This window comes from Macadamia integrifolia, unplaced genomic scaffold (genome assembly GCF_013358625.1).
Source record: "Macadamia integrifolia cultivar HAES 741 unplaced genomic scaffold, SCU_Mint_v3 scaffold1607, whole genome shotgun sequence".
Taxonomy (NCBI): domain Eukaryota; kingdom Viridiplantae; phylum Streptophyta; class Magnoliopsida; order Proteales; family Proteaceae; genus Macadamia; species Macadamia integrifolia.
This window is the reverse complement of record NW_024868277.1, coordinates 36,039-142,871: the sequence shown is the minus strand read 5'-3', so window position 1 is coordinate 142,871 and position 106,833 is coordinate 36,039. Positions and strand designations below refer to the sequence as shown.

The window sequence follows — 106,833 nt, the reverse complement described above, 5'->3', positions numbered from 1 at the left end:
AAAAAAAAAAAAAAAAAGATCATCAAGTATCAAAAATATGTTAATAAACACGAAGCATGGCAAACATGACATTGACTAATCTATCTAAATCTAATGATTATAAATATGGCAAGATATCCGAATCTAAATTAAATAAACAATTAATTCTAAAGGGACCCATTATTTGACATAAAAAGAAATGGACCGAAACGGGTTCATTTTATCAACCCGAAAACCCAATAAACGCACCTAATGCTACGAGCCAGTTTGAGGGGGGCCACCCACGCCCTTGCTAACATACATCCTAGACTACGTCCCATACGTTATTAAGAGGGAAATAAAATGAAAATCAAACCAAAAATGGATAAAAGAAAAATAAAGAACAAAAGGAGGGGAAGATAAGAAGAAGAAGAAGAAAGGAGGTTCGGTGGCTGCTGGTTAGTAGTTGCAGCAGCGAGGAAACAGAAGAGAAAAAGAAGAATGAGAGAAGGAGTTGGAGACAGAGTTGGGTTTTACCAAACCTGCTCTCGACGACGAGTTCCGTGATAGAGTTGTAGGGGATGCCACCGGAGAGGACACGATCAATGATCGGTTTTCTGGTTTCATCAGAGAGTTTCTGGAGAGAGGATTTTGGACCTATTGTGGGAACTAGGAAGCAGTGAATCTTTGGATTTGTTAAGAGTCACCCAACTTTTTTGTAGAGGAGGAACAACAACAACTCAACTAAGGATGGGGATTTGCAGCAGCGCCGGAGGAATTGTTGTCCGTCATTGTTGGCAGCACCACTAAGCCACAGTATAAGGAAGAGGAGATGGGGAAATAGAGTTTTACGGAAGAAGAAGAAACAGGGAGATGGGGTTAGTCTTTCGCAAATTTTGAATAGACATTTGAAGAAGAGGAGATGGGGAGATAGAGGTAGGATTTCACAGAATAGCAGCGTACTAACCATTATTTTGGTCACTATCTGCTCCCGGTGAGCAAGAAATCAATGAAATCAATTCCGGAGAGTGTCACCAAACGCGGCCTAAAAATCCCACTCCACAATCGCATATCTCTACTGATTTTGGTGAGCCATTGCTCTGAATTGTTTGCCAACTCGTATTCTAAATCCTTTGATTCTGATGAGCGTTGGCTCTAATAATAGGGTTTGCAGACAAACACACAGAGGATTGTGGGCTTAACCGAGTGAAAGAGAGTGCTTGTCGTCGCAGGGCGGCGGAAGTAAGGGGCTGACATGCTGCGGTGGTAATATATGGTTTCTCTGAGAAAAGGGAAAGGCGGAAGAAAGGAAGAAGAGATGGGAGAAAAGGGTTCGGTCGCTGCAGATTTTGGAGGAAGGAAAGAAAAAGAAGATGAGAAGAAGAAGACGACAGGTGGTTCGGTTGGTGCTGGGTCAGCAGTGAAGAATAAGAAATAGAAGAAGAAGAAGAAAAAGAAAAAGGAGGTGAGCTGCAAGTTCGGTTAAGGAAAAAGAAAGGAAGGAGAAGGGGGTGGAGAGGGTTCGGCCATGGTAAAAGAGAAAAGAAGAAGAGGAAGAAGAAGAAGAAGAAGAAGAAGGAGGAGGAGGAGGTTCAATGGGAGTGGTTTCTTGTTATAGGAAAAAGATGAAAGAAAGGAAGAAGAGCTGGGGGAAGAGATAAAGAGAAGGGAGGAGAGATTAGGGTTCTTGGATCCTAATCTAAGGGCTTAAATCTAAGGGATAAAACAATTAATCAATTAAATAGAATCATAAAGCCAAATGTAAATTCAAAATCAATTTAAATTAAAACAAATAAAAAAAATAATGATTAAGTCTGAACGAACCTAATTACATCTAATTGAACAGGATAAAACTAAAATGAATATAATTAAACCAATTAAACAAAAATCATATTTAATTGAACCAAAAGACCTAAATAAACTAGATTAAATTAAGATGAATCTAATAAACCATATTAAACCAAATTGAAACTATTTAAACCTAATTAATCTAAATGAACCAATTAATAATAAATTAAAATCTAATCTATTAAATTAGATAAACTAGTTCTAAATTGCAGTTAGGAGAAGAGAAATACCTTAAACCCAGCTTTAATCAAGAAACAAGGGGAGATAACCCTTGTGCTTTAAGCCCCAAATTGAACCGAACCGGGCTAGATCTCTCGGCTCAAGGAAGGATTCATGTATTAAACTTTTAGACTTGGAGAATATTTGATTTTAGAGGGAAAAAGTTAGCGAAAACCTTGATGGGGCCATTCTCTCTCCCAAATTCTCAATTTTTTTCTCCCCCTTTTTGGAAGAGAGGAAGGGCTATACTTATAGCCTTGGGATTTATGAAAATTCTCTCTTATTTCCGATGTGGGACTAAAAAACTAGAGAGAATTGTCCAAAAATGCTTGCTTTTGGACAAAGGGGTTTGGGCACCATGTGGCACCCCTTGGTTGCTCGAAATGGAATCTGATACCGAACTTTGGAGTCAATTTTCGGGGTCATATCTTTTAAACCATTAGCCAGAATTCGACGTGTAATATATCGTTAGAAAGCTCAGTCCGAGCACTATCCAATGATGTGAGACACGATTGTGGTCTCGACTGAGGACCTTTACAAAAATATGCATAAAGTAGGGACCCAGATCATATAATGAAAGAGAGAATCAGGCGTCGATTCGTATAGTTCTCACATAAAAGTGTAATGTCCGACCTGAGGGGACAAACAACAATAATCCACAACATCAAATTCTAATTTTTGAAAACATTTTCTCTTGAAAGTTTATAGAAAAAAAAAATGGTCATTTTCTACTCTAAGCTCAAAATTCTCCAAGTCTAAAATGTCCAACATGTAATTCTTCTTGTGTCGTCATTGCCGGTGACAAAATTAGGTGTCTACAACGGGATTGATTGATGCAGGTATTGTAAAAGAATTGGCCATCAAGTTGCAGTCTATCGCTAGAAAAAAGGCAGAAGATGCGAAAAAATCTGAGCTTGACAAGGCGGTGCAGGTTCCAGGAGTCGTCTATGTGGAAGACAGACTCAACTTGGTTTCCAGCCGAGTCGAGACTTGCAAAGACAAACTAGGAATCCTAATACCGAAAATCCTCCTCAAGAGCATATTCGTATCCCTAGTCCCTCCTTGGAAGGTTCTATTTAGATTGTGATTAGGGAGAGTAGTGGCACGATTGGAAACTCTCCTCCTTTGGCTCCCTCAAATCATATTCCTACTCAAAATATCAGCCTAAGCGATGGAGCAAATTTGGTCTCTCCTAATTTGGCCCCTTCAACTCTCTATCCAACTCATCTTAGTGATGTCACAGTGGAGTCCCAAGAGGATTCTCTTAATTTAGAGGAGGTAAACAACTCTCACTCTGGGGAGAAAGATTCTGGTGAATAATCTCAATAGATCTTGGGTCTGATGAGTCCGACCCACCATCCGATCTAGACGAAACAGGTCAGCCTTTTGGTCAGCATCATGAGAATTTTCCCCTACTCATGTTCTTCCTCCCCAAGAAGCGCAAGGTCTCAGACACCTGTTCTTCGGTATTCAACTCACCACAAACGAGGAGTTGTTTCTCGCTTAGGTAAGAGGTGAGCTGCATCCAGAGGGGGGGGGGGGGTGCTTCTATTATCACTGGGAATTAGGACATTGTGGTGGGCAACATTCCAGTGACGAAAGTAAGAGGTGGTTGTGTGGCCTTAACTTTTCCTGAAGTTGCGACGATAGATAGAGCTACGGCTTTGAGGGAGCAAGCTGAGGAATCTATGCAAGTTAATGGTCAACAAAGGAAAAAATGTGGTCAACCAAATAGGCCTAAGAAAAACACAACCACTAAAAAGTGATATGCCTGTTCTATTTTGGAACATAAGAGGAGTGAAGAAGGTCGCTGTTTCTAGGGCCTTGATATCAATGCTAAGAGTCACTCTAAAAATGGTGTGTCTTGCCGAGCCTATGGTTAGAGTGAGCAAATTTCCTACCTTAATGCTTAATAAGATGGGGTATGCAGCTGATTTAATTCATAATTTTTGTTAAGATAAATTGCCGAACTTGTGGATTATCTGGAAGCAGAACATCCAACAACCATCTGTTATCTTGTCCTCAGATCAACCATGGCTTGGTGCACAAATGGGTCTCTCTTTCATTCATGCGAGTTGCTTTAAAGTGGTTCATCGTGATCTCTGGTCAGATTTAGTTTCCATGTCTCTCTCTCTCTCTTCAATTCCATGGGCTGTTTTAGGTGATTTCAATGCATCTCTAGCCTCTCATGAAATAAGAGGTCCAGGTAGATTTAATTTTAGCTCTGCATTAGAATTTCAATCTATGGTGGATGTGTGCAATCTTGTTATGATCCCTTCTCATGGAAAAAAAATTCACCTGGTCCAATAATAGAAGAAGAGGTCATGTGGTAGCCTATGTTGGATTGCTCTTTTTGCAATTAGCAATGGTTGGATTTTTTCAGTAACTGTGCTCGGTGAGTTCTTCAAATTTCTACATCTGATCATGCCCCTATTTTGATGGAGTCAGGTTCTTTTCATAAACCATCTAATATTCCATTTAGATTTCATGGTTTCTAGATATATGATGTTAGTTTTCTTGATTTGGTCAAAGAAGTGTGGTGTCACGAGATCAGGGGATGCCCAATTTTTATTTTGTCCCAAAAATGGAAGTTGATAAAATCTAGGTTGAGGCCTTGGGGAAAAGAAACTTTTCAAAATCTTAATCAGGCAGTTGAAGAAGCCAAGGCTGGTTTATCTACAGTTCAGTCCCTTAGGGGGTGTTTGGTTTGGTAAATCAAATGGTGTATATATCGGATATGAATGTCAATCTTTTGATAGACATTCTTCTGAATTATGTTTCTTTCTGAAAAATCGTTTGGTTGCCTTGAGGTTAGTACATGTTTCTCGCAGGTTGAGATATTGGTTTCCATAGAGAACGTCTTTCCGCTTTCTTCTTTTATACTAGGTGGTAAAAATGTTGCTTAAATCTAAGTTTAAGTGTTGAGGTAAACTCAGATTTGACACACATCCTTTGTAATATGGTCATTCATGGGAAGTAGGATGCTCACTTATGAGGGTCATTCTAGTGGAACCAAACAACTCCAAAAATTAAGAATTATCATTCTAAAGAATGTCATCCCAAAGATTTACCGAACCAAACACCCCCTTATAGATTCACCAGGGATGTCTGAAGAATTATTTGCAAAGGAAGTAGATGCAAAAACAACCCTTTTGGAAGTTTAATAGTCTCATAAGAAGCTCTAGGCGGAAAAGGCAAAATTGAAATGGATGAAGAATGAAGACTGTAACTCAAAATTTTTTCACATTTCTGTGAAAATTAGGCTAGCAAAAAATCACATTCGCTCACTTTGGCATGGTGATGGTGTGTGGGTTTTTAATCATCAGGATCTAGCAGATTATATAACCGATTTCTATATAGACTTCCACTCTTCAGTTCCTGTCTATCCTCATCATGAGTTCTTAGATTGCATTCCTATGGCAGTGGATGAAGTCGATAATGCAATGTTAGAGGCTGTGCCCTCATGGGAGAAAATTAAGAGAGCAGTCTAGGACCTTGATCTTGATAGTTCGCCTGGTCCAGACGGTTTTTCAAGATTATTCTTTCGAAAGTGCTGGGACATTCTTGAGATGGACTTCTATCGAGCTGTAACTCATTTCTTTTCTGAAGCTCAAATTCCCAATGGGATTAATAATTGCTTCATTACTATCATCTCTAAGGGGGTAGGGGCAGTTTCTCTGGATAAATTTTGTCTCATTTGTATGGGTAATTTTTTCTGCAAGTTCTATAAAAAATTCTTGCTTCTAGATTGTCTGCCATTTTGCCTAAGCTTGTTTTAGTGGAATAGGATGCTTTCCAGAGAGGGGAAATTATTTCCTCGAATATCAGTCTAGCTTTTGAACTTGCCAACCTTATGCATTCCTCGGTGCAAGATGGAGGTATGAGATTAAAGTTAGATATTCAAAAGGCTTTTGATTCTCTCTCTTGAGAATTTTTGTTCTCTACATTAAGGAAATTTGGTTTCTCTCCCAAGTGGATATCTTTTATTCATCAGTTGTTTCAATCTTTCAGAATTTTAATCCTTTCAAATGGTGGCCCGATGAGATATTTTGGTTTGGATCGTGGTCTTCGTCAAGGGGATCCTATTTCTCCATTATTATTTATTTTGGCTGAAGTGGTTCTTTGTAGAGGTCTAAATCATCTTGTTCTGAATGGGAAATTGAAATCTCTTCCTAGTCCTAGAGGTGTTCTCACCATGTCGTATCTTCTTTTCGGTGATGACATCTTCATTTTTTTGAATGCCTCAGCCAGGTATGTCAAGCATCTTCATTCCTTTTTATCCAAATACCAGAATTTTTCAGGGCAACTTATAAATTTAGATAAAAGTAAGCTCTTCTTTGGGAAGATTGCTCCTCACAGGAAACAATTTATTGTAACTACTTAGGTATTCAGGGTGATTTCCATCCGTGGGGTTGCTCAGATGGTTGGAGCGAATTGGGGATTGTGTGGATAGGTGCACAGTCTGAGGTTCGATTCCCCATCTATGCATCTGCGATTTAAGTGAAGACCATGGTGGTGGATTGCTGTGCTAGTCTCCCTGAGGATTAATTGAGATGCACGTAAACTGGCCCGGACACCTTGGTTAACAAAAAAAAAAAAAAAAAAAAAAGGTAGCAAGATTTCCTACAAAATAATTAGGAGTTGAGGTTTTTAAAGGAAGTGTCCGTAATTCAAATCTCCTCCCCTTACTAGATAAAATAAAAACTCACCTTTCAGGTTGGAAAGGAAAGTTACTTTCTATGGCTGGTAGAGTTGAGTTGGTGAGATCGGTTATATTGGGCATGCCTGTGTATAACTTTTCTATTTATTGGTGGTCAGAATCGTCGATTTGCTTAGTTGAAAAATGGATCAGGAATTTCATATGGTCAGGGGACATTAATGTGATTAGAAAAATAGTAGTGAAATGGGAGGATGGTTGCAAGTCCAAGCAAGAAGGAGGGATAGGCATTTGCAAACTGAGGGATGTTTATAAAACGTGTGCTTGAGTAAATTGGTGTGGCAAATAAAAAATGAAGACTCCATTATGAGTCTTTTCTTAGAGTTCGCTTTGTCAAGGATGATGGCACCTTGAGAAAGGGATATAAATATTCTTCTATCTGGGCTGGGATAAAAAAAGATATGGGATTTTGTCTATTCAAATGAGCAATGGACTGTTGAAAATGGGAAAAAAATACACTTCTGGTTGGACAAATGGTTAGGATCATCTTCTGTGATTAAGATATCTAACCTTGATGCTGCTATTTTCCAAGATGCAAAGTCCTTAGTCTTTGATTTTATTTTTGATAATAATTGGGTGTTCCCTTAGGTTAATTCAGTTTTATTAACCAATATTTTCGACATGGCAATAAGGATTTCTCTCACCTCTAGGAAGGATATTTGCAATTGGTGCCTTGAACCATCAGGAGAATTTTCTATCTCTTCGCCTGGGAGGGTATAAGGATGTCAAATCCAAAGGTGGGATGGTATTCGCTTGTTTGGAAGATCAAACTTTAGCATCGTCAAGCAACTTTCTGTTTGAGGCTTATTCTGGACGAGAAGATTAGACAAAGGGGGGTGATGCTTCCTTCAAGGTGTGACATGTATGTTAAAGCTGAAGAGTCCTTACCTTACCTGTTCTATGAATATAATTATCTTGTCCCCCTTTGGCATGAATTTTGTGATTGCTTTGATGTTCATTTGCCAGCTTACACTTCTCTTCCAGATCTAATCTCATGGTAGAAGCTTAAATCAAAATCCATAAGCCTTAAAAGGTATGGTTAAGTGGTTTTGTCCTCCTCCCATATTCCGTTTGGATGGAACGAAATGCAAGAAGATTTGAAGCTGTGTCAAAGTCAAAAAATCAATATTTTGCAATGTAGCTTGCAATATCTATTCATACTGGTAGGTCCTTCTCTATGTCAGGTCTCATCTGTGCTTGAAGAGTAGGTGCCACAGTCATTCATCAAAGACCGAGAGACTTGTTGGATGTTTATTGGTGTGCTTCTTCCTCGGGCTGGATTAAACTTAATATAGATGATTGCTCTCTTGGAAATCCGGGTAAAGCTGGAGCTAGTGGTATTTTTCAAAATGATTCAGCTTCAGTGGTAGCTTCTTTCAAAGAATATCTTAGGATTAAGTCCAATTATAAAGCTAAATTTTTGGCTCTCATAGGAGGTGTGGAGTGTGCAAAGGTGCATGGAATATCCAAATTATGGATTGAATCTGACTCAATGGCAGTAGTTACTCTTATACTTAGAGGGATTACTCCTTGGTATATTTGTCAACGATGGTGGGGTTTATTTTCCTATCTAAACTCTATTGATTGAAAAATAACTCATTGTTACTGTGAAGCTAATCTTATGCTGATTATCTTAGAAAATCAACAGCAAAGTTTGAGACATCTTCTCCAATTCATAGCTGTCCAACGCTGATAGCCATGGAGTTAGTGCTGGATGCTTTCAATCGTCCAAGATTTCACCATTGGTAGTTTGTTTTTTTTTTTTTTTCCTCTTCTTTCTTTTGGAAGGTAGAGTTGATCAGTCTTTTCTGCTGATGGCAATGCCAAATGTGGACAGTCTGTTTTAGGAGTCTCTTTCCCTATCGTAGTGGCTGATTTTTGTCGCTACGTTCTTTATACTCTATTTTTCTCTTTTCTTCAAATTTTAAAACATATGAATTTCTAGCAAAAAAAAAATATTGAAATTTGGGGGTTTTTCGTGTTAGGGTGTCTCAGCAAGTTTTTTTGCTGCGATTTGGGTGCTTTTGAGAGAGATCTCTTTCATAACTTTTCTTCAATCATAGTGAAAGATCTTCTTCTTTGCCTGAGGACGTAGTACACCACATCGGTGTGTGAACCTAGTTAAATTTGTGTCTTGTCTGAATCTGTGTCTCTCTTTCTTTCTTCGTGTTTGTTGGTGTTTGCTCGGACAATTACTTTTTTTTTTTACTTCACCTTTTTCATCCTTTCTTCATATGAATCAATGGGAAGCATTCCTATCTCTTTAGCCAACTGCAGCACATTTTAGATTTTTCAAATCAATTTTTTTAAATTTTGAATCAAAACAAGCGATGATGTAGACATATAATTGTCATAAGTCTCCTTAAAAAAAAAAAAAAAAAAAAAAAAAATAAAAAAAACTCTACTCAAGTTGCAATTGTTCATATCTAAACTATACTTGAGAATCATATCTTCTTCCATTCCTTGCACACCTTCCTCTCATCAGATCTTTGTTCAGAGCTTGCAATGATCTGTCGAATCTCGCTTTGATACCACTTGTTGGAGACAAATACACAACCACGAAGAAAAAACCCAATTGAACAATCACACACACGTAACAAATTTACTGAGGTTTGACAATATTACTTGCATCCACCAGAGAGAACCAAAGATTTTCCACTATACTTGAAAAAATCTCTATTCCACTCTCTACCTCATAAAGTGATCCCTTTGCTTGTGTCTAGGGTTTTCTCATAGGGAGAATATATAGGAAAACTAAAACCCTAATCCCCACATAATTACAATTATCATGTACATATAATGGATCCCAAACCCAATCCAATAACAAATATAAACTCAATTATAATCATATGAACCCACAAAATTCAAGACATACCCAACCCCAATATCGCGAACTCGACTATTAGACCCCTTCGAGTACTATAGATTTGTGCTTAAATTAACTAAATGGAAACATCACAAGTATGAACTTCTTAAATTCAACAAAAACCCAAGAGAAGGAAGAACAAATAAACATTCCTCCGGATGGATTAAGAGGGGTTAGTTAATGTTGCCAAGGCTAAAGCCTCTTCTTTATTTATATAGGTAGGAAGACACTTTAAGAGAAGGAATTAAGAAGACGATTAAGAGGAGACTTTAAAACTGACAATGAGCCTATGTAAATATTAGCAACTAAAGAGATTAAGAAACATTATATGGAGAGACTTAAATAGTCTCCAAAACTAAAGAGAGTACAAAATGCCTTTAGGAGCTTCAAAAAAACGGCTATATAAATAATCTAGTTATAAAAGCCCACCTTAGAATATAGTCCCTTGGAAACACAGAACCAACCTTTGCTTAACATAAGACGGTACAGGAAGTTGAATTTATTCAGTTCTGTTTTATGGATATCTATTTGGCCTGTTTTTACCAGTTCCTATTTGGCTTACAACAGTCGGTTTTTCAATGCAAATCAAAACTGAATCGGGAAGAGAACTTTTGAGATTAGAATCGAGTCATTTCTCTGCAGTCCGATTTAGTTCAATCGCAAATGGTTGCTTCTGGTTCTATTTTGACACCCTTAGTTGGGTTGGAGAAAATGACGACTAAGTAGGACAATAGTAAAATTTGACAACCTATTGGTTATCTATTCTAAATTCCACCCCACATAACCAAACAACCTAAAATCTCATGTTGTTAGGAAAGTTTGTACAATTATCTCATCCAATCAAAACCCTTTTAAACAAACGGGTGCTTTGTCTTTCTGGTGCAAAATTCAGCGTTGGATAAATTTAATGCATGTTTAACTCCCCAATTCATTTTCTTTTTGTTACTTCCTAAATTTTTTGTCTCTAATTTCCTTAACTTTAGAATATTGAAAAAACTTAGTGTGACACATGCGCCAACAAGGGCCAATGGGAGCACATGCAAAAACTTTATCAAGGGTGGAATTTCCTCCTTTCATGAGGGTTGGGACAATCATTAATTTTACTCTTTTTATCCATGCTCAGGGGTCACACTATCTTTCAGGTTTCTTTTTCCCAAACTAAAAAAAATAACCGAGTAATATATTGACTATACTTCGACACCTGCAAGCTAGGTCAAGATCCACTCCCACAAGGCATACGGACTTGATTTGAAGTTTTGAACTCGAATTTTGAAAAGACTCCATTTCTAAAGATACGTACAATCTTCTAAACAGTTTCCTGGACCTGGAACCTGAGAACTCGAATTTACTAACACTGGTAAAGCCTTTAACTGTCCCCAACAACTTTAACTGTCACCAACAAAATATGTAAAATTGGGGTGGGTGTTCCCAGTTACTTTATTCTTTATTCCTTTCTCTTAGTAAGCCAGCACAAGATGGGGGAGATTTTGGTCATTTCTGGTATATCATGAATCAATCCTTTTAACTGCCATTAACCAACTTGACCATAAGAAGTTGGAAAGCTTTTGTGATTTTCTTTCTCCTTTTTATCAGAGATGATGGATAAGATGTAGATTCTGGGCCATCCCTTATTATTCCTAGTGCAGTACCTCATATTTCTTAACTACCTTTTCTATTTCATCTCTTCTTTCACTGTTTGGTGATTGGGAAGGCCATGGTATTATTATTCTCTTCAGCTACAAGTCAAAAAAGAAAAATAATAATAATAATAAATGACATCTAATGTTGACTACCAAGCTAAACATTGTTAGATACTCTCATGAATTCCAAATTTCAACAACCGTTAAGTCATCTTTGGAACAAAAAAAAGGTCTCATTGATGATGATGTATTATTTTAACTAATTTAATTAATTTTTTGCATCTTAAGCTAATCATTCATTATTCTAATCACAATCACTAATTCTTGTCCTTCCCTTTAGCTTATATGATCCTTTTAGCTATAAATAATCAAACAATCATCTCTCTCTCTCTCTCTCTCTCTCTCTCTCTCTCTCTCTCTCTCTCTCTCTCTCTCTCTCTCTCTCTCTCTCTATTTATTTGAGTTGACATAAGAGTCAATGATTTCAAGGGACTAAAATCATAGATGGTATAAATAGATTAGAGCCACAAGAGAAAGTATTCCAAATTAAATTGGACAAGAATGACTGGTCTTAGCTGTGAAGAGAAAGAATCAGCATCCAATTAGCTCTGATTTTGAATTTTGTCCTCTAATAACTGAATTGAAGCAGAGAATAAAATCTTTGATTTTCTTCAGAGGAAAAGGTTGCTGTAGTCTTCAGAAGACTAGATTATTGAATAAATAAAAGCAGACCCGTGATCAAAGGAAGTTTTGCCTTGAAAAGAGAGAACCTATATATCTTTTGATAGATTGGGTGGGTCTGAAATCTGAATATCTTAAGTGGTTAACCTAACAAACTTACTAGGACTTAAAGAGTTCTTTATACTCCGAAATCAATCAACAATTAATACTCAACAGCACCCTAACTGCCCAATCGATTTGGTAAAAATGGCTGTTAAATTTGACTTAATGAGGTCTATTTGATTTGGTTTGAAAGAACCCTTTTGATTTATGGAGAGTAGAAGCTATAAATTGATAAAAGAAGATCTGCATTGCCCACAATGCTGATAAAAGTTTCTCATAAATTCCTAGCTCCCTCTTTCTAAATTTTAAATGGTTTGAGTAAAGTGAGGTTCTTATGATGGTTCTCTGTTTCAGAATTTTAAATGGTTCATGTAAAGTTCACTGAGATTCTGGTTTGAGTCTGATTCAAATTTTAAATTGGAAAGTTCAGAATCATAAACAGTAATGTAATTCCAAATTGCTTAAAGCAGTTACCGACACTCCCACGGGGTCTGCAACTTTGATCCACAATGATTCTTCCATTATTTCTTTAAGGTGATTCCTTCTTTTGACACCCCATTTAGTTATGGATGATTATATTTAACTGTCATCAAACCAACATTTCGCAACATTATTGTGGACAATTAACAGTGATAACCTTCTTCATTCAACCTGGATTAGGGATTAACTACAATCTCCTTTTTCATTTATCAGAATGAAAAATGGTATGAAATGCATTCAATTTCTTTGCATATTACTAAGCCCTGAATTTTGGGAGTTGATTGATAATGACTCAATAGAGAGGACAGAAACAATATCTAGATTAAGACTTAAGAGAGATTTTCTCTATTACTATATGATTTGTTTCTTCCCCTACATGGAATGGATAGAGCTGTACCAGTCTGATCAATTGTTTTCAAAACTGTAACTATCACTAATCCATAAAAAGATCCATACTGAAGCCATGAAGTCCACACTTCAAAGGAAGGAGAAAGCATTCAATATTCCTGTTTCCCTTCAACAAAATTTTACCTTGAAAGCACCACAAGTACAAGACAGCAGTGCACTAGTAAATAAGTCCTGCATTTCTTCATCTTTCATTTTCCCCATAATATGAGGCCATTGAACTGCTTCTTGTTGGCATTATTATTGCCACAAGGGTATTAAGTCATGGATGATGGAAAGATGACAACAAAGGCGAGATGACACGATAGCACACGGAAAGTTAACGTCGGTATATAGTACAATTAAGTACACTTTGCTTGAAACTGTACTCACTGATGCACTCACTTATTCTGGATAGGATCAAAACTTTGGTTTTGACCTTAGTTTTCATTTCGGTCAGGCCCAAAACCGAGGTAACTCATAGATTTTGGTCAGTTTCGACTGAGATTTAGTTCCATGGTTGTGAGAGAGGAATTTAAAAAAAAAATTTGATGAAGATGATGTGAACATGCAATGCAGCAACAAAGTTTGATTATGTGGTATGAGAAGAATTCATGACTCTTAAGAGAGGCAAAATTCTTGGGACTTTGACAACCCACCAAACAAATGAATTGAGTGATGAGTGATGACTATACCCATCAAGATCAGATCAGAATCTACCAAGCAGGACCAGAGTTGGTTGGGGCTTAAGTCTCCATGTGCATTTAAACTACAAATTCTCTCTTAATAAATGAATAGGGCCTTGGAGGACAGAGATGGCACTGTGTCCTGTCTGGTTCCACCTAAGTTTTGAAGGATTTTTCTTGATTGGAACTGATGATGGTCAGTAGAGCTTGGTCCACAGCTGGTACTGCAGGCCAAGGAACAACTAGTAAACCATCGATTGGAATCTAATTTCCCTTTGGGTCTATAAGTGATTCCAATCCGCGACCGGCTTGCCCAGGTCTAGGGTTTTATAGCCCACTATTGGGAGTACAAATGTCTGTTCAAATCACACAGCCGTCCCTTACCTTTCTCTCTTTGATTTGTATTCCATGTAGCTACAAGGTGGTCCATGAGTCTTAAAGAGGACAACTACCTTAGAGACAAGAAATAGTTAAAGGTTGCACATGGGGAGGAAAGGATAGGAGGGAAGAGCTTCATTAGGGACTTCAAAGGTCAAGGTAACTTAAAGGTGACTGATTTGACTTCAACCTCAGTCTGATAACCAAAATGCCCTGTTCCGCCCGAGTCCAAAGAACATATCTATTCTCTCTGTATCTCTATAGAACAAGATTCCTTGAAGCAGTAGCTAAAGCATGACCTAGCTAAGCAAGATCCTTTTCATGGATAACTAACAATATAGTTATAAATACATCCAGCCTTTCAACACCTTTTGATATTCCTCTTTGGATAAGATCCACTTATGAAAGCATACCCATCCACCACCGCCACCACCCCAACCCAAGAAAAACAAGGAAAAACCAAAAAGCCAATATAGTTTTGATGTCTAAGTGCTACTAAAAGGTGACATATATTATAAGTGAAAAAGGAGTGAATTAGCAGCTTAGCATCCCCACCACCACATGGGGGTGATCACATGGCTACAGGAGAGGCTTAAACATGAAGTACCACCATAGTGCGGAACACGTAGACAATACACATTTTTTGATTTTCCATCTTCAAGCCTTTATGGTGAAAGTAAATTTGGAAAGCCCACCCCACAGCTTGAATGAAAATTTGAAAACCCAAGTGATGATCTTATTTGTTACAGTAGTGGTCCACTGACAGACCACTGGTTGGCTCATCTGTGACCAAATACAACAAAGGTGATGAGGTATATATATATATATCCTTGTCTTACTGTTGAAAGATTGAGACAAAACAAAATCTTCTCTATGCAACATCTGAAAGCAAACTTGATTTCGATGGAAGGAAGAGACCACTCCTGGGCCCTAAAGATTTAAGGGGTGGTTCTTGCTTCATCAATTTGTCAGGTTGAATTGAACCCATGTGGCTAACCAATCACTGTTGATGATTATGTGCTAGCCTTGAAATCAGATGGGGAGTAGTATAGATTAGATGGCAAAGAACTACATCATTTTACATCTGAAAAAAATATCAATATGAACCTCAAAAGAGATTTTATTTGAATTGGGTTGGTGTCTCCATCTTTGTGTTGCAGAGTAGAGTTATTCTGAATTATGGCAGTCCTAAGAACATGACAAATGGGCCTATGGAAGATGGCAAAGATGGAATGTGGGACCTACCCTTGTCACACTCCAACAGAACCCAATTGCCCAATTAGTCAGTGAATCCAAAGGGACGGTTGCAAGTGAGATTCCATGAAGGATCCTAGCCTTGTCCTGTTGCAGACATGGAGATGGAGATGTGATTGTTCCTCCCCATAGCCAAGAAATGAATGGATGCTGCCTAATGAGAGAAAGATGGCTAGTTAGTTAGTCAGAAAATGGTTGTCGTGTGCACAGTGCAGTGAACTCTAATGGTTATGTGAGGACTGTGAAGTGATATTAGGATAAGAAACCTTTTCTGCTAGCTGATTTATGTACGTGTTTGATTAGATATGGAGCAACACCTATAGCATTGCAAGCACATGGTCTATGTGTGGCTGTGTATCTTTTGGAGCCTCACAGATTAGGCTTTTACTTAATCCAGAAGAAATCTAAAAATGTTAAAAGTGAAAAAGACACAAAGAGATGCTAAGGGACGATGTGGAACATCTATTGACCGTTGAAATCTTCCATAGAATTGAGATAAAAGATGTAACATGGGGTTAGATTTGGAGCAGAATACGACACTGACTCTGGCTTCCTCTCCTTGACCGGTGGTGGGTTGCCATGTGTACTCCACCAAACAGGATATCTTTTTTTTAGTAAAGAGAAATAAAGAAATGGGACACATGGTTAATACAGAAATAAAAACAGGCCAATTTAGGCTCTTTTGGTTTAATTTCTATTTGTATTTATTAATCATATTTTAGAAATTATTTATGACAATAAATTATGGACCACAAATAGTATGTGTTTGGTAACTATTTATAAAATAGATTATATAATGAGAAAATAGGTTTCAGTTTTCACCTTCAACTTTGAGCTTCCAACGAGAGAGATGATAGAATTTGGGGTTTTTTTATTGAAAAAGTATGAAAAATATTGAAGTTACCGATTTACCATTGATTTTGAGTAATTTAGCACATGTGCTCATTTAAGGTAACAAAAATCAACATAAATGATATGTTGCCACAAATCATAAATAGCTCGAGAGTAATTTGTGATTTGTGATTTATTCTAATTTATTATAAATAGAAATAAGTATTATAAATTATACTAAACACTTGTGGAAATAGAAATAAGTCAAATGAATACAAATATAAATCAAACCAAAGAGAGCCTTAGTATAGTTCTGCTCTCCTTGTAAAAAAGGGTAGCTATGTCATTAAAATAAATAAATAAATAAATAAAGGTAGCTATGTGTAGTAGCTTAGCATTCTATAAAGTAGGGGTGTAAGTTTGGCCTAGTGGTTCAAACTCGTTCCAAGCCTAAACAGGGCTTGGACTAAGATTTTTGCCCTTGAGGACAGGTTAAGGTTGGGCTGGGCTTGGGTTGAAGGGAGAAAATTATTCTCTTTATAATAGTGGTAAAATAGGACCAGGTTGGGTCGGGTTTCTTAAAACCCCAACCCAACCTTGGGTCCCTAAAACTAAGGCACAACCTTGACAGGTTCATGCCAACCCAACCTGGCCCTAAATGATCTTAATTGGGATGGATTGGGCCACGTTGGTCCTAATTGGCCCTGATTTTTGTCAAGGTTGGGCTAATCCTGAGTGACCCTATTTTTGCAATTAAGGCCGGGGTCGGGGTCGCATTGGGGAAGTATATCGAATATTGGAATTACGAAATTTTGTATTTGAAGAAGTTAGAAAGTTCCATATAAATTGGGCATAGGATTCAATGATCCAAATTTCATTATTCTGAATATAAAGATATAATTATAATCCTAAATTATATTATGCAACTTAGGGTGAAACTGAGGGTCGGGTTAGGTTGGGCCTAGGCCTCAATCCAGGCCCAGCCCAACCCTAATCTATCCTTAGAGTCATAAATCTTAACCCAAGCTTTACTCAGGCTTGGAACAAGTTTGAGCCGCCAGGGCCAAACTTACACCCCTACTTTATACACTGGTAAACTGCCACATAGTTCCTTTATTTACAGGGTACCCAATTTCTAATTTTGGCTTATCCCATTAATTCTACATTCGCTAAAAGAGGGAATCACCCATGATCGAGTTGAGTCTGATACCCAAATATCATCAATTCCATTAGAGATCCTTCCCAACGAATGTCTTTGGCCTTGCATACAATCATCAGGATATTGTTCATCTCTTGAACCAGTTCACCGTGTATGATTTTTTCTTTATTCCTAGGAAGGCTAATGTTATAGCTCACTTCTTAGCTTGGGAGGCCTTGTCCATAGGTGTTGAGACAGATTGGCGAATTTTCACTCCTTCGCTTCATACTTTGTGTAAATGAATCTTTGTATCAATTCGTCAATTGATCTCCTTTTATCCAAGAGATAATAATAATAATAATAATTACTAAATTACTACTTTTAGGAGTTCCTTAAATAAAATTTTGTATATCTTCTCAATTGTTACTTTTGTGCTAGCCTATTATTAATTGTCCACTCCCAATGGCCTAAACTTACCAGTTATCGATAGAACCACGTGAAATTCCAAAACACCTAAGGATATGCTATGGAACACGCATATATGATCCGGCACCTCTTACATGGTACAAAGCATTTCAAAACTACGAGACTCAACCCGTCAAAGTACACAATATCGTGCCATGGGTGATGTTAGTCACATGATATTTTATTGGCATCAAAGTTAGGGATGAAAATGGCTCTTAGAAATATATCCATTATGAAATGCAAATATACAATGTGACCTCTCTTAAATAGAACAACATATTTAAAACTATAAAATCCACCTGTCAAATCGAACAATATCATGCCATGGATTAGTCCGGTCACATTGCACTCCATTGCCATAACAATACAAACACTCCCACCAAAGTATCAAAGAGATGACATTCTTCCAAACAAGCTACTGCAAATTAAAGTGTGTGACCATTTGATTGTACAGTCCAGATCAATATGCTGGTGGTATATCAGAGGCATAACTAGAAAGTGGAGTTAGGCAAGCCCCTCAGCTGTTTGTAGGGCAATGCTTAAACGGCGTACCTAAGTTGGCTAAGACTAGCTACCTTGGTGTAGTCCGTCTCGTGATCCAATCCAATGTACACACATGTACACTCACACTCAAGTCTTGAAATCATCATTTTAGAGATCAACAGTATGGACGATCATAACCCGTTAATATCATGCATAATTTATGACATTATCACCTGTGTCTCCACATTAATGACCTTAAATCCCTCTAACTGTTTTGCTGCACCTCATTAGTGTGTTCCTCTATGCCATTTTTGCTCATAAAATCATCTCCTTCAAATAAATTATATAATTTAATCTTTGGATTTGGACACACTTCACATACACACACATGGTAATATAGGGTAGGAAATTTTGTGAAGTGAGAGTGATTCAAAGCAAAGCAGGTGGGAATATATAGACAGTCACACATGTCCCTGCCTTCCCGTGATCTTGAATCTATGCAACAGAGTCCAGTAAATCCGGTTTACTCTTAACAACCATCGGTTCAGCCAATAACCCTAAAATCAATTAGGTTGGGGGAGGAGAATGTAAATCCCTACAACACAAGTACCTACAATGTTTCAACATCTCTTCATTGCTGATTCTGCCATTATCTTTGAGCAACCACCGGCTCCATGATCAACGGATATTCTGTCTAATATATGGGAGGAATGTGGCATAATTTTCTTCAATTTATCAGGAACCTCCTTACTTGAATTACTTTTCAAAAAGAAGTGCTTCTTGAGGCGGCTTTGATTCAGCAGCACCAAAGTGTTGTGAGGGGGTGCATGCAAAGCCTCAGCACAATCTCCAACCTGCCCACAGCCACAAGGCCTTGATGGTCCTTCCCCACAAAACGGTCTGAGCCTTGGGAACCCATTCCTCAACCTGGGAAAAGCCCGGTGCTCCCCAACAATTTCCTCTGATCTCACACATAGAGGGCAAGGAGGATCAAGTTTGTGCGTCATCGGGGTTGTCTGCTCCAAGCAATCTGCATGGAAAACATGGCAACATGAAAGAACTCCAGTGACCGGCATGTCCCCACCCATCACAATCCTACGAGAACTCCACGGTGATTTCTGGGACAGAAACCTATCACACAATCCGCATCTGGAGCTGTCTGTTAGATTACACAATGGGGTGATGTTTTCAGAATCCAAGTGCTCAGAAACACCAGTGAAATCAATGCTGCTACTAGCACTGCTCCACCGTTGTATTTCTGTGTGGGGTGTGGTAGCATCAAACTCTAAAACTCCAGACACAGTCTGAAGCTCAGCAAAATTTTGAATAGATTTTGGATCCAAATGTTGAGTACCCTTGTTCTCACTGTGGTCAGACAGGTCAATGGAATTTCCAGTAGAGAATCTCTCAATTTGGTTTGGAAAAGATACTGGATGGATGGGCTTGGACATGAACAAACGACGAATTGAAAAGTTATGATTTGAAGAAGTGTGCATCTTGGCAATGGGCTCATATTCACTACCATCTGACCTGGATGAAGAGGATCCTGCACTGTAGTGGATAGCTGAAGTCCCCTGCAGAGGAAGAACGAAGTAAGAGTCACTGCAAAGAGTTATGGCATGAAAGCAAACCGCACTTGGAACAGGGAAACTATATATCAAATGTAAAGATGATAAGACAATACCTCCATAGATGGTGTAAAAGATAATGGCTCGGAAACTGACTCTGGTAGACATAAACAGTCTTAGTATGTGAATGGTATAAAACTATAAAAGTAAACAATAACAATAACAGAAGCTACTTTCCCATGACTCAGGATAACTATAGTATCTTCTTACAACACAATAGAAGGCCAGGAGTGGCAAGTAAAATTTCACACACAGTACATCAAATACATCCAGAGTAAGCATATAACGGCAAATAATGTGATGAAACTTCAGTCCAGTTAATTAATAAGCGAGTAACAACTTCATGCTGATTTTCCAACCATATATTCAGGCATCAGCATGAGCCAGCACAATCTTTCACTCAAACAGCTTTGCAATTTTCTTTGCCATATGAAGAAAACTTCCATCAACACTGAAAGTACAGTTTCCATGAAAAACAGGAAGTTTGGGAGGAGGATGTTATAGCTTAGAGTAACCTGTTAAGGTGAAGGTTGCTAATGAACCAAGGAATGCAGTTAAGAATGCAACCCCATGCTTTACCGAGATAACGAACTGTCATCTTCAAAGTTATCTATGAATTCAGTTGCCTAATTTGCTAACAGGAGACCTAACCCTAATCTGAGAGGACCACAGAGGATTCCTGTAGTACAACCAACTTTTGAAGAGTATATGAGGAGTTACTTTGACAATGAACGTCCCACATATCATACACTCAGGAGATTCACAAAAGGTCAAGCTTAACCTCAAGGAGTATGATGGTAGGCATGACCCCCAAGTGTTTTATGATTGGATAACTGCATTGGATGACTATTTTGATTAATATGACCTATCTGAGGAACGAAAAATTAAATTAGCTCGTGCTAAGCTAGTTGAGGCTGCTTGTGATTGGTGGAGAACCTATGAGCGGGAATTTGAAGATCGTGGTAGAGAGCCTACTACTTTGGAGGAGATGAAGCAAGAACTATTTGACAAGTACTTGCCACGAAACTTTAAAGCTCGCATACAAGACCAACTGAACTCTCTTCGTCAAGGAAACATGACTGTTGCAGAGCACATGAACAAATTTGATGCACTGTGTTCTCGCACAGGCATTAGGGAGAATTAAAGGCAATTACTCTCTCAGTTTTGACTGGGATTGCAGGCTGAGATTAAGAGGGGAATGGGTGTTGCTGATGTGCATACAATGAGAGATTTCTTTGACAAGGTTCTTCGTGCAGAGGAATTAATAGAACTAGAAGGTAGAAGGTTTAGTTTTCAAGCTAGAAAGCATGAGAAAATTTTTCCAGCACCTAACTCTGTTACTACAACTCCTACAGACCACATTTCCTGCAATGTTGAGTACAACATTGCTGTAAGTTCTGATACACAATAGCAGAATCAGCATTGGTCTTGTATTCTACTTTTATGTGGTTGATGCCAGTGCCTTGGGATGAAAAGGTGTGCAATGTAAGCACCTTTCTACTTAATGCATTGGCACCTTGGTTCTCCATTCGAGCTTTGTATTTCAAGGCTAAAACCATAGTTATTAAGGCGTCGCTTTAGTAGCGCCTAGGCGCTAATGCGTTTTATGGGGGTTAAGGCGTTTGTCGCCTTATTGGTAATGCAGTGTTTTATTTATTTTTTAATTATTTTATTTTATATTCTATTTCTATGTTTTCTATTGGCTTGTGTACAAAAAGACTTGTACACTGCATCACGCCGAATCAAATAAAAGGAAATAATAATTGAAAGGAACCCTCATAGTATCACACGCCTTGGCTTAGGGTTGAAAATGAAACGCTTGGCAGCGGCGATTATCTCAATTGATACTGGCTCCGACAACATTTTTTCAGCTACAATGGCTAGGCTGGCTTCTGCTAGTGGTGGCTAGTGGCCTTGGCTGCTATTGCCGCTGCTGCTTCTATTGCAAGTCTATGATTCAAGTAAATTGTACATTTATTGATATAAGTTGTAGTTTTGTGATTACATGACTATGTACTCCTCGTATCAAAAGCAAGCACTTTGACAAGCCAAATCCAATGGCTCTTCTAGTTGATTAGGAACTAATATCCACTTTGCTTTGCAGTTTTGCTTCCACGTTCACTCTTCTATATTCTTGTTCTTTCTTCCAATTGCATGATATGTGAAAATGTTTGAATTCTTCTATATATTGATTGAGATTGCTATTGCTAAAATAATCTTTTAGTATATATTGATTGAAATTGCTATTACTGTAATGGTATGAATCTCTAATCTTCTTTAGCTTATAAGCAGAATTAAATAATTTTTAAGTATGCTATTTGTGCCAAATAAAATGGCTATATTAAAAAACAACACTAGAACGCTTTATCCAATAAGGCAATGCCTTATGCCCACCCTATCGCCAAAGTGCTCCGAAAGACCTGCAAACGCCTCGGTCGCCTCACCGCCTTAATAACTATGGCTAAAACAAACTGGTGGAGGGCCAATTAGGAGAGGGAAGGATTCTAAGATGAGTCTTAGAGTTGCAGGGTAGGGAAAGAAATCACATGTTTACACTCACCAGAGAAAAAACCAATTCAAATTTTCTCTTCAATTCACTACTTCCAATCTTGAGTTCCAAAGGTTAAATAAACATAAATTAAAAGGGTCCTATTTTGGAACATGGAACTGAAAATAAATCCTCATCCAACTTTGAAATAAAATAGAGTTCAAATAAAACACTAGCCTATCTCTTACGTATCCTAATCCAAAACAAATAAAAAACATAAAAATAAATAAACTACTTCCGAGCCTTAGTGGACCAAAAACTTGGGTGGACCAGTTCTGTCTGGGTTTGGGCTTCTAAAATCAATTCTCCTCATCTGAAAAGAACTTGACTCCGTCGAGTTTGGAAAAAGAACAAAGAGGCCATCTGAGTCAACATGCTAGAGGAGGAACAATCCCTTTACTTGAGTTTAATGTCAGAGATATCTATAGTAGGAAGAAACTTTATCGCTTTGTTGTGGTGCATGAAAGATTATGTATTTGCATACCCACAATGTTGTACCTTTTTATCGACCAAAACGAATATGACATATTTTCAGAGGGAGTACTGTAATCATGAATCCACCAATAGAGTTGGTGAGCAGACATCTATCACTAACCTTGAGATAAGTGGGACTTTGAAGGAGACACCAACACGATGTGGAACGAGATGATGACCTGTATAAAAAAGGTTTCTAAGGAAGTCCTAGGGGAAGAGAAGGGTATTTTTCAAGCTCCTAGGGAGACTTGGTGGTGGGATGATGAGGTCCAAGCAGCCATTAAGACTAAGAAAGCTAGTTTTAAGACGTAAATGGCTAAAGAGGTGGAAGATAAAGAGAGATATATTGTTGTTAGATTTGAAGCTAAAAAGATTGTGGGGATAGCAAGGATGGAGATATATGAGGACCTTTATAATAATTTGAACACAAAGGGAGGGGAAAAACTATCTATAAAATAGCTAAAATGAGAGAAAGGAAGAATAGAGACTTTGACCATGTTAGATGTATTAAAAGTGAGGATGGAAGAGTGTTAGTAAGGGATGATGACATTATGAAGAGCTGGGGTGAGTATTTTTGCAACCTACTAAATAGAGATAGGTCGAGTAAGAATGACTTGGAAGATTGCATTATTCATCGAGACACCACACGACATAGATATATACGAAAGTTTGGAGTGACTGAAGTTAAAGAAGCCTTAGGAAAGATGAATGTAGGCAAGACATCATGCCCAGATGAGTCCCAATAGAAGCGTGGAAGAACTTAAGATTATATGGGGTTATCATGGTTAACCAAGTTGCTCAACAAGATTATGAGTACAAGGCAAATGCCTGATGATTGGAGGAGAAGCATTGTAATTCTGATCTACAAAATTAGAAGTTATATTCAGAGTTGCAATAACTATAGAGGCACTTACCTAAGAAAAAAAAAAACTATAGAGGCATAAGCTAGTGAATCATACTATGAAACTATGGGAGAAGGTTGTTGAAGTTCACCTGAGAAGGGAAACTACTATCTTGGAGAACTATGAGGCTCATTGAAAATTTTAGAGCCTAAAACAAGGATCTCCATATGGTCTTTATTAACCTAGAAAATCCTATGACATTCCCTATAGAGTTAATCTGGCAGGTACTAGAGTATAAAAGAGTGTGAGTAAATATGACGTTATCATTAAAGATATGTAAGAGGATATGGTGACTAGTGTAAGAATCGTGGGAGGTTAAGACAATGGATTCCCAAATATAGTTGGGCTACATCAGGGATCAGCTTTAAGCCCTTATTTGTTTCCTTAGGCTTATTATGGATAAGGTAACCAAGAACATCTACGACGAGCTCCCATAATGTATGCTCTTTGCAATTTTGATATTGTTTTGGTGGATGAGACAAAAGCAGGATTAATGCTAAGTTGGAGTTATGGAGATCAACCTTGGAATCAAAAGGTTTTGAGATAAGTATAGCGAAGACGGAGTATATGATGTGTAACTTTATTCACACTCTGACAGATAGCGATATGGTGAAAATTGAGGAGAGTTATAGTGCAAAGTGACCATTTTAGATATCTGAGGTCAACTATAAATATAGAAGGTGACATAGAGGATTTTTCACAAAGAGTTAAAGTGGGATGGATGAAGTGAAGAGGTGCGTCCAGAGTGTTGTGTGACCTCCATAGCAAGAAATGATATAATCTATTAAAGAGAGTCCTTTGTGTAAATTGCTTTGAATAGGTAATCAATCATTTGTCTTTGGGGGTCCGACATTAATCCTCTCATCCCTACTAATTGGTGCGCCTAGAGACGCATTTCCCCTAGCTCCCAAAAATACAGTATATGGAATGGATTAGAAGGAGGATTCATTTATTATCTCAAATATTCATTTGTAGTTGACGTTTTCCTTTAAAGTTTAAAGGAAAATAGTATAGGACTGTCGTTTGACCGATTATGATTTATGGGGCAGAATGTTTGGCAGTTAACAAGTGTCATACAGAAAAGCCAAATATAGTAGAGATGAGGATGTTAAAGTAAGGAATGACTATACTAGAGCTGATTTGGGAGTTGCCTTAATCCATGACAAGCTTTGATAATGTTGTTTAAGGTGGTATGACCATGTTCCATAGAGGCCTTGGAATGTGCCAGTAAGGAGGAGTGATCTGATTCAAATTGAAGAATCTAAAAGAGCTAGGGGCAGGCCTAAAATAGCAAAGGAAAAATAGTGAGGAAAGACAGGCATAGTTTAGATCTTGTCCCAGGTATGATATTGGATAAAGCTGATTGGAGGGCAAGGATCTAGTTAGTCAACCCCATTTAGGTGATTTTTTTCTTGAGTTGTTGTCCCCTTTTCTTTTACTTTCCCTATTCTTTTTGTCTTTGCACAGATCCATGTAGCCGATCCCATTTGGTTGGGATAAGGCTGAGTTGTTGTTGGGATGTGGCTCTGTTTGCAATCCAAGCTTATGAACATCTTTAGAGATGACATTAGTACAACTATCTCTGTCGATCACCATGCTACATAATTGGTCATTGCACTTCATGCGGGTATGGAAGATATTGCTGGGGTGGTAATCTTTATCATCAGTGACCTTGTGACTTGTGAGTGGTCAAAATACAACGAAGAAAATAACAAGGTTGTCGCTCCAATGTCGTTGTTTTTTACTTCACCTGGCTCACACTTTGCCTCTTAATCAATTGTCTCAAAATCGAGGTGCTTTTTGGAACATAAGGTATATAAGAGTTTATCAATATAAGCTACCAAAGGTTGTGACACTAAGCACTGATATGTATGTATCCCTTGCACTTAAAACATTGAATGATAGCTTTTGGCATCACAAGAGGTTTGCCAGAACCACACCGAAGTGGAGAATACGGTTGATTTGGCCATGAAGATGCCATGTCGAAATCACGCCGAGGTGGAGAATATGGTCTGCTGGGTTGTGAAGGTGCCATGGATGAATCACTAGCCCTATGGTTTGCCGAATGACTTTTTCCCTTGGTGAAGACTATTGTACATTGGAATTGTTACCTCTAGAAAAAGTGTCTGTTAGATTCCTCCAAGTGTATGCCACTTCAAACTTCCTTCTGCTTGATATGCTAGCTATACAACATCCTCCATTATAAGCAGTCGATTAAATGCAAGTCAACACTGATCTGATGGTGTAAACAATCGCTAACTATGCCACTAGTATCTCTTCATCTCACTCAAAATCAGATCGAGTGGTGGGCAACAAACTCCTCAATTGCGAAGTTATCTTGTTTCAACTAGGCAAACCTGAGGTGTATGCATTGCTTGTAGTTGGTAGGCAAGAATCTGTGCTTCTTGGCTTTACTTGTCTCAAGCCAAGTAGTATTTAACCCGCTGTCTCGGGTTCGATTGTGTTGTTGTTGCTTAATCCACTAGAGTCGAGTCCTTTTAGCTTAGCCTTTGCAAATATGGTTTTTCTAGCCTCAGTAAACCTATACCATTTGAAAAATGTCTCTAAAATGTAAATCCTATTAAGATATTGTTCCGAGTTGTTATCCTTGAGGACGTCCAGCTTTACTACTCTCTCAGTTCCATAATCATCATATTGACCAACTTCATAGGGTGGTGGCGTTGGGAATGCTGGTGGTGGGGCATGATGTGGTGGTGCCGGCATACCATGAGACGGATCTAATGGGATGGAGTTGGAAGAATCCCTAGATTGCATGGGAACCTTACCACCAATCGGTCAATAGAATGCATGGATGTCATCATTGTATGGAGGGAATTGACAATCGCGGAGAGGGTATCGACATGTTTAGTGAGGGTGTCAAATTTTGGATCGGTCTCACCTTTGTAGGAGTTGAGCTGTTGGAGAATCTCACTATTGGCCACCACGGTCAAAATATTGATGAATCTCCAAATTGTAACAACCCTGAGTATAGAAACCCTATTTAGAATTATTATAGGTCCACTCTAGCAAGAGAACACTTACGACAAAGGTTGAATGGCAAAACAGTAAATAAATTGAAGTTCCTAATAAGGTGGCGGCACAGTAATATTGGAAGGTTAATTAGAAAACACGAGAGGTGTAACGTTTGGGTGGGAGTGCAAACTTTGAATTAACATAAAATAAGATAAACGAGCATAAGAATAGGAGGGAGGGGTAATTTAGGAAACAAAAGGAAAAAATATAAAATACTATTGAGAAAAAAGGGGGGGTATTGTGATGATTTATCGACAAAGAGTGGGAGTGTTCAACTTCTATGTTGACCTAGCGAGGAAGTTGGCGTGGGAGGAAGACGTGTTGGAGTCGACCTTTGGCAAGCGAGATTGGTGGTGGAAACTAGGTTTGCGTTTGACAAGGAGCTAGCGGTTGAGATGGAGTTTGAGTTTGAGTTCAAACCACGGCTAGAGGAAGGAAGATGGTGGTTCGTTTCCCACCTCTAGAACTCTTCTCTCGTCTTCCTTTCTTTTTTCTAATTTAGTTGGTGGAACCCTAGAGGGGGGGGTTTGATAGGGGTTACTAGGATGAGTTGAAGTAATAGGGTGGGGTTTCACCGGGGGTCAAAGGGATGGGGTAGGTTTACTGTAAAGAGGGAGAGCGTTGGGAGGTATTAAAGGGGAGTGATTGCGCAAAGAGTGGGAAAGAATGGGGCTATGGAATTAAAGGAATTTGGGGGGGGGGGTCCAAGAGTCGCAACAATGGGTTTTTTTTTTTTTTTTTTTTAAGCTCCCGGCAAGCAAGTAAGAGGAATGGGAAGGATGAGTTAGAATATGAGGGTGAGGGAAGAACAATGAGATGAGGAGGAAGATGGAGAAGTAGGAGAGGGAGAAGAAGAGAAATCGATGGTATAGTGGAATATTGTGTTGTGAGTCAAGTCTCACTAACACCAATATATTACTCCACTAACATATTTACAAGATATTACATATACCTCCCCATAAGGAGGGAAATTACATATACCTCCCTAAGGAGGAAAAGGAAAATAAAACATAACATAACAAATTTCTAAACTACCCTTAGAGTAACATAACAAATATCTCTAACACTCCCCCTCAAGCTGGAGAATAAATATCATTTCCCAGCTTGGACAGCAGAGTGAAGTGATGATGAAGAAGACATTTATGAAGATATCAGTCAGCTGATCTCCAGTCCTCACAAAAAGTGTGCATAAGTAATCAGTGTCAATCTTCTCTTTAATGAAATGTCTGTCCACCTTTATGTACTTTGTCCTGTCATGTTGCACAAGGTTGTGGGCTATACTTATGGCAGCCTTATTGTCACAATAAAACCTCATAGGTGCCTCAGTATCAAATCTCAACTCTTGGACCAGCTTTCTCAACCAGAGAAGCTCACACACTCTATGAGCCATGGCTCTAAATTCTGTCTCTGCACTAGATCGAGCCACCACAGATTGTTTCTTGCTCCGCCATGTAACTAGGTTTCCACCTACAAATATGCGATAACCTGATGTAGATCTCCTATCAAAGATTGAGCCAGCTCAATCTGCATCAGTGAAGCTTTTTATCCTCATGTGGTTATGATTGGCAAAAAGTAATCATTTTCCTGGAGAGAACTTCAAGCATCGGAGAATGCGGTAAACCGCATTCAAGTGCCCACTCTTGACAGCATGCATAAACTGACACACCATCTCCATTGCATAAGTAATGTCTGGCATAGTTGTCAAAGCGTCAAATCGATCCAAGGCGGTGGAAGGGTGGCTAATCAATTTGGCAATGAATCGCCCATTATAGCATTGCCATAGCGGTCAAATCGCCCATATGTCATTTTTTATTTTTCCCATTTTCTAAAGTTATTTAGTATCCTACTTTTTTATTTTCCCTATCTTCTTAAGTTATTTAGCATGCTACAAGCCTACAATATATACCCTATATCATATAAAACCAACATTAAGAAAAATCAAATCATCAAAAATCAATATTGCCCTATCAAAATCACCCTGCATTTTACAAAAGATCAACCGCCTAGTGAATCAGGCATGACTTGGCGTCCATGGTGGTGCCATGACAATGCCTATCAGCCAATGGCGACCACTATTTGTGAGTCACGTAAATCATAGCACTGCCATGAACTTCTTTTTCTGTTAGGATGCCAAATCGCCGCCTTGGTGATGCCATGACAATTATGATGTCTGGACGAGTCAAGGACAAATAGATAAGCTTCCCAACTAGCCTTTGATATTTCCCTGCATCAACAAGAGAAGGGCCAACATCTTCCCCCAGCTTATGATTCTGAGAACTTGTAGGTTTGCATCCTAACATTCCTGTTTCTTTCAATAGGTCTAGAATAAACTTTCTTTGGCATATATTTATGCCCTTCTTGGATCTAGACACTTCAATCCCCAGGAAATACTTTAAGGGTCCTAGATCTTTAATCTCAAACTGTTGGGCTAAGTAGTTCTTCAGATTGGCTATCTCAACTTTGTCATCTCCAGTTACCACAATGTCATCAACATAGACAATCAGAGTTGTAATGACGCCATTACTACGCTTAGTGAAAAGAGTGTGGTCAGCCTGACTTTGGGAATAACCATTCTTTATGATGGCCTATCGGAACCTTTCAAACCAGGCCTTTGGAGATGTTGGCCCTTCTCTTGTTGATGCAGGGAAATATCCAAGTGCCCTCTCCTGGGAGCATACATAAACTGACTCACCACCCCCACTTCATAAGTAATCTCTAGGATATCATCAGTAGCCTTTTCATCTCCATTATCCTCCACTTGAAAAGGATGCTAAGGAGAGGCAAAAAAAGGTGCAGACGTAAGGAAGGTGACATCTTTAGAGAGAAGCCTCCGTCTAGAAGAAGGATGATAGCACTTGTATCCCTTGGTAGTGGAGGAGTAGCCAAGAAAGATACATTTAAGAGCTTTGGGGTCCAGTTTAGTCTAAGAAGACTTATTAACGTGGACATAACAGATACACCCAAACACTTTGGGTGGAAGAGAGAAAGAAGAAGATTGGGGAAACAAGTGTCCAAGGGAGTTTTGGAGCCAAAGAGTTATGTTGGCATACGGTTGATCAAATGAGCAGTAGTAAGAAGAGCATCAGACCAAAAAGTTTTAGGAACATGCATGCCAAAGAGAAGACTCCTACTAACATCTAACAAATGGCAGTTTTTCCTCTCAGCTACCCCATTTTGTTGGGGTGTGTCAACACAAGCTAGCTGATGGATAATGCCATTATCAGTATAAATGTCTTGAAGACCACCATACATATACTTCCCCCCTTTGTCAGAAAGAACAATTTTAATTTTGGTGTGAAATTATGTACCTACCATATGATAAAAATTTTAAAGGCATCATACACATCACTCTTGTGCTTCATCAGAACAGTCCAAGTAGCATGAGAAAAATCGTCAACAAAAGAAACAAAGTAACGAAAACCAAGTAAAGAAGTAGTGGTAGAAGGTCGCCAAACATCAGAGTGCACAATGTGAAAAGGAACAGTAGATCTATTACCATGATAAGGACAAGAAGAACGATAATGTTTCGCAAAAATACATGGTTCACAATGAAAGACATAGGAACTAGGAAAAAAAGTAAATAAATGAGGTAACTGTTTCCTCATAACAATAAAAGATGGATGTCCTAAATGTTGGTGCTATAACATCATAGAATCCACAGAATTGCTATCAGTACGTCCACACACGTAAGATTAAGTTGTAGTCAGAAAACGTGATTGAGATTCAAGCGGGTACAGTCCTTGTCCCTCATGCCCACTTCCAATAATCCTCTTCGTCACCAAATCCTGAAAGAGAAAATGAGAAGGATAAAAAGTGACAATAATTTAAGGACCTTGTCTGGTGACTCACAGATAAGAGATTACAGGTAAGGTCAGGAACATGAAGAAAAGAATCAGGTGAAATGGAAGAAGTAATAGAAATGCTACCTTCACCAGAAATGGAGGAAAGGGAGCCATCGGCAACCCTGACCTTATCTCTATCGGAACAAATAGAGTACATATCATAATAATGGGACGTACCGGTCATATGATCCGTAACACCAGAATCAATAACCTAAGATAGAGTTGTGGAGGGGCGGGTGAGGAAACATGCAAGGCGGAAGCTGAGGAATCTGGCACTGTAAGGGTAGAAGGATGATGATAAGCCTACCAGTTGATATATGACTGCGGAATGTTGCAACATCCTCCCTAGTAAGGGAACTGTGCTCTACCTGTGGGCTAGGAGTAGACCCTGTAGTAGCATGCTCGGCCTCAACATTGTGGGCTCTAGCTCTCCCACTACGTCCACCACAAGCACCCTTAGAACCACCGCGCATGCCAGAAGGTCGACCATGAAGAACCCAACATCTCTCTTTGGTGTGCCCAGATTTCCCACAATGATCACATCGTCTGTCATCTCCATGAAGTGGGCCTTGGCCTCGGCCACCACGATGCCAATCTCTCTGAGAGCTAGTAGTAAGAGCTGACCTCTCAGGAGGAGGGACATGTTCCATGGCCACCTGCTTGGTCTTTTTACTCTGCAAATAGCTACACATTTCATCAAGGGATGGAGGAGGAGACCGATCCAATATTTGTATCCAAATTGGCTCATAGTCGGGATTCAACCCACGAAGCAAAATAAGAACCTGTTCCTTTTCAAGTGTCTGATAAACCTTAGCTTCATCCTTAGGATTGGACAAGTGGAGGTCTCTATAGTGATCATACTCCTCCCAGAGACTAATGACAGTGTTGTAGTACTCAGAAATGGTCCTATTCCCTTGCTTCATGCTAATGACCTTCTAGAGTAGTTGATAATACTGTCAAAAGTTTCAGTAACACTGTCCCAAATATCCTTGACAGTTTCTTTCCTCATAAACCTTCTTCCAAATTCAGGTTTCATGGAAAAAATCAACCATGTCATAACAATGGAGTTTTCAGTCTCCCACTTGGATATGTCGGGTCATCTGGGTTAGGAGCCTTAATGGTACCTGTAACATACCCTAGCTTTCCCCTACTCCGCAAGGAAAACTTCACAGAATGAACCCAATACAAATAGTTAGTGTTGTCCAACTTCACAATAGACATCTGGGTATGTAGGATATAAAAAACCATAGAAGTAGGAGAAGCATCACTCGATACACTAGCTGAAACATCACCAAAGAGGGCTCCAAGTCCACTATCTTCAAACATATTGTAAAAAGAAATTCACACACAATATGGGGAATACACACTCTACCCAACTTTGCCTCCACAGGTACTCAAAGATAAACCCAACAAGAGGCAAACACACAATGTCAAAGCAAACCAGATCAAGGCATACTTTACTGCAAAAAAATTAGAACATAATACTTCAAGGATCACAAACAATACATCTCAAAAGAACAACGTGGCCAGAATCTATCACAAGATGAGCTGTGGAAGCAAAATAGGAGGAAAAATAAGGGAGGCGGTACCTTCCAACCTACATAAAAATGAGCTATGAGCTCACCATTCAATCCCCCTAGGACCGAGTGCTTAGAGGCTTGGTAGGGAGGCCTTGGGCAATCCAAAGGGTGTATACCTCACCTCCAAAGGCTATCGGATAAGAGAGAAGGAATCCCAAAGGAGGGCTGGTGGTAGTCATAAATAGCCTAGATTTTGTGGCTATGAGCTCCAAACAGCTTCAACCTTCCAGTTCTTCACATAAAACCTCATCTTGGGTTAACTTTGACCTTCCTTCAAGCTCATCCCATAGATTCTTCAAGTTTTTTCACATAATGATCTCTTCCTTAAAACCTTTTGTAACCTAGGGTTTTAAAGAGAGGAAATAGAAGTAGGAAACTTGTAATCCGACTCTCAAACCAAGATTTTGTGCTCTGATACCAAGTTAGAATATGAGGATGAGGGAAGAACAATGAGATGAGGAGGAAGATGGAGAAGTAGGAGAGGGAGAAGAAGAGAAATCTGGTATGGTGGAATAATCTGTTGTGATTTAAGCCTTACTAACACCAATATATTACTTCACTAATATATAAACCCTAAACATAACATAACAAATTACTAAACTACCCTTAGAGTAACATAAATATCTCTAAAAGGATGGTGGATTCTTTGACTTTGATACCAAAATGGTTGAGGGTGTAACGCCCCGGCCCCATTAACCTTGCACAATATTATCATCTTTGACCCATGGGCCTCAAAGCTTTAAAACACATTGTGCCATATTAAGGAGGCTAGAGGTTATTAACTAGCCCAGCAATCTCCCTCTAGACGATGTGGGACTAAAGTTCCTCACCGATCTCCCAAACCCCCTGATACTTGCCGTATTCTTGGTGGGGACACCTCACCGATCTCTTAGGTGGCTCTGGTACTTGCCATATTCTTAGGTGTCACAACTTTCCCCCTTTTGGCACAATGTCTCCGTTGTGGCCCCATATATTGTCAAGGTCTGCTCTGATACCATTTGTAATGCCCCAACCCTATTAACTTTGCACAATATTGTCCTCTTTGGCCTACGGGCCTCAAGGCTCTAAAATGCGTTGTGTCATGTTAAGGAGGCTAGAGGTTATTAACTAGTCCAGTAATCTCCCCTAGGCGATGTGGAACTAAAGTTTGCACAACCTCACCGATCTCCCAAACCCCTTGGTACTTACCGTATTCTTAGTGAGGACACCTCACTGATCTCCTAGGCAGGTCTAGTACTTGCTGTATTCTTGGTTGTCACAAACCTGTTCTGAGATGATTCTCAGAGTTGTAGGATAGGGGAAGAAATCATATGATCACACACTCACTCAGAGCAAAACCCGATTCAAATTTTTATTCAATTCACCACTTCCAACGTTGGGTTCAAGGATTAAATAAACAGAAATCAAAAGAGTTCTATTTCTATTTGGAACATGAAACTGAAGCTAAATCCTAATCCAACTTTGAAAATAAAGCAAAGTAATAAAACATTAGCCTATCTCCTATGTATCCTATCCAAAGAAAATAAAATACATAAAAATAATAAACTACTTCTAGCCCTTAGTGGACCAAAAACCTGGGTTGGACCGATTTTGTCTAGCTTTGGGCTTCCAAAGCCGTCATGCTTGTCAAACTAGTCAAGTGCTACTGCATCACAAACTCTTGTAGTTATGCAACCCACTTAGCATGTCAATGACTTGCTGACCTTTGAGAATTCAAGTGCTTTGAATGCCCATGGTTAAGAAAGAGAGTAAACTCCTTACCGATTGGTAGTGCCTTTAATGCTCAAGGACTTGTGATGTAGATCCCCATAATGGGCAACAGTATCACAGGAAGAAGAAGGCCCAAATCAACCATCCTTTTAATGTAGAGCTAGTTCACACTAGGTAAACAAGCCCCAATAAGAAAACAACTCTCTTTCAGACTTAGAGATCAAGTAGGACAACAACAAAGCCTAAGAGAAGGACTGAATTGAAACTCACAAGCAGGGAAGCTTTAGGACTGCCAAATCTGGTCATAAGAGTCTTCAAAGTACTGCTGAAGAGGTCTTGACAGTAGCTGAACAGATCTGGAAGAGGGTAGCAGAACCAACAGTCAACCCTTTAACAGAATTAGGGTTTCAGCAAGCCAAGAGGAGAAGACCTGCGGCCTCCTTTTGGCTGGTCAGACCAGCCTCAAGTCCTGGTCGAAGAAGGCTGTAAGGGTGGTCTTCAATCCCTCCAAAGGGGGTTCACAGATTCTGGACAGAACAGAAGAAAAGAGCACTGTTGATTTGGCCCCAAAACCCTGACCAGCTGAAATCGACCTTAGGGTTTGGGGCTGGTCTTCAAACTGACTTCGATCCTTGTTTAGGTTTTCAAGTAGGCTTAGATTTATCTCAGAATCACTCTCTCATAGCAAGCAATAACAGAACTTGGAAGAAGAAAAGATGAAAAGAAAGTAAATAAGATAGATTTGAGTGGGGTAATAATTATCTCGGCCTGGGCATCTCAGCCACGGCTATCTCAGCTGCTGTACTTCCTCTCTTCGGAGTTCGGGAGCTAGCAATTGTTGCATAAACTTCATTCATCAAATTGTGATTTGTGTTACAACAGCCTTTCTTTAAATAGAGGTCCGAAACTTACAAAATAGCAACTTGTTCCCAAATAGGAAGCTAATCTAAAAAGGAATCTAACACATATTAGCAAATAGTTCCTAACTTGTAACTTAAGAAAACTTAAAAGCAACTAATAGGAGACTTATGGAAAGCAAAACAACTTAAGTAAAGTATCTTCGACCACTCAAAACCATAAAGCAAAAAACACAGCTGTACTTGGGATCACAGGCCATAAGAGGAGCTTTTGGACAGCTGTAAAACAGGCTGGTCGATGACAACTGAGAAGGCTTCTAGAAGTCCACAAACTGGAAACCAATATGCACTAAAAAGAGGCATCGTTTGCTGGTCGATGGCTGCTGATGTGGCCAACAAAGGGTCCAAAAATATGGGGACCAGCTAGGCTCGAAACAGCCCAATGCTGACTGGTCTGTCTTCTTCTTTATCCTTCGATACTGAAGCCCAAGATATGGATCTACATCACCCTTGGGCTGAGGTCGAGGCTGGTTTTGGTTCTCTAGTTTGGGCCCCTATGCTGGCCATATCAGTAGCCCATGGGCCAGCATAGGAAAACCCCCTTATTACAGTATATTTGTTTCAAGAATTGAGCTTCTAGAAGGCCTTCAAAGAGCCCCATCAATCCAGCCTTTACAGATGTCCATAGCTGGCCAGAAGGCTCTCCTTTGTGGCCTGCGATTTCCTTTACAGATGGACTTTTATTTCTTCGGTTTGACTAGTCAAAGATGCTTTACAAGAGAGTAGATGCCTTCTAGAAAGACCTTAGTAGCTGTTTATTTGTTTCTTTAAGTTACAAGTTAGAGTTCAGTTACTATTATGCATTAGTTTCTTTTTTGAATTAATTTCTAATTTAAGAACAAGCTTCTAAATTGTAATTTTCAGACCTATATTAAGAAGGTATTGCCATAAGGCCCATAACAGTTAGAGAGAATTGAATGAGTGAAGTTTATGCAGCAATTGCCAACTCCCAAACTCCTGAGAGAGGAAGTACAACAGCTGAGATAGCAGCGGGTGAGATGCCCAGGCTGAGATAGCCATTATCCCACCCACAACTATCCATCTTCTTCCCTCTTTCTCTACCTTCTTGTTTCCTTCTTATTTTTGTGAGAGAGTGATTCTGAATACTTGAAGCATCAAATTGAAGTTCCAGCAGCCCCCACAGTTGAAGATTGAAGATCAGTTAGGTTACTAAAATAGATTTTTAGAAGTGTCAGGGTTTTGTGTGGATCGACCAGGCCTGTATCTTCCATATCAGAAGCCCCCTTTGAAGGCCCTTTGGAGGGTTCAAATGCCACCCCAAGGAGGCCACTCGGCCAGGGTTTCAGCTCCTGCTGCACAGCCAAAACCCAACCGCAGGTTTTCTCCGTAAGTCTGGCCGAAACCCTGTTTCTGCCAGATCTGTTCCAACTTGCTGCTGGTATTTTGCTGCTCTGCTGGAGGACTTTTAGTAGGGTTTTCTACTCTGTTTCTGGACCTAATTTTATAAGGTGTGAGCTTCCTAATTACCCTAATATTTGTGTTATTATTTAGTCCTAATCTCAGTCTACTTGGATTCTTTTTGGTTCTATAACCTGAAGTCAGATTGGGACTTGGTTGAGGATTGTTAATCTTTGGAGTTTGTTTACCTAAAGGTGAACCAGCTTTACATTAACTTGCATAATGGCATACAACTCAAGGTCGTAATTAGAATCTCTCTTTTTTGCATCATTCAATTTCTCATTATGGAAAGCGATAAGATGTCCACTTTGCGTCAGAACACCACCAATACCCACATGAGAGGCATCCGTGGCAACTTTAAACATGTGGTCAAACTATTGTAAGCGTAGTACCGGAGCCTCCATCTTCTTTTTGATAAGAGTAAAGGCTTTGGAAGTGCACGGGTCTACTTGAACTTGCCTTTGCCTTGCTTCATACACCTAGTGATGGGTTATAGCTCTAAATCCTCGAATGCATCTCTAGCAGAACAATGCTGGGGCATGGAAACTCCAAACCTCCTCCTTTAATGCTACGAACCTTCTTTGGGTCTTTATGCCCCTTGACGACACAATGAACCCAAGGAAGACAACTTTGGGCAGCATGAATGAGCACTTGTTGAGGTTGATATATAGAGATTTTCAGCTCATAGGACCCTCATCACGCCAAGGTTCAAGAAATCATTTTGTTTCGGTATATCAAAAATTTGCTGAAATTTTTCCAAAATAGTGTACTTTTTCCATGTGTTTTGCTTGGAAATTTCGAGGGCTAATGGCTGAAATGACCGAAATGGTCGAAATTAGCGAAATGACCGAGATGGCCAAATTTTCGACAAAATAGTGCATTATTTGGCCGAAACGAGTGAAATTTCGAAATCTAATGATCAAAATATAACCAGATGACAAAAAATTACGTACTTTTGTGTTTTCTGTGCCATTTCTTTTTCGTAAAAAAAAAAATCCGAAATTTCGGTGAGATATCATAGAGTTTTTGAGCTATGCATTACCTTTTGGTAATGAATTATTTATTCACCTCCCAAAAAAAAGTTTATACGCATATTCCAACAACAATTGCCTAGTGCAGATGGTGAAGTTGTGGTGTGCACACTTACCAGGTGGTCTTGAGTTTGAGTCTTCTGGCTGTTACGTTCTCTCTCCCCCTTCTATAGTGTACCCATCTGGAAAAATATACAAAAGCATATTCATCGAAAAACAAAGCAATAAACATAAACTCATAAAGTGTCAACAAGTCATGCTATCGCGGTATCACCTTAGACCCAAGGAAGAGCCTGGATGCCTAGGCACGGCAACTATGTCCAAAATATAAAATTCCCCGAGAGTTGAGCTTGATTTCCATGATTTTCACATTTTCTCCTAAATCAAAATTTTAATTGCCTGTTGCTTCTGCCCATCTGTGGCAAGGGTTTTGTTTTTCAAATTGAGTACTTTGTTCCTTGTAGCCAAACAAGCCCTAACATATTTTGGATTATGTTGATTCAAGTAACTAATTAGTAAGAAGCATCCACTTCAGGTGATACATGAGTGCCATGAGTGGGTTGTTGTAGTTGGGTCTCCAAAGCCACTACCCTTGCACCAAGAGCTTGCTATTCCGTCATTATTGTCTGTAACATCTCCATCATAGAAGCTATGGAGTTCATAACATCAGCGGTAGGGTTGTTCTCTACTAGGCTCTAATACCACTTAATGTAGATTAGGACTGACAAGGCAACCTTAAAACCCCTCTTTTAGGCCCATAAAAGTGGTCTATCACACTCAAAACACATGGGATCAAGGGCCCAACATGTATGGAACCCAACCCTAGGCTTATTCCTAATAAAATAAGCCTAGTTTGGTGAAGAATCTGCATAAACATGGCCATCAATACTCGACATTGCTAAGTTTTCCTATAACAGTTTTGTCAAACACACCACAAGCCGTACACCTTTTGAGATAGTACTTGGAATTCAGCCCAAGAGGCCCATAGATTTGTTACCTTTTCCTCTTCATGTGTGATTTAGTGTTGAAGCTAATGAGTTCATACGGCACATCACCGATGTACACTGACGCATTGCAATCAGCAAAGATGCGTCTGTAGTTAATCGTCCTCGCCGGTTTATTGAGTTCCAACCGGGAGACATGGTCATGGTATGGATTGCTCAGGATAGGTTTACACCTGGTACCAATACAAAGTTACACCATTGGAAGATGGGTCCATTCAAGGTGCTGAAGCAAATTGAACCCAATATGTACATGCTAGAGTTACCACCAAACATGTCTATTAGCAAATTTTTTTGTGTTGTTGATCTAACTCTATCTGAGGGACATCATCCGATGAGGGTGATACCGAGTATACCTTTTGATTGCCTCAATTTGCTTCATTGGATGAGAATGATATTGAAGACATTGTCGAGATCAAGTTTACCATGACACGGAAAGGCAGCGGCTATCCCTCTTTCCTTGTCAAATGTAAGGGTCGACCAAGACATGATTGTACATGGATTCAGGAGATGATCTCAAGTGCATCAACCTAGACCTTTATGAGCATTATATGTCCTTTCCACATTCATCAGAGTCGACTGTTTTCAATCCGGGGAGAGCTAATGCAAAAAAATTGTACTCCAAATAGCACCAACGCAAGAAGGGGGGAATTGGGCCTAAACTAAATCTAGTTGGTTCAAGTCAGACCCTACATTCTTAAATATTCCAGCCCAAGTTTCTGTTAACTCCAATCAAGATGGGTCAAGAGTATTTAATGCATGTGAAAATTATTCAATTAATTACAATCCAATTTCCAATATTTAATCAACATTGACCAAGAGTAATTAATGTAAATGTGCCGAAAAGAAAAGCATTAACTAGTCGGTTGCAACTAGTATATAAAGTAATGAAGTTTTATTTCAATCAATAGGTCAGATTCCTTGCTAGTTGTGAAAAAAAAAAACACTGGAAAACGTAAAGCTCATTAACTGGTCAAAAGCCTAGGAGGAAGTCCCCAAAATAATCAAGAAACCTCCTAGTTCTTCCATATTATTTCAATCAATATGTCAGATTCCTTGCTAGATGAACAAAACTTGAAAATGTAAAGTTCATTAACTGGACAAATTCCATACTAGTGGTGAGAAACCTTGAGGTGAGAAGCCTAGGAGTGAGTGACTCTACCATCTATCCCATCTTCTTCCCCTATTCTCCAAATCAATAACCCTGTTTTTTATTTACTGTTCTCACTTTATACATCAGGATTATGATTCTATCTCAAGGACCAAACCAGGATCTCATCACATTCCTACTTGGATAATGCCACACCTGACTCCACCACTGTCTGGTTAGTATAACGACAGTTCGCCTTCATGAGCCTAAATGGCCGGTTCCAATGTATGTAGAAGGCCAATAATTGTGAGGTTTTCTAAAAAATCCTATTTCCTACTAGTTCAATTCATTAAGTTCTCTCATCATAAATAGATAAATAATGATGGTGGAAGCTTCTTCACAAATAAAAACAGAAACAAATGTTTTAATTTATTCACAGAAAAAGAATTATTAGAATGATAGAATATCATTTTAAAGAGATGGTGGACCTCAGCACAACAGAAAGGTTGCTCTATTGTGACTTAGTGGTCATGGGTTCGAGTTAGGAAATAATCTCTCCACAAAGAAGAGGTAAGGCTGCGTACAGTATGACCCTCCCCAAAACCCGCAATAATGGGAGCCTCGTGCACTGAATATGCCCTTTTATAGAATATCAATTTAAAAATATAAATTGTGGGGGGAAAAGATCCCACTCAAGTCCAATATCCTAATTTTGGGGTTCCATAAAATCCCATAGCTGAACAAGTATCTAATATCCAAGAAACGATAGGCAGGAGAATGTCTCCAAATAAAACCAAAGACTACTCCAGATCAAATAAATTTGGCTCAGGAAATTTACCTTTTCATAGCAGTGCAATTTGACAAACATCATAAGAATCACAAACGAAATAATTAGCATATGAAAGAAAAAAGCATAGAGGTAAGCAGATACTGTGGCACAACAAAATATCAAAAGAGATGAAATGCATCAGTGCATTTGTTTTACCTCTCATTACTGCAGACACATAATCATCAATATTCACCCCCTGCCTAGAGGGAGAGGTCCCCTGTGGAGTCTGAAAACTGTCAGATGGACAGCTGAAATATGACCCATATCCATCAGAAGCAGAATGCTGGTGATGAGGAAGATGATCACCTCTCCCCTGACCCCTGCTTTTTTTACTGTTCGATGAGAGGGAAGACCCATAAAGCCGAACAGCATCGCGTGTAGCATACCTATAATCCCGTCTTCCAGATAGAGGAGGAGAAAAGCTTGTGCTTGTTCTCCAGTAAGGTTCAACGGGACCCATGGACCACTCTCTACTGGCCGTATTGGATCCATGTGGCCTTGCAGCCACACAACACAGCGACCCCGTTTTATCTATGTTTTATGTGACTCATTTGAAATAGTGAATTTGCCATTGACCCTCTCAAAACTCCCCAATGGTCAGCCGAAAGCATTAGATCTATCACTGTTGTACAATATTGCAACAATAAGTTTCAAAAATAGATCTTAAGAGTCGCTTCAGCCACAATTAAATGAATTACAGAAATAAGTTGCAAAAATAGATCCTAAGAGTAGCTGGAGCCACAATTAAATGAACTAAAAACTCCAAATACCATGCATTTGTGAGTTGCATGGAAAAAAAATGCTTCAAAAATGTAAACATCACAAAACAGTCAACTGATGGTAAACAGAAGTTGTGTCATGTAGAGCTACCTAACATCAAATGGCCAACTCCTTGCGCTAGACCTCAACCATCATAAAAACATGCCCATGAAAAATACCAAGACACCACTCTAACAACGTCGTTCATCTTCTCTGGGAACCTGAATTTCTTGAGTATTGTAGCATCCCGGCAAACAAAATCCTAGCATATCAAACAAAAATAAAATAGATCATTCAATTATCACGGCCAGCGGGAACAGACCCTGGAATATATATCATCTACTTGGTATGTTGAATAGCCATAGAAAAAAGGTCAAACTTAATGTTAGAAGCCAATCTAACATTAGAATAAGAAGAATGCATCCATTGAACAACACCCCCCCCCCTTCCAAAAAAAAAAGAAGGAAGAAAATAGAGAGCTGGGCCAACTAAAACTGATGAACAAAGGACAAATCACTCAAATAGAAAAAATAAAGAAAATGAGAGATAAGAGGAGCTAATTGTTGCTACACATCTATCTAACATCAGTATGAAGGGGATGGAAGACATAACAGCAGGGTTGCAAACCACTTACAGTAAGAAAACCATTTGAACAATGTATAAGGTACAAAGTGGGGTGGAATCAGCACCATACACTAAAGCCCCGACCAAACTGAAAACTAAGACAACAATGGAATGCACGCTCACAAAAACATAGCAAACATGAAAGGGTCTACACTGTCATATTTTGAACAATCTGCACTCACACACACACACACACACACACACACAAGAAGTTGAAATTAAAAAGAAAAAAAATAAAAAAAAAAATCAACCCAATAACAACCAACAGTCCAAAAATGTCGGATTACAGAGTTTACGACGAAAAGAAACAGGTTGGACATAACATAGCAAAAAAAAATACCAATCCTAAAGACAACTAATGAATCCACAGACTGTCCATCTCGATCATCTAAAGAAATTTGCAAATATGAAAACAAGTCTAACAAAGATAATTAGCTAATGTTCTGAAAATCATCTCCAAACTAGATTATTTCCATCTATTTGAGTCAGAATAAAACGTACAATCAGGGGTGAAAAAAAAAAGGATAAGTAATTACAGATAACGAGTTAAAGAACTTACAGAATATGATTAACGAACTCTAAGGCAAGAGTGTTTAAACGCTCAGCACTGTTTGAGGATAGAGAACACCCTAATTCGTGGGAAGCAGGAAGGAATGGACTAGGAAGTAAAGAGCGAAATGGAGTAATGGAATGAAGAAGTCCGTGTTCCACTCTAGACAGCGAACCAGAAAAAGAAGGAAGTGAATTGGCTGTACTTTTTTACCAAAAAAAGAAAAAATAAAATTGGCCGTACTTTTATAATTTATAACTAATTAATTTGTTGCTTTATAAGAGAAGCCTAGAGGTAAGACGTAAGTTTATCTAGAGGGAAAGGGGTTCCGGTGGTTGGAGTGTGGCCCCTTGTGCAAGACATATGGAGTGTGAAACGTGAAATGATCACTCATCCTCTATGAAATGGAAAATGATATTTTAGTTGACTTGTTCTTGTGCTCCTAAAGAGCCTTGCTCCTTATTTTAAAGGGTGAGAGAATGTTATCCGATAGCGCATGTATATACCTATGCCCACGGCCAATGGAAGAGCATGTGCAAGCATCTTTAATAAAAGGCAGCACAATCTTTTTGCATCTGCTATGTCTTGACATAGGTACACACTATCAGGTGGTGCTCTTTCTTCTTATAATTTATTGAAAATGATTTCTCATCAAATGTATTAATTTTCTGTTCGAATTTTCGATAATCAATAGGAAAAACTCCATGAATCTTATTTATCCAAATCCTTTCTATCGAAGGAATTAAATAATCATTCATGATTTAATCCAATTTTTTAGTTCTTCAACGATAGGATCGAAAGCATCATACTTTAAAATAGTGTGTAAATGACAATTCTATTGGTGGATTTAGAAATTGACACCTTTATTTAAAATAGTGTGTAAATGACAATCCTACTCATTTACTACTAAGTGGAATGCACATATAACAAACATCAATAAATCATACATGGAACATGGTATCGGAATCCACCATCAGCATCATCCGTGTTCCACACTAATACTCTACACATACATTCTTAATAGGTATCACAATAGAACCATTATCACACATACACAACCACGCATAGAATAGGATATATCTCAAAATAAAAAACTAACATGCATCATAGAATTAAGCAAATAACATGATTATAAATAAAATATAAACACTCCGTAAAATTAAACACAACACCCACTCACCTTTCTTATAAAATAGGTGAAATTGGCCGAAACCCATACTATGTTGACCTCACCGCAAACTTGGTTCTAACCTAATAAATTAAAGGAAATTAGGTTGATAATTGTGTCCCTAAATATCACTAAAATATAGGTTTAGTATGGGCCACCAATTGCTGACACCGAGGGATAGTGCCCCACCAGTTGATAAACCAATAGCCCATATTCTGAGTTTCTAGTCACTGGAACCTGGCTAGCTCCAAGGAGAACTGGGTTGGGGCTAGCCTATCCAAATTAGAGACTATAAGCTTTGAATGTCAATAACTTAGGCTATGGATTTTCAATTAGGAAGATTCAAAAACCCTTATTTTTTTCACATATTTTACATACTTTGATTGAGCATAGGAATCAGGGACTATACAAATTAGCAAGGACTGCTGTTAAGAAAAAATCTTAGTCATTAAAATAAAATCTTTCTTGAGTAAGGAGCAAATGAGTTCAATTCCTTCCAAAGTGAGGGTATGACAAAATAATCTGGCATCAGGACATCTCATAACTTCCTAGGATAGAGAACCACATTTCGGATATGAATTCCCCCATGGGTATTTTGGCCATTTTCACATGGATGATTTGTGAACATGTCAAGTCTATAGATACAAAATCCTTACGTCTCAAATGATACACATCATTGTCTGAGCAACTTCTAGAGATGAAAAAATAAGATGTCTACATTATTGATTCACCCCACCTCTTGGTAGTGAAGTTAATTCAACAATTAGTTTGGCATATGATGTGCTTTTACATGTGTGGTAAAATAGTCTATAATGACCAATATATTTTATAACCATGGAAAGGATTTAATGTAATTAAACTCCTATAACCATTGATCACATGTATGTCAAACTTAAAATTATAATTTCTCATAAACAACACATAAGATATGGGCAATCAACTCTAATAATCCTCACCACCCATTTATTAACTCTTAGAAAATTAATCAATTAGTCGGATCAAACTATTTGACTTATAATACCAATAGAAAAAGAAATCCAATATGTGTATGACACCTTATGAATCTCCTAAGGTGAGCATTGTATAATTCGGTGATGTCCTATGCAAAGAACATAACTGAAAACCCGTGATTGATATCCAAAATCCTTTGTGCAACATACAATTAGCATATGTCGATATCGAAGAAATTATTTTGGAGGTACTCTTGACGTTGACAAAATTCATTTTTAACATCAAATTACATAGTACGTTTGAATCAAAATGCAAAAGCGTTTGTTTGAATTTTGATGGCAATCATTCTATGTTGAATAGAGATATATTGATGCACTGTTGACATTGATGATAACACTTTAGGCATTGAAAATTTACATCGTACGTCGTTTAGATTATGCTTTTGCTACTTTCTTTTAAATTACAAAACATAATCCGAAAGCTAATCATGCTCATGAGAATATACTCAATAATCTTAGCATACAAATCATAAATAAAAGAATAAGATATGAAAACATAAATTCAATCAATAACACATGGTTTTACCTTGAAACCCTGATTTTCATTTGGGAGGATCTGATACCAATTATTTTCAAATAAGGGTGTTAAATAAATAAAAAAATATTCTAGAAATCTTTCCTCATGCATCTTAAAGTATTAGAAAACAAACCATAAGAAGAAATTCTCCAAAGGATTACAACACTTGAATAAGTTTGCTCATAGGGATGAAATGGGTACACTTTGAACTACACTTGAATTAAAAAAAAAAAAAAAAAAAAAAAAAAAAAAAAAAAAAACCAGCAAAGGATTTGTCTATGCTCGTTTGGTTCAACATCCTAACTCACAAATATGGGAAGAAGATGCCAAAGAAGTGATGCGAGAAGATGTGAAAGACTCTACCCAAAATTATGCGAGAGGAGAAAGGAACTCTAACTTAGTTAGAAAAGTTCTCTTCGGTAGTGACTTATTTATAGATTTAATTATTTAGTATCATTGTAGCAATTAACAAGATATGTGTAATCCTAATAAAGCTTTTGTATGCCAGTCAAAATTAATCTTATTAAATGTAGATACATACTCATAAGGATCCAAAGTAATAGTTTTACTATATTTTCATCCCTCCAATTGAGATTATTACATAGCAAAATTTCGGGTATAGAATTAAAATTATGACCACCTTTATTTCATTGAAATAACTTATTCAGAAATTTTTTACAATTGATTGGACACAATAAGCTTTACTAAGCTAGAAATTTCAGTCCAATCGTAGCTCTCTCTCTCTCCCTCTCTCTCTCAAGATATTTACCCTATTAAGGAAGTAGATTCCTTGCTGAGAATCTCTTCCATTCAAAGACAAACATTATGAATCGAACACACCAATAGTCAGGGAGAAATCAACCATTGGTACATCCAAATACACAATATTTGACTACACCTTTCAAGTCTGGGGAGAAAACAAAACGAAGTACTATAGAGAATCTTATTTCCTAAAATTTTAATAGTATTGCATATTAAATTCCCAAGTGATCTTATTCTATACACACACCACATGAACACTCACATTTTTACATTGAAATCATATTCTTAAATACACTATAACCACATGAACCAAATACCCAATTTTGTCCTTAGTTGCCAATAATTTAAAAACTAACCTTAGGGACTACCAATTGCCAAATTAAATTAAAACAACTTAAATTTTATTTAAACTATATAAATTGGGCTTTTGTTAAAAAAAAAAATTAGTTTTTTTTTTTTCTAATATGGAAAATTTGTATAAATTGGGTTTGATGGATGTTAAAAAAAAAAGGGGGGGGGCACAAATTATAACTGGGTTAGTATCGTAGAATGATGTGATGTGATGGGCCTACAATGATCCCAAAACATTGATATTAAATATCCAAGCGAACAAACTTCTAATTACCATTTTATTTTTCTAAGAATCTATAAGTAGACTTTATAAAAAGAGGAGAAAGAATTGGAGATTACATCAATATTAAGCTGTTAATCCACCTTCGGCATGGCCATCAGTAGAAAAACAATCCAATCAAAGAGATAGAGCAAGAAACCAAATTACGAGAACCTACATATGGATCTCAGATGAGCACCCCAGTTAACATTCTCAGCAATAAAACATGAAGGTACATCCCATTTTGTTGTAGACAGTAGTTGTTGGATGCTTAACGAGTTTATTTGCGACATTATTAGCCTTATGGAAATCATGAGAAACTATCCATAAGGAGCTATCCGAGAAATCTTTACAAAATCACCAATTTTGTTGGAGCAACTATGGAATGTTGTGGTTATGAATGCATAACACCACAGATTGAGAATCACATTCAATCCAGAGCTTCCTCAAATTCATTACCGTTGCTTTGTGGATACCCATGAAGAAGGCCACGAAATTTGCAACAAAGTTCGCAGAGACTCCCAAAAATTTGCGCGACATCTAATAGACACAATTATTGTCTCTAAATGCCACTTGGTCCTAGTCGGCATAGGTATTGTAGAGAGTGACCATCGATGGTCAACTTGATGAAACCTAACTTGGGAGGCTGCCAAATTAGTTCACTATTTTTTGGCGCCTTTATGGGGACAATTCTGAGTTATAGCTGTCTAGATAATAACAAATCAGAGATTGACTTCACATTTATAGACGCCAAAGATGAGATTTCTACGAGATCACTTAATACAACCTTGACCAGCAACTAGTGTGAGTTGGTTTGGTTATCATGCCTCCTGATGTTTCTTTCCTTTGGAATGTGGAAGTGAATAAAAATTAATAGAGATGGCTAGACCCGTCGCAACTGGACAGCATTGGCTTTTTGCTCCACCACAAAAATAGCTCTTCAAAGACAAGAAACCTCCCCAATGGACATTAAACGAGACAACAGCTCCTTCCATAAACTAACATTGAAATCACATTCAAGAAAAAGATGGGTTAGGGATTCTTTATGGCAAATATCAAACCTAGAGACCATACACACCCTATGTTTACGAACTTGATCATCAGCAGAAAGGCGCCCATGGTACATCCACCATCCAAACAAAGAGAATCTAGGGTGCAAACCTTTCAGCCATACAAAATTCACCCGACCTTGGAAAGTGTTCTTATGTCTGATGCCTTCCCAAGCTGATCCACTATAAATTGACCCGACTTTGTGAGGGACCACACTTTCGTATCAAATTCTACAACTGATGGAAGCTCAATAAATTGGAATTGATCACATACCGCTCAAGAATGGGATTTGAAACAGCAAAGAAGAAACATGCCAATGGATGTATCTCAATATCTTTATCAGTACACGAGGGGTAGTGTATGAAGGAATGTATAAAACAAATATAGCATGCCTTGGGAATTATCAACACAGTTAGAGTTACAGTCTAACTCAACCTTCCTCTATTATATCTTGTAGGAGTTCACTCATCTCTAAAGTCTAAGCTCACAAAGACTCCTACTTGACTAGACCTCTACACATGCACAAACCTTATCCTAACACAAGTGTTAGTCCTACAGTCCAAGTCTATCACATGTGATATAGAGTCGGATTATAAATCTCACATGTGATAATAGAGTCCCTATACGACTTCTCTTCTGTCAGATAGAGTTTCCATTTAGCTATGGATTCCTCTCTCTCTCTCTCTCTATATATATATATATATATATATATCGAACTCTTGTATTTTAGCTATGCAATGCATGACAAATAATCTAGTCTTAGGCACCGTTTGATAAAGTTTTCAAAAACGTGTTTTTCTGTGCTAAAAAACGGAAAACACCCTAGAAATTGTTTGATGAACCTGTTACGTTTTACCTATATTTTGAAAAAATTTATGCTTATTTCTATGTCTAGAAGCGGGTTTTACGAAACAAGTCAGACTTGTTTTTTCATTTCCTGGAACAACTTATGGGCCAAGGAATCGATGGACCCCAATGAAAAGTTGCATCTCCCAACCTAGCATTTACCTACCCGACAGCTCTCCAAAGTTCAAAAGTTCTCCAGGGAAATGAAAAGGAATACACTGAACTTTTGCTTTGGTAGTGGGAGCCTTAAATCCACATTCATCGATTCCTTTGTGGATTTCTTCCTATTCTCTCCGAACCCTCATGAATCGATTACTGAGTCATTGCTAGGGATTGAAGTTCAGGGCTTCCATAAAACCTAGGAATCTGCCACGGTCAATACAGCTCTGCAACTCTGTTTTGACCATGAGCTCATCAATGGCATCTTTGGATTCAAAGACTACCCATCTAAGTAATCGAACCCATGAAGCCACTGGTTCATCTCTGTTGGTTTTTACCCTTCTTTTTGTTTCGTTGAGGAAAGGTTTCAGGGATTGGAGCTCTCCATGAATCCACTCGACATTTTCCGTGGGTCCTTATAGAAGTGGTGGCTAATGGTTGACCATTTCTGAAGTATAAAGATCACGAGGCTTCCACCATTACTAGGATTTGAAGGTCTTTTGGATTGAAGAAGTGATAAGAAGATCAAAATACTTTTCTTTCGGGGTTGAGGGAGAACATATATATAGCTACAAAAAACGATTCCAGAACCAGATTTATCAACACAAAAAAAATTTAGAAACGGAGAAAATCGTTTCTGTTGTCGTTATCAAACAGTGCGTTACTTATCAACATGAATCGATTTTATATCATACAAGTAATTAAATAGTACTTAACAGAGATCCAATGTCTTTCTTTACAAAAAAATAAAAAATAAAAATAAAAATCCAGGTGCAAGGGAATGGCAGTTTCATGGCCTCCAAGGTGGAGGTGGTGGTGGACTCACGGGGTATAACGGTGGGACTGCAGAGAAGATGGTGTTCTTATCAATGCCATAACCGCCGCTGCTGGTAAGCGAGATGAGTGCTGCAACCAGTCCAGCATTTCCAGCCATGGTTGGTTCTGTGAAGTTGGAACTTGTTCGTACATCCTTAAACCTATCAAACTTGTCAGGACCTGCAACCATGGCTCCTATAATGGTGTTAGGATTTGCATTTCGGCTGTCCCGCCACTTCCATCCTTCAGTGCACTTGTATTTTTGGCCGTTGGCAGGTATCGACGCACCACGATGGTGGATATGCTTGGGGTACTTTGAGCCATAACCGACCAAGTAACTCATCTTCATGGGGTTTTCCCCTAGAATATATTGAATCTGTAGAAACTCACATCACAAATTAATCAAGGAACCAGTTTTTAAGGGACGGTGTGTAACTACAAATACAAATTAAGAACTACACTCTCTAGACAGACCTAAAGGAGGGAAGCAAAGCTCCTATAACAAGTAATTACATGCGGGACAAACCTTTGCAAACAACAAACTAATAACTTCACTATATTTGGTTGCGAGGGGAATTAAAGGAAAGGAAAGTGAAATTGTCAAACTTAAAAAGAAATGTTTGTAATGATTACAAGCATTACAAGGGTAATGATTACATAGATTTATTTTTTAAGTATGAAAGTTTCATTTCCCTTTCCTTTAAATTCCCCTTGCAACCAAACGAAGCCAAGAAATTTGGAATGCTACGACAAATATAATTTTGGTTATTAGTTAGAGAGAGAGAGAGAGAGAGAGAGAACCTGAGAAATGGCAAACTGATGAAGTTTGTCCGATGAGACATAATTTGGACCACAAAAAAATCCCGGAACACCACTGGCGTTCATGTAATCGACGTAGAGAGAAGCCAAGAAGGCAGTATTAGCCACATATTGCAGAGGCTGTGGCTTTCCATGGTTCAGTTCGATCATACCCCCTGCATAGGTTCACATTCGTATTTAAAAAATATACAAATGGGAAGGTTAATAAGAAGAAGAGAAAAGGATATTCTACTAATGGTGAAGCCAAGGTATAGCATATCCTTGATTATTACCTTTAGTCCAATTGAAGACATTGTAGGTCCGAAGATAAGAACACATGTTTAGACCAGTGGTATTATGATACATGCTCAACATATCCTCATAAGGGTAGCCAGGATTCAGGAAGATCCTCAACCTTGTTAAAAGCAATTGGGCTGCAGGCAATTTGTTGTCCCAACTCAATACACTCAAATCCACCTTCCCATAAAATGACTTAGAATTCTTGGGTATGCCTGGGTTGGTTGCAAGTGATAGGTAACTTGAATTACCCGTTGCATAGTACATCCATGCACCAGCCCACATGTACTCGTCGTAGTAACCCGTAGAGTTATAGTATGGTTCTATGTATGGGTTTCCACGACTGTACTTTCCACGCTTTCCGCTGTCCCTTGCAAAATTGTAGGCTCCTGTGGCTCCTTTGATTAGTTTCTGCTGGTAAGCCTTGTCGTCTCGAAAGACAATCGAAGCAGATGCTAGTGCCGCTGCCATCTCACCGGCCAACTCAGGCCCCGTGTGGCATGTTTGGGTGAGCCTGGTGTAATCCATGTCTTCTGGCCTCTCCCAACAGTAGAAATCGCTGGGGATTGTTGAATTGATTGGATTCCCACCTACCTGGAAATAAAATTAATCAAAAGGGTCATTTTCTAATGGTAAGGTCAATTGGAATTAATTCATTTTATGCAAAAGCCCAATTACCCAACCTATAATATGGCCTTAGGTCACTCAATCTCAAATCCAATATTGAGTTGGACTGAGTTTATCCTACACTCTAGAGTTGATAAAATGTATGGACCAGGGGTGTCAATGGGCCGGGTTGGCTAGGTTTTAATGTACATAAGGTTTCTTAACTCAATTCAAGCTCGGCCCAGCCTTAGGTCAGGCCCTGATTTCTCAGCCCAGGCCCAACTTTGTCGGGTTTAGCCCAATCCAGCTTAGCCCTGATGGATCCTGATTGGGTCTGGCTTAACCCAATTCAGCCCAACTCAGTATTATTGGTTGCTTGGTTGCTTAATGCATTGCAGAGGCCAAAGACCAAAGTTTTCGTATATATATGTAGATTGTGGAAAACAAAAGATTTTTTACAAACCTTTTTCTTAAGTACCCATTTATAATTATTAACATATTTATATTATTATAAACCTAATATGTAGGGTTGAATTGGATTGGGTTGAGTTGAGGCCTCAACCTAGGCCCAGCCCAACCTCATGTCGGGCCTGAAATTCTCAACCCTAGCCCACCCTATGGGCAGTAATCTCACCCCAGGCCCCATTCGGGCTCAAGGTGGGTTAGGGTGGGTTTGGGTTGATCAGATATTTTTGACACCCCTATTATGGACGCATATCATGTATTGTATTGTATTAAGGAATGGTGGGGTGTGAGTATAATAATAATTCAATCACATAGTCATTTACCAGTGGAGAAGACCATATTTATTAAATAAGTGAAGAAGTATATCTTACTTGGCAATATATTTGGTTGGGAACTGTAGCGCTGATGTTGAAGGTAAGGAGTAAGTAATCTGTACCCCACTTTATAAGCTCTCTTACATGATCATACTCGTTTATAGCTTTGTATTTGTGACTATATTCTATCACAGACCAACTAAGCATGGTCATCGCAAAGGACATCGGAAAATGGAACTTCACATTGTCTCCGCCATCATAATAACCTCCGACGAGCCCGGCTTTCACTACATCTGATCCATCGTTTAGGCCCGAATTGCCTCGCCATGCCACATTATTGTTCTTCGGCAAACGCCCAGCTGCAAAGAGATAGATTAAATTAAAGAAATGATAGAGTTTTCCTTCGGCCACGGTAGTCAAGAGAATCAAAACTAAAAATAGTGAAAAACACTAAACACCCTGTGAGTTACTCCAAAGAGGTTAGTGTCGAACTCAGAACCAGCTACCTGGCGCTTGGGGCTCCCTCACACATCACTTCCATAACATGAAATGATCTTCAAAAAGATTAATTATCCTAATGCTACAATGCAACACCATAATACATATCATATCATAAGGGGAGAGAAATTAAGAGAGAGAGAGCATACACTTCTGGGCGTTGAAGAATCTGAGAGCCTTCTTCACTGCAACCGTGTAATTGTCTGGGGGAGGAGTAGGGGGGCTGTGCTTAGGCAATGTCTTGACTATAATAGTAGGAAGGGCTATGACGACAAAGGCTATGAGTATAGACCAAACTGTCCACTTGAATACCTTACGACTGCAAACAATACAGCCCAAGTCAATGTACTTCTTCTTCTTAACATCCTCCTGAGGCCCCAACAGCCAACTCTGCTGTGTCTCATCTAATTGCTGAGAGTGAGGCAGTGCCGCACGGTCGTAGTCCAGATTCCGGCTCTGCTCGTCTTCCATCGCCGATTCTCCATGGAGCTCAAACGATCCTCCCCAACGATTCACAGCATCCATGATCTTCTCTAACCCTCACAAACTAGGAAATTTATCCACAATTCATGGAAGACCCAATTCAGATTTCAATGGAAATTCACCCCAAAACAGAGCCAATCAAGTCGAGACTCGAAGGGGAGTTTAATCAAAGGATATGTGCCTCGATGAAAAGATAGGCTTCTTCTATCTGGCGAAGAAAACCGACCCAATTCAGATATATATCAATGGATGCTACTGGAAAACGCGGTTTAGCAGAGCGTGATATACGATGAGCTGTAGAATCCCCGCTTTCAAATTGAGTTTGACTGAGGGATCAATAAAGGGGAGATAACAGAACAAGAACAGAAACCAACGAAAGCAAGATGTAAAAGTTTTTTAGTCTTTTACAAGGGAGAAAGCACTCATTACCTGCACACAGAGCCTCTTTATTATGAAACTATAGGAACCCAACTCGTCATTCTTTTCTCTGCTGGTTCTTAATTAGATTTTAAAGTTTTCTTGTCATCTTTCCTCTGTAAAAGAGAAAAGATGAAAAATTTGACTTTGTGAGGTGAGAGATAGAGAGACGGGTTTTCTTCATCAGTTCATGCTTTTGTTTAATATATGTAGAAACGAGCTCAACGTGGACGCCAGCTGGAGAATTTGTTTATATATTGGTGAGAATTTGATGATATTGAAGATTTGAAGTGGTCCCTAAAAAAAAAGCAATAGGTATTTCTACCAAAAAAAAAACAAGAAGTGGTAGGCTGTGGGGTCATCTTTTATTTACATAATTGGCTTTATTAATCTCCTTGATAAACGTTTTTAGCTGGAATAGCAGGTTGGTCAATTCTGGCTAGCAGTTACCAAATCCCAATTGGGCCATTTTCCTGTCACACTTTTCTGAAAACATAGTACCGTCAGCCCATAGTGTATTGAAGCCTGAAGGTTGAAATCAAAGTTACAACCAAATGGGTTGGATAGAGAGCATGGTTTTAGAGGATGGTATCGAAACAGATCGGTATCAGATCGTAATGATTTCATTATTTTATCTTTAATTTGTATTGTTCAACCGATATGATATCAATTAGATATTGAGATTAGACATTTGCCAAATCGATATGATAGGCCCAAGCCAAATTGGTGACAAGAAAAAAGAGGCTTGGAGATTGGGTTAAGAATCATCCCACCTTCATTAAGAGTCGCTTCTCTTGGGTAATTAGATTGTTTGTGATATTTTTAATAGATTTCATTATCAAAAGCAAAAGACTTTATGTACAGCTGTGTATACAAATTATAAACTAAGCAACTTATAAAAATGTGAGCATGTTTATATATGGAAGGTGCGGCATAATTGGAAGTTTAGATTCCCTCTTTTTTTTTCCTCAACGTGTTATTTGTGTTTTTCTTTCTAGTGAGTTTGTTTTGCTAATGATATTTCTGTAGGTGGAGGTTGCTCTTCAAGTTTGTTGGTAGTTGGTACATTTTATAATTGTTTTATCCTTTTATTTTAATTTTTAATACATATGATTCTTTAGCGAAAAAAATGACAGCCCTTGTAACGATTCATCGACCCATCGAGGGCTAGATAACGACCTAAATGTGATCATATAAGGACCCACTAGGAGCTAGGAAGGGACTGGGCATTTGCATATTAGATGGAACTATATGAGTAATATACAATACATTGAATCATGTCCTATTGTTTTTTCTTAAGTGAAAGACACAACAATATAAACATGAGCAAATGCAACGGCCGGCCGGTAGGCAAGCAATGAATACATTTTTGCCCGACTATAAAATATAATTTATCTTAAAATATACATATGAGAGTGATCTTAACTCGTACATGTGCTTTCAAGGGAGAAACTAACGCAAAAGACATCCAACCTAACAACCTTAGATGGAAGTCATCCTCTCTGTTATTTAAATATTTAAATATAAATGTAATATAATTTGTTAGTCCAATTGGGTCTTGACCTGATTTGTTTGTGGATCATTCATTTTTGTAATTAGAGACCCATTAAGATTATGAATCCTAACTGACAGAACTCTATAAGTAAGAGTTTTTTACCTAATCTCAAGAGCTCTCTCTTTCTATTCTTTTATGTCTCTCTCAATTGAGTATGTGTCTCTAAAAATCTCTATTGTAATCTTTAGATTTGGAGGTGAAACTTTGTGTACCGTGATCACCACAATCTTTCTTTCGTCGCTATTCGTATGGATCAACACGTAGTACAACCCGATCCGTTTCGATATGTAAAATGCCACATTGAAGTAACCCAAGATACCCGTTTACTTTCTATTTTATGATATTACTTTAATGTGTTTTAGCATGTACGTGAATGTTAGCAATTAAATTATATTCTCTCATTGCGGTTATTGACTTTGACTCGCTCCATTAGTTGATATGTGATCGATCTCCATCCACTGTCCCATTATTGTTTATTCTTATTTTGGGTTGGAGATCATTGTTGATATTTATTTAAGTGGACATATTCCTAACTATGTATGTTAAAGATAATCTTAGTGCATGATGTAAAGTGCGGTACTCCCTACTTAGTAGATTGATGTAGTAAGGCTTTTAAATGTTGTAATTATTATTTAGGAAAATATAATTTTTTTGTTTTTTTTTTGTTTTAGAAGTCTTGCAAAGGAAAAGCATCTCACACTGCATATCATACACTTACATTACCTCGACATGCCACTTTAAGTACCGATTGGGTTCCTATGTGGGATCCATGTGCACCCATTTATATGGCACAATTTGTCACACCTTGCTTGCACAGAACCTAGCCGGTGATCGAGTTAACTCTGGTTAACTCACAAACCTACCAGGATCAACAATGCAGTAACTGCAATACAGCATACATCTACTAAACTAAGATAAGAATTGTATTTTCAGCGGAAGACCTGTTCATAATATTACCTGTAATTGTTTCCCAAATACTTGATAACCAAATTGAGTTATAAGAGTTATATACATTTGAGCCCGAATGCATGATATATACACAAAAATATAACAATTTAAGCATCAAGTCATCAAAAGGGAGTACATCAAAATAATAAAAAAGAATCACCCATGGGTCACTGCTGCCATATAGTACAATCCTCACATGTGCAATCGACACCGTGCTAGAACACATTAGGGACCCACCAGTCCTTAGAGAGAAACTCCACAGTGAGGCCCAGCTCCTGATCATTAGATGGGTAACCTACAAAATCACCTAAAAAGAGTTGTGCATGTGGAATGAGTTTATTAGCCCAGTAAGTGAAAAGGAAGACCACACAAGGAAAACCACACAAATAGTCACAACACAAATGCGCCTATATGTATGAAATTCATTTTAATCCTATTAGCCTAATAACATTACTAGGTCATAGGCTATATGTTACTCACAACCATAGTGTACGCATACCCCAAGTAAAAGCCGTGGACCCCATTCCGCGACACGTCCATAAGGTTGTTGGAGAAGGCCCACCGTTGGTACCGAAATTTAAAATACAAGCCGACTCCCAACAAATTTAAATGATAGAAAGTAAATGGGTGACTCCACCCGAAATAAAAACAGTATGATCGGCCCTTTAAATATACCACCGGGGTTACCGACTGTCATAGCGATCAGTCATGCATACTTTTAACCACTACAGGAGTTCAACAACCGCAACTTGATGCTTCCCTCCAATAGTAACCCAACACGTAAACTTCTGTTGGGAAGGGTCGTAGCACAAAGGGTATATAAATTCTACCCGCATGCTTCTACATGAGCATAATATGATTACACGATGGCGCCACATCCCATTCCACGAGGCACCATACACTCGTTTTCAAGCAGACTACGACATTTAAAATCTAGCATGCATATCATGTCATAATGAGATTCCTCCATCACATAAATCAAAACAGAATGAATATTCAATCATAACACAAAGCATACCATAATATGTAAATGCACATTCAAATACGTGATATGGCATATGTGATGACTAGACTAACATATATTAAATGATGCATAACATTCTGAAATTAAATCAGAGTCCACTTCCCACTTACCTGTATATGTACATGGTGTTGTACGCGACACGTAAAAGATCCAATGTGTGGGTACACGTATAATGAGTGTAACCTATTATAAACATAATGGTTTATCATTTTACTATTTTAGGATCAAAATCATCATGTTTGAACACTTAAATTGGATTTAGAATCATAAATAGGGGCTAACCATCCAATTTGGACCCATTCTGGGCATTCTGAAAAGACAGATGGGCATGAGCCAAAGACAAACGGGCTTTGTAGCCTATCGGTTTCATGTCTGCCAGTTACACCAGAGCCCAGAAATTGAGTTCTGGGAACTCAGGTGGGCCAGAAACTCAAAGACAAGTGGGCCTGGAATACCCCCCAGTCTTGAAACAAAATTCTCCCATCTACTCTTCGGCTTGGGAAACTTGTATAGGGTCAATTCGACGACTCAAATCACTCATCTAAGTTCCAATCATGTATCATCAACATAAATCTAAGATTAAATCAAAAGAAATAAGGAAATTCTTACTTCTTTCTTAAGAACGCCAATGAAACCCCAAATTTCACTTCTTTTACTCAAGAACTTCCAAATACTCTAGATTTTCATCAACACTCCATTTAAATCCTTCAAAAACATTGTACACACCTTCCATTAGTCCTTAAATTTGATTATTCATGTAAGATTAGCAAGATTCTAGTGGGTTCTTTCCCAAAAATCAAAAAGATGGTTTAAGAAAGGGGTTTTCCCAAGGATCCCTGGAATGTGTGCAATATCTACCTCAAATCGAAGATCCTGGTAAGGTAATCATTAATCCGGGCTCAAAATACCAAGACCTAGCTCCGGTGAAGCTCTACGGTCGATTCCCCTTCTTCTTCTTCATCTTTTTCCTTTATTCTTCTTTCTCTCTCTTCTTTACTCTCCCACCGACCAATTACCATTAAATGAGGGAAAAGACAATAAATGCCTCCCCTTTTATACCTAGGCCCCCAAAAATATCTTCTAGTCCTAGGTGGGTACATCTCAGGTGGGCATTCTCAGGTGGGTATATCTCAGGTGGGCATTCTCAAGTGAATATATCTCAGGTGGGTATATCTCAGGTGGGTATATCTTAGGTGAGTATATCTTATGTGGGTATTTCATTCTAGCTAACCTATTGCTAGTGTTTTGCTTGGACTTCAATGGGAACAAGCTCACACTTATAATTAAATTTCATAGGCATCCAAAATTACTAGCACATACCCTTACTTCTTGTATTTGGCCTCGTGATGCGTGCAAATACAAGGTTTGGGTGCATATATTGCACTTGGTACCCGCTCGATCATATCAGGCCAATCCGAGTTCAAGGTCACTCTTGCTACCATGTTTCATATAGTGCTTGCATCAGTTCGCTCCGGTTCAGCCCTTACATGATCAAACCAAGTCAATACGAGTAATTAGACTAGGTTTGAAAATAGGGAATCACATTGCACCCCCTTCTTAAAAATTTCATCCCTAAATTGTAGTGCCTGGTTATCAGAAAATATGGGGATACAAGATTTGAATATCATCCTCTTTTTCCCAAGATGCCTCTTCAATCAGGTGGATGGCCCACCGAATCTTCACAAAAGCGGCAGAGCGATTACAAAGAGTTTTCACATTTCGGTCTAAGATCTCAACTAGATGTTCTTCATATGTCATATCAGCTTCTAAGTATTCTGGTTCTATAAGTAGCACATGGGATGGATCATGAACGTACCGCCTCAACATGGATACATGAAAGACATTGTGAACACTGCTGAGGAAAGGTGGTAATGCCAACATGTATGCTACTGCCCCAACTCACTTCAAAATCTCAAATGGCCCAATATATCTCGGACTTAACTTGCCTTTCTTGTAAAATCTGCACAGACATTTGGTAGGAGATATTTTGAGGAATACTTTCTCTCCCTCTTGGAATTCCATTTCCTTCCTACGGCTATCTGCATAGCTCTTTTGACGTGACTATGGTGCTTTAATTCTTTGTCTAATGACGTCGACTTTATCACATGTCATCTGAATCATCTCTGATCCAAGCATTCGACGTTCACCTACTTCGTCCCAGTATAGAGGAGTCATGTACTTTCTACCATACAATGTTTTATATGGAGCCATTCCAATTGTAACTTGGTAGCTATTGTTGTAAGAAAACTCCATAAGAGGTATATATTCCTCCCAACTGTCACTCATTTTTATGGCACAGGCTCGGAGCATGTCTTCTAATATCTGTATTGTCCGCTCGGACTGTCTGTCTATCTATGGATGGAAGGTTGTACTCAGGTCCAATTGTGATCCCAAGGCTTGCTGGAAACTCTTCCAGAATCTGGAGGTAAACCTTGGGTCTCTGTCTGATATAATGCTCACTGATACATCATATACGCGTACAATATTATCCATGTAAAGTTGTGCTAGCTTATCCATGGTGTAACTGGTCCTGATCAGAACGAAGTGAGCTGTCTTAGTACGCATGTCAAGTACCGCCCAAATTGCATCCATTCCTTTGGGTGTACGTGGTAGTCCGGTGACGAAGTCTATTGTAATGTTATCCCACTTTCACTCGGGTATGGGGAGTGGTTGAAGAGTGCCAAAATGTCGATGACATTTAACTTTGATTTTCTGACATGCAAGGTAATTCGACACATACAGAGCTATTGTGGACTTCATTGCTAGCCACTAGTAGTGTTGCTTTAGGTCTTTGTACATCTTGGTGCTTCCAAGGTGAAGAGAATACTCAGAACTGTGTGCTTTTTTTACTATTTTGTCTTATATTACCTCAGCGCAGGGTATACACAATCGACCCTGAAACAATAGTGCCCCATCACTGGCTAATGTAAAGCTAGTGTCATTCATTGTTTGCTCTTGAATCTTCTCTCTGATCCACTGCAACTCAGGATCCAAATGTTGTTTCATTATGATTTCTTTCCTGATGGATGAGTGAACCTGTAAAGCTGTCAAGGACATGGTCAACTGTTGAACATCATCTAATTGATGCTCTAGTTCTAAGGTCGCTCCCTCATATAAGAGGATTTCATTAATTAACATTACCTCTTGTACAAGCTCTGGACTGATAACTAGATAGGAAAGTGACACGGTTTGAGTTTTCCGGCTTAATACATCTACCACTACATTGGCCTTCCTTGGGTAATAATGAATATCACAATAATAATCTTTCATAAGCTCAAGCCATCTCCTTTTTGTCTCATATTCAAGTCTTTTTAGGTGAAAAAGTACTTAAGACTTTTGTGATCACTATATATTTCGCACTTTTCACCATACAAATAGTGACGCCAAATCTTTAAGCTAAAAATGACCGCTGCCAGCTCTAAGTTATGGGTAGGGTAGTTCTTTTCATAGTCCTTCAACTGTCTGGATGCATTTGCTACCAACTTGTCGTGTTGCATAAGTACACAACCCAATCTGATTTTGGATGCGTCGGTATACATTGTCATTCCACCTGTGCCTTTAGGAATAGTCAAAATTGGTGCTGACACTAGCCACTTCTTCAACTCTTGAAAACTTTTTTCACACTCCTTTGACCAATCAAATTTTATACCCTTCCTAGTTAACTTGGTCATTGGTGCTGAAATATGAGAAAGTTCTCAATGAAGCATCTATAGTAACCTGCCAAACCCAAGAAACTTCTAATTTCTGTTACACTCTTAGGTACCTCCCAGTCTACTACGACTTTCACCTTATCCGGATCCACTTCGATTCTATTTTCATACACCACGTGTCTTAGGAATCCAACCTGTTTGAGCCAAAATTCACACTTGCTGAATTTCACATACAACTGTTGCTCTCTCAATCTCTATAGTATCATCCTTAAGTGTTTTACATAGTCTTCTTTTGACTTTGAGTAGATCAAGATATCATTAATGAAAATAATGACCCACTTGTCAAGAACATCGTGAAACACTCGGTTCATCAAATCCATGAAAGCTGCTGGTGCATTGGTCAACCTAAAAGACAACACAAAGAACTCATAATGATCATACCAAGTTCTAAAGGTTGTCTTTGGTATATCATAACTTTTTATCTTGATTTGATACCCGGATCTGAGGTCAATCTTTGAAAATATCTTAGCACATTGTAGCTGATCAAACAGATCATCTATACGTGGCAATGGATATCGGTTCTTGATGGTTAACTTATTCAATTCCCTGTAATCAATACACATATGTAGGCTCCCATCTTTCTTCTTAACAAACAACACTGGAGCACCCCAAGGTGATACACTTAGGCGTATGAATCCCTTCTTCAACAGATCTTGTAATTGTACTTGTAATTCTTTTAATTTTGCTAGTGCCATTCTGTACGGAGCCTTAAACATCGGGGCAGCTCCGGGAATCAAATCTATAGCAAATTCCAACTCCCTGTCAGGTGGTAGCTGAGTCAGATCATCTGGAAAGACGCTTGGGAACCCTTTAACTACCTCTATTTCCTCTAGAGGTGTGACCCTTGTATCTAAATCAATCACCGATGCTAGGTATCCCTGACACCCATTTTCCAACAACTTCACTGCTTGCAGAGCGGAGATGAAGACCTTCTTAGCCCGCTTTATCATATTCGCTTGGTATATCAGTTCCTTCCCTTCATTATCGATCATCCTGATCTGTTTCTCAGTACACATCACGCTTACTCGATGTGCTGATAACCAATCCATGCCTAGTATAACATCAAAGTTTTGCATGTTGAACTTGATGAGTTTGGCATCTAACTGCTTTCCACTTATCTCAATGGTGCATGGTCCATATATTTCTTTCAACTGTGAAATTTTTCCTTTAGGTGTACTAACTATCATCTTATGTTCTAATATCTTGGGTGTCATATTAGGTTTCTCAGCAAATCTCTTTGATGCAAATGAATATGAAGCCCCTGAATCAAATAAGACATATGCTGGTATATCCGATACAGGTAGGACACCTAATATAGCAATGCACATAAGTAAAGCATGTCATCAATATTTATCAGAAGACAGTTCTCAAATTAAATCGTACCTGCTACCACTTCTGTGCTAGTTTCAGCTTCCTCAGCTGACAAAGCATATATCCTTCCTTGTGGTTAACTCTCTTAAGTCAAAGCAGGTCTGTACCCAGAAGGCTGATCGGATGGTAAGGCTAGTCGGGCTCGAGAATCTTTAGTAAAATGCCCATATGAATGGTAATTAAAACAACGGTTCTGCAACCTGAGCGGAAGCTCTCTGAGCCTGACCTATAGCAAGTGGAGGGCGAGGTGGCCTAGTAGCTATGGGTGCCATACTGGTATTCGGCCTACAAGATGTAGTACTTGGCCCACCAGTGGGTCAAGGAGGATAACCCGATGGCCTATAGGGCTGCCTGTATGAATGATCGAATTCGTATGATCCACAAAAAATCTTACTCGGGCCACCCGAATCCATATAAGGGTTCGCTCTCTTCCACAAACCAGGTGTAAGGAATGATTCACTTTTTCAGCTTGTCTTCAATGGTTTTCGCCTTTTGTATAATCAAGGCATAGTCGGTGAGATCTAATGCCTCAAGTATCGTACCAATAGATACCTTCAATCCTTTTAGAAACTTCTTGCCATTTTTTTCAGTCGATTTCATATGAGGGGGTGCAAAGTAGAATAGAGCCTCAAACTGTTATTGATAATCAAGGACAGACTTGCTTCCTTGAGTCAAGGCCGAGAACTTCGCTTCCTTGAGGTCTTTAAAACTCCGAGGGTAATAATATGCTAAGAACAACTCCTTGAATTGCTCCCATGTGGGTTCTGGGTGTGTGACAAACAATATGACATTTGAGGCTTACCACTAGGAGTTGGCCTCATTCTTAAACTGTAACCCTGCATAGATAATCTTTTGAGCATCAGTGCACTCAATCACTTCAAATATATTCTCAATCTCTTGAATCCATCGATTTGATTCCAAATGGTCACTTCCCACCAATGCAAGCCATATAGAACCCATGGGTGACATCGGGCAGCCACTACCAAAATCGATGGGATAAAGACCGCGTGGGTATGGCTAGCCAAACCCTGCAGGTTTCATGCCTGCCGAAGTTACCCAATACCTGTGTTTTAAAGGGTTTAAACCCCTATTTTTTTTTTCATCCATTCTCTCTCCTTTCTCCTTCACTCTAACTTAGGCGATTCTTGGGCGATTCCATATGACTCAACTCGCCGAATCGACGCAATGATCTGTCCAAGTTGTATTCTCCCTCCTAAAGTCATCAAGGTAAGTTCAAAAACCCTCTTTTTCTCTCTAAAATCTAGTTTATCTCTTTTTGATTGAAAAATCGTCAATATGGTTGGAACTTTGGTTTTTCCTTCTATTTCCTCCATGGAAAACCATTTACAAGCTAGTGTAGAGCTTAGATTATGGTTTCCAAGTACTTTGATCCATAGAATGGAAATTTGGAGAATTTTGCCCTTTTTATGCCCTATAGTCGATTATCAAAGCCAGTTTCTTCTTTCTCCGGCTAATCTCCTCCTCTGGCCGTCACTCTCTTGGATTGAACCTGTTTTAGCTAAAGATACAGTCTAGGCCACGCCCTTTTACAAGTAATCCCTGCTTATGATTCCTTCTGTCAGAAAAAGGCCCTAGAGCATGGTGGGCTTTCAGGCTAAGGAAGCCGTTTTGTGCCCTTTTTGGCTCGGGTTGGATTCTTTGTCAGAGGGTCATTAGGAAACTGTTGCAGAGATGTGGCAATATGAGGCTGAAGTTCATATTTTCATTTTGAGATAGATACCCTAAGGAAATCAATGGAAGAGACTCCAATTTGCATCTTCTTGGGTGAGAGCAGAAGACCATATTCTTGAACAATGTTATGAAATTGTTGGAGGAGATGTAGATGTTCTGTCTCATTTTTGGAGAAGAGAACACAGTGTTAGGAAATTCCAAACTACAAATTGCCTCCCAATACTTCAAGCCATAAGGCTATTTATAGAACATTACAGACATTCAAACCCTGACCACGTAGAAGATAAGAAAGAAGATAAGAGAGTGACATGCCACTACTTCTTATCTTATCCATCGATAAAATACAAACCGACAAAATACTCTTTACTCACAATTCCAAACTACAAACTGCCTCGCATTACTCCAAGCCATAAGGCTATTTATAGAACATTATAGACATTCAAACCTTGACATGTAGAAGATAAGAGAGTGACAAGCCACTACTTCTTATCTTATCTACCGATAAAATACAAATCGACAAAATACAAATACATACATACTACTCACAGTGTTAGGCGATTCCAAACTACAAACTACCTCCATTACTCCAAGCCATAAGGCTATTTATAGAACATTACGAACATTCAAACCCTGACACGTAGAAGATAAGAAAGAAGATAAGAGAGTGACAGACCACTACTTCTTATCTTATCCACCGACAAAATACAAACCGACAAAATACAAATACATACATTTCTCAGAATTATGAACTACATAACAGAATTTTTGCCACAACAGATCAAGCATACCTCCATGCTTCATCAGCTTTTGAGAAAGAAAGCTCCTCCTTGGTCTTCAGCTCATACTACTGCTATCCACGCATTAAAGAAGCTCTCAGAGAATCTCCCTACCCTCCAAATTCTCTCTGATAGTAAAAGAGTTTTACAAACAGATGCCAGTGACACTCACTGGGGTGTAGTTCTTCTTGAAGAAAACGCTCATTATCACTCCACTTTCAAAGAAATTCTAGCAGTCAGGCGAGGTATTGAAAAGTTCCAATTCCATCTTATTGGTCATAAGTTTCTTATTGAACTGGACATGTCAAGCTTCCCCTGCATGCTTGAATTCCGACAGAAAGTTCTCCCTCATGCACAACTTCTCTGATGGGTTAAGTTGAAGAACCTGGGGTGTACATACAACATGGAGGAAGAGTAGGAAATGGAAGATCTAGTTTTGGGGGAGGTTTGCAAGTAGAAGGTGAAGGTTGAGGAGTGACCTTATCATCACCATACTTGACAAAGAAAGGGTATTTGGATTCATCATGGTCTATCTTCTGGAACTATTTCAAACTACCAAAATCTTGCTTTGAGATCGAACTTTGAGAAGATATTTGCATGGGCCAGTTGGAGAAGTAAGGCCGGACGAGTTGGGAGTGGGAATTTATCATCAGCCAAGAAGAAATTTAAGGGCTGATAATTAATCACCATTCTCATTTTTCCACAAATCTGTTCTTTACTCACAGTGTTAGGCAATTCCAAACTACAAACTACCTCCCATTACTCCAAGCTAGGGGTGTCAATATCCAAACCGGACCGGTTAAACCGGACCGAACCGAACCGATTAAGCCCGATCCAAACCGAACCGATGGCTTATTGGGCCGGTTTCGGTTTGTATATTAAATTGAATCCGGTCTCGGTTCGGTTCGGGCTAGCCCGTTGGGCCACCGAAAGCGCCGGAAATTTGCACCGAAACCGGAACCGATCCAAACCGACCCGAGCCCACCGTTTAACCCTAAATATAAAATTGCAAATTCGACATTTTAACCTCAAAACACGGCTTCAAGTCTTCAACCTTTCAAAACCTGAAAACCCTAAATCCCTAATTTTTCAAAGAGCGAGTGAGCAGCAGGCAGCCCAGGTTGGTGACGCCGTGACGCCGTGACGCCGTGACGCCGTGACGCCGTGACGCCGTGAGAGAGTGAGCAGCAGGCAGCAGCGGCCAACAGCCAGCGGACAACCGACAACCCATCGCCTCAAAGCTTTTGGGTAAAGCTTAGAATTGGGCTCTGCCTTCAAAGAGAACGAAGGAGAGCGGCTCATTTCACTGCTTGAGAGCTTCAGAAGAGTTTAATGAAAGGGCCTAATTTTATCATCTTCAGCTACAATTTCTACCAAACGTCATCTTTCTTTTCCTCTTTTCATCACAAATGTTAATAATACTGGGTCGAAAATCAATGACACCGAAGAGGGTCCGTAAGATTAAGTTCATTCAATGACAATAACTTGAAGAAGATCTACGGGGGCTGTAAGCTTTCTTACCTTAGTTCGTTCAACAGATCAGGCGATCAGCGCTAAAGCTTCTAGAACAGAATCTTGGATCAGAATCGTAAAGGTCTGCAAATCGACCATAAAAGAATGCCCATTTGTTCCATGAAGATGGAGATCACTGGCTGATTCTTGAAACAGACGAGGTATACACTTCCCTTCTCTCGTCCCTCCCTCTCTCCCCTTCTCGATTTCCAACTTCTTTTTAGTTGAGTTCTTTCTTCTGATTCTCTGACTTCTTGAGGTCGTAGGCTGTTATGCTTATGTTTTACTTTTTTTTCTTTGTCAAATGTGTGCCTAATTACATAGCTCGATTTTGAATAGCATAATGCCATAATCTGTAGGATTCTTTCATTATCTCTATGACTCTATCTGTGGTACCTTTTCTAGGCTCCTGTTTGCATTATACATATACAAAGTAGTTCTTCATTTTAAAACTTTGTTAATGTCTTCTAATTAGGAAGGGCCGAAGGGGCAACAAGGTGAGTTTTGTATAAACCTAGTTCTGACTTTTGAGTTTTGACTACTGCAAAATAACTTGCTGATTTTCTTGCTGATACAATAGTTAGCTGTCAATATATAGTTGCACACGAGCCACATCTATGTTCTCTTTCTGTTGAAGACCATTTTTGTACCTGCATCTATCTCTACATGTACATTATTTAGTGTCTTTTGTCCTTATAGTCATTTTTACCTAATTATAAGAAAAGTAATCTTATGTATTACTGATTGATTGAAATGAGGGGATTGAAGGACTGAATTGATCAGTATTACTTTGTTTTCCCCCTTAATATCATAATATAGAACTTTCCAATTCAGTTTGGTGCATATAAACACTGAAGGTCTATGTCAAGATTTGGTAATTATTTTTGTATATTGTATAAATTATTTGCAAAGATGCGTCAGACATTTTCACTTGACTATTTTACCCTTCATTTTTATTTAAATTACATCACTCCTTCATTATTGCACGGTTTGCACATCGACAGCGACGACAGGTAAAGCTGTAAAGCTTGTGTTTTAATTGAGAACTAATGTTTCCCTCATCCAACAGCCGATTTGAGACCCCTGCAACCTTCAAGTTCTCTCTCTACAAATTTCAGCTCTTTCTCTGGTACTCCAGCCTCCAGGACCCAGGTATATCCTTTCAGTCAATTTTATCCTTCCATATTTTATTTTTGAATCTTATTTATGTTTTTTCAACTTCTTCAAATATGAGTGTTTGAATCAAATTTCAGCATGCAATAGTGTATTATATAGGGCTAATTTAAAGAGGTCATTTTTGAATTTGTAATGCTTGGTATTCTTATTTTATTAATATCTTATTTATGTTTTCTTATTAATTATAGAAATGCCCATCAATATAGAAGATGAGCCCGATTGTGGGTCAGATGCTGATGTTATGTCTGATGATGGACCATATATTCCTGGAATTCCATCAACAGAACCTTCAAGTGTCGTAACACTTGAAACAAATGCAACTACCAAAAGGAAAAGAAGGAGTGTAGTTTGGGATGATTTCACAATCATTGATGGGCAGGGTTTTGATGATGGGAAGAATCGAGCTGAATGCAAAAGATGTAAGCAAGTTTATAGGGCTGATAGTAATATTAATGGAACTGGAAGCCTTAGGAGACATATTCTACATTGCCCAAAAAGGGAAAACAAAGGAAACACAAGCACCCAAATGATTTTTGGTGTAAATGATGGGAAAGTGATGTTAAGAGACCAAAAAGTTGACCAAGATTTTGTGCGGGACACATGCAAGAAAAGTAAAATTCTTGGAAATTTGTACAAGATGGACTGAAACACATAGATGACTCTGTGGTGTTGGTGCGATCTAGTATAGCCTATGTGAAAGGATCACATGCAAGAAAAGTAAAATTCTTGGAAATTTGTAAGCAATTGGGATTACAAAGTAGTAAGGGCTTACGTGCTGATGTCTCCACAAGGTGGAACTCAACCTATCTCATGCTTGATTCTGCATTATTTTATTGTAAAGCATTTGAGAACCTTGGACTAGTGGATGACAACTTTAAAACTTGTCCTAGTTCTGAACAATGGTTGAAGATTGAGAGATTAACGAGTTTTTTGTATCCCTTCTATGCAATTACTGTTTTGCTTTCTGGTTTCAAGTATCCCACAGCAAATTTATATTTTGAAAATGTTTGGGAGATTCACAAAAGTTTATTAGAAGAGGTATCACGTGGGCTCAACTTTATGAAGCCAATGGCAGTGGAAATGAAGAAAAAATTTGACAAATATTGGAGTGAATATAGTCCAATTTTGGCCATTGCTTTGGTGTTTGATCCTCGATATAAACTTAGTTTTGTGACTTGGGCATTTTCTAAGCTTTGCAACCTGGATTTAAATGCATCTACAATGTGCAACAATGTGAGGAATTCTTTATATCAATTGTTTGATGAGTACAAGAGTATGCAACCAAGTGATTATGATGTTCCTACACTTACCCATCGTCCTGGGAGATCTAGAACAAGATTTGTAAGTAAATTTACATTCTGATAGTAATTTTGATTTATTTTTTAATACAATTTTTCAACATTCATTGCTAATCTTATTAATGATTCATATTTCGGCTATTTCTCAATTTTCATAGGAATTTATGGTATCCGAGCTTGCTGAGATGGATAATGGAAATAAATCTCAATTGGATATATATCTAGATGAACCCAAGGTCCCATTCAATGATAATGAATATGATGAGTATGATGTGTTGGCATTTTGGAAAGCAAATGGGTCAAGGTATCCAGATGTGGCTCGAATGGCTCGTGATGTCTTGGCTATACCAGTTTCCACAGTTGCTTCAGAGTCGGCTTTTAGCGCAGGGGGCCGTGTTATTGATAAATATCGGAGCAAACTCCTACCTACCAATGCTGAAGCATTAATATGCCTTCGGGATTGGATGTTTGATATAGACTTCAGAGGTAATTTTTCATTTAGTATATTTTTCATTTTTAATTGTCTTAATTAGTTAATTAGTGTCTTATTTTACTTTGTATGTAGCTGAGCCTTTTGATGATCCCACTGATGTGGATAATGCACTTGGAAATATACTGGAACTATTGCACATTGAAAATGAGAGAGGTGCAGTAGCTAGTTCTTCAGCTGGTCCTACTCCTAGAGAAGGATAAGCTCAATGTGCCTGCAACAAGAGAAAGACCTTCCTAGGTACCTGCAAATTCTAACATCTCTGATTTGTTTGCTGGTTGTTATTGCTTTTTGCATGCTGTGGTAGTTGCACAACAACATGGGTTATCCAAATTTATATCTTCAAGGGGTTTATTCTGTTACATATATTCATTAGTTGAACATTGGTTAGTGCTTTAGGTATTATAATGCCTCTATTGCTTGTTATTTTCTGTATGGTCTAACTGTAGATGATTTGATAAGGTTTGTCTTTGGATATACCTGTGGATAAATGACAACAGTGTTGTGGGAGCCATTGGAAAGATATTTATTGCAGGTTTGTCTTTGGAACTATAGCCTTATTGCTTTACAGTCTAAGGGATCTCATGGTGATCAACCTGGACTTTTTTCTTAATATTTCTACATGATATCTTCACTTGTTGATGTGCAATTGTTTGTTCATTTTTTTCCCAGTCGCATCTTTTACTGTAGCACTTGGTTTCATTTTTTTGTGGAAGGAAGTGAGTCTTCTCAATTTTAAAGCATTTACAATTGATCTAGATTTCTATTAACATAGTTGTCAAGGTGTGCCTTGGCGGCTTGTTGGTGTCATTTTTGTTTTTCACCTCTCCACCGCCTTGGGTCATTTAGCCACCTTGACAACTATGCTTTTCATGTGTGTGCTTTGTTTAGTTTAAAAGCTTTTGGATCTACTGGAGTTATTGTCATATCTTTTGTTCTACTTGTAGATTATTTTTCGTTTTTTAGGCCTTATAATATTTTCAATGACAATTAATTTGTATATATTGTAAGAAAGATAAATCGGTAGTTGCTGCTGTTCTTGTTGGGAAAACTTTTCCCTGTATTAGTGTTCTACTGTATGCTTGAATTTTATTTTTCACTCGTGGGGTTTGAAATATAGTTTTCATTTATCTTGCTAATGAGAAAACACTAATTCTTTCTGCTTTCAGGTGTTGAGAAAGCTTGTGGATGATGCATCAAAGTTTTTGAATGACAAGGCACTAGCATCAATGCCAAGAGAAGAAGAATGGCGCACGGTTTCATTTGTTTCAAAATTCCAAATTTCTTTAGAAATTCTAGTCTTAGTGAGAATTATATTCCTAGTATAGTGTGGAATTCTGTTTGAGTTTTGCTTTTAGTTTCTTTCCACTTCAAACTATTTTTACCTGTCTTCGTCTAAGGCTCCAAGTTGTATAAGGTCTCTATTGATACAATCTTGTTTTGAATTGGTTTTCTATATCTCATCAAGTCCTAGTTAATTAACAATCTCCAAACATAATAATATAATGGGGAATTGTTAACTAGTTTTAAGTTAAATAGTTAATTAGTTTTAAGTTAAATATATTGGTTGTTTTTCATTTTTCAAATATTAATTGAATTGTCAAATATTGGTTTTCAGCAGGTCAGTTTATTGTTTCCTAATGGCTCCACCATACCGGTTTAAAAAACCGATCCAAACTGAAATCAACTTGATAAAACAAAACCGGTATCAACCCGAACCCAAACCGCACCGAAACCGACACCGGACCGAAACCGATAAATCCTTAATGGGTCGGTTTCGGTCAGGTCTAAAATCACACCGAAACCGGTGGAACCGGACCGAAACCGCACCAAACCGGACCGTTGACACCCCTACCAGACAGTATCATATGCCCACAGTCCAAAAATGTTAAGAGAAGCACTTTCCATAACTGGGTTTTCCTTGTGGAACTTGTATCTCCATCTGATCTTAAAGTTCTTAAGCTTATCAGACATGGGCACATAAGGCTCAACACCTAGTACACCTTGTATAGAATGGACAACCGAGAGGTTCATGGAATTCAGTTGATTAGATAGCCCATCTGTGATAATCCAGGCATATCCTTCATCCATCATTCCAATAGTTTTTTCTTTCAGAAATAAACGAGCAGCGATTGAGTATGTCATGTGCACGACAAATACTCTAGTTTGCATTGTCATCAACTTGTAAAGCTCTGCAAGAATTCGATCATCAGAGGCTGAAGGAGAAAGGACACTTTTGTAAGGGACACGAGTCTCGATTGCTGTAAACACATCGACCAAATAAGGTACAATTCCATTACCATAATCAGTGGACTCATATATCAGTACAGCTTCCTTCCATCCGAAGGATTGGACAATGGAAGCAATTGCTTTTACCTGAGAGGAGTCACTGAGGGAAGCCCTGACAAAATAAGGAGTTTGAGTTGAAGAAAGAGAAGGACTAGTTGCAGAGAAAGATATAATGGGCACCTGAGCTTCGTCTCCAAGATCAATCATAAAGTTGGCCTGAGATGATGTTTCTGGCCCAATAATTGCTTGTACTTCTATGTTCTTTAGTAGATCAAGAGCTGCATTAAATAAAGAACTTCATTTATCTGTCTCTTCATTTCTAACTTATGCACTCACAAAGTACATTTGCTCTCATCATAATACACGACAAGGCAAAAGGACTGCTGCATTTTTTCATTATCACACCTTACATTGGAGAAGTGATGGAATAGATTCAAGCAGCATGAACAGAGTGTTTTGAAAGTCGTTTATATTGTAACGCATCAATCTTTATGAGATTGTGTTAGAAATTAACAACACAGCAGTACAACGATTTGTAAAAGAAAAACTAAAAAGAGCTCATATGCATACACAACACAAAGATTTACGTGGTCCACCCAAGATAGGCTACATCCATGGCGAGCAATAACCAAATCTTCCACTATTCTGATGAAGAAATTACAAAACTCTAATTCCATTACATATAGATCATATGATAACTCAAACGATGTGTAGGAAGTACAATAAGGAGCAATTTTGTTCTGGCTTCGCGGAAAATCTCTTTTTCTATGTCATTCAATAAGTAAATAGAACCTTTCCTATGATAAACAATCGAAATCCCCTCACGAAACTGAAATTCACCATAGCAGAAGGGGAAAGCAAAAAAATATACAAATCAACCACTAGAGGAGGAAGAAAGAGGAAGAGTTGTTAGTTACCCATAGAAGAAGCATGGACCACACTGTTCTTGGAATCCCTGGTGTGGAGAACCAGACTTGTTTTGTAGAAACTGTGAGTTTCATAGAAATCATACAAAGCCATGGAGATGCAGCTCAACCCAATTCTCCCAACCATTTTATTGAAATCAAGAACAACCCCAACATTGAAAGGAATGGTTGTATTTTGAGCCAATACACCAATTTGATTGCCAATGAAGAGATGACTCAAAGAGAATATAAAGATGATCAAAGGCAAAAAAACTTGGATTGATGAGCACTTCATCTCTAACATCAAGGAGGAACTTTGGTCTTGAGCTTAATAAGCAATACAAAGAAAGAAGATATTTGAATTCTGTCTTCCTTCAAACATTTATTATGTCGACTTCGTTGACATGGAAGTTCTTATTTAATAAACCAAATTGGTTGTCTACTTGATAACATTTGAGAGGCTGAGAACCAGACCAAGTTGGACAATTAAATAAGGTCATTGGAAACTATAAGAAATGCTCAAAAGTCATTCATGAGAAATTTTGCCAAATCATAATATTAAGGGTAATTTACAATGCCACCCCTTGGAGAATGCCAATATTAGAGATACACCCCATCTTTTTCACCAAATTGGACTTGGACCCCCTGTCGTCAGTCAAGGTTACAGAATGCTTTGAAATGACACTTTTTCCCTTATGAGTAAAACATTGATAATTTACCCATTTTTATTTTTCCAAAAATACCCCTCTACCCCTCTTTACCCTCTCTTTCACCAAATTAGAGAGAACTATTATTGTAGGTTTTCTCAACCAAAAATGGCTAAAGAAAAGGAAACCTGAATCCATGGACTCCCTACCATCGTCCATAGAAAACCCAAACTCATTGAAACTTGAAGTAATGCCCTAAGAACCTAAACCGGATAATCAGTTTGGAATTTTTGACAACAATGAAGAAACGTAATTCTTCCAAGAAGTCATCTACCCATCAGAGGAGAACGAGCAGAGCCAGTCTCAACTTAGCTTAAAAAAAATTTCCCAACTTCGATTGACTTGATGGAACCATGAACTGATAAGAGAAGCTGTAAAAATCAAAATAGGGAAAGAAACCTGTTAGGTTTGTCGGTGGAGAATGAAAAAGCCAATGTCTCTTTCTCTACATACTTCTCCTTCTCGATTTCACTAAAAGATGGTGATGGTCTTGCTTTCGTCGTTCTTCTGACTGGTTTTCCATCGGATTTGTTCGATAGAAGCTCCTTTGGGCTTAGTCCAGGACTGTCTTCTGATAGCGAGTGATAATTTGTTGGTTTATCTTATGATGGGTAGATACCGTAGATTTGGGGATTTTTTTGGGGTTGTTGGTTAGCTGCTTTTAGTATAGCATGTGAGAAATATGACGATCCTTAGAATGTTGGAAGATCGCGACAGTATTGAATGCATACAGAGCATTGCTTCAAGCGACTCAGAAATCATTTGCTAGCGACATTTTGATGTTGAATGAGTCGGCAATCGAGGTTAGGAAGAAATTCGAGGAGAATCAGAACATTACATCCAAAGCTAAGATAAAGAAGCTCCTTGATGACGCTCATGATGCTTCAGATTTCATCACCAACATGATCGTCCAGGCCAAACTCAACCCAGCCGGTGGCGGTTACAGTAAATTGAATTGATCTCACCACCATCATATTCGACACATCAAAAACATTTTCTCTAATCACTACTTTTTCCCCTACAACAAAACGAGTCTCCTTAACGATGCTCATGATATTTTAGATTTCATCACCAACATGATCATCCAGGCCAAACTCAAACCAGCCGGTGGTGGTTACAGTAATTGAATTGATCTCACCACCTTCATATTCGACGCATCAAAAACATTTTCTCAAATCCCTACTTTTTCCACTGCAACAAAACGAGTCTCTCTGCTTCACTTTCTCTCTCTCTCTCTCTCACACACACACACACACACACTTTTCGGCATTGTGTCACTGTCAGCGACCTTCTCCTTCATTGCGCATTCACAACCGCCATAGATGCCATTGCCGGAAGGGGTTGCAGCTGCCAATTTGAAAAGGAAATCAATCTTCTTCTTTGAATTTTTCTATTGATTTTGGGAATAAAACCTTCAAGGGAAATTTTGGTACTCCATTATTTTTAAGGGCAAAATGGTATTTAAAAAATATGAACTCCTGATGTCTGCATTCTGGGTATATTCTATAACGTTGACTAACGGCAAGGGGTCCAAGTCAAATTTGATGAAAGATAGGGGATGTCCCTCCAATATTGACATTCTCTAGAGGGTGGCGTTGTAAATTACCCTAATATTAAAAGCTTCTAAAAAATTGCATGCATGGTCCGAAGGGCTCTTTTAATAATAGTTGTCAATGCGGTGCTCCATGGCAACTAGGGAACATATAGGTTGGTTGTGGTTACTGATTTCAACAATTAATAAACTAATGCCACTATGCAACCTGTTTCCAACTGCTTCCGAAAATGGGATTTTACAATTGAGATAATAAATCCTACCCTTTTGTAGCTACCAACAAGCTGATGCAATCTCTAGTTTGACTATAAGCTCAATAGACCTTATTTCCTTCAATTTTAATTCTATCTAAACATGGACTTGCTTAATTAGTAAAGGTCACCGAGCAGATACTTTCCATGCTAGGAAAGTAATCTTTTATGAGTATGAGAAAGTCATCGATTTTGGAGGGGAGAAACCTGCCCATAAGTCAAGTAAGCCATAGAGATGAAAATTTACAAACTTGAAAAAATATTGTTAAATTAGCTCTTGAGGTTGAGAAGTTGCAATTTCAGCATCAAGTTGTTGGCTTGATTCTTGAGATAGAGTGATAAAAGAACGTTTTGCGACGTTCGAACATCCGATTAGGGAGACATCTAATACTTGCTTTTCATTTTCAAAGTGCCAAAAATCTGTTCATTCGAGGAGCTTCAATGACAACAAACCAAAATTCTCGAAACCGATTTCAATCAATGTCGAAATTTTGATTTGTTCATCTACCATTTCTTAGGTTGATTTTGGAGAATCTCCCAAGTTCATTTAGTACCCGGATGAGGAAGTCAATGGATATGAAAGTTTTGAAACACTCAAACCAGAATTTTATTCAGAAGTACAAAATGACATTTAATGATTTTGTGAAGTACCACTCGATTTAGAGGATTATCTTCCATACACCACTATGGCATGTGTTGATTTATGTGTACCACTAGTGTTCGATGAATATCGAACAAAATAACCCTATGAACATGGTCACTTCAACTTTTGATTTGGAAATGATGTAAGTCACGAGGTTAACAATGACATTCCTCAAGACACACTTGGAGGGGACGCTATTCTTCATGTCCCACCCTCATCATTTAAAGTTGAAATGCATGTTTCAATGCTACCATCTCCAGCTGAATTCATCTTTGGAAAGACACGTAATAAATTTCTCAAATTTATTTTTGCATGGAACAAACACTCATATCATAGGTCTGACACCTATAGTACATATATTGATCATTTTTTGACAAATTTTTCACCATAATTTGGTCTCATGCTTGCCCGTGCCATTAGCAACTCAACAACGAGCACCAACATTGTTGAAGTACACAATTCAAATCTAACTAACTAAAAGGATGACATGGGGTATTACCATTTCCAGTAGAGAAGCTACTTTTATTGCATTTCTTCCCTTTTTTGCAAGTCATCTCATTCTTGATGAAGTTTCTACACTCTTATTTGGTCCAGATAGAGTTCAAGTATTTTTTAGGTGGAACAAGAATTTGAAGATGAATTCATTTGAAGAACAAGAGAATTTCCAAGCTCAACAACTAAGCCTTTACGAATATCTACCCGCATCAAGGCCTAAGCCCACAAAACTCATTTACTGCCGGATCAAGGCATGACCAAGTGCGAAAAATATTGTGGACCAAACTATCAAAAAACATTAAAAAATTTAGCCCAAACACCCTTGGCAAAATTCACTATCGGGAGTCTGTAAGAGACCTTTAAGTGCCTCTTGCTCTTCCCTATGTCAACAAGTTACTCTTGCTTTGAAAACTGCAAAGAAAATCCACTTGGAAGTTATTACTCATGTTAGAACAAGAATCAAAGTATTGATTCTTGCATCAAGGTATTGGAGACCTCAATTCTTGCATCAAGGTATGGAAGACTTCTTTTTTTTCGCTAAAAGTTGATTTGTATTAAAAAGAATAAAAGAAGGGATGTACAAGAAAGCAAAATAGCAACAAACACAGATAGACTAATAGAAAGGAAAGACCCCCCCACCTTCGGCATTGTCATCAGCAGGGAAGCCTCCCTGACCTTAGACTACTAAACAAAAGCTAAGGGAATCAGTATCTAGGATGCTGGGCAGCATCCATATCCATTTCCATAGACATCGACCTTGGCCAGACGGCCACTGGAGAAGAAATTTCTAAACGAGCCGCTGATTTAGCCAAGACATCGGCCACTGTGTTTGCTTCCCTGAAACAGTGAGACACCTTCCAATTTATAGAATTCATAAAAGGTAAAACGCCCCTCCATCTTTGCTGAATAAACCATTGGATCAGACCTTTAGATAGAAGGGTCACCACAGTCGCAGAGTCACATTCAATCCAGAGATTTTGAAAGCCATGATCCTTAGCCTGCTCAAGACCAGCCATAATCGCCAAAAATTGAGCTTCAAAATTCATTTTAATATCAACGAATTCTCTATAATTCAGGATGGACTCTGCTATCTCATTTCTAAAGATTCCTCCAACCCCTGCCTTCCCTGGGTTACCTAGAGAGCACCCATCAGTGTTCAACTTCACCCAACCAGGGAAAGGAGGACACCAGAACACTTCAATTATTTCCCTACGCTTACAAACCACACGGGGAATGCCTAGCCTTCTAGCACATAATAGATCAGAAATCGAAAGGGGCTGCGCAATATGAACCGAGGCAAACAAACAAATTTCACCCTTAACCATTGCGAAGCATTGCTTGTACTGCGTGGCTGCACTATTATGACATCTAGCATTCCTCTCCATCCACACAAAGTGTGGAATAAGGGTAATTCCACAGAGCCATACCTTAGAGAAAGTAAGCGTCTTAGCTTTCCGCTTCCACCACTCAAAGAGGTCCTCCATCCTTTCAAAATATGGCCACACAACACCAAATAAAACACAAAATAAACTCCACAAGGCTTTGATGTAGTCGCACTGAAGAAACAAATGAGTGGATGTTTCCTCCGCTTGACCACACAAACCGCATCTAGAGACCATCATCACTCCCTGCCTACGCACCTGGTCATCAGTTGGAAGTTTGCTGTGAACTAACCTCCATCCAAAGACGGTTTGGCGTGGCTGCAACTTGGTTTCCTAGATTATAGAAAACCAAGGGACTTGCGGCTTCTTCCCTCTTATCTCCTCCCAGGCTGAGCTAAAAAAGAAAGCACCTGAATTGGTTAACCTCCAATGGCAAATATCCTCCAACTGAGAAATAGAAATTCTTTTAGCCTTTTCAAAAGTCTCAGATAATAAAATAGAAGAAGCATGGGGAAAATGCCACTCTCCCTCATGAATAAAATCAGCCAAGCGTATCGATCTCCCTTTGAAAACGTCCTGCTCCAAATTTGCTGACTTCGCCAAATAGGAGTTTCCTAACCACCGATCCGTCTAGAACATGATCGTATCCCCATTTCCAACAGTCCACCTCTCCATATCCATCACAAACTGCCACACTTTCTTCAGCCCCGGCCAAATTGAAGAAGATTTGTATCCCTTTCTGAGAGAGACATCTTCATTTACAAACCTTGCTCTAAAGAAATTACTCATTATGGAGTCTTTATGTTTTATCTGCCAAGCAAGTTTACACAGACAAGCCTTATTCACATCACGGAGCTTCCTAATACCCAGGCCCCCTTCCACCTTGGGCTTACAGCTATCCTCCCATTTAACCACAATTTTCTTCTGCTCCTCCATTTGACCCGACCAAATGAAATTTCTAATCCATTGTTCCATAGTTTTAATGGTAGACTGAGGCCACCAATAAACTGCAAAATTGTGTAATGGAATGCTCAAAATAATTGATCGAACCAGCTCAATCCGACCTGCCATCGATAAAAGCTTCCCTTTCCAAGCCAATAATCTGCTTTTAATTTTATCCAACAGAGGAAGCATGTGATTTTTTGTCACTCTTCCTTTAAAAATTTCTACACCAAGATACCTTGTCGGGAACCTGGACGTCTGAATTGCTAGCTAGTCGCTAATAAATTGCTTCCTGTGAGGCGCTACCTTGCCAAAGAAAACTTTGCTCTTGTCCAAATTGAAATGCTGGCCTGAAAAATCTTGATACTTTGATAGAAAAGAATGAAGATTTTTAACATATTTAACTAACACATTTATAAAAATAAATATATCGTCAGGAAATAACAGGTGGGTTGGGGTAACCACTCCTCTTGGACCCGGCAACGACTTGAGAGATCCCTCTACTACCATTTTTTTTAAGCCTCTGCACAAGACTTCCTCAGCCAAAATAAAAAGAATGGGAGAGAGGGGATCACCTTGACGAAGACCACGCCCTGCACCAAAGAAACCCACTAGCCCTCCATTGACTAACATAGAAATCCTTGAAGTAGATAAAATTTCTTGGATCCACAAAATCCAATTTTGAGAAAAACCAAACTTCTGTAAAACTACAAATAGGAAATCCCAAGACAAGGAGTCATAGGCTTTCTGGACATCAATTTTGATCCCCATCCTACCACCCCTAACTGCAGAGAACATCAGATTTGATAACTCAGAAGCAAGGCTAATATTTTCAGATATTATCTTACCCTTTTGGAAGGCCCCTTGTTCTTCATAGACTAACTTGGGGAGGAGCGTAGACACTCTACTCGCCATGATTTTGGATATCACCTTACAAAAACAATTTCCCATGCATATTGGCCAGAACTTGTCAAGAGAGGCTGCACCCACCACTTTCAGGATGAGAGTAATGAAGCAATTATTCACTCTCTTTGGAAGAATTCCCACTCTAAAAAAATGTGTCACAGCCCTACAAAAATCTTCTTCCACTTTATTTCCAACCCTTCGAAAGAAAGATCCTGGAAAACCATCAGGACCCGGGGAGCTATCCGGATCCAATTCCCATACCATTCTTTTTATTTCTTCAGAAGAAGGAACAACCTCCAAAGAGAAAACATCACCTTCCGAGAGCATCCGGGGAATACAATCCAACAAATTTATGTGATGGGAAGTTGGTTTCTACACATGAAAATCTTCGTAAAATTCAGATATGTATGAAGATAGACCCTGCTGATCATCAATCCATGATCCATCCTCCTTTTTTAAAGAACATATTTGGTTGCGAGCTCACCTCATTTTCACAGAAATGTGAAAAAATTTTGAGTTTCTGTCCCCATCTTTCATCCACCTTTGCTTTGCTTTTTGAGACAGTAAATTTTCCTGCATTTGAGTAGCTTTGAGCAAAGCCGTCTTGGTATCAGCCTCTTTACCAAATAATTCATCAGACATCCCTATAGCCTCTATATCATCTTGCACTGAACTCAGCTGCTCAGTAACTTTCCTTACTTCTTCATCTACATTAGGGAAATTATTTCTTGACCACAACTTTATACACAATTTAACCTGCTTAAGTTTCTGAGATAGAACATAGATAGGATTCCCTATGACCTCTTTATTCCACACCTCCTGAATGAATTTGTCAAAATTTTCATTCTCCATCCAAAAATTATTGAATCTGAACAGGATGTTACCTGGTTTTGGTGTCACCGCTGACACTACTAGAATTGACGCATGATCAGAAGACGTTCTCAGAAGAACTTTTTGGTAGATGTTTTTGAAGAGATCCAGCCACATCTCATTACAAAAACTCCTATCAAGAACAGCGACCACATGCCCTCTTCTGCGATTATTAGTCCAAGTGAATTTCTTCCCCTGTGATGGCACTTGCACCAATAGACAAGCATCCACCATCGCTTGGAAATCTGCCGCAGAGCTCGTATTGAATCTTCCTGGACCCCTTTTCTCAGTAGATAGTAATATGGCATTAAAGTCCCCTATCACAGACCAAGGGACAGTAGGAAGAACCACCGCACCTAATTCCATCTAGAGCTCTCTAAGCCTGACCTTGAAACAATTTGCATGAACAAAGGAAAGACCTACAATACTCCCAAACCAATTCACTATGACTGAAACTTGTTGATCATATATAGAAATAATCGATGGGCGAGGGGTACTTAGCTTCCAAAGAATCCAAAGATTCGGAACCTTGTCCTGCCGATGATTATGGATCAAATCCGCAGCATACCCTAACTTGTTGATCAACAAGGAGGGGAAGTCACTGACCTTTACCATCGGCTGAGCCAAGCAAACTATATCTGGGGTATGATCCCTAAAAATGGATTGTAAGGCCTTAACACCAGTAGCCTTCTTCACACCTCTGATATTCCAAAAGAGCGCTTTCATCATTAACACTGCTTAGCAGCACCAATGTCCGGCCTCTTGGCCTGACCAACACGCTTCTTGCTAGCCTTACCAACTTTGGACACTGCCTTTCTCCCCTTCTCACGAGCAGCAATAACTCTATCCACCTCCTCCACTTAATGAAAAACTTGAGCAACCCTGCCTTCTGTAATCATAGTCGTAGGCATCTGGTGCACCATCGCGTCTTCGTCGCGAGGCTGAACTGAGTCCAAAGGAAAGCTTCACCCCCCACTGGTAACACTACCTCCACCCCCTTTGCCCTTTGTCGCCTGATTTCTCCTAGGCCAAGAGACTTGAACCGCTGTGGCCCAGTTTGAACCAATCCCAATCAAACCGGCTTGGTTTAGGGACTGACCTTGAGAACCGTTTTCCTCCTCAATTGAATTCACATCCGATTCTCCAACTGAATCAGCCTCACAATCTGCCGCCTCACCCTCCTCCATCACTAACACTCCCACATTTGAATTTAAATTTTCAATCGGCTCCATCAAGATTGACTTTCCAACCAAAGGAGAAGGTTCCAACACCACTTGAATATTACCCCCTTCAGCCGCTCCATGGAAGGAATTATTTAATGTACATATATGAGAATCCTCCTCTACCGATCTTTCCTTACCCCCTTCAGCCGCTCCATGTAAGGAATTATTTAATGGAGATATATGAGAATCCTCCTCTACCGATCTTTCCTTACTTGGAAATTGAGATCGATTTGAGTTTGCACGGACTGAGTCAACTCCATCTTCAACGTACACAGCTCCTGGAACATTCACCGTCCTTACTCGATCATCTTCCTTTTCATCATCAATTTTTTTCTGCCGGCATGTTCCGACCTGATGCCCAATTCTCTTCCAGTATCCACACCGTTCTAATCCATCTTCATATTGAACCTTTTGATGAAAACCAAACATCTTTGAAGTTCCTGGTTCCATCCGTTCCACCTGCACTTCGTCGACGCGAATAGCCACCTTAGATACATCCACCTCAACCAGAACTCTAGCAAAGTGTCCCATTAGACCTTCCCTTGTTTTGCGATCAAGGGCAACAAGACAACCTACCGCTTTAGCGATAGACAGTAACACATTCTCATGCCAATACTCGAGTGGAAGGTCGGGGAAATGGATCCACACGAGTTTTGTCCATGATTGCTTCTCATGAATATTGAAGTCCGGTTTCCAGTGCTGGAAACGTATCATCTGCTCACCAATTTTCATAGGACTCCTCCGCCAAACTGCTGCCTTGTCCCCTTCACATTTGAATTGAAAAATAACATACCCTTTCCCTAAGGGATGCATTACCACACCTTGACTCAATTTCCAATTATCTCGTGCTTCCTGGTGCAACTTTTCTAAGGATATCAGACGAAAATTAACATGCCCTATCAAGGCAAATCTGAATAACTGTCTTTTTGATTCGTAATCCTACTGAGGGATTATGATCCTCTTTATGTTACCTGCTTGAATCGGTTCTGGAAGAGAGTCTATCTTCGGCCATGCCACATTGCCAACAACGTTGGCATAAGTCTTATTGGGAGAAGGCCGTCCTTCCACTCCCTCTGTCTGAACAGCTTGTCCGTGAAACACCAGACCTCAATCCAGGTCCTCCCTCGCACCACCGTCGTTTTCATCTTCATCCTGCCCATTCCTCACCTCCTGACCGCTTGCCATTTTCGCATTCACCGCTCCTCGTTAGTATGCTCCTCTTTCCCCTCTCCCTAGTATCCAAAGAGGAGAATCTCCTACCAGAATCAAGAGTTACAAGACTGGTAGGTATGGAAGACTTCAACAACTCATGGAATACCTCAACTAGTTTTCGATTACTAGATTTTCTATTTAAGTTTTATTTTTCTATTTATTTTGTAATTGGTCCATGTCACAACTTGGAAGTCTAAGAGGGGGTTGTAATATCTTTGGTTAAAGGTTCTATTCTTTTATATTGAGGACAGATTTTGAGTTGCAAAGAAAGTACTCCAATCCTTGAGTTTGAGCAATTCAATGAGGGAGATTGCACCATAAGATTTCTCTATATTGTAAAGCATCAAAACACTCTATATAGGGAGTTATCTTGTAAATAGGTGAGGGTTAGAGTACTGTAATTTCTTTATCAGAATAGTGGAAACTTTGATTATCGATTGCCATGGATGTAGCCCATCTTGTGTGAACCACTTAAATCTTTGTGTTCTGTATGTGTATGAACTCCTTTTTGTTTTTCTTTTCAAATCACTGTACTGATGTATTATTATTTCCTAACACAGTCAAAGACAGATTGATATAACCACCGAATTAATGTTATTCTAGACAGACTATATATGGATCTTCCTCAATGGAAGATATCCCAAACGATGTGTAGGCAGTAGAATAAGGTGCAATTTTGTTGAAGCTTTGCGTAAAATCTCTTTAGCTATGTCATTCACTGCATAAATAGAACATGATATGATAAACAATCCAAATCCCGTTGAAAAACTGAAATTTACTATAACAAAGAGGGGAAGGCAAAAAATAAAAAATAAAAAATGAACAAATGCAACTACTAAAGAAGAAGAGAAAGAGTTGTTAGTTACCCATAGAAGCAGCATGGACCACACTGTTCTTGGAATCCCTGGTGTGGAGAACCAGTCTTGTTTTGTAGAAACTGTGAGTTTCATAGAAATCAGATAATGCCATGGAGATGCAGCTCAATCAAATTCTCCCAACCAGTTTATTGAAATTAAGAATCACCCAACATTGAAGGGAATGGTTGTATTTTGAGCCGATACGCCAAATTGATTGCCAATGAAGAGATGACTCAGAGAGAATATTAAGATGATCAAAGGCAAAACAACTTGGACTAATAAGCACTTCATCTCTAACCTCAAAAGGGCAAGTGTTAATGAACTTTAATCTTGAGCTCAATAGGCAATGCAAGAAAAAGAAGAAAGAATTTGGTTGGACTAGTAGAGATAAAATTATTGGAATATAAACAGTAGCCAATGGAAAAATTGGTTAAGATACGTCTGACTTCGTTGAGTTGGAAATTCTTACTGACTAAACTATAGACAGCATGCATGCATGGTCCACAACTGATTGATGTATTTGACAGGTAGGGCCCCATGGGCTCTTTCAATAATAATTTTCCATGCGGGGCCCAATGGAAACCAAGAAAATATAGGGAGTAGCATAGCTAAGTGATGTTGATTTTCTTTGCTTCTTTGATTAATCCAAGTTTCTTAACGGTAAGGATTAGACCAGTCACGCATGGTTACTGATTTAAACAACTAATAAACTAATGCAACTATGCAAACTACCCAATTGAGTATTAAGCTCAATAGGTCACATTTCCTTCTGTTTTACTCCTATCTGACCATGGTTAGTAGATGGGTTTCTTAGGCATTCTAAAGCTGTGGAAGTCCCATCTATATCAGATGAACTAGTTGCATGATGGACTTGCATAATTAGTAAAGGTCACCGAGATGGTTTTGATGCAGAAATCTGATTGTTGGCTTTAGAAAATAAACCTACAAGTAAAGGGGTCGGAAGCATGCTCCGGCCAAGGGGCTCCAATGCTTAAGTTTTCAGAAAAAAAATAAATTATTAGAGTAGTGGAGAGTGTGTGAGAGGGAGAGAGTGACCTGTCATTTCTTAGCTTTCCTTTTCCCTTTCATAAGATAGGTGTCATGAAACCCTAATCCTCATAAGGAAATACCCTATTTGCCCCAGTAGGTAGGTACTTTTGAGTTGGAGAGTCCCTTAGTTTATGGTTATTTGCCACGTGTCCCACACCTATTGGTGAGTTGATTTTATGGAGTATGATGATTGATGCAAGCCTAAGCATCATAACTGAAAAGGTCGAAGCAGCCCAATGCAACCACCCCAAGTTGTTATGGAGATCAGCTTATCTTAAGGCCATAAGGAGAAGCAAAAAACCTAGTCCAACCACCATGATGGAAGCTAACCCAACTTGTTCATATACTTGGGGGCCTAAGTGCTTAACTATCGAGAAAAAAAAAAAAAATGGAAGGATTCTTGAAGCTTCTTAGCAGTTACTAAGGAATGAGAACACTTCCCCTACCAAGTTAATTCTTAGGATATTTTTCAATTCAGTTTATTTCTGTATTTTTACAAAGATGCTTAGATGATGACAGGGGCAGGTCATTTCCAAGCTTGGGAAGTGATCTGTTATGAATATGGGAAGTCGTTGTCTTTGGGATCCTGCTACAAAGCATACAAGTCTCGTCCAACCTTGGCAGTCCCTGGTTCATGGTTTTGGCCGCAACTCTTTTCCTTGTTTTTCTTTATTTTAATAGCAACCATTGACCTTTTTACCGAAAAAAATAATAGCAACCATTGTGTCAAGGAAACCCCCTTCCATCGATTAGGCCATTAGGGTATCTTGACTAGGTTTTGTCTCAATTGTTTTTGGTATTTGATTTCAGCCATTAGATTAACATATTAAGGCATGTGATTTAGAATTTCGTTTAGCCTTTTCTCCACCAATTTATATGTAATTTGTTTCGGAATTACTCTTTGTGAATGAATGAACTAGAATTTTCTTTGACACACTTTAAGCTTGGAGAGTTTCACAACAGTGTTCACCCAAAACCATAAAAAAAAAAAAAGTTCCACTGTAGTATTGAAAAACTGTATTTTTCCTTTTTTTTTTTTTTTTTTTTCTGTTTCTTTGTTTGTTTTTGTTGTTTGTTTTTGTTTTGTATTTTTTTTTGTTTTTGTTTTCGATTTTTTTTTTTTTTTTTCATATTGCATGGTTGCACACTGGGAGGAGTGTGTTTGATTTTCGCGATCTATAGCTTCCAATGAAGCTGCATCAATTATAGATGTTCTGCGTATATCTTTCTTAAGGAGCACGCTTGATCCAACGGTAAGGTACTGCCCCTCCCACCTCGCACATGCGGGAACCTAGTGAACCAAGTACGCCTTTTCTTTTTGTATATCTTTCCCATTGAGAGTTAACCATGTACATATTGTTCGGAAGAACCAGAGATAGAAACAGCTGGTTGATCATAATTATCATGATAGACAGAATCTTGTGGACAGTAGAGAATGAAGATTTTATCATACTGAAGTAATGCAAGTCAAGATGACAACTTTGGTTGTCTTAAGTAAATGGAAAGCAACAAAAGAGGCATTTACTATTAGAAAGTGATAGAGAAAGTAGATTCCAACTAAAGTTTTGATACATATAGGATCTTTAAGAAGGATATTAGATATTTCAAAATGGAAAACAAGGTAGGTGGGGCTAGTATTAGCAGAGCTAACATATAACAAGTGATGTGAAAGGAGAAACGGCACCGTTGGTTGCTTGCCAAGACTAAGTCCAGCCTTGATAATAGGGAGAGGGTATATCTGGGCTAATTTGTGAGGTGTGAAGTCTTTCCTTTCCTCTCAAGCCAGTAACGAGAAAACGTTTGAGGTAAAAAATAATAATAATAAAAAATAAAAAAAAAAATAAAAACTATCTGGTTATGCCTTCCTATGCCCTCCCCCCACACCGCTTTGGTCCCATGCTGGTGCATGACCATGCAACCAGGTAACGATCGAAATCCTTAAGAAAATGAATGAGTAGTCAATCCAGTTATTAATAATTTTTGGCTAAAGATTCAATAGTATGACATGGTTGAGCAATGCCAATTTGAAGAAATGAAGTATTTATGGGATTTGTATTCTTTGCAAAATGCCGACTTGGTCAAGAAGTAGTGAGTCCCACATATGGGAGGAATAGCTCATAGCAAACTAAGCTTTCCTGGTTTATAACTTCTATCTTGATGGACGTCAATCATGCATAGATTTTTTTAGTTCTTTTACTTGCATTTATTAAAAGAGGAGAAAGAATTGGTACTGTGGCCCCTTTTCCAATATGGACTAAAGGAGAGGTGCATATGGGCATAAATAGGGAATGGATTTTTTTAATTTTATAGAAATGGGGGCATAATTTCACTGCCCCTCTATGTCTGGGTGCAGGGGCTGCACGATCTTATTCAAATTCTTAAAATTGTGCACTCTTTTTTTTTTTTGTTAAAAGATGCTATTATTAAAATAAAAGGCGAAAATACACCAACAGAAAAAGAAAGGAAACACAGCCAAGACCGCTAGAGAAACTTGCTCTCTCCACCTTCGGCATGGCCATCAGCAGAGAAAGCAAGAAGCACCCTAGCAGAATCTGAATCTATGCCTATCCATTGCATCATTCTCAATCTCCATCATAATATGACTTGGGAATGTCATAGAGGTTTCTGTGATTCCTGATTTTGAAGCCTTCCTTGCCAAATAATCTGCAACCACATTTGCCTCGCGAAAACAATGAGAAATTTTCCACGAAATAGAGTTCAAATATGGGAGAATAGCTCTCCATCGTTGGAGCACAAACCATGGGACTTGGTTCTTCTGCACAGCAGACACCACACCAGCAGAATCTGACTCAACCCACACTTCTCTCGCACCATATCTCTTTGCCATGATCAGACCTTCCAAAACCGCTTCAAACTCAGCCTCGAAGATTTTTTTAATTCCTAAATAAATACTAAAAGAGTTGCAAATCTGACCCTCTTTGTTACGAGCAATGCCACCAGCACCTGCCCTTCCTGGGTTCCCCAGAGAACTCCCGTCTACATTGATTTTAAACCAATTCGAATGGGGTTTACACCAATGAACTGCTAAAGGCGGAATACACTTAGGGGCCTCTATATGTAACCCCAATTTCCTATAGCATGAGAGATCTCTGATGCTCTTCACTTCACCCTTCGAACTACCCCAAAAAATACCAAGCTCATGGCAAATAAATTCAAAAATATGCGCATCGGATCGAGCCTTGTCCTCATGGCTTCGTCTATTTCTCTCCCACCAAATATTAGTGGCAATGATTGAGAAGCTCAGTAGCCATGGGTTTTTTAAGTTTAAGATTCTTGCCTTGGACTTCCACCATTTTATCAAACCTTCTATAGATTGATGCATCGGCCAAGAAATCCCAAAACAAGCACAGAACCTTTCCCATATGCAAGTTGAGTATGGACAGTGAATAAAGACATGGTCAATGCCATCTTCATCTTGGTTGCAAAGGAAGCATCTCGATGCCATCATGATGCCTTTCGCTTTGATCAGCTCGTCCATTGGAAGTTTCCTATGAGCAAGCCGCCATCCTAGGGTAGAATACCGTGGGGGAAGACCTTTCCTCCAAATCAAAGAGAACCAAGGAACTTTTGGGGATTTTTCTCTAATTTCATCCCATGTAGAAGCCGTAGAAAAATTCCCCATAGGAGATAATTCCCAGACGCAGAAGTCCTCCATCTGAGCAGGGCAAATAGCTATCTCCTTGATAGAGTTAAAAATATTATTTAAAAGTTCAGACTGTACTATAGGGAAGTTCCATTGACCATCCTCGATAAAATCACACACTTTGGCATTAGTATTAGGGGGGGAAAGGTCCATAGTCTGGATCTTCTCCATCAGAGATTTAGGTCCCCACCATTTATCCTTCCAGAAGTTTGTCAAATTGCCGTTGCCAATAACCCACCTCTCGTACTCTGACACAAAGTGCCATGACTTCTGAATCCCCAAGGCAATTGATGAAGTCCTGCTTCCCTTGGAAAATTTACCATCCTTCTTAACAAATCTTGCACGAAGGAAAGAGCTAGCGTTCGATTTCCCATGTTTAATTCTCCAAACCATTTTACACAGCATAGCTTTATTTGAGTCTCTTAGCTTCCTGATCCCTAGGCCCCCTTCATCTTTGGGCTTGCACAGAGTATTCCACTTCATTGTAATTGCTCTCGTACTTTCCACCTCCCCTGTCCATATAAAGTTTTGCATCCATCTTTCCATAGTAGCTAGAAGAGATGAGGGCCACCAGTATACAACAAAATTATGAGTAGGGATGCTAGAGATCACAGATCTGACTAGTTCTATTATTCCCGCCATTGAAAGAAGCTTACCCTTCCACCCTGCAAGGCGCTTCTTCACAATGTCCATAACAAGCATGAGAGTGTTTTTTTTTAACCGACCCTTAAAGATTTCAACCCCTAAATATTTTTTAGGGAAGCTACAACTTCGAATTCCCAAAATATTAGAGATATTTTGCCTCCTTGCTGAATTAATCTTTCTGAGGAAAAGCTTACTTTTATCAAGATTGATGCATTGACCTGAAAATTCTTGATATTTTGTCAAAAAAAATTTTAGATTGTTGACATACCTCTGGGAAGCATTGGTGAATATAAAGATGTCATCCGCGAACAAGATGTGCCCTGGGGTTTCAGCGCCTCTTGGGCCCTAGATTGGCTTTATTTGGTTCGACTGGATTAACCCCTTCAATCCCCGAGATAGACTTAGATTCAAATACATGGCCAGACCTAATGTATTCTGAAGGCTTGATAGGTCGAGCATTGTTTCCTCGCACTAGACGGTATAATTTGTGTTCAGTTGACTTCGTCTCCATAAAATGTTGAGAGATTAGTTTATAGATTCCGTTTCTTGTTGAAATGGTAATCGCCAAGCGATTTTGAGGGATGGAAGAGAGGTGCTCTGAAGGTGGTGATATGGATAATGGTGATCGCGAAGCTTTGGATCGAGGACCTCCTCCTCAGGGGCCGGAGGTGAATGCACCTACTCGTTCTTATGCAAGGGCTATAGGTCTCGCCTCATGGCCTGCAATTGATTCGCTCCCAGAGCTGATTCAAGAAGGAAACATTACAAGGATCATCATACCACAGAATGATTATGAAGCAAAGAGACAGAATTTCAGGTTTTCTCTCATAGGCCGTGTAAATTTTCGTCTTCTATCTTTGGATGATTTACGACAAGAGGCAAGAGATAACTGGAAATTGAGTCAAGGGGTTGTGATGCACCCTCTAGGAAAAGGCTATGTAATTTTTCAATTGCGATGTGAGGGCTATAAGGCGGCTATTTGGAGAAGAACCCTTTGCATGTGCGTGGACAGTTAATTCGGCTTCAACACTGGAAATGGATTTTAACATCCATGAAAAAAATTCCTTCATGAAGCTCATGTGGGTTCGTTTTCCAGACCTTCCCTTGGAATACTGGCATGATAATGTCCTTCTCTCTATTACGAAGGCGGTAGGACGTCTGGTTGCCCTGGATAATCATACTAGACAAGGTATCTTGGGATACTTTGCCCGAGTGTTGATTGAAGTTGATAGCTCGGAAGCTGCTACTCGTGTTGAGGAGGTTCAAGTAGAGAGATTCGAACCAGCTACTACTAAGATTTTTGGCTTTCGCCAGAGAGTAATATATGAAGATAATTGTGCAAAGTGTGGTTTCTGTAAGCGGATGGGTCATCAAGTAAATAATTGTCCACTCAAAAAGGCGGAGGATGAGAAGCAGAGTGCTCGTGACAATGTAAGGGTACCAGGTGCGGTATACGAAGAAGATGGAGTTGACTCGGACAGGGGTGACTCGTTGGGTATTTCTAGATCTTCTTTGGAAAGAAAATTTTCAAATCCGCCTCTTCCAAATCAGAATTTGAAAAATAAAGGGTAGTTACCTATTGAAGAGGGAAACGGATCCGCTGGACACTCACCAAATATTATCTCTTCTCAATTTCCAAACATAGAAGAAGGTGAGATTTAAATTAATTTGAATTCGACTAATACAAATCTTCCTATTTCGGAAAATGTGGGATTAGTGCAAGAAAGAGTTGAGTCAAAGAAGGACTCTAGTGATGACATGGAGGGGTCTGATTCTGGTTTTGAATCAGAATTAGAATCCGATTCAGACCAGGATTCTGGTTCAAAAGAAAGTGGACCGTATCAGGTTCGATCTTCCCCAATCTATGATACGGTGGATACTTCTCAGTAGGAAGTCCCTTTAGCGAGGGTGTCGTAGGGTCCTGTGAGAATGTCATCACATACAAAGAGAACGGGACTGACTCAGGGTACTAGTCAAGGCGGCTTGACGAGCAGGGGTGGTCGGATTTCTTCCTCTGGGCATGCTCCGGGTCCTACCTCTACAATTAGTAGAAGGGAGATCGCTATGATGGGAGTTCAGGCAGTGGATAGAGCTATTTTGATGGGCGAGTAGGGTAAAACAATGGGAGAAAAAAAAAGGAGGAAGAAAAAAGGAGGAGGTCAGACATCTATATCTGATAAGGTCACAGACTCAACAAGTTAATCATGCGTGTTCTTTTTTGGAATATTCGTGGTGTGAAGAAGGAGGCTAGTAAGAGGTTTTTACAATCTCTTCTAATAGAGTCTTCTCCAGATTTTATGTGTTCGGCTGAACCAATGGTTCAGGTGAGTAAATTCGTTGTTTTATTTTTTAATAAATTGGGATATTCGGTGGAGTTTATCCATAATATTCGTCATAAAAGGTTGCCTAACCTATGGATAATTTGGAAACGTGGTCTGAGTCACCCTTCCATTGTCTTAATGTCAGAACAACAGCTCTATTGAGGTCGACTAGCAAGGGAAAAAAATGCTTTTGTCCTTTATTCATGCCAGTTGCTTTAAAATTGAGCGTAGAGATTTGTTGTCGGAATTGGCGGCTATTTTAGTAGCTTCTCTCCCTCTGCTTGTTGTTGGTGATTTTAATATGACGTTGTTGTCTAATAAGAAAAAAGGTCCGGGGAAGTTTAATGTTGGATCGGCAGTAGAGTTCCAAGCAATGGTGGATTCTTGTATGCTCATTTCTACCCCTCCACAGGGTAAAAAGTATACTTGGTCAAATAATTGTAGAATGGGTAATGTCATGGCTGTTCTGGATAAAAGCTTTCATAATGACTTATGGATTGATGAATTCAAAAATATTTCTCAGAGAGTAATAAGCTGCATTGCATCTGATCACACTCCCATCTTGATCCATTCTAATGTGATCCAAAAGCCTAGCAACATTCCGTTTCGATTTCATAATTTTTTGATGGAAGATGATAGTTTTCAGTCAGTGGTGAAGCAAGCCTCGTCTCATCATGTGGGTGGCTGTCCCATCTACATTTTGGCGCGGAAATTGAAGGTGGTGAAAGGGGTGCTAAAAGCTTGGGCAAAAGAAAGATTTCCTAATCTAAATGAGGAAGTGAATAAAGCTACTTCAGAGCTAAAAAGAGTATAGGATATTATTGAGGCTTCAGGAATGTCGGATGCTCTCTTTAACGAAGAAGCTGATGCAAAAACAGCCCTTTTAAATGCTAGTAAGCTGCAAGAAAAACTGTGGTCTGAGAAGGCTAAATTAAGATGGTTGAAAGAAGGCGATCGGAACACAAAATTCTTCCATCTTTCAGTGAAGATTAGAAGATCAAGAAATCAGATTAGTATGTTACGTCGTGAAGATGGTTCTTGGATTTCTGATCAATTAGAGTTGGGCAACTATACTGTGGATTTTTACAAGAATTTTCACTCTGAAATTCCTGTAGAACCACACTATGAGCTACTTGACCAAATTCCGAAAATCATTTCTACTGAGGACAATGCTTTCTTGGATGTTGTTCCCTCAAGGGAAGAAATTAAGATGGCGATATGGGATCTGGATGCGGACAACTCTCCAGGCCCTGACGGTTTTCCAGGTCAGTTTTTCAGAAGTTGTTGGGATATTGTGGAAAATGATTTCTGTAGGGCTATTTTCTCCTTCTTTTTAGTAGGGAAAATTCCTAAGGGGGTAAATAATTGTTTTCTAACCCTTATCCCTAAAGTTGATGGTGTATCTTCTTTGGATAAGTTTCGTCCCATATGTATGGGAAACTTTTTCTACAAAGTATTGTCCAAAATTATTGCTTCCAGGTTAACTCTCTTTCTCCCAAGATTAATCTCAGAAGAACAAGGTGCCTTCCAGAGGGGTAAAATTATTTCAGCAAATATAAGTCTTGCTTCAGAGTTGGCAAACCTGATGCACTCATCCGTTCGAGGTGGAGGTATGGGTCTAAAGCTAAATGTGCAGGAAGCCTACGATTCTCTGTCTTGGGAATTCCTCTTTGCAACTTTGAAGAAATTTGGTTTCTCTCCCAGTTGGATCAACAAAATCCACCAGATGCTTTTTTTTTCGCTAAAAATTCATTGTATTAAAGGAAGGGGAAAAAAGAATATACAAAGCAATATCACATTTGGAATCTGGAAAATTCTACTCCACCTTCGGCATTGCCATCAGCAGAGAAGAACTCACAACAGAAACAAAATCACAAAAATTGGAAATAAAAACATAATACATTAAAAGAAGCAGTATCTAGGCCGAGATTGACAATCCACTTCCAACTCTATAGCAATCAGCGCAGGCCAGGATTGGATAGGAGAAGAAACTTTGAATTTTGCTGCTGTTTTTGCCAAGAAATCAGCCACAGGATTTGCTTCCCGTATACAGTGAGTGATTTTCTAGGTAAGAGAGTTCAAATAGGAGGTTAAACTCATCCACCTCTGAAGACAAACCCAAGGGATTCTTCCCTTAGATATAAGCAAGACTACAACTACTAAGTCACACTCAATCCACAAATGAGTCCCCATATCTCTAGCAAATTCTAGCCCAGTAATAAAAGCTATCATCTCAGCTTCAAAATTTGTGTGGACACCAAGAAAATTTCTGAAAGACTGTAATATTTCTGAATTTTCATTCCGAAATATTCCACCTGCACCTGCTTTTCCTGGATTTCCCAAAGAGCAGCCATCTGAGTTTAGCTTCACCCATCCCCTTTGGGGAGGACACCAAAAAATTTCCATTACCTCTCTTGGTTTGTACCGCACCCTAGAGATCCCTAATCATTTGGCACACAATAAGGAGCTAAATGAAAGAGGAGACCCTGTAGCAGCGGTCATCTGAAGGCTGATTTCACTTTTAATCATGGCAAAATAGTGTCTAAATGATTTGGAGACCCCCTCAAAAATTCTTGCATTCCTTTCCTGCCATATGACACTAGGAACCAGGGAAAAGCCACTAATCCACACCTTTTTAAAATGGAGACTCTTTGCTATTTGTTTCCACCAAGCAACAAGAGTAGGCATGTCCATATAAGGTTTCCATTGCACATCAAAGCCTTCACAGAAAGCTCTCCACAAACTGCGAGCAAATTCACAGTTATAAAATAAGTGAGACATTGATTCTGCATCTTTACCACACAAACTGCACCGGGAAGCCATTTGCACTCCACGACGAGACACATTTTCATGTGTTGGTAATCTATTTTGAACTAACCGCCAAGCAAAAATAGCTTGTCTTGGTTGGTTAGATGAGTTCCATATAAGAGAAAACCAACTCATTTTCTCTATTTTCTTCCCAGGCAGATTTAATAGAGAAGATACCTGAAGAGGTCAATCGCCAAAGACATTGGTCGTTCACACCTTGGATGTGAATACGTTTAGCTTTCTCCCAAATTTCAGCAAGTAAAACCAACTCAACATGAGGGAGGTCCCAGGCGGCTTGGCATATGAAATCAAAAACTTTTTCTTTTGCATCTGAGAAAAAAGCAGGGTCCAAGTTTGTCTTCTCAACGATAGACTGATTGTCAATCCATCTATCTAACCAAAAATCAATTTTTTCCCCATTTCCCAGAATCCATTGCTCATTCTTCGCAACGGAACTCCAAACTCTTTTCAAGCCTGGCCATATAGATGAAGACTTATATCCCCTTCGCAGCGACCCATCCTCCTTGATAAAACGTTCCCTGAAAAATCTGCTCAGGAGTGAATCCTCATATTTGATTTGCCAAGCCAGTTTACATAAACAAGCAAAATTCACTTCTCTCATCCTTCTAATTCCCATACCCCCTTCCTTTTTAGGCTTGCACACCCCTTCCCATTTCATAACAATCTTCTTTGCCACTTCCATATCACCTGACCAAATAAAATTCCTCATCCACCGTTCCACCACCTTAATAGTTTCATCCGGCCACCAGTACACAGAGAAGTTGTGTATGGGAATACCAGAAATAACTAACTTAATCAATTCAATTCTCCCAGCCATAGAGAGAATTTTGCCCTTCCACCCTGCCAATCGACCCTTTATCTTATCCAGAAGAGGAAGCAAATGACTATTCTTCACTCTGCCTTTAAAAATCTCCACCCCTAAATATTTTGTAGGGAGATCAGCCACGGGAATGCCCAAAAAATCACTAATAAAATGACTTCTATGAGGGGCAATCTTCCCAAAAAATATTTTACTTTTTTCCAAGTTTATTTTCTACCCTGAAAAAGATTGATACTTGATAAAAACTCATGAAGATGCTTCACATACCTAGCTGAGCCATTCATAAAGATGAAAATATCATCTGCAAAAAGTAAATGTGAAGGGGTAATTGCTCCTCTGGGACCTGGGAGAGCTTCATCTTCCTTTCTAGAATCAAGTTCTTCAGCCCCCTACAAAGAACTTCCTCTGCCAGAATAAAAAGGATTGGGGAAATAGGGTCTCCTTGCCTGAGACCACGCTCCACACCAAAGAAACCCACTGGACCTCCATTTAGCAAAATTGAAATCCTTGTTGAGAGCAACATCTAGTGGATTTTGTTGATCCAATTGGGAGAGAAACCAAATTTCTTCAAGGTTGCAAAGAGGAATTCCCAAGACAGAGAATCGTAGGCTTTCTGCACATCTAGCTTTAGACCCATACCTCCACCTCGAACGGATGAGTGCATCAGGTTTGCCAACTCTGAAGCAAGGCTTATATTTGTTGAAATAATTTTACCATTCTGGAATGCACCTTGTTCTTCTGAGATTAATCTTGGGAGAAAGATAACTTGGAAGCAGCAATTTTGGACAAAACTTTGCAGAAAAAGTTTCCCATACATATGGGACGAAACTTATCCAAACAAGAAGCACCATCAGCTTTAGGGATAAGGGTTAGAAAACAATTATTTACCCCCTTAGGAATTTTCCCTACTAAAAAGAAGGAGAAAATAGCCCTACAGAAATCATTTTCCACAATATCCCAACAACTTTTGAAAAATTGACCTGGAAAACTGTCAGGGCCTGGAGAGTTGTCCGCATCTAGATCCTATATCGCCATCTTTATTTCTTCCCTTGAGGGAACAACATCCAAGAAAGCATTGTCCTTAGTAGAAATGATTTTCGGAATTTGGTCAAGTAGCTCGTAGTGTGGTTCTACAGGAATTTCAGAGTGAAAATTCTTGTAAAAATCCACAATATAGGTGGCCAAATCTAATTGATCAAAAATCTAAGAACCATCTTCACAACGTAACATACTAATCTGATTTCTTGATCTTTTAATCTTCACTGAAAGATGGAAAAATTTTGTGTTCCAATCACCTTCTTTCAACCATCGTAATTTAGCCTTCTCAGACCATAGTTTTTCTTGCATCTTACTAGCATTTAAAAGGGCTGTTTTTGCATCAGCTTCTTCATTAAAGAGAGCATCCGACATTCCTGAAACCTCAATAATATCCTGTGTCTTTTTAGCTCTGAAGTAGCTTTTTTCACTTCCTCATTTAGATTAGGAAATGTTTCTTTTGCCCAAGCTTTTAGCACCCCTTTCACCACCTTCAATTTCTGCGCCAAGATATAAATGGGGCAGCCACCCACATATTGAGACCAGGCTTGCTTCACTACCGACTGAAAGCTATCATCTTCCATCCAAAAATTATGAAATCGAAACGGAAATCCACCTGATGCTGCTCTCAACAAGGATTTCAATTTTGCTAAATGGAGGTCCAGTGGGGTTCTTTGGTGTAGAGCGTGGTCTCAGGCAAGGAAACTCTATTTCCCCAATCCTTTTTCTTCTGGCAGAGGAAGTTCTTTGTAGGGGGCTGAAGAACTTGATTCTGGAAAGGAAGATGAAAGCTTTCCCAGGCCCTAGAGGGGCAATTACTCCTTCCCATTTACTTTTCGCAGATGATATTTTCAACTTTATGAATGGGTCAGCTAGGTACATGAAGCACCTTCATGAGTTTTTATCCAAGTATCAGTCTTTTTCAGGTCAGAAAATAAACTTGGAAAAAAGTAAAATATTTTTTTGGGAAGATTGCCCCTCATAGAAGTCATTTTATTAGTGATTTTCTGAGCATTGCAGCGGCTGATCTCCCTACAAAATATTTGGGGGTGGAGATTTTTAAAGGCAGAGTGAAGAATAGTCATTTACTTCCTCTCCTGGATAAGATAAAGAGTCGTTTGGCAAGATGGAAGGGAAAAATTCTCTCTATGGCTGGGAGAATTGAATTGGTTAAGTCAGTTATTTCTAGTATTCCCATACACAACTTCTCTGTGTACTAGTGGCCGGATGAGACTATTAAGGTGGTGGAATGGTGGATGAAGAATTTTATTTGGTCAGGTGATATGGACGTGGCAAAGAAGATTGTTATGAAATGGGAAGGGGTGTACAAGCCTAAACATGAAGGGGGTCTGGGAATTAGAAGGATGAGAGAAGTGAATTTTGCTTGGTTATGTAAACTGGCTTGGCAAATCAAACATGAGGACTCACTCCTGAGTAGATTCTTCATGGAACGTTTTATCAAAGAGGATGCGTCGCTGCGACGGGGATATAGGTCTTCATCTATATGGCCGGGCTTGAAAAGAGTTTGGAGTTTCGTTGTGGAGAACGAGCAATGGACTATGGGAAATGGGAAAAAAATTGACTTTTGGTTAGATAGATGGATTGGTAGATTCTTTAGGGAACGTTTTATCAAGGAGGATGGGTCACTGCGACGGGGATATAAGTCTTCATCTATATGGCCGGGCTTAAAAAGAGTTTGTAGTTTGTGGAGAACGAGCAATGGATTATGATGGGAAATGGGGAAAAATTGACTTTTGGTTAGATAGATGGATTGACAATCAATCTATCGCTGAGAAGACAAACTTGAACCCTGCTTTTTTCTCAGATGCAAAAGAAAAAGACTCTGATTTCATATGCCAAGCCGCCTGGGACCTCCCTCACGTTGAGTCGGTTTTACTTGCTAAAATATGGGAGAAAGCTAAACGTATTCACATCCAAGGTGTGAATGACCTATTTCTTTGGCGATTGACCTCTTCAGGTATCTTCTCTATTAAATCTGCCTGAGAAGAAAGTAGAGAAAAATATCAGAAAGTGAGTTGGTATTCTCTTATATGGAACTCTTCTAACCAACCAAGGCAAGCTGTTTTTGCTTGGCGGTTAGTTCAAAATATATTACCAAGATGAAAATGTGTCTCGTCGTGGAGTGCAAATGGCTTTCCGATGTAGTTTGTGTTGTAAAGATGCAGAATCAATATCTCACTTATTTTATAATTGTGAGTTTGCTCGCAGTTTGTGCAGAGCTTTCTGTAAAGGCTTTGATGTGCAATGGAAATCTTATGTGGACATGACTACTCTTATTGCTTGGTGGAAACAAACAGCAAAGAGTCTCCATTTTAAAAAGGTGTGGATTAGTGGCTTCTCCCTGGTACCTAGTGTCTTATGGCAGGAAAGGAATGCAAGACTTTTTGAGGGGGTCTCCAAATCGTCTAAACACTATTTTGCTATGATTAAATGTGAAATCAGCCTTCAGATGACCGCTGCTACAGGTTCTCCTCTCTCATTTAGCTCCTTAATGTGTGCCAAATGATTGGGGATCTCTAGGGTGCGATACAAACCGAGAGAGGTAATGAAAATTTTTTGGTGTCCTCCCCAGAGGGGATGGGTGAAGTTAAACTCAGATGGATGCTCTTTGGGAAATCCAGGAAAAGCAGGTGTGGGTAGAGTATTTCGGAATGAAAATTCGGAAATATTACAATCTTTCAGAACTTTTCTTGGGGTCCACACAAATTTTGAAGCTGAGATGATAGCTGTTATTACTGGGCTAGACTTTGCAAGTGACATGGGTATTACTCATTTGTGGATTGAGTGTGACTCAGCAGCTGTAGTTTTGCTTATATCAAATGGAAGAATCCCTTAAATTTGTCTTTAGAGGTGGATGAGTTTAACCTTCTATTTGAACTCTCTTACCTGGAAAACCACTCACTGTATGCGTGAAGCAAATCCTGTGGCTGATTTCTTGGTAAAAACAACTGCAAAATTCGAAGTTTCTTCTCCTATCCAATTCTGGCTTGCGCTGATTGCTATGGAGTTGGAAGTGGATTGTCAATCTCGGCCTAGATACCGCTTCTTTTAATGTATTCTGTTTATTTCCAATTTTTGTGATTTGGTTTCTGTTGTGAATTCTTCTCTGCTGATGGCAATGTCGAAGGTGGAGTAGAATTTTCCAAATTCCAAATGTGATAATGTTTTTGTATATTCTTTTTTACTCTTCTATTAATACAATGAATTTTTAGCCAAAAAAAAAAAGAATGTGGATGAGATTGGGTAAGCAGTGCAAGGAATAATGGACTTACATCACAATTTCTTTCTTTCTTGGTGCAGGAGCATTTCCAAATGGGCTGACGACCCACCCACTAAGCCTAGAAGTCTGATCCAAAATATGATGGGATACTTGGCATCATCTTTATGTTGCCCTTTGTTTTAATCCCAAAAGTTCTCAGATTAAAAAAATTAGTCTTATAGAGAGTCAATGACTTTCTTTCAAGTCAAGCCTTTTAATCTAAGAGAAACATACTCTCTTGTAATCATCTTACTATTTTGTTAAATGCAGTAAAAGATATTAATCATTTATTCTTCCGCCCTTCTCAAAGCCACTCCAAGAAGGTATTCTTTGTAAATGTTGGTTTGCCAATCAAAGGGTTGGGGACCTTGAGGTTGAGTAGAGGTGGATTAGAAAATTTTTAAAGTAAAGTCATTTTTAAAAGATTGTGTTTAGACTATCATCTATCATATTTGGATGGAGCTAATAGAACCTTAGGACCTGAGCTTGGCATTCTAGAACTACCACAAATCTGAGAATTAATCTCATTAGAGGTTATGGGTAAGGGCAACCCTTCCAAAACCCCTATAGTAACACTCCCCGCAATAGGTTCAGGGTTTCTTCTTGGGATTTACTTGTAGAACCCTACTTTGTACTAGGTACTTATATTATTTTACTTCGTTGCCAACAAGTATGTCAGAGAGATTTGCTAAAAAAGAAAAGAAAAAAGAAAAGAAGTATGTCAGAGAGAAGATTTATACTGACGCCAGGAATGGGCATATTGTTAAAGGTTAATATATAAAGTAAATTCATTGGAAATATGTTAATTATTTCACCTTAGTGGATTATCTAATGTGAATTTTAGCATAATGAACTACTATTATTCCAATGTTCAAGTATAACATTAATATATGGTCATGGGAGGTATAATTTTACATGTATGGTGCAAGCATATTTAATATCTTAAGCTTGTCTCATATTGGTCTTGACTTAGTTTTGGTTTACCATGTAAATGTATCCGAAAGAATGAAAAATGAGTTTTACTTCTATGAATTTTGGGTGGGTAATGGTTTTTTATCGGAATATATCGGTTTTGATCCAGCTTTTAAAGTTTGATTGGGTTTTTTATCTGTTTCAATGCAGCCCAGTTTGGTTTCTTTTTACAAAACCTCATCTCGAAATATGATCCAATAAACTTATATAGGTTTCAATTTGATTCAATTTTAGTTGACTTAAATCGATTTCATTGATTCTAGCTAGGTTTTGACACCCTAATGCTACACAACATGTAATTAATAACTGAAATTTTATACTACTATTTTGGGTTTCATATGTAGTATAGGACTGAAATTTTATACTACTATTATGCTTATATTGATGCTGAAATGGATATTGGTTTGAAAGTATTACGTAAAGTAGTATTACTATGATCGTAGGTTTTATATCTGATAAAGGGCTGTTTTGGGCTTAAATACTTATGTGACATTGTGAAATGGGCCTAGTATGTGAAGTATAATAACATGTTATGGCACCTTTTTTTTTCCCTGAATGGGCTATCACTCTTTTTTCCAAACAACAATGCTTATTTTCTCTTGCTCATTATGCCATGGCACGAGAGGATACTAATGCAGCGACAATAGAATTGCTGATCAAGTTGCGGGAGATTGTTAAGCAGGGAGGGGAGGTGAACAGAATTTAGATGGATTTGGTTGGGCTAGAAAAGTTATGGATGATGAATAATTTTTTGAAGTGGCCATGGGCCATTTTTTCTTTCAGACTCAAACTAGATTATCTCTTGTCAAAATTTTTGTGTGTACAAAGTAGGAATATGATCTTAAGGGAGGTTAAGATACATGCTTATAAGGCGATGCAGGACAAATGTCATTTTGTAAATTTCCTTTAATTAATCTAAGCTTTTTATTTCGAATAAAAAAAAATGTTATGGCACTTGAAAATGTATAAAATAACATGTAATTTGAATCTTGTATGGGTTTTTAAAAGTCTTTTAAATGTTTTAGAGGCCTTAATGTGTGTCTAGATGCATTTCTTGGGCAGAAAGTATAAGATATGACCAAGATATGACCAAAGATTCACCAAATCCTCACAATTTTGCAGATCCGGCATAATATGCAATCTGGCCGTCACAATTGGGATATGGCCGACATCAGCCTTCATGCAAATGGCGCTCACCATAGTGCATCCGGTGCCGGCCTGAGACAGATTAAGTCTAGCTTGAGTTGACTCAGTGGGTCTGGTTCAATTGGGTTCTTAGATTTAAGACCGATCCATGGTTTTTTAAGTTGTGCTGGTCAATTCTAAGTGCATCAAAGCCATAACGATTTTGAAAATATTTTTTCTCAATTAATTGATCATCCTATGTTAGTATGGAAGTAAAAGTATACTGCCTAGGTGTAAGAAAGATCTTGAGCATAAATACAAGATCACACCACATCTCAGGGGGTTCCCGTCTCATCATTGCTTAGGCATTCCAGGAATTGCAAAATGTGATGTCTACAAAACCCCTCCCTCTATTGTGCTTGTGTGTGTATGTGTACTTATTTTTGGGAATGAAGAAAAGAAAGAGACTTCATTTATGTGATTAATTATCCTATAATCTTGCTGTTCTTACTGTGCTCAAATGACATAACTACTGTTTGCTCAAATGACATAACATGACTTAAGGAATTGAATTTTTATAAGGATTTTGGTATTGTTTTTACACTTTAAACGTACGCTATTAGAATGAATTTTACAAACTGATTGAAAGTGCTAAATATTGGACTGTTTGATAGAACCCAACACAATCAAATGTGACTTAATATAGATTTCATTATGAATACGGGGGACACTTTAGATATGCTAATTCCAATTGGGCAAGATGGGTTCAAGTGTATGATATTGTGAACGAAATGGGACACATCTTGGGTATAAAGGGCTGATTAGGAAATTTTAGTGGAGTAAGGCCATTGGATAAACATAATAAGTTGCTGTTTTAGGAAATTATTGTATGTTGATCAAATAGGTTAATTATTACTATGTGGGTGAGGGTTGTTAAGGACCGGTACTAGGGACCATGTATGTTGGTCCGAGGTTATTCAAGAGGATTTTGTTAGCACCTTGCCTAATAAGCTAAACCTGTTAGGAAAAGGGGTTAATATCATGTATTGTTATGTGGGAAGTTGAAGTTCAAGTGGATTGGGAGCATTGGAATTTGTATAAGTAGAGTAGAGACACATACAAGTGCGAAAAATTCTATCATATCAATCATGTATCATTGATTTGCATGTTTTGACAATATTGTATATTCATTATTGTCTCCAAAATTTGTTTATGTTTTAAATGCATGGGATGCTTATTTTCATGAATTTTTATACTTGTGAGGCATGATAGACACAAGAATAAGTCAATAGGATAATATAATAAAAGAAAGTTAAATAAAAGAAATAAAGTTACAAGAAGATTAAAGAAAAGAATGAGGAAGGGATCCAACCCTAGTACTTCTTCGATGACCAGACAGTGGGGTTGACTCTTCCTAGTACTTTGTGCTCCTAGTGACCGGACATCGTGGGAATTGACAACTTAAGACAACTAGGCAAATAAAAGAAAAGAAGTAATAGGAGAAAATAAAATAAAAAAAAGAAAATAAAAATTATACAAGGAAGAGAAGGAGAACCATTTACACAGATAACCAAACAATTCAGATAACAAATGCATAGAAAATTAATGACAAGTTTTTTTATCGGTCATGTGTTTTTCAATAATGGATCAGAAATAGAGATATAGTACAGTTTGATTGTTTTATAAGAAAGAACATGATCATGACAAGATTTCAAACATGCATGTTATTATTGTAGTGATATCATTGCATTTTCTCTCACTGGGCTAATTAGCTTATCCTATAACTATAAATGTTGTTACATAGTTTTGCAGAGGTGGAGTGCTAGAATGTCAATGACGTTAGGATAAAGGGGAGGACATAGTTCCTTTGAGTAGTTGAACAAAATAGAGATAAAAATATTATTTTTGTGTTAATAGCTTGATATATTCTTATGATGTGTATAACAAGGAATTACAAAATATGATGTATATGGTAGGGGTAATAGAGATTTTCAGATCATGTATAGATACACTTACAGATTCAGGACTGAATTGGTAGATAAATATTTGCATATGGATGTCAATCGCAATGTTTTTAGTAATCTTGTTGTGTAATTCTGATGTCATAGCTAGTGTTTATTGATGTACTTTTTTTCGCTAAAAGGTCTTGTATATTAAAAGCCAAAGAAAAAACTGTACAAGGGTAGGAAGAATAAGGGAAAGAAAACAAAATCAAAGGCATACAATCACAACCCTAGGACCCTCCTCCACCTTCAGCATTGCCATCAGCAGAAGGAGGAAACTAGGTAGTATAAGGAGGAAAAAACATATGATTAATAAAATCTGAACCACGATCTACCCAACGCGTCATCCGATAAGAAATGATGTACCTTTGGAGGCCGCAAAACATTAGATGAAGACATCTCTTTCTACGTTGCCGACTGTGCCAGAAAATCTGCTATCGGATTGGCTTCCCGGTAGCAATGAGTGATTTTTGAACTTATACCCCTGAGGTAGGAAATGAGAGCAGACCACTTCTGCCATACAAACCATGATCAGCCCCATTTGCACAATAATGACTATTGATACCAAATCACATTCAATCCATAAAGCTTCACACTTCTTCTCTCTCGCTCTATCGATTCCCTCCATCAAAGCATGGAACTCAGCTTGGAAGCTCATTGCTTTACCTAAAAAGGAGCTAAAAGATAAAACTACCTGAGCATTGCTATCTCTTACTACACCACCATCCTACCATTGGAGGAAGCTAAAAATCTTCTCGCACTCCCTTGATCCTTCTTCTTTGCACCACTATATTCAGATTATTGCATCTCTCTGTATCCAGACGAGATTTACTTCTGTCCTGTTTCCTTGGGCCACGCCTTTTGACTTCCTCCATGATTGTAGAGAAAATTTGGCCATAAGATCGATGCATTCCCTTGAACCTCCTTGAGTTTCTCTCCATCCATATAAAGTAGGGAATAAGGATCAAACCCGCCAACCATACCTGAGATATGCCAGTAGACCTTTGGGTCCATTATGTAACATGCTCTGGAAAATATGTCCATTGATTCGGCCACGAAAACCTGAAAACCTTTGCAAAGGCACTCCAAATATAAGCAGCCCCTTCACAATCCAAGAACAAGTGCAGGAAAGACTCGTCCCGCCTTGTAGCAAAGCTCACACCTGAAAGGCAACGGCACTCCTTTACTTTTCACCATCTCGTCACAAGGTAGTTTTCTATGCATTAGCCTCCATCCAAACACCAATTGGCGAGGCAGCAAACCAGTCCGCCATACTACCTTAGCCCAGCCTACCTTTGGAGCATCCTTTCTCAGCGCCTCCCATGCCGACCTTGAGGAAAAAGCACCTAAAGAGGAAAGAGACCAGCAACATCTATCCCTTTGACCAAGCGGTAGGGGTAAACTACTGATTTCTTTGAATATGCTACGTAAGAAATCCGAATTGGCCTGGGGGAGACACCACTTACCCTCCCAAATGAAATCCGCAACTTTACTTATGTTATGGAAAAGAAAACAAGGGAGAGGAGAGAGCTCTGCAATTGAGTGCGGACCTAACCATCGGTCATGCCAAAAATATATATCTTCACCATTTCCCACCATCCAATGCTCAGCTTCAAAGACAAAGTGTCACATCTTGGCAATACCTTTTAATACAGAGGAGGATTTATACCCCTTCTTGAGATTTCCACATTCATTCACAAACCTCGCCCGTAAGAAACTACTAAAGGCATTTTTTTCATGTTTCATCTGCCACACAAGGTTGTTGAGCCCTACACAGTTCACATCCCTTAATCTTTTGATACCTAAACCTCCTTCCGCCTTTGGCCTGCACACTTCTTCCCATTTCACAGAGATTTTCTTCACTGTGTCAATATCCCCTGACCACAAGAAGTTTCTCACCCATCTCTCCACTGTTTTGATCACAGATTCAGGCCACCAATAAACTAAAAAGTTATGAATTGGCATGCCTGAGATCACAAACCGAATCAATTCTACCCAACCCGCCATAGATAGCAGCTTGCCCCTCCATCCCTACAAACGAGCTTTTATCTTGTCCATCAGAGGTAGTATCCTATTCCTTCTTAACAGCTCCTTCGAAGATCTCTACCCAAAGATACCTTGTTGGAAGAGAACAAATGGGGATGTTCAGCAAATCAGCAATAAATCTCTTCCGGTGAGGTGCAACTTTACCAAAGAATATTTTACTTTTATCCAAGTTGAATCTTTGACCAGAAAACTCTTGGTATTTGAGCATAAAATTTCTTAAACAGAGAACATGCTTCACTGTAGCGTTCATGAAGATAAATATGTCATCTGCGAATAGCAGATGACTAGGAATGCTCACCCCTCTTGGACTGGGGAGAGCCTTTAATTTCCCCTCCTTCAACAGGCCATTCAGGCCCCTGCACAACACCTCCTCTGCAAGAATAAAAAGCATTAGGGAGATTGGGTCCCCTTGACGCAATCCATGCTCCACACCAAAGAAACCAACCGAACAACCATTCCACATAATTGAAATTCTAGTAAAAATTAAAATTTCGTAAATCCAGCCCAACCATACATCTGAGAATCCAAATTTCTTTAGAACCACGAAAAGGAAATCCCATGACAAGGTGTCATAGGCCTTTTGCACATCTACTTTAATTCCCATTCCACCACCCCTGACCGAAGTATGTAACAAATTTGCCAATTCAAAAGCTAAACCAATGTTTGTAGAGATAATCTAACCTTTTTGAAATGCCCCTTGCTCATCTGAAACCAAGCGGGGAAGAAGACAAGCCAACCTCGCTGCCATAATCTTTGATAGGACCTTGTAGAAGAAATTAACCATATAGATAGGCCAAAATTTATCCAAGGAACCAGCTCCCTCCACCTTTGGAATTAAAGTCACAAAACTATTATTTACCACATTCGGAAGCTTCCCACCACAGAAGAAAGCCATCACTGCTCGACAAAAATCTTCACCTACTATCTCCCAACACTGCCTGAAAAATGCTCCAAGAAACCCATCAGGGCTAGGTGAGCTATCTGGGACCAATCCCCAAACTACTTGCTTAATCTCCTCCCTCCCAGGAATCGCTTCTAAGATTAAGGAGTCTTCCCTGTTCACCTCTTTAGGGATGACTTGCAGCAGCTCCAAATGAGGGACATTATGATCATCCCTGTGAAAATCTTTAAAGAATTGGACCACATACTCCGCTATCTCCCTCAACTCAGAGACCACTGAGCCATCTTGTTTTTTCAAAGAACGGATGCAGTCTTTTGCACTGCGAACCTTAACCGATTGGTGGAAAAACTTTGAGTTACAGTCACCAAACTTCGCCCACTTACATCAGGCTTTCTCAGCCCAAAGCTTTTCATGCATTTCCATCGCTTTCAACAACCTAGTTTTAGCCTCTGCTTCCCTTGCATATAGATCATTAGACATCCCCATCTGATCAATGACTTTCTGAACTTTCTCCACCCCCTCTGAAGCTTCCTTTAGGGCCACATCAATATTCTGAAAAACCTGCCTTGCCCACCCCTTAAGAGCGCCCTTCACTGCTTTAAGCTTTTGAGCGAGTCTGCCAATGGGACCTCCCCTGACCTTCCTAGACCACACATCCCTCACCAGGTCCTCAAAAGAATCCTCCTCCATCCAAAAAAGCTGGAAGCGAAAAGGAGCATTTTGAGGTTTGGGTGCTGCCGTAGAGGAGAAAATTATAGGAGCATGGTCCGATACCGATCTATGGAGGACTTGTTGCCCACAAACGCCAAATACATCCAACCATTGCGCATTGAAGAAACATCTATCAAGAACTGCCGCCACATGCCCTCAACGTCTATTATTTGTCCAAGTGAATTTAGCGCTCTGAGAAGTAGCGCCAATCAAATCACATGCATCCACCATAGCCTGGAATTCAGCCACGGTGCCCACATTAAATCTGCCTGGACCCTTCTTCTCATGGGAGTACAATGTAGCATTGAAGTCCCCTACAACAGTCCATGGAAGAGCCAAAGTTGCTACAGTCCCCAACTCCACCCATAAATTTCTGCGCTCTGCACTAAAACAGGAGGCGTGGATCATAGAAATCAATACTTGACGACCATTCCAGATCATCGAAACAGAAACCAGCTACTCAGATGACTGCAGCACAACCGACCTCTATAAAGAGTTTTTCCAAATGACCCATAGGTTTTGGCACTTTGTCACGGCGAGAATTATGGATTAGCTCAGCCATGAAACCCAACCGATTGAAAAAATTGGAAGGGAAAGACATCAGGAGAGTGCTCACGGAGAAAAAATTGCAACGCCCTGGAGGTCTAACCACCTGACTTAGAGGTCGATGCATAGGAAATCCAATAGAAAAAATTGCCTTCTTAATATCTCCGATATTCCAATAGAAAATCCGGATGATTACATGTTTTTTCCTTCCGACCT

General features: G+C 38.9%; 4 protein-coding genes across 7 annotated transcripts; 1 reads left to right on the top strand and 3 right to left on the bottom strand.

Moving 5' to 3' along the window:
* Positions 1–18,438: 18,438 nt before the first annotated feature.
* LOC122064324 lies at positions 18,439–42,280 on the bottom strand. 4 transcript variants are annotated; one of them, XM_042628032.1, is made up of 6 exons: positions 42,077–42,280; positions 41,005–41,155; positions 40,291–40,756; positions 19,815–19,855; positions 19,661–19,704; positions 18,439–19,160 (listed from the first exon to the last, which is right to left on the bottom strand). In XM_042628032.1, the coding sequence occupies exons 3-6, from the start codon at positions 40,592–40,594 to the stop codon at positions 19,121–19,123; spliced, it is 429 nt and encodes a 142-aa protein (XP_042483966.1). In that variant the 5' UTR covers positions 40,595–40,756; positions 41,005–41,155; positions 42,077–42,280; the 3' UTR covers positions 18,439–19,120. The 4 variants fall into 4 exon arrangements, with proteins under 4 accessions (XP_042483966.1, XP_042483965.1, XP_042483963.1 ...); XM_042628031.1 differs by having other exon boundaries at positions 19,497–19,704; positions 42,077–42,264; XM_042628029.1 differs by having other exon boundaries at positions 18,439–19,704; positions 42,077–42,261.
* Positions 42,281–48,790: 6,510 nt separating this feature from the next.
* LOC122064322 (endoglucanase 12-like) lies at positions 48,791–53,044 on the bottom strand. Its single transcript, XM_042628027.1, has 5 exons — positions 52,133–53,044; positions 51,543–51,844; positions 50,097–50,694; positions 49,807–49,979; positions 48,791–49,381 (listed from the first exon to the last, which is right to left on the bottom strand). Exons 1-5 carry the CDS (start codon positions 52,506–52,508, stop codon positions 48,980–48,982), a joined length of 1,851 nt encoding a protein of 616 aa, XP_042483961.1. The 5' UTR covers positions 52,509–53,044; the 3' UTR covers positions 48,791–48,979.
* Positions 53,045–67,281: 14,237 nt separating this feature from the next.
* LOC122064327 (zinc finger BED domain-containing protein RICESLEEPER 1-like) lies at positions 67,282–70,154 on the top strand. The gene is made up of 3 exons (XM_042628034.1): positions 67,282–67,988; positions 68,104–68,431; positions 68,511–70,154. The coding sequence occupies exons 1-3, from the start codon at positions 67,458–67,460 to the stop codon at positions 68,636–68,638; spliced, it is 987 nt and encodes a 328-aa protein (XP_042483968.1). The 5' UTR covers positions 67,282–67,457; the 3' UTR covers positions 68,639–70,154.
* A 132-nt stretch (positions 70,155–70,286) lies between these two features.
* LOC122064323 (glutamate receptor 2.7-like) lies at positions 70,287–71,961 on the bottom strand. The gene is made up of 2 exons (XM_042628028.1): positions 71,642–71,961; positions 70,287–71,002 (listed from the first exon to the last, which is right to left on the bottom strand). The coding sequence occupies exons 1-2, from the start codon at positions 71,931–71,933 to the stop codon at positions 70,287–70,289; spliced, it is 1,008 nt and encodes a 335-aa protein (XP_042483962.1). The 5' UTR covers positions 71,934–71,961.
* Positions 71,962–106,833: the final 34,872 nt, after the last annotated feature.

Coding starts and splice junctions, on each gene's coding strand:
- LOC122064324 (XM_042628029.1), bottom strand. CDS start 40,594: ATGGGTCCCGTTGAACCTTACTGGAGAACAAGCACAAGCTTTTCTCCT. Junction 19,856..40,290: donor TGTGTCTGCAGTAATGAGAG/GTAAAACAAATG, acceptor TATGTCTACCAG/AGTCAGTTTCCGAGCCATTA. Junction 19,705..19,814: donor CTTTTACACCATCTATGGAG/GTATTGTCTTAT, acceptor CTTCCTCTGCAG/GGGACTTCAGCTATCCACTA.
- LOC122064322 (XM_042628027.1), bottom strand. CDS start 52,508: ATGGATGCTGTGAATCGTTGGGGAGGATCGTTTGAGCTCCATGGAGAA. Junction 50,695..51,542: donor CCAACCAAATATATTGCCAA/GTAAGATATACT, acceptor TTTTATTTCCAG/GTAGGTGGGAATCCAATCAA. Junction 49,980..50,096: donor TGTCTTCAATTGGACTAAAG/GTAATAATCAAG, acceptor GAACCTATGCAG/GGGGTATGATCGAACTGAAC.
- LOC122064327 (XM_042628034.1), top strand. CDS start 67,458: ATGCTTGATTCTGCATTATTTTATTGTAAAGCATTTGAGAACCTTGGA. Junction 67,989..68,103: donor GGAGATCTAGAACAAGATTT/GTAAGTAAATTT, acceptor CAATTTTCATAG/GAATTTATGGTATCCGAGCT. Junction 68,432..68,510: donor GTTTGATATAGACTTCAGAG/GTAATTTTTCAT, acceptor CTTTGTATGTAG/CTGAGCCTTTTGATGATCCC.
- LOC122064323 (XM_042628028.1), bottom strand. CDS start 71,933: ATGTTAGAGATGAAGTGCTCATCAATCCAAGTTTTTTTGCCTTTGATC. Junction 71,003..71,641: donor GGTCCATGCTTCTTCTATGG/GTAACTAACAAC, acceptor TATTTAATGCAG/CTCTTGATCTACTAAAGAAC.